At 39.5% G+C, this 144,179-nt stretch overlaps 2 protein-coding genes across 4 annotated transcripts; both read right to left on the minus strand.

Annotated features, from left to right (window-relative positions):
• Positions 1-4,168: 4,168 nt before the first annotated feature.
• Positions 4,169-33,468, minus strand: gpr4 (G protein-coupled receptor 4). Its single transcript, XM_066703925.1, has 2 exons — positions 32,979-33,468; positions 4,169-7,297 (listed from the first exon to the last, which is right to left on the minus strand). The coding sequence occupies exon 2, from the start codon at positions 6,490-6,492 to the stop codon at positions 5,395-5,397; it is 1,098 nt and encodes a 365-aa protein (XP_066560022.1). The 5' UTR covers positions 6,493-7,297; positions 32,979-33,468; the 3' UTR covers positions 4,169-5,394.
• A 17,641-nt stretch (positions 33,469-51,109) lies between these two features.
• Positions 51,110-96,079, minus strand: eml2 (EMAP like 2). 3 transcript variants are annotated; one of them, XM_066703926.1, is made up of 22 exons: positions 95,969-96,079; positions 69,703-69,888; positions 69,415-69,544; positions 66,766-66,879; positions 62,091-62,119; positions 61,211-61,340; positions 60,460-60,609; positions 59,492-59,561; positions 59,064-59,174; positions 58,516-58,611; positions 58,038-58,172; positions 56,841-56,940; positions 55,462-55,616; positions 54,912-55,037; positions 54,305-54,436; positions 53,555-53,622; positions 53,183-53,271; positions 52,839-52,936; positions 52,651-52,738; positions 52,362-52,457; positions 52,067-52,197; positions 51,110-51,633 (listed from the first exon to the last, which is right to left on the minus strand). In XM_066703926.1, the coding sequence occupies exons 2-22, from the start codon at positions 69,860-69,862 to the stop codon at positions 51,508-51,510; spliced, it is 2,334 nt and encodes a 777-aa protein (XP_066560023.1). In that variant the 5' UTR covers positions 69,863-69,888; positions 95,969-96,079; the 3' UTR covers positions 51,110-51,507. The 3 variants fall into 3 exon arrangements, with proteins under 3 accessions (XP_066560023.1, XP_066560024.1, XP_066560025.1); XM_066703927.1 differs by lacking the exon at positions 95,969-96,079 and adding an exon at positions 76,178-76,267; XM_066703928.1 differs by lacking the exons at positions 66,766-66,879; positions 69,415-69,544; positions 69,703-69,888; positions 95,969-96,079 and adding an exon at positions 65,581-65,736.
• Positions 96,080-144,179: the final 48,100 nt, after the last annotated feature.

A 144,179-nucleotide genomic window follows, 5' to 3' on the forward strand; every position in this document is an offset into this window, starting at 1 on the left:
CTTGTTTAGTCAGAAGTTACAAATTCCAATTTTTTTCCCCATTATTGAGACATGGGAACCATCAAAAACTCAGATCAGGACTCAACATGACATTCATCAATTATTGTCCAAGATGCAAAAGAAACAAACAATACAGCACTTAATTAAAATACTTCCCCTTGAGACCCATGGTAAGGAATGCATTCAAGTTTAGTTCCTGATTTATCTCCTATTACTCGATGTCCAATTATTTTTTAATAGTGCATTGTAACTTCCTTTTCCCACAAGCGTCCTCAACTATTTTCAAATAAAGAGAAATAATAATAATAATAATAATAATAATAATAATAATAAGATAAGGGATCTCCTAAGAGATTGAATTTGAAACCTAGTTTGAATTTTATACAGATTCCAGTATGGTTTATTGTAACTTCAGCTCTTCCAGAAGTATAGCTAAGTTCTTTTAAGTTTTATGTTACACACTTATGTTATCCTTGCTTAAAATAAACCATGATACTCTGCTTGGATGAGGTTAACCCCCCCTTCTCAAACCTGAATACAAAGAGTCCAACATCATTTTGAAGTCATGTAGCTTAAAATACTGTAGTGCATCAGGGGGGAACATCTTGCGACTAGTGCTATGTGCGTTGTTATAGGAGTGTTACATGTCTTGTTGGGGACTAATTCCTCCTGTATATCAGCGTAGGAGTGCTAGGACACATAGCGTTGTGATTGTGGGAATGTCCTTGCTAAAATAAGTTCCTATCATGAGTTTACCTTTTTATGTTATAGGTGCATGTTATCTGTCACATAGGGTGAGGGGGTGGGGATAGATGACTTTCCTTAGAGACTGCCCCGGGAATGGTGCTACCTCCATCTAGTACCTGCTGGTGGGTGGGTTTAATAATACAGCCTTGGGTTAATAATAGTGCTTAGGAGACTCTATTCTTTAATACACCCCCTCACTACAATACTATTTAATTCAACAACCAGAAAAGCCAGTTCAAAGTGAAGGAAATGTTTAGGTATCAAATTATTACGAATGGTGTGTTTATTGGATGTATATGGTTTTGCAGAAAAGCTCAGTAAATGGTTCTAAATTGGCATATATTCCCACCTTAGTTTGTGTAAAGATGTTAATGTGTATATATTGTAACACAGGGCAGGGCAGTGTGTTACCTGGAGAACAAGGGAATGGGATCTGTGGCAGATAAAAATAAACCAAAAAAATAAACTGTGCAGAGCAATAACTACACCCGGTGGGTTCCTAGTTAGGCTGGTCAGACAGCCAAGCAGTCTGATGACAGGAGACGGTAGTGAAGGGAGTCAGGGGTCAGTATAACAGGCGGGGGGCGTTATTCCGGGGTCAGGGTGCTCATACAGGCAGAGTCCACATCCAACGCAAGATTGTTTGTCGGTGTACAGAGACCTCTGTTGTTTTTTTCATACTAAATATAGATCACCAAAGCATCTGTTGTCAACTAGAATAATAGCATGGCAGAAGTATACAACTTCCCCAGGCTTTTTCTGTTGCACATGAAAATTGAAGGAAAAAACAACAGTCAAGCCAGTCAGTCTTGGTGAGTGTGCAGGTGTATCAGCACATTCACTTTGCCGGGATCTTCCCAGGGCAGTTCTATAAATAGTTCATCCTTGTTGCGTAGGCCAGGTCACGCAAAATGTACAACGCAGACTGTTCCCTTTGGGATGAAAAAAGCAGCAATTTATTCCTGACATTTCAAGAACATGACCCCTTACCAACACCAAACAATGTATCACCGATATCTCCCTCCACTCTAGAGACCTGCAAGTGCTGCAGATATTCAGTAAGGGCTAAGAAATCAGGGGAGACACAGTAATATTCATTTTATCCCTTTGCCCATTCCTCATTTCCCACCCCCACTGTCCTCTGTTCTGAATTTGCTTTGTCTGCTCAGGAGTGTTTTGCTTGTTGTTTTATTTACCAGTGGGAAACCATTTCAATGATTAATATTCAGTACCAATTTTTGCTTTCCAAAAATGTCTTTAATGCCCTCAAAATAATAATGGTGGGTTCTGAAAAAATATAGTGCTCTACCTCCTCACATTTTTACAGCTGTTTATGCCTCACACGGGCAAATGTTTCTTTCTACAGTTAAGGAAAAAAGTTTTCTCCCGCCCCCCTCCCCAAGACCAAGGGTGACACCTTATTCTGTTTTACAGACGTCTTCTCTTGTTCAGCATAATGGAGGTGTGGTATTCCCCTCTAGTGTACGCCTTTGACCTCTTCAAGAGGAACACTAAGAAAATAAATAAATAAATAAATAAACAAAGCACAGACCTCTCTCATACCCATGACACCTTGGCTCTTGACTGCATTTTTAGCAGTTCAGGCAGAAAAAAAAGGTTCAGAAACAATGTTAAACACAGACTTTCATAATTAATTAAATTCCTTGTAAATTGTCCAACTGACCAAAAAAAAACATGTTTGCCTCATAGGTTTCTCAACATGTTTGACCAAGTTTCCATTTTTGGGAATAAGGGATTTTTTCCCTTCTTAACACTTACAGCCTTAACACGTTTTGCACAGTGGCTAAGGTATACAGTACTGTATATGTATAAATCTATATATTTATATAGATATATATTGATTTTGAAATATAAACCATATCAGCATAACAGAGCTACAGTGAGGGAAAAAAGTATTTGATCCCCTGCTGATTTTGTGTTTGCCCACTGACAAAGAAATGATCAGTCTATAATTTTAATGGTAGGTGTATTTTAACAGTGAGAGACAGAATAACAACAAAAAAATCCAGAAAAACGCATTTCAAAAAAGTTATAAATTGATTTGCATGTTAATGAGGGAAATAAGTATTTGATCCCGTATCAATCAGCAAGATTTCTGGCTCCCAGGTGTCTTTTATACAGGTAACGAGCTGAGATTAGGAGCACTCTCTTAAAGGGAGTGCTCCTAATCTCAGCTCGTTACCTGTATAAAAGACACCTGTCCACAGAAGCAATCAATCAATCAGATTCCAAACTCTCCACCATGGCCAAGACCAAAGAGCTGTCCAAGGATGTCAGGGACAAGATTGTAGACCTACACAAGGCTGGAATGGGCTACAAGACCATCGCCAAGCAGCTTGGTAAAAAGGTGACAACAGTTGGTGCGATTATTCTCAAATGGAAGAAACACAAAATAACTGTCAGTCTCCCTCGGTTTGGGTTTCCATGCAAGATCTCACCTCGTGGAGTTTCAATGATCATGAGAACGGTGAGGAATCAGACCAGAACTACACGGGAGGATCTTGTTAATGATCTCAAGGCAGCTGGGACCATAGTCACCAGGAAAACAATTGGTTACACACTACGCCGTGAAGGACTGAAATCCTGCAGCGCCCGCAAGGCCCCCCTGCTCAAGAAAGCACATGTACAGGCCCGTCTGAAGTTTGCCAATGAACATCTGAATGATTCAGAGGAGAACTGGGTGAAAGTGTTGTGGTCAGATGAGACCAAAATCGAGCTCTTTGGCATCAACTCAACTCGCCGTGTTTGGAGGAGGAGGAATGACCCCAAGAACACCATCCCCACCGTCAAACATGGAGGTGGAAACATTATGCTTTGGGGGTGTTTTTCTGCTAAGGGGACAGGACAACTGCACCGCATCAAAGGGACGATGGACGGGGCCATGTACCATCAAATCTTGGGTGAGAACCTCCTTCCCTCAGCCAGGGCATTGAAAATGGGTCGTGGATGGTATTCCAGCATGACAATGACCCAAAACACACAGCCAAGGCAACAAAGGAGTGGCTCAAGAAGAAGCACATTAAGGTCCTGGAGTGGCCTAGCCAGTCTCCAGACCTTAATCCCATAGAAAATCTGTGGAGGGAGCTGAAGGTTCGAGTTGCCAAACGTCAGCCTCGAAACCTTAATAACTTGGAGAGGATCTGCAAAGAGGAGTGGGACAAAATCCCTCCTGAGATGTGTGCAAACCTGGTGGCCAACTACAAGAAACGTCTGACCTCTGTGATTGCCAACAAGGGTTTTGCCACCAAGTACTAAGTCGAAAGGGTCAAATACTTATTTCCCTCATTAACATGCAAATCAATTTATAACTTTTTTGAAATGCGGTTTTCTGGATTTTTTTGTTGTTATTCTGTCTCTCACTGTTAAAATACACCTACCATTAAAATTATAGACTGATCATTTCTTTGTCAGTGGGCAAACATACAAAATCAGCAGGGGATCAAATACTTTTTTCCCCCACTGTATATAAAATGTACTATAGATCACTAAAAGAAATATGTAAACATTTAAAGCAAAGTGTTTGTGCTTCATTATAACCTGAACATGGTATGGATGAATACCTCATAAAGTTAATTACAGACTGGTTTACAATTCAATTTCCTTCCATTGATTTCCTGAATGAATTGACCCTCCATCCCCCAAACCACAAAAAGGAGTGAGCAACATTATAACTGAGTTTATACGTTTAATTTGGTTCGCTAAGGTCCCTGTATAGAGGTGCCCTGCACTGAGCTAGGGCTGTTGTCCCGATAATATGTGGTCCTGGGTCACAACCTTCTCTTTAGAAGTAATCTTGATCTTGACAAAACTGAATTTTAAATGTTAAGACCCATATACTATATAAAACCTGTTCATCACAATCACCCCATTCCTACTTTACACAATTTTATGTAATTTTGTATACAATATGTTTAGTAGACCTAGATGCTTTTATATACATAATCCTGCAAGGCAATGAAAATGAAATGAAAAAGTATACCATGACTGTAAAATAACTGATAAAGTGACTATGACTTCATTGACTCTCATGTAAAACAAAATGTGTTATACATAAATACAAACACATTCTTCCTTTATTTCTTTTGGCAGAGGCCAAACTGTAAATGTGCTAAATAGTAGTGGCATCATTTTGTTGACCTGGGCTGCTGGCTGACTGTGTACAATTACATTTTGTTATACAGTTACAACAATAAATTATTTTTTAATCCTAAAGTCCTAGATAATTATCTGATCGAAAAATGTATAATCATTTCAACACTGATCACTTAATAAATTTCAATAAAATAATTTTTCATCTGGAATGAGGTTTAACTTGGTCAATACAAATCCCACATGTATGGAAATAAACAAAGATAAAAAGACCTCCTTGAATAGTGAAGCCATGTGGTTCCATCACTACAAACATTTGCCTTGTGTCTGTTTGGTCAGTTCCAACTTGATACCCCACATTCTGTTACTTTCACTTAAAATATAGCAACCTCAGTTGCACTTTGTTCTATGGGTAACAAACTGAAAGTGACCCCTTAAACCTGATTTACATATAACTTATAAAAAACAACAAAAAAACAACAACAACAACAATAAGATACAATCTAAAACTGATCATATTCATTCAAAATTCAAGATTTACTTTTTGACGGTCAGTATTTTCATCTGAAGGCACTCTTCTCGGAGAGCCGCCAGCTCAGTTTTGTATGTGCTGGGCTTGGCTTCGCTGTAAAAGCTAGGTTTTTTGGAGGACAAGGGGGTTTCCACTGTGATCGAGCCATTGGTCAGAGTTTCTAGTGACTTGCCCCTGGTGAAGAGGCGGACGAGGGTCCCCAGCGCCTGGGTCACGTCACTGCGTGCTCCCTCATTCACAAAGCAGTACAGGATGGGGTCAGCCACGCAGTTCAGGCTCGTGAGGGCCAGGGTGGCATGGTAGGTTGTGAAAATGTTCTCTTCAAAGCTGCAGTCACAAGGCTTACTCAAATAAACAACGCTGCGTGACAGAAGGACCATGTGGTAGGGGGCAAAGCAGAAAATTATGATCATGATCAAGCTCAGAGCAAGACGCTTGATCTTGGCTTTCTCCTGTTTCTCTGTGGAGATGTTCCCCTTGATGGCCTTGAGGATCCCCTGGTAGGAAAAGAGCATGAGCACCCAGGGGAAAAGGAACCCTAGGAAAATACGGTATAGGTTCATCCAGGCCACCCAGTCCTCCATGGGGTACTTCTCGAAGCAGAAGGTGTGATTGTAGCGGTCCTGGAAGAGCTCGTTGTGGAAAAGGGGTGCAGAGTTGGCCCCGATCTCGATGGCCCACACCATTAGGCTCACCAGCACCGCTGTCTTGATCCTGCGGATCTTGGCGAATTTTAGTGGATGTGCCACGGCCAGGTAGCGGTCCAGGGAGATGCAGCACAGGAAGGCAATGCTGACGTAAATGTTGGTGTAGAAGATGAAGCCAAAGAATTTGCAGGACTCATGCCCATGGATCCATTTGTCGTGGTGCAGGAAGTAGTCAATCCATAGGGGCAAGGTGGCGATATACAGAAGGTCAGCCACTGAGAGGTTGATCAGGTAGATCCCCAGTTCATTCTTTTGTTTGACCTGCAGGTATGCAGCCCAGAGGGCCATGCAGTTAGCAGGCAAGCCAAGTACAATCACAATAATATATAAGGTGGGCTGGAAAAGATGGTCAATTTTGGAGTCCACATTGCAACTGATCAAAGAGGAGTTGCACATTGTTTGATTGTTTGGAATTTGTGTGCAATGCTTTGTTCAGAACCTGATCATTTCAGGATACTGCACAAGATTCCTTAAATGTGCCTCTGAGTTGAAAATGGAAAAGTACCCAGTAAAATTACTCTTATTCCACCTCATGGCAACAAATAAATCACAGTGTTCTGGGAAAGAAAAGATACACTAATGGTGTTTGCTTTTGGACAAAATTATTTTCTTCTGAAATGTTCTGCAGATTTTTTGACAATACCTTTCAGGAACAAAATACCTAATGCACATTAAGAAACTGGAGAGATGGTCAAGAGGTAAAACAAGCCAGTAATCCAAACAGAACAATGGTCCCAAACCCAGAACCCTGAGAAGGTAGAGGATTTGCAAAGGTTGTCAACAGCAGCAGGGATAATAGATTCCTATGGTGAAGTTTTATGAGGTTCTTGCAGTATACAAAATAACACATATTCAATCTAAGCAGTCCTGATATCTTTACAGTGAGGGTTGCAACAAGTTCCTTCCCTGGTTTCCATCCACTGCTTCTAAAACAGCTTGTTCCCAACAGCGAGTAAAGGATCCCGTTATCAATAAAGGGCCAAAACATAAATCCAGTTTCACTGCTAAGGTTTCCATAAATGGTTCAGTGAAATTTGCAGTGTTGTTTCGGTAAAGGGAGGGGAAGTGGGGAAAAGGCAACCACCAAAGAATTCAAGAGCTTCTAGCCATCCTCTGTCTTTTTCTCTCAGCAAGGGGAGACCATCAAATCAGCAGGAGATTCAAGTCAAGCAGTCCTTCTCTGCTGCTCTCTTTACCCCATCTACAAATGAAAAGAAAGAGGGCAAATGTTAACCCACATTTTATATCATTTTACAAGCGTGTTATTATTTGGGGATTTATTTTTCTGGCCTTATCATAGTTTATATTCCACACAGTTAGTTTAAATTACTTGATATCCTTGGATCCATGTATTTTGTAAATGTCATTTCTTATTACATTTAATAAAGGAAATAACAGTTTGGAGCCCTGAATAAGCTGAATGTTAGGAAGCTCTCAAGGGCCCTTACAGAACATAGCCCTGATTAACTTGTAGACCCAGCTGGTGTCTCAGCTACATAGGGAAGATCTGACTTTCTGCCAAAGACTTAGGGAAAAGGGGGTAAATGCCATGTTCCAATGGCTCTTCAACAGGGAGGGGTTAGTGGTTTCCTTCAAGATAATTTCTAACTGATTAAATGTAATATTAAAAACACAACACCCTTTGTTGGCTAGTGAGCTAGTGACTGGATTGAAGAATGGGATATTAAATCTGTGGGAGCTGGGTCACTGGATCAAGTCCAGTGAATGTTTGTAAAGGACAGCGTACTTGCCACAAGTATTTAAATCAGACTCTTCAAAACAGCATTTTTTGGCGTTGTTTGAATGTGATTATTTAAAAAAATCCTCTGTATTTTTAAATCTTACATACATTTACCTTGAACAGTGTGGGGATTTGGGGATTTGAAGCAATGGCACCCATGCAGAACACAGAAACACATTTACATTGAAAGGTTTTGGAACATCTGATTCAGCGTAATTCCTAGGTGTGTCTGAACATTAATGGGTAACACATTAGGAGACATTTATACAGCTGTAGGGCAGCAACAATTTGTTGCAAAAGGACAGAACAAACAAAGTTATGTTTCTCGGCAACAGATCATATTGATTTTTGTGAAATTAAAAGCAAACATTAATTAAATAATTTAAAGCAAATACTGGAATGTAGGATTCATTGTTCCTACATATAGTTTAATTTAATGCCAGAGTTTTAGAAGTTGTCAGAAGTCTACTTAAAACATTTGCACATGGCTCAAACATAGATCTCACAAGTTACACTCATTACGGCTCCCAATGGAAGAGAACTTAAGTTTAAACTGAAACCACCTTATGTAATACCTCAACCTGCTGAGTGATTGGAAAGCATGTCAGATGTTTTTGTTTTTTTAGGAATTACAATTGAGGTGAATCCAGAAACTCAGAGAGAGGAAATGATACAAGTCAGAAGCTGAAATAACAGAAGTAGGAGCTGTTTTTTCACTTTCTGTGTTCAGAGCATATGGGGTGGGGAGTGTTGGTGCAGAATGCTAAGACATTAATGAAGAGAAACCAGTGGAGAAGTAACTTGGTCTTGTCAACCTACCCAACCAGAAGGTTGCAGTACAGACAAAAAGAGAAGTCTTCACATTGTCTGGAAAGGATACATGTGGTTAGTTCTTCCATTATATAGCCTATAGATCTCAAGGACCCTTTTTTTTTCATTATTCCAAAGTTTGACAGACTAAACAAGGCATGAACAATGAAATGAAAAATGACAGGCACCATACGTTAGCTGCTGAAGCAACACCTAGTGAGGTAGAGTGCAATATTTTAGTGAACCTTGTGATTTACTGCTTCATTAAAAGAGTTTTCATGGTTAAAGCATTAGACTTTTTGTTGATGATGTTCAAGTAGGTTACAAATTAATACTTAGAAAGACAGAAGCATTAGAGGACTATGAGAAAATCTCAAGATTTTCCATGCTAGATTTAGAATTTGACATTCTAGATGAACTGTAACAATGCAATGCTAATGTTTTTTCTTTCCTCTCCATCATGTCGTTGTACTATAAATACAATTTGAAATTATGCTAATGAGTGTGATTACAAAAGATTCCAACTACAGACTGGGACAAATTACTTAAAATGTCTGATAAAAATCTCCTCTTACCATTAGACAGCAGCTTGTTTTTGTACTGAATTGCATACTCATATACTGCGGTGTATCATACACACCAGTATGAAGTTAGACTCCTGAAACTTGCTTAATGAACTGATGAAGCCACATGTTGACATGATGATAGAATACATTCTCAGAATAAAATTTGCACAAATAACCACAAAAAACAGAGATTGGACTTATTTTCTACGTCATTCTGTACAGATTACCATGGTTACAAAATAGTGTGCCTTTATAAAGTTTGAATCTACAATGTCTGTGTTATTTGCCAGAATCAGAATGAAAAACACTAATAATAATTTGGCACTCAAGCAAACACTTCTGTCATGGGACTGGACTTAAAAACAGAGAGAGAGAAGCAAGCTTGAAACAGTCATTCTCCAATATATTTTACTTGTATCTAGAATTCACTTATACATTGATGTAATAATATTTACACAACAAAACCATCAAGTCTAACAAAATCATGTTTCTGACCAGATCTATAAAAAGCACAGAAATGCAAATGATGCTCAGATACACAGTGGAGGAACTAAACACTTCTTGATGTGGATCTTGGTTGGTTCACTGAGCTACATACAGATTAGTACAATAGACCAAACAGGCTTCTCTCATCTGTAAGAATTTTTGCGTTCTCATGGGGAATGAAACCGAAAAAATAAAGAAAACAAATAATTATGAAACACTCGCAGTAGCTTGGAGTTGACGGATATCCACAGATGTTCTGCAACTGTAACTTGGCAGAGCGATTAGACATGAAACCACAAGAAGTCTTGCCCAATTCTTCCTTCAACACTGAGTGAAGTTTATTGCACTTGCCTACAAGCTTCCTTCATTTTGAAAGATCAAAACATTTCTAGAAATTTCTGACATCTGTTTTCTGTAATTAGTGTCATTAGTGTATTAGCTTCATGCGAGCCTTAGATCTTAGTGCTAAAAGCTATTTTATTTTGCAGAGTAGCTCTCGACTAATTATCCAGGCTCCTATGTGGATAGCTCTACACAGATTTGAATTGTCTTTGGAGTTATCTCTTTTGTCCGGTGACAATCATAAAATGTGAGAGTTTCACTAAACATCATACTTGTGGTGAGAAGAGACAAAACAGAGAAAATGTCTTAGGGCCTTGATATACTTTGATACACAAGGACAGAAATACCAGGAAAAACTCAATGCTTTATTTGGCCATCTAAATCCTTTACAATTGGGGCACTGCTGAGACAAAAGGAACCCCAACTTGTTTTAGTCAGAATCGTTGACTTCATAGCACAGACAATATTAAAGTTATTTCAATCACCTAAAGAAAGCGGCAATATTTCAATGCAGATAGAAACTATTATTTTCAGAATGTACTTTATTCACCAGTGTTTTTTTACTTTCCTTGGAAACAACACATTGTTCCATATTAGCATGTATTCAAATAAAAGCTTCACTTAGTAACCATTACCTTAGAAGTTACCCTGAAAAAAGGACTTCTTCATCCAGTAACTGTATACATGTAAAAGTCTAAATTTAACAATGTATAACATGACCTTGGAAATAATTAATGTAATAGATATATATTTTGTATACTTTGTTTTCTTTAATTTTCAAAAGTGTTGGAATATTAGTCTGTATTGTCCGCATTGAAACAAGAGCACAGTTTTCACTGAATCAACAATGCTTTGAAAGTCATGCATGCACTGTGCTACTGAAAAGGTTCTGGATGCATTGATGTTCATCTGAAAAGCTGGCAGTACAGATAAGACTGAATATTGAAATGGGCTTTGTGTGTGTGGTGTGTTTTCGGTGTGGTAGTGTGACACCTTCTGCATTGATCGAGAGGCACATCTTTGTTGTGCTGGCCTTTCCAGAAAGCTGTAAATCTCTATTTATATATGTATATATATATATATATATATATATATATATATATATATATATATATATATAGTTTTATGTTGTTAATGATTGCGATTGAAACTAGGAGTTGACGTTATTTGGTTTAGTTTGGTTCTTTAACTCTTGATTCATCAGTATGTGGAGTATAATTTAATATCTTCTCGGTGCTGCAAGTCCATTCTCAATAAGAAGGTTAACACAGTTGTTTGTTTCGGAGAATTTCATGTCATGCAGTGCAGTCTCCATCTAACGGTACTGCTGTGCTAAGTACTGCTTAAAGTTTTTATTATTATTATTATGATTTATTTCTTGTCAGACACCCTTATCAAAGGTGACTTACAATTAACACAGGCATTATAAAAGTGCAGAGTTACAAATCCACAGTATTACAGAAATGTAGTAGTATAATTAATATAAAATACGATGCATACATCCTAGTTTGAAAGTGCAGAGATGATGCAGTTAATTCCTAGGTATGTGCCAAAGGGAGGGGGCATAGGGGAAATCACATTAAAACAACAGGACTTCTAACAATGAATAAGTAAGCTGGAGCATAGGGAACCATAGTTATATAAAGTGTGAATTTACAAGAGTGCAGAAAAGCTCATGAGAATAAGCAGCTATATTACAAGTACAGTCTGAACAGATGTATCTTGATTAATTGACTCTGCTGTCCTGACCTCGGTGGGAATGTCGGTCCACCACTTAGGGGCCAGGGATGAAAAATGCTTTGGAGGAAGGGGAGCGGAGAGGGGGTAAAGTGAGTTTTCTGGTGCAGGAGGACCGGAGAGGTCTGGAGGGAGTGTGTGGTGAGTGTGGGTGAGACAACAGCAGGTACGAGACTAAAAGATGTGGATGCGAGCCGAGATCAGGAGCCAGTGAAGGGAGTGGAGTAGCGGAGTATCATATGCAAATCAAGGGAAAGAGAACACCAAACGAGCAGCTGAGTTCTGGATGAGCTGGACCGGGTGAGTAGCAGATGCAGGCAAGCTAGCCAGGAGGGAGTTTTACCACTTTCACTGTGCAAAATCTGACTAAGATTAAATTGGTGACTTATTTTCGTATTGCTTTATGACAGTGCACATATTTCATATGGCTTTCCTTGTTTAAGAAAGTTGTACACTGCCCTGTGCATCGAGGGAACATTCATTAATCATCAACTCCAATAAACACATTAAACATGTTTTCAAAAAAGTCTCGGGGAGCAAAATCAAAAAAAGTTGGTAACTTTCTTAGGAGTTAAATGAAAGCAATTTCATATATTATTTTTCTTCAGTCTTCTCACTTCTGCCAGCAGCCAGATCAAAACAAAGGCCTGGAATTCCCCTTTGGAGAACGTGTGCGCAGTTCGCACTCTGCTGTAGCCGACACGGCAGTCCCTCGAATACAATAATTATGTAAAATAATAGCGACAGTTCTGGGTGGTGAAATAAACTTTTCATGACTACAAACCAGTTATTTCAGAAAAATAGGGTGATGGGGCCATTGAACGTGTATAAAATGTACATTTTTAATTTTATTTTCGTGACTTTTCTGATATTCCCTATTGACTTCCAGCAAAGTAGCTCCAGAGTTAGACCCCGCATAACGTCATGGCCTATTTCTCTGATTTCTTGTACATAGAATAAGCTGGACATGAAAAACTCACAGAATATGTTTCTACTTATAGAATAACCTGAGAAAATATGGAATTTAATGCCTTCAGGCAAAAAACAAAACACACAAACTATCTAACAAATCCTATAACATGCCAATTTTCTTTCTATTTTTTTCTGTGCCCACTCCCAGTGCCCTATTCACTGACACTGTTTTCGCCCACGGTTGAATTTGCGTTCTGTTCTGCTTAGTGGGTGCTTCCTGTCAGTCCTTCTCCTTTCAATGTAAATAACCCCCCCCACTTCCCCCTTCTCCTCCCCTCACATCCCACCCACCCCCAAACACCAGAGGTGGTTGCACACTATTGTCCAATGAACCAAACCACACATTAAGCCACAGTAAAGTTGTTTTTGTTTTTTGCTGAGTCCTTGACACAGAATTTGGAAGCAGAACAGGCTGGTTTGTAAATCTCGACATACAAGTTTTTCGTGAAAAGATGCTGACTGACACAGGTGAACGCTGAGGCTGCAGAAGATGGCACTGCTTAAACGACAGGAGATTCAGGTGACCTTCAGTTGACAGCAAGAGATATGGACCTGCAGAGTTGTGACAAAACATTACCACTTGTTTGTGCGGGCAGCTACCTTAACAAGATGAAATCCTGGCCGGCTCCCTTTTGAAATAGCAGCAGACTTTATTACTGCAGCCGGATCCATTAGTCTCCCATACAAGTCAACACTTATCACCTGTAAAAGCTTTAAAGTCAATACAAAGGAGTTTTGCTTGAGGTTATCTGTAATATGGATTAACACAAAGACCAGTATGTAGGTGAAAAACACTGGCAGATGCAAAAAGAGAGGATAAAGAAATGCAATTATATAGCACTTAGTGCCACACACATTACAGAAAAATGATAAATAATAAAGTAGTTTTCCTTCGATTACCATTAGTGTTTTCAGGAATCTAGTATAGCCCAAAATGTCTCTTGATTAATTTTAGGAACACAAAGAGTCAGCTTCTTTCACAAACCACTTGACGGAACTGCTCAGTTTTTCACCAGAGATGGATATTGTGTAACAAACAAAAATAGGAACTGCCACTTTAACCACATTGAAATGATAGACAATAATCTGCCAATTGCTGAGATTTGTGCTAAATTACAGTTGGTAACAAAGTACTGCCAGAAAATGGGACAAAGAAAACTTGCCAAGTCTCAAACCAATTACACAGGTGTGTGTGTGTGTGTGTGTGGTTTTTTTCTGATCCCTTTAAAAATGAAAAACACAACAAAGGTGACAACAGAAGATGTCAGTTGCCTAATTTAAGTAACTCACCTTCATCAACACCTTGTGTGGCCAACTTCAGACTGTTCACCATGCTGAAATTTGCTCAGTACTCAGTGCGCTTAACTTCTATGTCTGCCTGTGTTGAAGTGGCGGGAAAGGCAATGGTGGAGTAGGGTTTTTATTTTTTTCTCAATTGAACTGATGCAGTTTGGATGAATTAAGGAGGAACTGCCTGAGATTTTGAGGACAGCAGGAGAGAAGACTTCAGAAGAGACACACAGAGCAGTGGTAGGACTGGGTTTGCAGTGTGGGTGTAAGGGAGCATTTCTGTGCTGTGCTGAAGCTGTGAAGCTTTGGAAGTCAACATGGAGTTGTATGGTATTTGTGGAAGGGGAGAGGGGGTGGGGTTTGGTTTTGTTGACTTCCCAAAGTCCCTTCTGTTGTCTTTGATCATTAATGTTTCCAGCCCTCTGCTCCTGCTTGGTGCCCTTCTTTGGTCTGTTAAAGCCATTTTTCAAACAAGATAGAGGTTGATCTGCTGGCACCCTTTTTTCCCAAGGGAGCTATAGTGCAAAGATGAAAGTCAGGAGCCAAGCATTACTGTGGAGTCAAAGTTGAATGCACACGCTCTTTCTACAAAGGTCGGTCTCTCTGGATATTGGGGTAGCTGAATCTTCCTTCCCTAAATAGTTTCTCAAACCCCTAAAAATTAACACTCCCAGTCTGGAGCTCTCAGAAACATCAAGACAGACCAACATGCTGTAAAGGGTACCTTGCCAAGGTTACAGAAACATTAGAGACTTTAATTGTGTAATGTGTATTTGTTTTTAAATTATTACTAGCAGAGGACATTTATACATATTTTACGAATGTTATTATTTATTTTAATGTTCTTATTTAATGCAACTGTATCCCCTTTTGTGAAAGAATGTATTTGCAGACAAATTCCAACCTACGCTGAAGGAACAAGATGGCAACAAGCAGAACACAGAGTCATCTAGGGAATAAAAGAACTGGGCAGATAGATTCCATTTCACCAACCACTAGTCTGTCAAAACAAACAGAGGCTCAGCAAAGAAAAATTGGGAACGAAAGCCCAAGCAAGTGCAGAAGTCGTATTTCTAAGAATATGTTTCTGCAGGGAATGCAAGTCAACATTGACCAAATTACACTTTGTTTGTAAGCATTAAAGCTAAGGCGAAATGTTTTGCTTTGTACCTTACTCCTTATTATTTCCTCTGTTGTTGCATGTTGTTTCTACATAACTTTATTGTTGGATACCTGGAAGTGATGGTTTACACCTTAAAGTGAGCAAACCCATATAACAGAAAAAAAAAAAACAAAGGTCCGTGATTAATATAATTATTATTATTGTCTGGTGGACAGAGTCTGGCAATCGCTTCCTGGAATCAAACCTTGATCTCCCACGCCCCAGTCAACCACACTGCCATTTCACTGAAAGGTCCAGACCAGAATTTATTATTTATTCCTTGGCAGACACCCTTATCTGAGGGAATCATGTACTATGTGCTCCTTGGACCCACTCCAAGCCCATGCATGTTACATTACAATGTTTTGTGGTTGGGAGTGGGTGGCCACATTTTTTATACACCTCACTGGGTCTGTGCACACTGGCACGGGTGCCAAAGATCTGTTAATTTAGTCCTTTTTTTTTTTTTTTAATCAAAGGGGACATTGCTGCAGAGAGCCCAAAACAAATACGAAAGACAATAATAACCAAGACGATCCGGGGAAAGGGAATAAATCAGTATGTTTATTGTGGGAATAGGAGCCATAGACAACATGCTGTTCAAACACCGCTTTATCTGATGAGGTGGGAGGAAGGGAAATGGGAGATCAGAGACCGCGGCAGCACTGTGTGGCCGTGGAGGGAATACGACAATCTTTCGATGAAATCACGCGTTAACAGGAATAATGAAGCACAAAGCTCCTCAAAAAAGAAGTAGGAAGTCTTAAAATGGCCTTTTATCCACAATCTTTCTATGACTGAGCACTGTGATGAAAGGCAGAATAAAGGCTTAGACTGTATCCATTGTTTAATAGCCATTTAAATATTAACAACTGGCATGTGATTGGCCAGTTCCCAGCTGATGGAGAGAATGTACTGAACCTTCTGAGAGCATTCTGTTTTGCCCCCATTGCTGTTATCTGACTTATATCAGATCACTGAACGGACCTTCATTATAGAAACTAGTACCAGTAGCCATATTAAAATTAGCCGCAGAGATAACACAAGGGGGACAAAAACATATCCCAGGAAATGGGATTAAACAGACACAAAATCCACATCTGGTAGCTCAGCCTTGAGTGCCTTTTAGGTAGCGATGCAGATACTATGGCAGAAGTTTATACCATTAGAAAAGATCTGAGAAATCCATTTAATGTTTAGTTAGGCACAATTAGGTAAACTGCAAAACTGCCTCAAATGAGAGTGAAAGAGATCACAGTCAGCTGCTTCTGAATCACTCTTGTAGTTTTACCAAAAGGAAGGTCAAGTATTTCTTTCAGAAAGGTTAACAATGCTCAGAAAGAGCTGTGTCTCTGTTCAGCAGGGTTACTGGTGCATCTGATAGGCAAGACCCCAGAGATATCAATTTCCAGATAGAAGCAACCAATGTCCTTGCTTTGAGTCTAAGGAAAAGAATATCACACACAGCGGAACATCTCCTACAGGAGGTCAGTAAGATCTGTTTGATGCCTGTTGACTTTGATACGGGGTTAAGCATCCAAAACATATATAAGGAAGAAAAAAAGGAGTAGGTTTATAGGTTTCCTATCAAATATGGAAGAAAACAGATATGCCGGCACACAGACAAAGAAAGAATGAAATATTTTGTAAACAGTAAAGAGAAATATTTTGGAACAGTAAAGAGAAAAAAAAAAAACAGAAGAAAAATGGTGGTAATTAATAAAAGAAAGAAAAGCTACTTTGCAGAATAAATAAAAAGAACAAAAGGAAAGAAAAGATTGAAATTCCTTATAAAAAAGATTGGTCATTATCGACCAGCCCAGTGGAAACTGAAGCTAGGTAGCTTTAAAATGTTACTGTTTCAGAAGAGGATTATTGGCACCATGTGACATCACAATCCTTTCTGTAGCCTTTTAAAAGGGGAACACATTGTCCAGGTGTAAATCTAATTTATTTTAAGGGTGGGGAGGGTGCCGGGGTCACACGTTAGGAAATTAGCTGTGAAATCTGTTAAATTGGCCAGAAATACACAATGTGAACACTGACATTTTATCACAAGTGTCAGGAAGGATGTGCATTTTCTCCCCCATCTCTTTTGAAATGTATTGGTAAGTAAAGGCAAACTTTCAGATATACTTAAATGCTGAAGAATGAATGAAGGTTTGAGATTAAGCAAAGAAAACAAAATAGGATTCATAAACACATAACTCCTGGATGCCCTGCTTAGATTAAATGCATTGGCTGTAACAATGTCTTGGGGAACAGTTTCTGGCAGCAGAACCGGTAACTGTTTTCATATTTGATTTATTTGCGGATAGCAATTTGAATGTGGTGTGTATCTGTGTGCATTCCTTAGAGGAGGATGGAAAAAAAATAAAGTTTACACTTAAAACACATAATCAATGTACAAAGTATGTAAGAAAATCACCCAGCTTGCAAATTGCTCTACAAACAATGAGGCGGGCTTCCAGAGACAGACTCTCAACAGCCCTTATTACAGAGCATAGAGCAAATGGACCTGCTTTATAATAAGGCAACATTAATGTCCTGGATGTTCAAGAAAGCCAGAGTTAAATGGAGATAGGAAAGCAGAAAGCAATGGAGAGTCCAAAGCAAAGCATCATGGGGTGCTTTAAATTCTGAGAAGGATTCCACTCCTATTCTGACAAAAAAGCCCAAATCCAACATCCGACATCTGGTGGGTGAACATCTCTTTCTATCCATCAGACAAACTACCCTGATGGACAAGTCAGTCACAGTGAAAGCAGGCCCAAAAGCTCCCACCGGTGTGTACAATTCGGCAATCTGAACAGCTCTTGAGCAACGAAAATCAACTATGTTCTGAGTTAATTTCTCATTCTGGTGCACACGTTTCTTAGCCAAATAATCTCCAATAATATTCACTGTGTGTTTTCTAGGTTGCCACAATTTGATCCTCACACTTGACCTTCATCAAGTTTGCCTTTGACTGGAACACACCCTTAGAAAAGTTTGTGCTAAATGAACTAAAGCCCTAAAGGGACTTCTAGAATTGCAGCCAGAGTCTAGTATCTTTCCATTGTAGCCAGATCCCTGGACTACTCCTTTATGCATCCATTCTTTCCATTAGCTGATAGGAACAGTGATAAAGCACCTATTATCTCTATCTCATTTGACAGCAGCAACAAAAGAGAAGAAAAACAGATCTCTTATCTGAAGTGCACTGAAGGTTCAGATCACTGTGTAGAAGTGGACAGCAGTTGCAGAAAGGACAGCTTCCAAACCACAAGGAAATGACCCAGGTTCATGACAGGCACACCCTGGTCTGTCAACAAGGCAATTATGTAAAGAAGTTGTGCTGAATCAGAACAGATCACAAATATCTGTGTGCGATATGTCAGTCACACATCCCTACGCCAAACCGGGCATGACAATAGGAATGCACCAGATGACATCCTATCTTGACTAGATTTTTATTCTCCTCCATAATATTTTAATTCTCTATAATGGACTAGCAGTTTCAGAAATGCCACCTATTTTCCCTTCCCTGTTTGGCATCTAAGCTGGGCTCAATGAAGCAGTTTATACCTTAGTACATTGATTCAAACTGCCACTGTGTACTCTAGCGGACCTCCAATTCCAACACTGAATAAAGGTGGATATTGGAATTTTGCTTTGATTATTTTATGTTATGGACTATAAATCATACTCATAATCATAATGTGGTATGAACTCTACTATTTACTACCACTTTTAAAGCAATACGCTTAGTAAACAGGGCTAATCTGATCAAAGTGTAAGGGTATGCCTAAGATTATAAGTCGATGGAGTCATGGAAAATACTTTTTTATTATTACAAAAGCATTTGTTTATTTTATGTGTCAGGTCTTTTTTTTCCTGATTTGGCTGAGAAGAGCAGCTTGGCTTTGTTTACCAAACAATCTCTCACCTCATTAATTGTGGAGTACTTGAGAGGGAAGTAGAGAAAGTAAACAAGGTATAAGTTCTGTTTTTTGTTGTTTGTCTTTTTCCAGAGCTAAACTAAAAGTCCAAGACCCCGCTGCGCTATCATCGGCAATTTAATACGTTGTCGTGTACGGAATTCAGCAGAGGTGAAAGTAGACGGTTGCTTTGTTTATGTTAGAACTCATTGTGTTTTGTTTGCTCTTATATTTTTGCAGGGAAGAAGGTTCACTAAATGGTATAACACAATTTTTAACAAAATTTTTCTACTTCCTGGCTCGATATCAAAAGTCTATCGGCACCACATGCCCAGCCACCACCCAACACTGACACCACCATCTGCGATCTACAATCTGGTCTACTATCTCACTGTCAGCAACTGTTCTACAAAGCAAGAGAGATGCTTCATCTATAGTCCGATCAGTTTGCATGGTTTTTATCGTTGCATATTTTGGAAAACAATGTGAGGATGTGTCACCACTGACTGAAGCTAAAATAACTGCAATAGCAAGCACAAAAAACACCTTCAGCCTTTCAGCGAGTCCAACTGTGGCCATTGTCATATGTCCTCTGATCAACAGGACAAGCTTCACAAAAATGCTAGATGTGGGGGAATCATTCTCTGCTACAAATAATTTGCAGAGGTATCCCCCAGGAGACTTAGCATGTCTTCTATATATTTAAACAGCTTTAGCTCCGGTGAGTTGTTCACCACGTTGTTCACCACTGCTTTTGCCTGGAAGGTTCATTATCAGAACAAATAATACAGAGCAAACAGATAATCGCACTTCAGAGATTAATTTCAAAAGCTTGCACGTACGGTTTTCGGATCATGCACAGAAGCCCTGCCAAATGAGAAAGGAGCGGCTTCGAGACACATCGGATGCATGTGGCACAACACTAAGCATCAAATGGAGCAGGCCCAGAACCATGCGGGATGCTGGAGCTTTAGGCCACATGCTGGGTAAAGTGGAAAATTCCAGTATGTGTAAGACTGTTCCCTTAAAAAGGGCAGGGTTCTGGTGCCAACCTCTCTCTCTATCCCCACCCCCAGCACACCCTCTTTCCTCCCCAAAAAGGAACAACCCTGTATTGTGCAGGAGGGGAGAATGTGCAGGGAAGAGCTAATTCCTGATTAATAGAGGGGGGGACCTTCATTCCTTCTGACAAGTGAAAGGTCACTGCTCTGCATGCCTTTGCCTGCTTTAATTAAACCAGACTCTCTTTTTCTACAAGTATGAAAAACAAATTTTAATTCCCAAGGCGTTTTCATTAACATCCATTTAAATGGAATACACGATGGTCTTCATTTAGTGTGACACGCAAGGAAATTAGAACAATTTACACATTCAAAATACAGGCATTGATAACATGTGAAGTAGACTTCTAACTCCATGGGAATTAAATATAAAACTGTTATTTAACACATAAAAAAAACAAAACAACAACCCAAAAAAACACCACAGCACATTAATTTCTAAGTTGATTGTTTTTATTGATCATGTCTTCACTGTAACCAGAAAATGCTCCTTAGTATTCAGACTGAACCAATGTGTCTAATGTATGGCTCAGCTTGGTCGTTATTCAGCTAAAACACTTGATTCCCAAGTACATTTGCATTCTTTCTGGCCTTGATTCTCTCACGCATAGTGGGAATGACCCAGGGTTATCAAATCAGACAAACAACAACAAACAGGACTATAGGCAAGAATACACCACCGAGAACTCCTGGAAGTCTGGGAGAGGAAGGTTTTTCATTTTTGGATTTGATTTGTTTTTATCAGGAAAGAAAAAAACAACTGTTAGGCATGGTGCCACACTAGAACAGCTTGATAAAATGTCAGTGGAGATTTGTACAGTAATTCTGCTGACTCATCACAGCAACAAAGATCAACTAGTAGGGAAGCAACTGAACAGAGCTTTCCTTGTAGGAGTAAGCAATCTGGTTGTAAGGTTCAAGGTACAGACCTTTTTCTTAAGCACAATGAATACAGAAATAAATCTTTTCATATTGTTTCTTGTCAAAAAACTTAAATTTGTTCCACATGGCAAACAGCAAAAGTTCAGTGACATCACAGCCAGCCAAGACTGAACACCCAAAGCCCTTCTCTGCTGTCCTCCACTCTCAGGTCCAAAGCATCGAGATAAACCTGGCATACAACCAAAATCAAAATATTTAGCCAACATGCTTTTTAGCAAGAAAACCATTGAGATTAATTAAATCAATGATCTGCAACCCAAGGCCTTGCACTTCCAAATTCTCACAGCATTTGACCCAACTGTACAGTGGAAAACCATCATGGTCCAAAGGTCATTAATTTATTAGTTCCATCAAATTCCACCCAGTGTGTTGTTGAGATGTTAATTTGTTGAAGAGAAGATGTTTCGCAAAACAAACCCTGTCCTGCCTCTGATCAGCAATGATTCTCCTGAGTCTTTTGCATTTAAAAATAACTCAAGACTCAGCCTGTTAGTCAAAGTCAAGGTCACCATATCTCTCCAATCTCTATGTTGCTGTTCTTCAATAAGATGCTAGAAACCACGGCTCTGAAAGTAATCACAAGGTCTTTAGTCCACTTCTGTTTTATAATAGGTATGCAATACATAAGATTAACCCCATCTATGTATCCATATTTATCTCACAGCTAGCCATGCTTAGCAGCTCCAGAAAAATTCAGGGAGTTTCAAATGCTTTTGGTTGGAATTCATATGACTGTACACTTTTGTGTAGCTAGAAACTCAAAAGGCTAATTCTGGGAAGCACAGTAATACAGTAATACACACTAGCCTTCTGTTAAGCCATGTATTTTAAAAGCTTTGACAAGCAGTCTTCAGACAACAAATGTGAAGAAAAACAACTGCGGCAGAAACTGAGAATGTTTTGAGAAAATTATGCTCCACATTCACATACCAAGCTTGAAGTGTTCATATTTTATATATTATTTTATATGTATGTATGCACAATGAGTCATGCATGATGATATACTCAACTGGGCACTTCATGTCTAATTATGTGTGGATCACTTATGTCTGTTCTGCAAGTATTCATTTTCAGACCTGGCAATTTACATGTGTAATAAAATGGCGTATGGTGTTTATTTTTATCTTTAAGCGTGCCGTGTGGAAACCAAAACATTGCAGTTTTAGCCATTTCAGGTTTCATGAATAGCAGGCTCATGTGCAACTTTGAAACGTGTTACTGAGTAGATCTTACAGATAGATTTTATTGTGATTTTTAAATGAATAGGTTTTCTGCTTCATTAGTGAAATCTGCATCAAACTGCTATGCAATGGGGCTCTCTCTGAACACCAATTAGTGCCAGCTGAGCTTTGATTACAGTTTGGAAACAGAGGCAGGTATTTTTAACCATATACACTGTACACATATAGATACAATTCTGTCCACATACATAAAGCTACCAGAACAACAAAATGTCATCTCTCTCTCCACAGCAACAGCCACATCCACAAACAGTCTTCTGTGGTCAAAGTTGATAGCACATACCGAGGTAAAACATATTGGTCAATGTTGTTCGTTCTGCAGCCTGTTTTTCTGAGTGGTCTCTATCTTTATTTTTTTAGTTCAATCATGTTTTAATTTCTCTCAGAGAAAGGACACTGCACAGCTGTTTTGATTGTAATATTACTGCAAAACAAAATGCACTTTTGAATAGTAAATGTTACCTTACAGGAAAAAGCCTGAGCCACACCTAATCTTTCCTATACAGATTCTTGGGCCCATTTTGCATGTCTGAGAAACATCTATAATCCTCAAAAGTGAAACCAATGGATAGAGGGATTAATTCACTGCATTCACATGCTTATTTCAATGAAACACATCGTGAAAACTTCCAATACATTAGATATCATTGAGTCCAGCTGTTAACTCCCCATTCCCAACCATGCAGTCCCATCCTCTCTGTTGCTCTCTCGCATGTCACTAGAGCTACTGGTAAAAGCCTGTAGAAATTCACTATACTGAGATCTGTTCATTTTCTCCCCTAAACGCAGAGCAATTAAGACAGGACAGGCAAAGAGCAATCTCAGTAGAAAACAACAGGGGGATTGTTAAGACGAATACATGCATTAGGACAGGACGTGAGTAAGACACTACCTAACAGGAAAAAAACAAAGAGGTTATTCACTGATAAACAAATAAATATATATGCAGCAGGCCACTTATATATGACCTTTATTGTTGTAATAAAATGAACAAGGAAAGTCATGTCTATTTCTTATATTAAAGTATTGGAAATTGTGTCACACTACAACAGAACTACTTCTGTGGCAGATATAAATGGTAAACAATGCCGTTAATAAGTATTATAGGGAAATTAGGATTTTTTGTGGAGACAAAATGAAGACGCACAAAATGAGGGAAAAATAAACCATGAGGAAATTCCATTCCTGACTTCAGAAGGTGAGTCCAGGAGACATTGTCTGTCTGGGTGTTTCTGAGATGTGACTAGCTGGCACTATGACACTGATTTGCAGATAGGTGGACTATTTCTATATTTAACCATCAAGGAGGCTATGATAAAGGATTTGCCGCGACACACTTAGATCACGGCCACAGCACTTAATGATAGCATCTAGACTCTAAGCGGAAAGAGATTTAATTTAGCACACTGAGAGCGGGGTTGAGGAACTGGAGAGATCAGGCAGAGTAAGATGAAACACCCTAATTTTAGAAACCTTTAAACATCCAGCTTCTTGCACTACAGTTCTAAAGGGCTATTGAGTTAATGGGGAGTGCGTTGTTGTTTGTTGGGTGTGCTCGGTTTCACGCTGTGTGTTTTGTCACACATGCATCATTTTCACATCATCACCCCCCACCAGACAAACACACACACACACACACACCTCTGTGACACCACAGTGGCATGAGACATTTGTTTTTGTTTTTTGTTGTTGTCTTGCTTACCTGATCTTTTCATACCAGCTTAACCATCTCCTTAGCCTTAAAGGCAAATAGAGACAAATGTAAAGGCAAAGAAAAAGATTGAACAAATACATGCATATATTTTAACAGAGTGAGTTTGACAACTTTAAGAATATTTTTTCTGCACAAATTAAGTTTTAAAATTTACATGGGAGACATGTCAGAAAAACAAACCCAACTCAAATGTTGCTTACAAAGAACTGATAAAACAATGAACTTAAGCAAACAGTCTGCTAAAAACAAAAAGCCCAGAAGTCTGATTCTTTGTGAATCTTTTCAGGTCTCTTACGTTGGTGAATGGAGTTTTAAACTGAAGTTCGGGACGACGACAATCCCAATCTCCCAATTCCGTCTAAACTAAGTATCCAGCAAAAAACACACTTTCACAGCATTCTGCGCTTTGCATCCCTCTTCCACCCCAAATGCAAGCAGCAGCTATTGGGGGGATCCAATGGCCTCGTCCTCATGCTCAGATCTATTTCCCTAAGTCAAGGGAGTCTATATACATCTATTGGGGATGTCTGGAATTGAACAGGAGGAGGAGAAAGGAGCCAAGGCAAAGACCCCATAGAGCTGTAAATAGTTTAATTAAATGAATGGATGCTGAACTATTAAGATACAGGCAAAATGTTGCAATGGACAAATTGTTTTCAATTTTTCCTTACAGTTATTGTTTTATTAGTAAGTACTTTCACCAGGACTTTAAACTGGTGTTTGGCTTATTTATCTGGTATCAATATCAGAGGTAATAATTGCTGAAAAATTCCTGTTATCTAGTGACCCTCATACATATAGACCTCAGTGGTCAAGTTCTCTGAAAACGAGTCTGGGGTGATACGCACGTTACCACAAAACTTTACTAAGACGAACTCAGATCAGCGGTGAGGTTGATCTGCATGAATTAACCTTGAGGCTGTTTCAAGATATAGGTTTATTAAAAATGTAAATAGACAACATGTATTTGCAAAGATACGATAGAGACAAGCTGGGTGGATAATATTAAAAGTAAGAGTGAGAGGAGATCTATCAATACTCAAGTTTTGACTCGAGGCACAAAACATGTAAAATAACAAACAAGTATTATAATTAAGCTACCCTTTCCTACAATTTAGATCCCATACACAACTAGGTTTTATGTAATTGTGATTTACCTAATTCTTGACTAGTACATGAAATATACTACCTGTGTGGTTTACTGAGATTCAGTTATGCAGACAGTTGATAGCAGGGAGGGCTGGCAGACTGCGTCCACTTGAGGACGGCTGCAAAGCTTTCAGGTTTTTGGTGGAGAAGTTCTGGTTCTTGTTCCATTCAGTCTTCCTGGATTTCACCTCCTTGGTTTCTTCTCCCAGGTTGTTCGACTCCACTCCACTCCAAATTGTGCCACACCAAATTGCTAGTTTTAGCTTTCTGTTTTTATATGTTTTAGACAAAGAGATTCTAATCTCTTTCCTTCCAAATTGATTGTTCAGGTTTGGGGTAATAAAATTGAAATTCAAATCGAAGCAGTCTTTGCCATTCCTCTCCCTTGATTCCTACAGAATGTGTATTGGCGGTGTGATTGCTTTGAGGAATGTGAAAATGGTTCAAATGTTACCTAGAGTTTCTAACTCTCTATATTGTCTTAGTCTCTATAAGTTTTAGTTCTATCAGTTACATTTTCAATTCCCTCAAAGCATGACCTTACCAAGCCAGGTGTTCTTTTACAGTGATGTTACAGTGGAAGATCAATTAGGATGTGTGAATAATTCTCTTACCAAATGTTAATGTTGCATTGTATGTGAAATATAAATGATCCAATGGTTGTTTAAGCCAATGCTCTTTCTTTTAAGACTAAACATGGCATGAGCATGTTTTGGTTCCAAGGTAGAATTACTTAAGTGTCATTAACTTAGTTTTAAGTCACTTCAAGTAAAAGTAAATATTTAATTGGAATTTGGTGCTGGTCTCTGTGGAGACTGGCATGGCAGCCCATATGTCAGTTGTGGGGTCTCCAGCATGGATGTGTTATCTGTCGATCTTTGGTGAGTACAGGAACAGGCCTGTATCGTAAAACACGGAACTTCAAAACTGTCTCCTTAAGTCCTTCACCACAATCCTAAATTTCTCAGTTAAGAAGGTATATGAATTTGTGTATATATTTGCCAAAATAAGGTCATATGATTTACACAGCAGAGCACTGTTCCCCACCAAGATACTGTAAAGGGCCACTTCAGTTAATGGTATATATTGTTTGGCAGGCCACATATATAACCCCACAGATTAAAAGCAATAAAGTAACCTTATTCGTTGGAATGTTAAAAATAAACGATCTTGCTAGAAATAATCAGTCTGAAACGCCCAAGTGACCACTTCGTGGGTTTCTGAGGAAGGCTTCTGGCTAGGGGAGATTAATAATGATAAGGGGAGAAGAGATATGTCTTTCCTTTTGCAGTGGGAGAAACAAAAAAGCCAAAGTAAAGAAAACAGTGCCCTTTTCGTGCACATTTTCAGCTCTTTTTCTATTTTACAACTCTGGGGAGCGATTAAAGTCTAGACACTGTTTGCTGGGGATTTGTGCCATCACAAATTGTTGTCTGCTCACCCCTGTTATCAGCGCAATTATACCTGGGAGAAAGCTGTTGTGAGCGCTAAACCCTGCTATTTAAGAGCGTGTGGGAACAAATTCCACACTGCGGCGTGTTTAGCCAACAGGACGAGGAGAAAGTGGTAGAATAGAACAAGTTCTTATATGAGTGCACCTGTTTTGTGTGCACGCACAACCAGAAAACACTGAGAGCGAGAGAGAGAGAATTCCCCCAGAAGTTCACCTGCTTCCTCAAAACAACAGGAATGAAATGCCGTTCAGATCTGATCTTTGAGAACAATACATGCCCTTCCGTTTCCAGACGGGCTGCATGAAGAAGAATGAAGGCTTTCTACTTTATGAGGATTAACAACTCTAAATAGCACCTGATTGGATGTTTTGCTGGGTTGAGGTTGAGATTGGGATGAGGCACCAAAACATTTTACATTGAGGCTAAATTCAGCAAAAGAATGAAAAAAGTAACTCAAGATTAAACCAACAATACAGGCCAAATTTGTCCCTCCCCCCTGCACATTTTTGTCACATGTTCATTTGGGAATTATGAGATTAGTTGACATGCACAATAGGTGGATTTTAAAAACCTTAGAAGCTCAAGGCTAGCAAGGAACCCTATAGGTCCCATAGGAGAATGCCATCCTCAACTACGAATACAAATGCAGCAATCTGTCTGGCAAGCAATGTTGTGACAATACTTCAACAGTTCTCTCAGAACACAGTCAAGTGCCAGGGAATAGCAGTGACCTTAAGTAGGCACCGGGTTAGAGAAGCTGTTTTTCTTCTTGTTTCGTTCCCCATTTCATGCTTCATTGGCAGACAGAATGGGATTTGCAAACCCAGAGGCATGTGCACAGGGGCTAAGTCAGACATCCCAGGTCGAGAATTAATGACTTCAATAAAAACGACAACATTTTCACATGCGGATTTCCAACCGAGATGTGACTCAGAGCATTAATTCAGCCCTATTACTTTAGCCTTGCCCTCAATAAATACATATTTGTGCATGTGTGTGTGTGTATGTTTGCCCACGTACTAAAATATAAGTTAATTTCCTTTTCCAAAGATAATATGGACACACATCATCCAAGTCAAATATATTTAATAGAGAATTTCATCATGTTGCTTGATGAAAATTTCGCCATGCGTCAGTCATTTAATAGGAAACACTGATCAGTTGCGCAATTCTGCCTTTTAGTTTTGGTTTAGGGAATGACTGCGCTATGGGGAAACAGAAGGGGTGTTCTACTGTGCTTTATTGTTATCTAAGCACTGAGATTTTCCAAAGTACTTCAAGTAAAATTATCCAGATCTGTTGAAAATAGAATAAAATAAAATAAAGAAATAATGAAATATTTATTTATTATTTCTTTACTAAAAACTTGTGATCATAAAAACAAACTTCCTTAAATTATGCAGTTCCTTCCTCTTTACACATCAGTCAGTTATGTTCTTTTTTAATATACTTAATTTAGTCTGTAACTTTCCGTTTTCAAACAGCTTGCAGAGAAATTGGAATTGGCTTTCCCCAGCTCTGTTGGATACTGTGAACTACAGAAGAACGATTCGGTTGCTTTGAAGACAACAAATGTCAAAACTGTTTACTAATAGAGCTCGAGGGTTTCTATTTTCACAAGCTATACTTCACTTACAGAGTGTGTGATTTTGGAGATTAGCCATGGAGCCAATCCTTTCGGAAGAGAGAGAGAAATTTCAGCTGGCGGCTGCTTGAAAATAATGAAGAAGAAGATGATGATGAAGAAACAGAACAAGCAAAATACCTTTCATTTTTATAGTGTTTCATATCTGCAATGGATTGCAAATTGCTTGAAAAGCAGGAAGGAACTCACATAAAGTGAGGCAACCACCTATGATATGGTGGATATGGAAGTTTTTCTTAAATTAAGTGATTGAATCTGGCATGGTGAGCTTATCTTGAAATGGAGTACAACCTCATTTGTCAGTATAGCTCCATGAAATCCAATTATCTGAAAGAACAGGCCAGAATCCCTGGTGTACAAACCAAAAAATAAAAAACATCCTTTTAGGTTACATAAAAAACACACATCTTTAAACTAAGATGTGGGGGTTAGGGTGTCTCTCCCCTACCTCTCCCATAGAAATAAAAGCCAACAGAAAAATGACAAACAAGATTCCAGCGAACCAATCACTCTTCCCAGCAAAACGAAAATGAGTGATAACGAATTTCGAAGTTCCAAAGTGTCTGGAAGATCCCTGTTGAGACATACCCTAAGCCTTTTTCTGGGCATTTAATTAACTGACTTTCTGCTTCCTGTTTATTAAAAGAGGTGTAGGTTAGTCAACCAGGCGCTCTACCAAAGAACTACTTCCTCCAGCAATGCTTCAGGCAGCAGACACTGCACCAAGCACATTCATTTAAAAGCAGCATCAAGCTTTAACCAGCTGCTGGGCAGATTTTTCAGAATCATATCACCCTGTTGCAAAAAGGGAGTCACTTTTCTTCCAAACAATTTGGGGATTGGACATGTTTAGCCTTTTTTCCTTTTTGTGGATGTTCAATTTGAATGGATTTTTTGGGGATGTTGTTTTATCATTTTCCATTTTATTTTAACTCAAATAAGGAAGTAACACTGACAGACAAATAGAGAGATAAAGACAGATATATCAACTGGCGAAATAACTTCAGCCTGCAGCTCAGAAACGACTTTAAAACCAGGAGTCCTTTTTCCATGCTGCAGTCAATCAATATTTCATGGTGTCCCAAAACACAAACCAAAAGGTCAGCTTACTCTCGAAATTTGTCGGCATCAATCTCTGCCTACCCTGTCTTTGACATTGTCTCCCACTTTCTAGGAGATAGTATTGCAATCACCTGGCCCAAAATAACCTCCCATGACCTCTCTCTGTCTCTTTCTTTCTCTCCATCTCTCCTACAAACACACACACTCTCTCTCGCTCTCTCTCTCTCTCACACACAATGACACCACAGCTCCCTAGAGAAAGCATAACACAGTAATGGGCCAAATTGCCCCCACGTTGAATCCATTACAGCTCATTTCACTAGTTAAACCAGGCTTTGCAAAACCTACTGATCCATTCAATCTATCTGAAGTTCAATCATGATGCAGCACCATTTGACTTCACCCAGTGTTTAACTACACCCGGACTGGTAAAACTAAAGAGCAGCAAACATTTCTGATTTAAAAGCCACGCCATTTGCCTATAGGGGGAGTTTAGAGCACTCCCTCTGAAACTGTAACCTGACAGTTTAGGCAGTTTGATTTAATGACATGGAGTCAATAGGTCAATAAATCATTCTATTGTCATAGGGGTGGAGGAAAACAAACAGAAATATAATGTATTAACCACTTACCATTCAAAACATGACACAAGCATACATAAGGAAACCACATGGGTGAGGGCAACAAATAATACTGCCATTGTGTTGTGTTTACATCCATTTTAGCTTTCATAAGCTGCTGGCTCCTGTACAAACTGAAGCAGAAAGCAAGATATTTCTGATAATTTGAACTCTTCATATCTGTCCAAGCAAATGTATTGATAATATGGTAACAAGCTTGAAATACACATCTAAATAAGCCTACAGATCTTAAAAAACTAGAAGCAATCAAACTGCTGGGCAAAGGGATGGAAATCAATGGTGCACACTGCAAACAGAGATAGACCATTGTGGAAAGGCAATGGATATTTAGGTATTGCTTGCAAAACAAAAATAGTAATTAAATTATTATGATTTTTCCTGCTCTTGATAAACTTAAATGGAAGTTGTGTTAGACAATGTAATACATCTCACTGAACGTGAGTCCAATATTTATGTCCTCCTGCAATATGTCCTGATGGGAGGACAGCATTTAATTGATTTAGTTGTTATTGAGAACATTTTCCACTGCCACTAGTGATTGTGTAATAACAAATACATAAAGAAATTGTCTCATAATTACATGTATGTTGTTTTAATGAGTATGAGAATTATATTGAGTAATTCAGATAGATTTTACACTAAAATTGTATTTAGTAATTACAATAGGGTTACAGCTCTATTACATCTTGGTCTGGGTTAGTGTTAGTGTTAGAGTCAGTCAACACAGGCTTTAGGTTAGGGTTGTAGTAGGTTAGGTGTAGATTTATACTGTGGGTAGCCACAGAATGCTTTACAGATTGGAAATAAACAAAAATTGACAGAATACAGATTCTGAATATGATTCAGGTGTTGGGTAATTTATTGTCATTCCTGTATAAAGTGAAGATGTGGACGCTTAGGGGGAAAAAAACCTATAAAATATATTGAAAAAGAAATCTGAATTAGGCAAACTGGCAACGGCAAATTTTATTTTGACAGTAGAAATGGCCTCCGCGATACACTTAGGCTGTTTTTGTTTTTTGGGAATTTAGAAAATATGTACTGAAATGAAGGTGAGTGATTCCAGGCCATTTCAGCAAACAAGCTATGTTTGACAGCTTTCAACCCCTTCAAATACAGATAAGGTGTCTGCGTCAGATAGACCACATTTATAAAACAGGCCTCAAAATGTTACTACATTGTGGCATCTCGTCATAATATTGACCAAAAAAACTACTTTAGAACAAGTGCAATTTTCCAGTCCATAAATCCAGTAACAGCATCTTTACGAATGTCTTTACTGCAACACAGAATACACACACAAAAAACATATTGCTTTCTTATTGGAATATTGCTTCAGGTCTATCAGCATGATCCTATGCATGAACAAATACATGTCTTCCTATCAAACTGAACTTAGCTGAGATTTGCCTATTCAAGCTGTTCAAGTAATCCTTCCCAGTATTAATATTTACATTTCTAGTAGTAGTAATATTGTGACCTGTTATTTTAAGAATAAACACTAGTCTGTCAGAGTGTTTGTTCTTAAAATAACAGGTAACAATATTTTGAAATGTATGTCCTGGAAATATTCCCCTTTTTTTGGGTGGAAGCCATCCATAGACTTGGTATAAGCCTGTCATGGGTTGTGCTGTTTGTGCTGCAGCCCGTCTCGGAGAGAGTGTGGGATCTTGAATGGGCTCAAGCCATTACTGATTCCCGTGTGCTAGGCCCCAGGGTGTCCCAGTCTTTTGTGTGAGCGTCTAAGAGCTGGCAGCTGTACAAAACATGCTCAAACGAGACGCACACCATGCAAACACCAACCAATATGAAATGTCACCACCACTCAGGCGCTCGGGCTTAAAGTTGTCTTATTCCCTTTGCCATCTTAGATTGTAACAGGTCGTTGTCCGACTTTTGAGAGGAAAACAAAATAACACACAACTGCAGATATCTGTGCTGCCTGACGCTTAAAGACTAAACACATATTTTGTTACATGTATTGTGTATACAACTGGAGTCAGGATTGTGTTATGAAGCCCCTCCATTTTGCAGGACAGAGGGAAAAATTGCACTGTGGAACCCAGTCAAGCCATAAACCGCACAACTTGAGGAAAATGGAAACCACTGTTGGAACTGGATAGTGTGGCAAGTATATCACCAGACTTACTGATGAATGTATGAATTTGGAGGAGAAGAGGAAGGAAAAGGAGGAGGATGGACAAGAAGAAGATGAAGAAACCTGGCCTATTAGCTTAAAGCCTAATTTGGTTTTCTGTTCAAGACTTCATGGAATGTATCTCTATAGGGTATCTTCTAGAGTTTTTTAAGGTGGTTCAGAAAACAGGATACAAATCATTTAAAATAAGACAAAATAAGCAAACAAAATCCTCTGCATATTATAGAGACTCTCTGCCCGGATGGAATCAGATACCTTATGCTGGCAGTAACTCTACTGTGATAAGCAGAATATACTGTTAAACGCATTAGTGCGCGTTTATGGTTTACGTTTATGATTAGGGTCTTATTCCAGGCACATATTGCGATATGACATGCACTTGATAATTGATTTAATAGACACAATGATTATGTCCCTTGTAAGAGGATCAAATAGGGTTTCATATCATTGTACTGTACTGGCTTTTGGGGCATATCTATAAATAAATACAGACATACATTACATGCAAATACACATACAAAGAAAGAAAGAATGAGAAACGTGCTCCAATTCAAACCTATATTAGCAGCTTACAGACATTCATTTTGTTGCGCTCGGGGAAATATAACCTGCAGTTTAAGTTCATTGGGAAAAGAGTAATCGCTTTCACTTTTGAATAGACTGACACCATGGACTTGTCAATTAGGAAATGATAACGCAAATCATAATCAGGTCCAGCGCATCGGACTGAGAAACAAACAATTACACACAAAAAACACAACCGTTTTCTGTTCTTAAGCTTATACTCACCATACATGCCTGTAGTGGAGCGACTCCTCAGACTGGAGTTGCAGGTCCGAGTTGTGCGCCTGTGCGCGGATGCTGCGCCGATTAGTCTTCAGAACTGACGCTTTGCTGTGGTGCAATGATCGTCCTTTTCTGATTCCTGATTTATTTCGTTTGTACACGTTAAATGAAAAAGAAAACCTTGGGACCTTCACAATAAAGTTGCAGTCATCCGTTTATAGTAGCGGTCGCTTCAAATCACATGGGCTATATTGCTATCTATCGTAAAATGAGAAAATAAGTTACTTCCATTCCATTCCGTGCTATGCTTGAGTCCAAAAGGTTAAACTGTCCAGCTAGAGAGAAGACAAAAAAATAATAATCTTAGTTTATATTGTCATTGTCTTGTCAGCTGTGTTCACAAGCGCAGTAGTCCACACTTTCGCAGTTGCCTCCTCCCTTCACTAAAACACACTGCTCTCAGGTTTGCACTTCCAAACTCAAACGGGAGGATTGCCCCCCTACTCTCTCTCTCTCTCTCTCTCTCTCTCTCTCTCTCTCTCTCTCTCTCTCTCATACACACACACAATGACACTTGCTCTCGCACCTCCTCTAGATGTGTTTTTTGTACACTTTAACTCCTTCCTCGCTGCCTCACAGCAATGTGTTCGTTTATATTTCACACTTTAAAATACAAATGGTTATATTTTAAACAATAATTATAGTGTGCTCAAAAGCAGCAACGTATTGGTTATGTGCAGGACAACCTTCAAATCAATGGATTGCAATCGGTAGTTAGAGGGTACTTATGTAGGTACAACTTGGGAATTACACTCCTGATGTGTTGTTTTTAACACATCTGTTCAAAATGTGTACACTGTAAACACCGAAATGTCAACTGAACCCTTTCTCAAACACTTATTTTGCAGCACGGGAGGGAACATTTTAAATCCCATTTACTGTGTATCATTTATCAGTATTCAAAGTTTGATCAGCAGGACACAGCTTAAACACACTCCAACACTGACAGTGTGTTATAAAAGGAACATTTTGGCATGTTCTAGTTTGTTCATTTCATTTTTGTTTATTTATGTAAAATCAAGGAACCATGTCCACTTTACATAAATACATTTTACAGTTCGGCCCTAGAAAATGACATTCTGGATTATTGTTTATTACTGAATCTTCCATTAGGAAGGACTGTTTTATCCAGGGAAGATCCAGAATCAACATCATTTTGTATTTATTTTTTTAGAGACAAGAAAAATACCTGTAACTAGATACATGCGTGTTTGTTTGTTTGTTTTGTTTTTTATTCCTCACATCATTAGTCCAGATTTATTTGTGTTTCTCTCTGCCAGAAAAAGCAAGACATAGGAACTCAATTCAAGTGGTTGCTGAAAGTCAGAAGAACAAGGAATCATTTTTATGCCATCGTCTTTCTGCTGTGCTCACATTCACAAGTGATAGATGTTACTGCCACTTTCAAAATGTTGGTTAACAAGGAAATTCAATCCATTAATTGTATTTTTACTCTTGTATTTTTCACTGCCTCTGCCTCCCCCACCCCCCCACCCCGTTACCAAGACAACTGCCTGTGCACTACATATATCAAGGCAATATAAGTCAATAACACAACATTTTATTTTTTATTCTTAAATGTTGTTCCCGGTGTGATTGTCATTAGTGATCCTTGACCTAGTGCCCTTGAGATTGATTGAATTCCTGCTAGTCTGTTAAAGAGACTGAAATCTACAATATTCTGTCTTTTATCCTCAGAGTATTGACTGAAATTCCACGCATAATGCATGGGCACACTTGAAAGAACTGAAAGCTAATGCGTTTCTAATGGACAATCCAGTCACCAATCTAACACAAAATCATGAAGCCGGACCCTCTTTTGCCAAACATCTTAAAACAACAGACACAATACTAAAGTCCTGCCCTTGGCTCTACTGATTACTACAGTCCTTTGGATAGATGCCTGAACAAATACTGTGCCATTTCTCCACTCAGACCTCCTGTCCAGCAGAGGGAAACTGGTTTCTGTTTCAGCTCATCCCACAGCTGTTCAGTCCAGCAAATACATGTTTTCAGAGCTATTCTCCTTGAATAAAAACAACATCAAAATGCAAGCAGCCATATAAGGCATACACAATTAATGTATTGCCATCCAATGTTCAGACATATCTGACTTGGTAGGATTTTCAGAATCACAATTAGTGTGCATATCATATTCTCTACTTAATACCTTTGACAATCAATTTGCATTTCCTTTGGGGGAAGTCTGGAATACTGCCCCAGTTTCTGTCTCTTAAATGTCCACAGCAGTGGCAAAATGTGAGGACGGCTCACCCTCAAGTTTGCCAATCAGGTTCTGCGGGAGGGGTGAAGGAAGATCCACCGTTGGACATGTGCCACAGGTAACTCTGACAGGTTTCTCTGCTATTCACACACAAGGCACAAATCAATATATTAGAATATTCAGCGACTCTGTTTCAGCATCACTGTGTGAAGGAACAGCAAGGATGAGGTTATTTAGAGATCTTGGAGGTGTGAAAGTGTTCCTTGTTGGTCTGTGTGGAATATCACGGTATCTTCATTCTGCAGAGCTTTCAGTTTGACTCAAAAAGTGCCCTAACATGGTGCTGCCCCGGGAACCTGTTTTAGATGGAAATGACAGCTAAGCCATTCCAGACTTAATGGGTGAAAAAAAACAAAAAACAGCATAGAGAAACTGGAAACAAGGCACATGGGTGAATTTTTAGTCTAAGAAAAAAGTCACTTCATTCCCATCTTGATAAAAACTACTTAATTGATAAAAGGCAGGAGCAGAGGAACAGGAGAAACATGAAAGCCACAAAAAATTTGATTTCCATCCATTTGGACACCAACGTTTTTTCTCATTACATTATGACCTGACCGCAATTCAGAGAAATCTCATTATCCCTCACTCTCCCCCAAACCATATGTGTATACATACATAAATATACAAAACAATATATACACAGATGAATATAAACCACACAGAAAAGCCAAAGCAGGAAACTGTCTCTCAACAGTTTACACCCAAGCTGCCCCTGGATAGATCATGAAAAAAATGAAAAAGTCCATCAGTCATACAGATATTAATAGGTCAGTCAAGCAACAGGCTCCAAAGGGAAATAGCAGAGGGAAATAAAGCATCCATAAAATAAACAAATAAACAGGTTTGGTTTGAAAACATTTTGAATGACACTGCTGTAGAAAATTTGTCTGCATTGGCAGGGCTGACGGAAGTTTTGAGGAGATAAATCTGAATTTGCAGTTAATGTTAAAATATTGTTCTTCACACATCAAGTTTATAATAAAAAAATGCAACAATAAAATGTATGAGAGTTTAGAGATTAAATGTTTGTGTAGACAGGCTTCAGACTAGTTTTCCTTAAAGTGAAAACCAAAATGGACAGCTAACCGACACTGTGAAAGCTGAAAGCCCATGACATGTCAGATGTTAGCAAGTATGTTAGCACAACCGTATAATTTGAGCACATTGTTAAAACAAGAAATTGTAGTTTTGTACAGGTTTGGAGATTTGGAATAAAAACGATCAATGCCTGTGTTGTGATTTTGAATCACCAGGTCTCAACAGCTGAGAAAAATAATACAATGGAGAAACAAATCCTATAGAAAATCTAATAAAAAGGAAAAAGTGAAATATGTTTCTTGGCTGTTACTAGGCAACAGCTTTCAAAGCTGCTCACTAAATCAGGGAGAGTTGGGTTAATCTTTGAAGTTAATCGACAAAATGCACTAGACTTCTCTTATTATTTTTCTTCTTAAGACAATAAACTGAAATTAAATATACACTACTTTCTTAGCTTCACAAAAGGGCAAAGGTTAAGGGGAAAAATATTAACAAATACCTGTTTGGAGTGGGGGGGTCAGAATTTGTCATGTCTTTTAATCTCTGTTTACACAAAGACCTCGTTACACAGCAAGTCTAGAAATCCCAGTTACTATGCAGGATTACACCAAAATCCCAATGTTCATTACAAATACCTGCAGGCTGTGCTTTTCTGAAAGACAAGGAGCAGCATTCCAAAAAAACTTTCAGGAACCCCAGAACAATTCACAAGAATGTGGTAAAGAACAATGGCTGGGGCATTCATCCAGTTCTAGCATTCAGTAAATTGGGAAGACATTCAGGTGGCCAGGTTTTGGGAAGAACAGCGTACTCACTCAGGCAAGCAGTAATTAGGGTGAGTGAGTCACAAAGTCACAAAAGTAAAGGCAGGATCTGCTTGGGAGGTGACGTGAGACAGCACCGGAAACGGAAAATCTGGGCCTTATCAGATTTATCCAAGCTGGTACGGACGTAACCACACACACACACACACACACACACACACACACACACACACACACACACACACACACACACACCGATAAATATGTAAGATTAAATATAAGAATATATAAATATATATAAGACTAAAAGGAACACTGCAAAAGACACATCTCGCAGGATGGTACATTGGTCATCCTTTCCAAAGAAAACATTGATCTCTCAGGAAATCCCTTGCTTGACTGCTTTTATTTCATTAAGCACTTTGCCAGTGGCTCCTTTGCTGGGAATCAGAGTATGTCACTTACAGCTGACTAGGAAACAAGCAAATGCCAGTCATTCACTGCCACCTCTTTAGTGATAAGGATTTACAATGCAAGACACACTTAAGTCAATTGGGAAAATCAAAAAACAACACTAGGACAACAACAACTGCAAACAACAATAGTGAGAAAACCAAAAGATTACAATAACTGAACAACTACAATGAAACAGGTAATCAAAATCGTGCCTCTGTATTATCAGGAGGGATGTTACAGTCAGGTTTTCAAACTCTCCCCATAAACTGAAGCTAAGTAGTGTGGAGAAATGTTATGAAAAAACGTTCTAGATAAGACAGCTTGGAAATCTTTCAAGAAGAGCCCGCTCCACATGTTATCTTGCCTCCAACTACAGCTTTCTGTTTTCGCTCTCTCCCTCACTCCCCTGACTAATACATGGAAGAGCTAAGATAAAAACAAGAAGAGGTTGTCTGTCTCATCCTGTAGGTCCATTTGTTAATAACATATTGATTGCAGAGTCTCACCAAGACTCTTCTTGGAGGACAACACTACAATGACTGCAGGGACTCAACCTGGTTGTAAAATCCAATCTGTGCTCTTTTTTTATGGTTAATGACACTATCATCGCTACTCACCTGGTTCTGGTGCTTCGTTGCCCCAGTCCACATTCCCTAAAAAGAGGGCATGAATGCTGGGCATAACAATGTTGTTATAGTTATGTCCTGCATTATTTTGCAAGTGAAAAGGATTAAGCATCACCCAAAATTTGCCAGGCTGTTGCCTCGCTGTCTACCTAGACTAGTGCAAAAATGGAATTAATTAGGGGTCAGTGTATGTTATGGTGGCATCTTTTGACATATGGAATATGCCAAGTCTTTAGTTTGGTTAATTACTAGGCTGTCTGGATTGCATGTGGATGCACTATTTTCCAAAAAGGCTTACATTATCAGTGCTGAAATAACTGCTGTTCTTTCCTTTGCTGATGATGTTTTGAGAGATCTAAATCTTCACATTTTTCTAAATGTCCCTCCTGGTGATTCAAGCAATATTATAATATTATACCAGATGTTTCTGGGAAAGAATATGTTAAATAAAAATAAAACATATTCTAAAGCAAAAGTGAGAGGTGGTCAGATTATTTCCTTAACATCCTGTATGGAAACGGAATAAAGCAGATCAATTACGTTGTTAGAAAAAGAAACGAAAAACATAAAAACGACACAAAATAAACTAAACAAAACTAAACAAAACAAAACAAAACAAAAACAAAAAAATCAGTGATTCATACAGAGAGACGTTGCCTGTTACCCACTCCTCCTCTGTTCTCCCACGGAGAAGTGTGAAACAGAAATGGCTTTGTCTGGTAAGAGCTGCTTTTTCACATGTTAAGGGCTGGCAGTTAGACCTGCTTTAGGCGTTGGGTCCAATCCAGCTGACTTTTGCTCCTTGGATCTCTCTTCCTGTTTCAAAACTCACCAGCAGCAATCTGTGAAATAGTGAGCTGGATATTTATATAGTAGCCAAGCCTGACTGAGGTCAAATGTCTGTCTAGGGCTATTTCACTTCCAGTTGATCTATTTTAGTAAACATATTTAACCCTTCATGGAGATGGCCAGGATCATTGACTAGTTTTGTAGTGACACTGTACAAATGTGCACCTAAACCCAATGCATTGAAACATGTGTCCTTCTATTAAGAGGTTGGGGCAGGGTGGGGGGTGAGGGGGTCTTTCTCTCTGATCAGCACTGAGCCATTTCATGTTTACTTGTGCTTTGACATTTTACTGGTTATTAGCTATTGGTTTTGCCTTTTCAAATATACTGAAAACAAAAGAGAAACATCCTTTTACAAATCTGTGCTTATTTGTATTTTAGTGGCATAGGGCTAAATACTATGTGGGGTGCCACAGTTAAGCCTCTTAATCTATATTGAAAAGAGTCGTAAGAGTCTTAAAACCCATGGGGAACTTGCCTTTGCAGGTAGTCTACTCAAACCGCCGCAATATTCTACATTGCTTTGTTACTTTGATGATGCCGTGTCCATTGCACTTGCGAAGCAGTCCATATTAAATGCTGACACCCCCATCATCACATATATAGTTGTCATCAAATCTTGTTCATTAAAGAACTCTTTCAGGATGTGTTCTTGAGATGCCTGTTGGGAAAACAAGACCGAAAAGATCAAAACACACAGCAAAACAGCACAGAACAAAAAACAAACCAAAACAAACCGATCTACAAAATAGTTTCTCTCACCTGAACAGAATCCTAATTAAGAAGAGAGGAACAGGGGATAGCTCTCTGCACATTACTTTGAAATAAAAATAGGAAATACTGTCTCTAATTAAAAATAAGGTGTTTTGGCAATAAAATAATGTTTTCATGCACACTCCTGGCTGCTTTACCACCTGTACAACACATAGTGACTGGCAATGAAAGACTCCACTCAGCACTCAAGTTGGTGCTTCTTAGCTCTTGTTATGCCGTCACAGACAATTAGCTTTTGTTTTGCCTTTTCATGGGACTGAACAAGAAACAACAATACTAACAGCAGCAAGAACAATATGTAATCACATAGTCGAGTTGTTTTAATGGTTTCTGAACAATACGTCAGGTGACGGCAGCTGTTATCTTTGAGCGTTACATAGGATTCTGTAGTTGTTGTTTTCAATTACTTATCTGGATCAATGATTGGCCTATTTACTCTAGATGATCTCTAGCCACTAATTGAAGACACTTCTGAAACCTGATGGTCTGGCTGAAAGATTAAAGTATACACCTTTACCATTAAGAAAGGGACAAGTTTCCTTTTGATCACAAAAAAGCAATACAACTTCTTAAAGGAATCTGCATTATTGAGCCAATAAAAAACAATCAATTATTATTATTATTATTATTATTATTATTATTATTATTATTATTATTATTATTATTATTATTATTATTATTATTATTATTATTCAACAATCCACCCTTACAGGCAAATAAAGGACACTTTGGAAAATTCATACTTATTGAATACAATTACCAGTAGCTGCAATCTCATTATAATTGATTTCTGTTGCAATACTGCATAAACTGATGCCTGGCATGGAATTACATAACGCAATTAAAAACGCCAGCCATACATTCTGACAATTTTAAGTGATACCTGAGACCTGAAATTCTGAAGGGATGGTCACTCAGAGAATGTAGAATCAAATCCATCAAACCCAACTGTTCTTATTAAAGCTATAACAGGCTACACACACAGAACAAAAACACCAAATTAAACACATCGGTGTTTAAAGAGGACGGTACAGTTTTATGGCAAAATTCATGTTTTGCATCTAAATTGTGTTGCTTACACATGAAAAAATTACAGACTTAGTTATGTTGACCTTGTTTGTCATAGCAACTGTATTTTTAGTTTTGCTTGGGTCATGCTGTTAAGGCTTTATAGCTTTCATGAACGGAAAAGAGTGAAGTCAGATAGCCTATTGTTTCCTGATCGCATGCTCTGGGCAGCATTCATCAGAAATCAAGGAACTTCAGAGGGAAGTAACTAAGACAATGATGCATTTGACATTTTGAGCAGCATTGGGTCCCATCCTCCCCACTGTACCGTACACAACATCCATATGCAAATCAAAGACGTGGCCTGGGACATTATTCAAATACATGGAAATATGTATGTCCTTTCCCAGAACACAGCTAGCTGACTGTCTGCCTGCATGAGCCATGTTACCCACTAGACTCTCAACTGACTTTGTATGGCATATTGAAGAGATCCTAAGTTAAAAGGGGCTTCTGGATTCAAAGGAAGATGAAGAGAGGAGGAGAAGAGGAAGAAATAGAAGAAGCAGCAGCAGCAGCATGGGGAGCTAGTGAAGGACACACATATTAATATGTATGCTATTATATCAGCTCTGCCCTGTGTACAGTAACTTTCTAAACACTTTACCATTAAGTAGGTACTGCTAAACTTTCAGATCACCAGTTTCTAAAAACTTCTCTATCCTGTATTTATTCATTAATTTTGTTACCTGCAGCAAAATAATGATACTCTATAAAAGAAAACAATTCTCTCTCAAGCAGAGGGTAGTTTTGTTTTGCAAACAGAGGCTCACCTGAAGCTGTTCGACTCCAGAAATGTATACAGCAAGAGAGGTATGCGCTCTGGCGTCACGAATAAACATGAATCAGGACTGTACACACGTCAGCAGCTGTTTTACACGACACAAAGGAACACTGAAAAAATATGTTGGGTGTACATACACATATGCACATAACTTCAATTGCTGCATTATAAGACACTGGCATTGGCTTTTAATACAGGACATGAATCAGGCTTTGCTTCCTCAATTTTGTTACTGCCCAGAAGGAGATGTCTGCTGTGGGAGACAGGTAGGAGAGCTGGCACAGAGAAAATACCATTTAACTGGCAGAAATGATGCATCACAGGAAAACAGCCATGTATGTCTGTGTAGGACATCCGACCTGTGGTGTGTCACATCCTGTTTATAGCCTGCAGGCTGCCACGGGAACTGGCATGTGTTTGTGAACCGCCTGTGAAGGCCAACTATTCAATTGCCAATCATCACCAACCCCACCCTGCATCTCCAAAAAACAGGACACACATACACACACATGTGGGCACACCCATAGAGATCATACGCTCTGAATGTACACATTGAGAACAGGAGAGCAGGAGAGGAGACGAGACCACATATTCTTCTGCTTTGGACCTATTTTGAACCAGTCATTGAAACAATTGCTTTCCTTTTTTAACTGGTTTCCAGCACTAGTATACATTTCATTTTTTCAGCTGCAATTTACATGGCAAGACATTTGCATAGTGGAGCATTCTGGGTAAAATACATTGCTTGAAGGGTACAACAACTGAGTACTATCACCATGTGAAAACGCCATTTGAAAGAGTGAACACAAAAGCCCCTTGCACTGGATGCCACTCCTGAAAAGTAGCAGAACACAGGACTTTTAAAGCAGCATATGGCAAAACCTACACCGATCAGCCATAACATTATGACCACCTGCCTAATATTGTGTAGGTCCCCCTTATGCCACCAAAACAGCCCTGACCCTTCGAGGCATGGACTCCACTAGACCTCTGAAGGTGTGCTGTGGTATCTGGCACCAAGATGTTAGCAGCGAGGTGGGGCCTCCATGGGTCGGACTTGTTTGGCCAGCACATCCCACAGATGCTAGATTGGATTGAGATCTGGGGAATTTGGATACCAAGTCAACACCTTGAACTCGTGATTCATCAGACCAGACCACCATTTTCCATTGCTCCGTGGTCCGGTTCTGATGCTCACGTGCCCATTGTAAGTGCTTTCGGCAGTGGACAGGGGTCAGCATGGGCACCTGACTGGTCTTTGGCTAGAGTAGCTACAGAGCTACAGTAGCTCGTCTGTTGGGTCGGACCACACGGGCCAGCCTTTGCTCCCCACATGCATCAATGAGCATTGGCCGCCCATGACCCTGTCGCCGGTTCACCGCTTTTCCTTCCTTGGACCACTTTTGATAGGTACTGACCACTGCAGACCGGGAACACCCCCACAAGAGCTGCAGTTTTGGAGATGCTCTGACCCAGTCATCTAGCCATCACAATTTGGCCCTTGTCAAAGTCGCTCAGATCCATACGCTTGCCCATTTTTCCTGCTTCTAACACATCAAATTTGAGGACAAAATGTTCACTTGCTGCCTAATATATCCCACCCACTGACAGGTGCCATGATAACAAGATTATCAGTGTTATTCACTTCACCTGTCAGTGGTCATAATGTTATGGCTGATCGATGTATATAGCCTTCATTCATTTCACAACCCTGCTCTTACCTAAGAAGTATTTTTCCTCTATTGCTTTAGTGTATTTCCTGAAGGAAGGAAGCACAGTCTCGTGGGCTTTTGGTATTGGTATAATCCATGTGAAATACATGATTCTTTGTGAGCTGATGACTGCAGTAACATTAAACTGTGCATCAGATGATGTTGCTCGCTACCCTCTAGGCATGTACCCTTTAACCACTTCCCTTCCCCTGATGCCTCTCATATCAACTGGGTGTTGTTGCCAAGCATGCTTCCTGTTGAATGACAGAGGCAGATTGGTTCACAGATTGTGAATTAAGAAAGGATAACAACAACAAAATAAAATACCTCAATATCTGTTTGAGAATCCCCTTGAATTCTGTGATCTCTGATCTTAGATGTAAGGATATAAATCAAAATACAAATGTATGTGTATAGCCAAAAAAATTGATCATCTGTGTATAGACACCTTCATATATCATTGTTGTTGCCTAAGTAACCTGGAAAAGAGATGCTGTAGAGTGTAGATTAAAACAAGGGAAAACATTTGTGGGAGGCTAATGATGATGATAATGCTGATGATACCAATGTGAAACCTTATTTACCAATCTCTCTAGATTTCACCTGGATGGCAATTTTATAGGTTTGACACTGGCAACTATAATACACCTGCCTATAAAATCAAACCACTATAAACTATCCTAATGCCAGGGAAAAGACATTTAAAAGTTGCTTTCAAATGTAAAAACAGGAGGTGTATTTAGCACATGGCCACTGAACCCAATAAACTGGGAGTCTTTTCCATCACAACAAACAGAAAGCAAACTTTCTCCCCCACTTGAGACCCACTTTTAAGCAAGACAAATAAACACTGGAAACTAACCACGACCCACTCTCTAAGATTTAATGTATACATAAGTTTCAAATCTATTGTGCCACTGGAGCACGAAATTTGATTTGATTTGATGTGTTGTTTTCTCCCCACGCTGACGTGACTGAAGACAGAATTCAAAATATACGATTGTTGTTGGGCAAGGCCAAAAATAAATGCAAGGCAGGGAGGGGAATACACAGAAAGCAAAACAAAACACATCAGTCAAAGGAGGTGTGCCATAGCATTGTACGCATTTAAAATGAGCAGCAAATGAAGTAAATCATCGTAACCTGACCCAACCCAAAATACAGCACACACAAACACCGGGCCTGGCTAGACTTGGGTTTGTGCATCAAACGCTCATGCAGAAGGCTAATATTTATACTTTGCTATGGCATGCAAAGGTTTCAATTGTAGTTTAGAAAAGATAAGTCATGTATGTTGTGCTTGTCTAATTTTCAATTAAAGTCAACAACAATAGAAACAAATGTATTCTTTCTTCACAACATTCACGGGCAATGCTGTTTTTAGGTGCACTTGACTATAATCCTTAGGTAAGCATTGAAAGTGCGCTAAACACTTGCTGCTTGACACATCTGCCTGCAGCTTGTCACTCTAATGCCACTTAAGAAATTAAAAACCTTTTTATTTCCCAAACCTGGAGATATTGTCTCCTCTCGCCTGGGGACAATAAAAGCAAGGATTGAGAATGCAAGGATTAGTGATCCCACACTTCCAGGTCTAAAAACATCATCTCCTACACAGTTGCCTGGCAACCAATTAACCGTACACTTTCTCTTTGTAGATTAGCAAAGCAAAATACTTTATATGCCTGCTTTTCTGTCACTCCTGTAAACAACACAGTCTCTACAGCTAGATGTGTTAATAAGACAGTGTTTATTGTTAGTTTATACAAGTATTTTGACTTTCCCAAAAGTAAATACATACATGCAGTTAGGTCCATAAATATTTGGACAGTGACACAGTTTTCATCATTGTGGCTCTGTACACCACCACAATGGATTTGAAAGGAAAAGATGTACTTTAAGTGTAGACTTTCATCTTTAATTTGAGGGTAGTTACATCCAAATTGGGTGAACTGTGTAGGAATTACACCCATTTGTATTGGTTGTCCCACCAAATTTAGGGGCTCAAAAGTATTTACTAACATAATCATGAATTAAATAGTGAGTTTCAATACTTGGTTGCAAATCCTTTGCAGTCAATGACTGCCTGTAATCTGGAACCCATAGACATCACCAACTGCTGGGTTTCTTCCCTGGTGATGCTCTGCCAGGCCTGCACTGCAGCTGTCTTTAGTTCCTGCTTGTTCTTGGGGCATTTTGCCTTCAGTTTTGCCTTAGAAATCAAAGCAAACCAATCAGAGAGATAGCAAAAACATTAAGTGTGGCCAAATCAACTATTTGGTACATTCATAAAAAGAAAGAATGCACTGGTGAGCTCAGGAACACCAAAGGACCCGGAAGACCACAGAAAACAACTGTGGTGGATGACAGAATTCTTTCCCTGGTGAAGAAAAACCCCTTCACAACAGTTGTCCATATTAAGAACATCCTCCAGGAGGTAGACGTATCTGTGTCAAAGTCAACAATCAAGAGAAGACTTCACCAGAGGAAATACAGAGGGTTTACGACAAGAAACCGGAAGACCATCTAAAAACATCTAAACATCTAAAGAACCCTGTACAGTTTTGGAACAACATCCTATGGACAGGTGAGACAAAGATCAACTTGTACCAGAATGATGGGAAGAGAAGAGTATGCAGAAGGGAAGGAACTGCTCATGATCCGAAGCATACCACCTCATCTGTGAAGCATGGTGGAGGTAGAGTTATGGCATGGGCATGTATGGCTGCCAAGTGAACTGGTTCCCTTGTATTATTGATGATGTTTCTGCTGACAAAAGCAACAGGATGAAATCTGAAGTGTTTAGGGCTATATTATCTGCTCAGATTCATCCAAATGCTTCACAGTACAGATGGACAATGAACTGAAGCATATTGCGAAAGCAACCGAATACTTTTTTAAGGTGAAGAAGTGAAATGTTCTGCAATGGCCAAGTCAGTCACCTGACCTGAATCCAACTGAGCATGCATTTCACTTGCTGAAGGCAAAACTGAAGGCAAAACACCCCAAGAACAAGCAGGAACTAAAGACAGCTGCAGTACAGGCCTGGCAGAGCATCACCAGGGAAGAAACCCAGCATCTGGTGATGTCTATGGGTTCCAGACTTCAGGCAGTCATTGACTACAAATAATTTGCAGCTAAGTATTGAAACTGACTATTTAGTTAATAATTATGTTAGTTTGTCCAAATACTTTTAAGCCCCTAAAAGTGGGGTGACCACATATAAAAATGGATGTAATTCCTACACAGTTCACCCAATTTGGATGTAACTACCCTCAAATTAAAGATGAAAGTCTGCACTTAAAGGATATCCTGATTGTTTCCTTTTTAATCCATCACGGTGGATGACACTGTCCAAATATTTATGGACCTAACTGTACATGTGTACATAAGAAATGTTTTAATTAAGAACTTAACTTTTACAAGTACCAGTCTTCTTTCTATATACATAGATCAAAATAACATTTGTCATGAAATTGTGGGAACACTGATGTGAGGAACTCATGGAGAACCAGATTAGAGCAATGATGATTCTTGGTGGGTTGTTGCGTGAGAGTTTTTGAAAAGCTGCGGTTATACAGTAAGTCAGACCTACAACAGGTGGTGCCTAGAATATCAAGGCGTCCTCCCAATCCAATTTAGATCATATGTTCCACAGGGAAACACCTGCCTGCTCAGCTCCTAGAAACAAATTCAGATTTGACAAATGACTTGTCATCCACTCATTTTCAACTCAGCATGAAAGCACAGCATAGCCTTTGAGAGTGTTGAAAGGGTTGAAAGTGTTCTGGTGATAACAACCCTAACATTGTCTTTGCAGCAGATGCACAAATACATATTTCAGAAAGCATTTGATTGCAATAAAACATGTAGCATTTCAGATCAAATGAGATTCATAGCTTAACCTAAAGGAGTGGTTCATTCTTTTTGAAGGTCATGGTCTTATACTGTCTAGGGAACACAGGCATTGCATGTTTTGAGACATACAGTAGTAATACCCAGGGGCATCAACAGGCAAACCATGCAATTGTGTGGGGCAGTGGGGCTAGGAGGCCCTCTGATGCCTAGGAGCAGTGTTACATTACAAGCTGAATTGTAATTGCAAAATCTAAATTTTCAAAGATAATGTAAAATAATACATATTTTTGGGGGGCAAGAGTGAGAGCAAGAATGAGGTCGGGCACTGTTTTTTTTAAATATAGCTGTGGGAAACCCTGCAACATCATGTTTAATGTATAGGCAGATGACAGCCACACATCTTATCAGCTGTTGGCTTAATCAGAAGCTATATAATCATAACTTATTGGTTGTTGTTTTCACTCAATCAATACCGGAGCTACAGTAGCGAGAGTGAGGGCAGAGCTTTTTTTACAGGTCCTGTATGGTGGCTGCAAGGTGCAAAAAATATTTTTTCATGCGTTCCCATGACGTGCCTTTCTCGAAGCCTCTTAAAAATACTGCCATTTCAGTATTTAAAATATATACATATATATATCTGCACATCCCTGCGTATATATATACTTATAGGTCTCCCCGACTGAATTCCACGATTCTGTCAGTGTTCTCCGCACCTCTGATTTCATAGCGGCCTACACACCCCGTCTGCACATCTATTTACAAATGGTAATTTAACTCAGCGCGCGTCATGACATTTGAGCCACTGCAACTTGACCAGCTTCAATCTTTGAAAGTCAGCCAAGTGAAGAATTACTAGAACATATCTTCACTCTCCTGTTTGAACTTACAAGAGATCACTTTAGCCCACCCTTATAATGACATAGGATCGTGGCAGACACTGGTGTGTGTGGTGACGCTAAAATGGTCATGACAGGTAGATGTGGGCCTAAAAACGGAGTTTTGATTGGGGCCACAAAATTGTCAAACCCGCCCATGGTAATCCCAATCCAGTCAGCAGTTTTGATGTAGTATTTTTAATGAGAGATACTTTGAGACAGAGGATGATACCCTGAAACATGAGAAACAGAGTCAACTTTACAAGAGGATGTCTTGAGTGGCATTTTACCTCCTCTCACCTTAGTATTATTTTTGTATGCTCTCATGCATTTATTTATTTTTGTGAGCTGCATGCTTCATGGGAGTCTTGCTTCACCCCCTTAAATGTGTGGCCTTTTCTGGCAATAATTATCAGAATATAATTATGCGTCCCTAGCCTGCACAGGTGGCTGAGAGAGATAAAGATAAAATGCCAGAGCACCATCGTCAACAGTAGTGTTTGTCGCGTCTCTCTGGGAGACAGGTTATTATAGTTAGCAGCAGCAGTCGACAGGCTCAGTATAGATTCACAAAGCAAATCGCTGTAGCCAATTATTTAACTGAGAGAAGGACTGAAGCTTCTTTCAAGCTCCTTGGAGGGTTGGCCAGCACATCCTAAGACCAGGCCGCTTTTCATCACTGGCTGCACTCCCCACACACAATAATGCCACCGATATCCATAATTCAGGATAGAGGGTGGAATGATCTTAGATTGCTCAAATGGGCCGTGTTAACCTACCTTTTTTGCACAAATGTCTGGCCTTAACCTGTTCCAAGTCCTAGTGCCAGTTAGAACAAAATTGTTGCCAGAAAAATAAATTGACACGATGCATGTCCATTACCCCCCCCCCCCCCACACACCTCATGGCTTTAGGGTTCAAGTGTGGATACCGTATAGGATCTCAGGTCATGTCAAATACATTTCTCCCAGCAAGGACCTTCTCTTCCAAACAGTGGGAACCACTTGCATGACTTCTTTAGTCGTTCACAAAGCTTTTGAAGGGCTTTTGAGTGTCACCGGGAGGGGGTGGAGGGAAGTGGCTGTATTGAAATAGACTAGCACTGCTGTTATTCAATACGTTAGATACAAAAGGCCCTGTCCTTCACTGCTATTGTCTTCACAGAGGTCACCGCTACCAATAACGGTATATAAATGCTTGGGAAATGTGTTGTAATAAACAAGTCTGCAAGGTGCACAGTGCAGGCTGATTAAATGTTAATTTCCGTGATTTTTCATGATTTTTGGAATCATGCATGCTTCACAGACAACTGCACAATCACTGAATTAATTCCCTTTAATCAATGCAAAGCTCTGAAGGTGACAACAAAATACAAACACTTTAACAACTATACATTTGCACCATGTAACTATAAAATTGTATTCGAGTTTAACTATCAGTATGAAACATAATAAGGAAACCTAAACTTACTTGTATGCAGATGAAAAAAGCTTTTCTTTTTGTGTGTGCGTGTCTTTATATCTAAAACGCAAAGCTTCAGCGCACCGCAAGTTAACAAAGCTGCATAGCAAAACCAAAAAAAAAAAAAAAGAGCTCATTGGCTTCAGGCCAGCAAGTTAGCCAATTTGTAAGGAACAGATCTTAAAACAAGAAAATGCTTCCAATTTAGAAATGTTAACAAAATAAAGTCAACCAACATTAACACAACCCTATTTTTTCTACCAGAAGAGCAAAGACTTCAACAGCCAAACCCTGGGAGCTGCTTGGAAAGGAAACAGGATGGGAAATAAGTTTTTTTGTTTGAGAAGTGTGAGGGAAATGTAATCACCAGAGATTTGAAGCCTAAGCTGAAAGTGGTCGAGACAGACAAATTAACCCTGCCTCTCTGAGGATTTGTAATTTCCAGTCGAGATGGGCTACACAGCGGTATTCCATTTATATTTGGATCGGAAATGCAATGAAAATTTTGTCATTTACCACTGTGTCATCGGGCTGTAACCATCCATCCTTCCTGTAGCATAAAGATCTTTATTTTGATTAGGAGACTTTTTTTAAACTTTTTTTTTTTTTTTTATGTATTCTGGCAAATAAAATGTGTCCATTAGGACCTCATTTTAGGACTTCAGAGAATAAAAGAAAAGGCATCAGGAAATAAGTATTTTTAAATGTATAGCTGTAGCACTAGAAAAATACAGATTGCTGGCGTCAGCTAATAATGCTGCCTTTCATTTCAAAGTCACAACACTGACAAACTAAAAGGCTCATTGCCCATGGTGCTACGATTACAAACTGAAATATAGTTAACTCATCACCCAACAGGCTTGGTGCTTAGTTGTTTTTTTTTAACCCTGACCATCTCCCCTACAAAACAAGTCAAACTCGCTCAATAAAAAGCAGAAGAGTAACAGAAGCACTCCATAACCTAAAACAAATAAATTAAACCCATCAAAATTAAAAGATCAGGACCCCTGACCATTTTCCTTTTGTCCAACAGTCTCTCCCTCAAGTCAGTATCACCGCCAAGGATTGGTGCCCTTCTCTTCTGAATCTATTTCTGAAGGTGTTTGGGGTGTAAACGGCTGTTTGGGCCTTGTTGACCGGGATTGCATGTGAACAGCAATACACTTCACCCTACCTGCTGTTGTCGGTCAATAAGGATCCCCTATCGTGGTATAGCTCCAGGTGACTGATAAATGGAGGGTATACATGAACTGCAGGAAACAGCTGAGGCATGTGGCACACCAGACACCCCTCCCCCCAGCTCACATGATAATTACAGGTTACTAGAGGCTTCAAACCATTCAGTAGATTGAAGCTGACCTCCACGATGCCTTCATAAAAATTCTTCAGGCTTCAGTTAAGCACACAACAGCACACCATGTTGTCATGCATTAAGTCACCAGAGTTGTAACTAAATCTATATCGCGATGACCCAGTGAAGCTGTAATTGTGAAGAGCAAACACACAAGCGTTCACACTGCAGTAAATATCCAGATACAAACTTTATTAACAAAACCAAAGAGGGAAAAATAAAAATAGGCAAGCCTAGCTTCAAGTTACTTAAATCTTAAGTCATAAGTGCTACGACAAGATTGATTACTTTAAGTCAAATAATAAAACTCCACAGCCATTCAGTAATAAATCTTTCTTATAGAATATCGCATAGACACTTACAGCAGATACAGCTCTCTTTAAACATCTGTAAATACATTTTCCCAACATGCTTTCCCCCCCCCCCTTTGCTAGTGCCCCCTCTAGTGGCTACAAAGCAAACTCATTGCTCTGGTCAGACAGGTGGAGTGAAGGTAACAGGATTAGGCACAGCAGTGCTGCTGCCCTCTGGTGGGCAGAAGGCTACAGTGTAGACTCCACAGGGGTTGCCTAAGCAATTGTCCACTGTATGATGCTCATGTCCTTCCCTCCAATGGAGATCAGGTGACTGTCATCATGGAGAAAGGCAACATTGGTCACATGGCTACTGTGGCCACCATAGACGTAGCTTGGGGCCTAAAGTGACAAGAAAGGCATAATGAATAATTATTTTTAAAGAAATGTGAACATCAGATGAAACTACCAAGCCTACTGTTGCTACATTGGGATTTACAAGATTTCCCATTAATACTTGATTGCATAAGCACACTATTGTTATTATTGGTTCAAGGTGATTTAACAATACTATATTATTAACAATCTTACTTTGCACTTCACAATTTTGGTATGAATACAAAGAACAAACTGCCTGGCAATTTCTGGAACAGAATGAGAATAGTGTCCTTAAAGAAAGTGGCCCTGCAGCTACACAAAACAGAATGGCTCACAAGCATTTGCTCAGCAACCTACTCAGACACAATGTGGCATGGCCTCTAATCACATAATCTCAGTGAGCGAGACTTCATTAGTTTAAAAACTGACACAAGGACACACAGCCTGCCTCTCTTACCCGTGGCTGGCAACAGGGGTTGGAGAACAAGTTTACATTGCCAAAATCATCCGCAGAGGCCAGCAACTTCTGGTTATGCGACCGGCACACAGCGTTAATGTCCGTTCCGTCCACTCCGTCTGGCCAAATGCCTAAATAAACCCCAACCCCCAAAAAAACATGTAAAACTGCACCACAGGAGGCAAGTCTCACAAAGCTCAATTTCATGAAAACCTGGCTAATCTAGTGGAAAGCAAGTAGAAAGTAGCCAGCTAATATTACCAGCCTACTACATCTTAGAAGGGCACCAGCTTACCAAACACAGCGAAGCCCAGGACACACGTTGAGGTTGCCCACTCCAGGTTGCGTACAGTGTCTATATTGGTCACATGTTTGCAGCTTGAGGCATCCCCTGTGGAGGGGATTATCATAATTTAAGATTAAAAAAAAAAAAAAAAGGTTTTGTTTTGCATTTTACACCCCCCCCCCCTCACCACACACATTTATCATATGAAACATTTTGGATGACAGCATTTCATGTTAATATTGCTTCAGTCCAACTTTGCTTTCCTTTCATGAGATTTGATACTCCAGAGAGAACTCACAGAACAAGATTTCATAGTCCCCTGAGTTGGTGACAATAAACTTGCTGTCCATAGACCAATCCAGATGGGTCACATAACTAGAATGGCCCTGAAAATCAAAATGACAAAGACAAAATCAGTGCATATCATCTTAAAGAAAGTGGGAGGAATGCTGCAATGAATATTACACATCCCCCCCAGATACCTACCGTGCATTTGCCCACACGACTGTATTTCTTCCCATTCTCGGTCACTTCATAAACATAAATGAAGTTGTCATGGGATCCTACAGCGAGGTACTTTCCATCTGTGAATCAGATCAGAAATTATACAGTTAGGAAGTGTGCAGTGGACTACAAAACTAAGTGCAGTTATGCACACCTTTTCAGATTTGGACTGTACGTTTGTAATGCCATTATGTGTTGGCCAGTATTCCTGTCGAAATGTTTGTGCCCAGCTGTCCTTTTGTGACAAAGGGGAAGTTCCCAGTTTTCGTAGATACCTTCCTGGTGAAATAAGTAAATATTAACTTAAATCTCACAAAGTACCTTACCTGGAGAATATTTAACAATGGAGATGATTTCATTGCCATCTGTGTGCATAGACACAAGGTCTTTGGTCTCAGTGTCCAGCACCAGCCACCTGAAATGAGACATTAAGTCAGACAAGCGACTGGCTGAGAAACAGACATTTCTATATGGATTGATAGGAAACATATCACAGACAATCCTACTATCCAAAACATAGCGAGCTACAAGAAAATGACCACATTTGATATTTAAGTTCTAATATCTGTATTGAACAGGTTTTGAAACATTGGGATGTTTTTTAGGACTTGTTAGAAAATGCTCTATCAAAAGACCTTCATATATATGTGGTGTTTTTCTTGATTTAAGATATGGTCTTCAAGAGGGCAACACTATACCTCGCTGTCATTGTTCCTATGGCAACCACTGATCCACTGGGATGGAAACCAGCTGAGCGTGCAGGATCCTATGAAACAACGGAATAGAAATTCCTGATATAGGACTGGCTGAGAGCAAGAGGGAAGACCACATGTGTACAGAGGAGAACATTAGCAGCTGATTGCTGGTTAGCCACTTCCAAATTCATTGGAGATAAAATTAAACATTTTGGAGTTTTTAATTATTCTTTCTCGAGGTTGTTTTGCATTTGGTATCTGTAATGATATAAGATCTAACATTTGCATTAGGAGATAAACAAGTTCAAAATAAGTATATATATATTAGAATTTGACTGCAGTAGAAGCACGATTAGTCACATACTTGTAGTGATGCACTAAAAATAAATTTGGTTCAAAATCATTTGGAGGGCCCAATTATCTAGTGACAGAAAAACAGTGTTAAAGAATTTCAGTTAAACTAGGAAAATATCAATTTCCATCTTTTAAAAGGGCCGATGAGTTGAAAAATTGGACTTTACCAGAACTGTACAAGGTAGCCATCTACTGGTAACCAACAGAACTAAAGCACTAAAACTGTCGGCTGAAAATAGCATTCACTATTGCTGTGACACACTTAGAAGGCGTCTAAAACTATAATAGTCTTAAGCTCAAATTATGAGGAAGGAAGTCAAATGCAAAGAGAATGCGTGCACTAGTACAGAAAGATTTGAGGCAGACCAAGCCCCTTTAGGGTTAGTGTTGGTAGCATACCTCAATGTACTTGCTCCACAGAGGCTGGTGGGACAAGGTGTCCCAGAGGTGGACCAACTTGTCCTGCCCACAGGAGATAAACTGCTCCAGGCTGGGGTGAGCATCCAGCCCCCACAGCTCATCGGTGTGTCCCTGGTGGATGACCGAGAGAAAGGGTTAGAAAGAACCAGTCAAGGTTTGGAATTTGATCCCGGTGGTAGACCTTTCACTTGAGTACAGCAAATATTTAATTTACATCTGCAGTGCCATTTGGTTATAAATTTAGATTAAGAATAGAAGCAACTAATTATTTAGCCAAGGCTTTAGACCAAAACACAGCCCCTCGAACGTTAACCATACATTTGCAGCTGCAACTGCGGAGATGCCTACAGCAATCAGGATGGCCCACAAGGTGGTTTGATCCCTGTATCTATTTCATTTGTGCATCATCTACAGCCCTACAGTTGATTGCAGATGAAGGGTTCTTTGACAAATGCAAATGCTCATTTGTATATGAAATGGCCTTGCAAGCTTGTAGGCAAGCTGTCCTCTTTACTGCATCAACTGGAAAGGTAGCACCATATTCAATGCACAAACAGAATATTAATTGTTTAAAGCTTTTCCTTACCTGCACTATTGGACGGAGATTCCCTGAGATTGAGCCTTCGAGAATGGCGTTCCTGGTGGTTCCCACAAACAGGCTCTCCTCCTTCCCCTCGGTCAGGCAGCGAACCGGCCCAAACATTTCAGGCACCTGCACCAATGATATAGCAGCATTGTTATACTGTGCCAAACCACAATACAGATAAACCATTATCATAGGAAAGAAATATCACTAGGGTGAGAAACATGAATTTCAAAACAAAACTATGTATTAGAGAAAATAGGTGCAATATTACAGAACTTGCTGACCATGACAAAGAATTGGGTGGAAACCCACAGCTGTAATTGTATTCACTCTCATTTTCGGTGTGCCTATAGAAAAGCTAAACCAATTCACACTGAGATGAAAAATCTGTTTTAGTATGGTAAAACCTTACCTGAAGGGAAAGCTCTAGTCGAAAGTCAGGTATTTTGTGCTCTTATAACCAAGATTTGATTTTAGAAGCAGTGTAACGAGTATTAAATATGGTTTGTGACCACATCTGATGCATACACAATTGTGGTAAAGGGCTCACCTCCAGCTCATGTTGTTTCTGATAATTGCGGTCCCAAAAAAGCACTTTGCGATCTTTCCCTCCCCCAGATACCAGCGTCCCATCCTTCAGAACACACAACGAGAAGATCCCTCCCTCGTGAGCGCCTGCCACAACCTGACTGATACGATTCCCACCTGTCAATCACACACCGAATGTCACAGACCATGCAAAAGTAACATCGTGATTGAATGCGTGTCAGTTTACCCTAATGAAAATGTCCCACAGTACATCCTCTCCATTATTTGGCAGTTTTCTGATGCATGGTTGTATTACGCATGCCTTTTGCTTTCCAGGTTTACCATTGTTTGGATCCATGCTTTACCACAATTTCACTCCTACCTTCCTACACTGATGTGCTTTTAACAGGATATTCAATAGTGAACTATTATGAAGAAATGCACTACATATCTACAGGGGCGTCGCAAGGGGGTAGGCATCCTATGCAATTGGCTGGGACCCCGGGCTGAGGGGGGGCCCCCTAATGGGAACCCCCCGCTCTCACAGGAGAAAACTCGGCCACCCCCACCACCGCCCCCACATACCCTTGAATCGCCTCTGCATATCTAGGACCATGCTGGATTTGAAAAGTTGAAAAAGCATGCCATTAAAAACATAATAGCATCCCCTACTGTATTATGTTTTATCCAGTTAGCAGCCTATAATACAAATCTGTGTTGCTATAGGTTACTCTAAAATCTCTTTGGCATGGTGACATCTACTTGGATCTGATGTTTTTCTGCATTTTGCCTGGGATGGAATTAATTTGATATGGCCTTTGGACATTAGTGCAAATCGATCCAGCCGAGAGATCAGTTTAGAAATAATTGTGTTTTTCCTGCATAACAACTATTATTTGTTTATACTGTGTGCAACATGGAGAGCACCAACTAAAGGGAATACACTGAAAAATTCACACATTTGTTGCTGGACAACTATTTACAATGCAAATTATAGTGATGCTAGTGTCTGTTTGCAGATTCTTAAAATGGTCTGCCCTTGTTTGCATATACATCCTACTTGCAGCTTGTAATCAAATAAAAATTTGCCCAATTGTAAAACCATTTCATTTTCACTAGCAAAAGCCCCTTAATAAACCTAACATTATGAGTATGAGTGATATACAATACAAATTAACAAGCCCTTTGTTAATTAGTCTTACTTACATTTTAGATATTACACAGCCTTACTTACAGCACACTTACATTTAAAAATCATTTAAAATTACCCTCCAGAATGCACTGTTTTGGAAATCAGATCATATTACATCATTTGGAAACAAGTAAAGGTAAATCAATAAGATATTGGATGGGTTTATATGAACCTTTAAAATCAAGGTAAAGTGGCAAGTTCCTACAGACCTTTGCCCCATATATAGATATTCCCACTGGAGTCACCAGTGATAGCATCTCCATTCTCTGCAAAGGCAACGCACAGAACATACTTTGGCTTCTCGTGTTTCTAAAATACAGAGGCAAAATACAATACTTAGGTTAAAACTTCACAGTAAACTAGTGCAAGTAAACAAAACATTGATTGCTACGAAAGGTTCAAAACATTATAAAACATACTACCAGTCAAAAGTTTTAGAACACCCACATTTTTCCAGTTTTTAAGGAATTATAAAGCAGTTCAAGTCCAGTGAATTACCTGAAATGGTACAAAGGTGACTGGTAAACTGCCAGAGGTTAACCAAAAAAAACCTTAGGTTACCAAAAACTGAAAAAAATGTACATTTCAGAGTTATATACTGAGTTACTACACCATCTTAAGCATTATTTGGGAGTGTTAAACTCCTGTGCATAGAAGTTACACTATTCCTACAATGTGCACATTTGAAAGCTTATTCTCTTGGCTACCAGAGCGTTTCATTCTGAAACGGATCCGAGTTTCTGTGTCGTCTGCCCGAGGTAAAATTGTTGTGTATTAGTACACTGTAACAGTTTTCCATTTTGACATTTTGAGCTCTCTACGGGTGTGTGTTGCTTCTACCAAAACATGGATAGTCTTGTTTTGAACAGTATTCTGTCTGGTTCCAGAATGTCAATTATCAATATTTTCTGAGATTTTGTATTCATTCTCAGACCAAGTATCACCACCCCCCCAACACCCCCCATTTCAGAATGCAGAGTGTAATAAACAGGGTAACAGGGTGTAATAAAACCAAATTTTTCACATCAGAGAATGCTTCACATTGTTAGAAAGCGGAATATTGTAAATTGCAATAAAACAGGAAAAATTTAGGTATTCTAAAACGTTTGACCGGTAGGGTAGAGTTAGAGTCTATATTCTTACAATGATTCTAATAGGAATGAACTGGAATGTCATTGCTTCTAAAGTGTGCTTTTCAAAGTTTATTTGCTAAACTAATAGGCCAGATAAACACATTAAATATCCCACAGCATGTTACTTTACTTAGCTCACCTTCCTATGGATCATTATGAAATCAAGTCATGTTTTGGTGGTGAACTCCAGAGGACAGTGGGGGAATGCAGAGATTCCATGTCAACCTGTTACACTTATGAGCACTGAGCAGCAAAACCAACCAAGCAGCTCACCTCAAACAGTCCCTGCCGCTTCGTCAGTGTGTTCCCATCCACGGTCCAGAAATTGATGTGCGACTTTCCACACGTCACTATGAGGCCGGCCTCCATGGGGTGGAAAGTCGCGGCGAGCACAGAGTCATTGGAACACTGTCAGGAGGGATTAAAATGACAAACTCCTGTGAACAGATCGATTGTTTTTATAGGCTAGCCACTCACAGTATAAAGCAGTTGATTCAGTTGGCAGTTAATTGATTTAAGTGAACTAATCATTTCTACCCCTTTTCATGCACCTAATTTGGAATGAACAATAAGTCAACTCCTATGTGCTATGAGATATGCATTCCAAATCAGCTAGCTCTCATGTGTAGTGGGGCAGATTGCCGGGAGAATTGGACAATATTTTGGTTTTGTATGTTAAAAAAAAAAAAAGAAAGATTTAAAAGGCATTAGAAGGAAATCAAACTCATTCTTGTTTAGTTGAATGCTATACCTTCACGTCAGCTAATTGCTTCTCTTTATGCCAGTCCCACACTGACAGGATGTGGTCATTGGCATCATCCACAGCACACAGATGGGCCCCGCCATTCTAGGGTGATGAGAGATAAAATAAATTATGCACGGTTTACTTTCCTTTTCAACATAATCTAATCTAGTTTAACTCTAGCTGAAGACTACAGATTACAAGACAAACAGCGCCTTATTTTCATTTTAGATAACAGCAATTGACCAAGCCATAATACAATTTAAGAAATTAAATGTGCAGATACTAAAAGAATAGTAAATACGAACAGAAATTGGTAGCAAGAAAAAAAAAAAAAAAAAAACGTTTCACTTCAGATAATTAAAGAAAAATATACTTGTACTTGGAAAAAAAAAAAAAAGGACTTTTAGCATTATAAATTATGTCCAGGACCATGTCTAATATTTTCTTTTTTCTTGAGCTGAACTGAACATCCATTTACCACACTGGTAGGAAGCACATTTAAGTACAAGAGCAGAACAAATAATAGTGGGGGGATGGGGAGAGATGACACTCACAGATTTGGAGAAGGCAACACAGGTGACTGCGCGATCAAACACACCCATCCCAATAACATGCAGAGTGTTCAGACTGACCGAGTCCCACACTCGCACATGAGGGGGCAGTAGCTGAGAAAGATAAAGGGGGAACAGACCGATAAGGCCCATCACTCTGCAATGTCCAGCACTGATATTCATAAGAAACAACTTACTGCATATGGTAACCAAATAAGATTCTTGCACACAAAAATTACAAGGGTAAGACACTAGTTTAAGACTTTAGGTCAAACAATTGCTGGTAAGTGGATCACAACTGTGCATTTCTTCCGAGCATGATCTGATTCCCAGCCATTCCTCAAGAATTTGCCTTTTTCCATCCCTGACACAAAGGCATACACTGAAAAAAGGCAAATGTCAGAACCTATTCACTCTGTAAAAAACATTACCTTGCCATCTTTGGAGTTTCCAGCAACTTGTCCTGTTGCTACAGTAACCATGTCTGGATGGACTGCCAAACTGCAAGAGGAACCACAAACCTCTGAGAATCCTTAGGTCACCAACGCAAACTGGCTACCCATTTGAAAACATTTTAAAGAAGAATGGTACTAAAGTTAATGTATGTGCTTAGGATTCTGAAATCTGGGGTTTAAATCATACACACAATACAGAGCTTGTACAGTTATTTTATCTGAGCCAGATCAAGCCAATCCTGTATAAACAAGTTTGAAGGTAGCAGCTTTTACTGTGTGAAGTGAAATTTTAGGGTAATAAAGATAAATGCATAACAGAAAATGTTTCCTTTGTTGTAATAAACTTAAAAAATGTTTTGTCAGTGATTCATCAAGTCCTACAGACAAACCCTATGCCTTGGCATCTGTGAATAAAATCCACAGAATTAAACAATGACTTTCAAAACATTTATACTGCAGTGTATAATTTGCTCTACTTTTTCAGTCTATAAATAGAAATCCCAAACTGTGTTTAACATTTGGTTTCTGAAAAGCAGTTTAAAGAAAGAAAAAAAACATGCCTGTGCATATTGGAATATATGTAAATGTGTAAATAAATGTCCAACATAAATTTAAAATTATGGATAGAGATAGATAGAGATGGATAGATAGGGTAGAGAAGGTTGGAATGGTCTTAGTTACATTTAAGTACCACGCCCCTATCCTGCCTCTGTTGTTCATTTATTTTTTCCCCCATTGCTTTTCACCTCAATCTGCAAAACGGCAATTACTGGACTCAGCCATTAGTGTTCCACAGCTTCAGAGGGGACGAGACCAAGCACACATTCTCAGACAGCCTACAAATGTCACAGGTGAGACGTAGCAGACCAGATGCTTTTACAATAAACAGAAATCATGGGCATCCCGGACCCTGCTTTACAGCACAAAGCACAAAGATCCTTTACCATTTGACATCATCGTTGTGGCCCAGGTAGTGTCTTTGCTGCTGCTCCTCCACATTGTAGAGGACCACCACGGAGGCGATGAAGTAGACAATCTCCCCGGTGGGCAGCAGGAACAGATTGCAGCGACAGTCTCTGCCTCGGTAGCCATAGCTGAAGGCCAGTTAAGGGACGAGCTAACCGGAGCCTCTTGGCAACAAAGCAACCACCCCCTGAGTGAAGTGCTTATATTTCAAGCCTCCTCACATTTGCTGTGCCCACATGTGCATTAACAGGAATCCTGACAACAGTTCCAGCCTTTATTTTATCACAGTTCACCTCATGATAGACCAATTGAGCACTTAATTTGAAACATCAGAAAGCTTTCCATCTTTCTGTTGATAAAGGCAGATTAAGTGCATAATGCATAGGCCATGTTACAGGCTGCAGAGGGGGCATCATAAAAATGGATTCAACCATTAGAATGAAAACAAATGACAGATTCTACTGCGGTCAGTTTTGCCATGCTGGGGGAAACCTATAGAGCACCAAGTCCTTGTTGGGGGGGTACATATGAATAAATACATATTGAAGGAAAAAAGCGGCACCACTACAAAAAAAAAAAAAAGATCTTGCTAAATTCCACTGTCATATTATAGAATTGTATTTTCACCTAAACATGAACTAGTGTGGTGCTGGAGTAAAGCAGTTTTGGAAGTGACTCAATGTCATCAACGATGTGCAACATTACAGAGTCGGTCTGTAGTAAGGATACACCCACTGAAGCTTGAGTTTGTTCTCAGGCAGGTCCAGTTTGCTGTCCAGGTTGTAGGTACCTTTAAACTGGTCAGGCAGATGCATGGTGACCGGGCGTCCACGCAGAAACATCTTCACGTGGCCATCATCTGTGAAATACAGTAAGGGCGAGGTTTTTCTACTAGGACTAATCCCCCCCCACCACTACCAAGGAGATAGTTACTACATTGCCCCGCCCTGCTAACAAGAGGAACCTCAACTCAGCTTTTGTTCCACCCTGAGCTTGCAGGTACTCAGCTGGGTCTTTGAGACGTGTGAAACTGAAGTGTGGCCTGAGTCAACTAGAGGTTTAAAATGATCAAACATTTTGGAAGGAAAAATAAACAGAGCTAATGTTTAAATGAAAACTAAAGACCGTCCCAGCAAAACCTTCAAATAGATTTTCTTTCCTATCTTCATACCCTTCCCCCTATTCTTTCTAGGCATGAACACTGGTGTGGGGGAAGTCTATAATCCATTCAGTCAGGATAATTGGTTCATTAAAAATGAATGCAACTTCTAATGTACAGGCAAATTACTTCTGCCAACAACAACGAAGGCTGCAGTTCCCCCTCCCCCCCATTTTAACATCAAAGGAGGATAAACTTTTTTTTTCCCCCCAAAGACAAAACCATAGGATTTAATATTTACAGTTAAAGTAGGCTGATTTTGCCTTTGTTTCTCACTCGGTTCCTCATCGTATTACATGGATTAATTGTAATCCTGTACCGTAGTGTTGACTGTGAATGTGCTGCCCTCGCCATTTCAGCCATGTGAACAGGATTCCACAAAGGCAAAAAGCAATGCAGGCAATTTCACAGGTATAGTAGTGTCCATACGCTTTGCATTGGATAACCTACCAGCACTGAAGGTGGTCTCTTTGGATTTGCTGTAAATGAGAAATGGAAACAAATTAATGGGTGTGGCAGTAGAGAGGCAAGTGAGCGTTTGTGAGCCGAGTAAACAAATAGGAATTCATGGTTGACTTGCCTTACGGGGGCGGATCCATAGACTGTGTGCAAACTCCCTCTATGAAAGAACAACTTTTGCAAGCATTTCAGGAATAAATACAGGGTTCAGTAATATATTGTTCATGAACATATATAATATTTTACAGCCCTTATTAGTAACCTACTAGATTTTGACATCTAACCATTACATACTCAAAATGAAACCTCAAATGGTGAGATTTTAAAGCTGCCTACTAACATTCATACAGCACAGTAGTTAATCTGCATATATGATTATTCCAAGATGCAAAAGTCAAAAGGAAAAGGGAAGTTAGTGCAAACAATGGGCCATTTTACCATGAATGATATATATATATATATATATATATAGATATAGATATAGATATAGATATATATATTTATTGTTTTGAAGATCTGATCCCCCAACGGTTACACAATTTGACTGAGCTGAATAGCTTGGAGGAAGTAAACAATTTCCAGGTAGTTTCCAGATAGCAGATAACAGAACTGGAAAGATAAGGGCAAAATGGGCAGTAGATAGGGTTGTGTAGTATTAGCATAACTACATTCAGTGTACCTATACAAAATGGGGACCGTGGCCACTTTAAATTATGGTCTGCAGAAATCCACAGGGGAGGTTGACAGAATGTCGATTTCCTATAACCCATTACGTGGAATTTGCTTTGGCGTCAGCTAAAAAGCAATGAGATTCTGTCAATGTGATTGACCTGCTGCAAGACAACATAAGGAACCAACTTTAAGGTGTGTATAAATCGGCAACTCCTGAGCCTGGAGACGCAGCAAAATGTACACACAATGCACTTTCCTCTCCTTATAATTAATTTAACTAAGCATAGCCAGATATATTCTGTCCCATGTCAGAGGCACATCAATCATAACTCATAATTCCTAAATTAAATGCAAGAGAATTGAAACCAAATGTTTACAAATAACATTCCAAAAATGAGGGAATATTATCTGCTGGTGCATTTCTTTAAAAATACCCCTTCATTCATCCACAGATCTTGTCAATCTTGTCTGCAGTTTTCAGTGGGGGTTTTGCATAAGCTTTAATGACCATTGATTCAGATACATCTGACTTCAACCAGTTAATGACAGCCTGGATTCTTGTCAACCTTGAATTAACCTTCGATAAAAAGGGAATGGGTTTAAATGGTCGGATTGAAAAGTTTAACAGTCAATGCTGAACAGGACTCCCATCTTAAAAAAATAATTACGAAAAAAAAAAAAAAAATTGCTGCCTTAGGGCTACGGATTAGGATTGCAGAGTGTTGAATGTCTAATGTAATTGAATATTTATGTTCTGCAACATGCACAAGGCTTGTGAAAAGGGATTTATTAAGATTAAGACACTATTTAAAAAGTTAAGCATTATTAACTATATTATATATAGCACAGAAACTGTTTCTGAACGGTTTTATTACATAGAATAAAGGCTATTTCAATTCAGAACCGTTTTCAACGTCTGATGGTGGAGAAATTATTGATCTACCGAGAGGGGTCATTCTGTGTGCACCCACCAACTCTTATTTCAGGCTGTGCAAACAGTCATGCCAATCTGAAACACAGAGTCCTTTAGGTACACCACTGTAAGGATTAAACTGGAAATGCCCGAGTGAATAAATACAGAAGACAAACGGAGTTTAGGTTTCTCCATTAGTACATGGCTACAGGAACAATGTCAATTGAAGCTCTTAGGAACACAAATGCAAGTTGAGAGCAAATGCAAGTTGGCAAACAAATCACATCCTACACAAAGTGACTTTGGAGGTATACAGATTTAAACATTTAATCATAATCCATTTAATTGACAATACACATCTTCAACTCTATGCAGATTTCATTCATTAACCATAATCTGAAATTAAAGAATTGAATTCCCAACTTCAGATGTCCAAAGACAAAATGGTACTGTAATTGAATGAGTCATAAAAGTTCAACGAATCCTAGAATTAACATTACAAGAGTGTTTTGCTTAAAATGTTGCTTTTATAACCATCACATCTCTTGCTACATAAAGGAGCAGATTTTCCGCTAAGCACTGTTGACACGGGTCTTCAGATGCAGACCAGAAGAGTTTCATAAGCTGCTTGAACATGCTGCACCAATAAGTACCAGTACAGAAGGAAACCACATTTAAAGAAGATCATGAGGTTGGCATGGATTAGAATTCATGGAATGGTTTATTAACAAACATGCAGTCATGTAGTCTCTGCATGAATAAGATGCCATTTTAAATACTCAGTTGCACCCTACTTTTATTAGTTGCCTTAACAATGAAGTACCATATAAAAATGAATGTGTTGCGCTGGTGAATTAATAACTAACAATACACACAATGACAAAGGGCTGAATGTCTTGGTTTGAACACAAAGATAATGTGAATATATATTATTTTTTGTTTTATGTATCTTCAATTTGATATGGTGAGTGTAAGAAAATCAAAGCTGGTATGAATCAGAGTTAAAATCATAATACTTATATTTCTCCTCGATTTTGGTTAATCGATAAAAAAAAAAAAAATGTATCCACCCAAAACTAAATGTAACCAATGCTGTATGTGTGCATTTTTAATTAGTATTTCAAGTATAGTGTATCAACATATTGATTGAGAAAGCTTTACAGTACTGTGATATAGTACATATAACAAACTGAAATAATTTTAGTAATTGCAGTTCAAAAAGGTTTAGATCATTCATATGTGAATGCACTGTAAGACTTCATCACATACATTTGCATATATTCAAAACTAAAATACCACCCTAATTGAAGTTTTCTACCAGAATCATAATCTTATTTCAAAAAGATAAGGTCAATGCAACTGAAAAAATCTATTTATCAATAAGGATTAGCCTGTAGCAAAATATCAGTACAGCAGGTTTAAGTATAAACACATAAATTACACAAATGTCTTCATCAGTGGATAAGCAGCAAACAAAGGTTTGGTATACAAGGTATAACAAAGGTTATATTTTTACTATTATAACTGTTTCTTCTGCAACCAACTAATTGTTAATGGAGGCAACTTCAGAATTTCTCCGTGCAGACTCCCCATTACATAAAAGCAATCTGGGTTTCATCTGTATCTGTTAGTGGTGCTGCTTTGTTTACCCTTCTTCAGGCCTAAACAAACTTCTGTTCGTACATGCAACAGTTTATTTTCCAGTCTACCAGTAACTGCAGAGAAGTGCAGCTGTAGACAAGCAAACACACATACCTATTTTAAATAACACTTTAAAACACTTTTTAAATGCAACACAACCAGAAACTTGACTCAAGTTCCACACCCCTCATTTAGAGTTTTTAATGGCTGCCAAACTGCAACAAAATACAGAAAAACCAGGAAGTCTCACTGTACCTGGATGACTTTTTCATGGCGACAGCTGCTGTACAACCAAGCTGAGCAAAAACAAACTGGAGTAGAGCAAGCCGGGCTTCAGTCAGGAAAACTAACTGCTTTCTCTCTGGTTACAGGGAACTTCTCCTCCACTAGATTATATAGACACAGAACATGGTTCTCTAGACCAATAGCAAGCCACTTCCTAGCTCTAACCTCACTAACACCACACCCACAAACAGTGCAATCCTGTAATGATCTGAAACAACTGTGTGCCTGCAAAAGAAGGCAGGGGGAGGGGATTGGCAGTTCATTAGAGCACCCTCTCTGCCGTTTATAACTTAATAAGGGTGTTCCTAAACATATTTATTAACAAAGTCCAGGTGGTACAAATATGTTAACTATACATGGGCTGAAGTGAGAGCTTTAGAATTATATGTTTTATAGTCAGATAATTGACAAACACAATATACCTATACAATTGTGTGTATATTGCATCACGTATTGTCCATAAACTAGTTTTAGTTCCAAAAATCACCCTTAAATGGATTTTAATCGTCCACCTCTACTAAAGAGATGTCAGATTCATAGATTTCACCCAGTATGCCCCCAATGTGATGATTCCTCTTTGCTAGTGCTCTGCTCATGCAATCAAAGTAAAAACATTGTTAGACATGGCATGAACAACATATGATTGGATCAATGACGGCCCACTGTGTGCTAATGCTCTTGTGTAACACTGTAACCATCAGTCCTGATCCCGGAGAGCCACAGTCTATCTGGTTTAATTGCTATATTTATTCCAGACTCTTAAGGAACTGGAGAGTTCAGCCGATGTGAAACACAGGATGGGTTGTGACCTCTGAAGACCACCTTCTGGTGCAACAGTTACTTCAATAATTGTATGCTTAAATAAACAAATGGACAAAGGGCCTTGGGAGTCCCTTCAATGACAAAACATAAAAACTGGGAGGGAGTGGATTCAGAATATATTTCCCTGTGTCAATATTGCTTCATTGATCAGACACTAACATTTGTGTGAAGTGTTCAAAAAGTGGGAATTATAGCTTAATCAGCTGGACTGTGGCTCTCCAGGACATGCTGATATGGAGCACGGCCATCCCAAGAGAGCATCTTGTGGACCCAGAGATGGATCGATAAGCCCTGGAGAGGCTGAATAGAAAAATTGGGCTGGTCAGCAGTCACCTGTCTTTCTTCCCACTGGATGAACTGCTGGAAGATGTGGTCCTGCTCCTGGAGTCGGTCGATGCCTCCCTCCTCACCGCGGTCAGACGCTCTGTGGAGCTGCTTCTCCTCATGCTGCTCAACAGAGAGAGCAAGAGCAAGGACAGGCCGGTTAAAGCCCATCGAATCTGGGTGCATTCAAGAGAAATTTGTTTGGGTGTTTTTTAGTGTTTTCTAAGCCATCAGTTCAAACAGTACAATGTACAGTGTTGTTTCTCCTATGAGTGACTGACCTGTCCTTCCCTGCGCGGCTGCCAACTGTCTTTGTGATTATGGACACTGTTGTTTGCCTTTGCGCTTCATTTACTGTACTCCAGTGATACTCCTATAACCACACTTGTGTAATGCTGGAAATAATGATTTACAATTCTTGTAAACCTTGTAGGTCACTTGGACAAATGTGCTATATATAAATATAAATAACAAGCCCCCTGTAATGGATTGCAGTTCATTTTAACCTTCAACTTCGACTAAAGACTATAATTTGTGGAAACTTTCTGAGTTTTAAAGATTCTGCTAAATTTCTTCTTAACAGACAAAAATCAATAAATATGACAGGTCAAATAGCAGGGATGAAAACTGACCTGGTTGCATAAATGTTATCTCAAGAGGAACTGAATTCTTATGTTACTAATCTAATAAAATACCTTTTGCATGAGTCTGAAAAATTGGCAATGGAATAGATCTCTTTATTACAAAAGAGCTTGCATGTACAGATGTCACATGGCGGTAGGGGAAGACCATGGCATGCTTTGAATAAAGAGGGAGATTGCAGAAGGAAGAAAGCAACCTTGTTAAAGAAGGCCTTTGTGTAAACCGGGTTTATTGATTACTTTCCTTAATTTTAGTACTGATAGCACTGAATGTATTTGTTTAAGCAGAAGAGAACTGGGTCAATATATGTTCCCATGTTTCACATTTGTATTAGGAAGGAGATTTGAGATATTGGAAACAGTCAGTCTATTATTGAAGCTTGCTGGCATGGCAAAATAAATTAGAATGTGTACAATACAGAAGCTGAACACAACTCATCTGGCGGTCACAATTCACACTATACGGCTGTTAAAATGGATACTCTCTTTACATGCATGGTAGTTGAGGGTCAGTTGAAAAGAATGTCTCAAAACGGTTTCTGGCATAAACCAGTCTATAATATAATATTTAACCTGTCTGACAGTCAATCTATGAATCATAAACCAAATAATCTTCTGGACAAACTAATGGGTCTTAAACACTGATAAGAAACAGGATGCAATTCTGTCAGGGATGTGAGAGGTAGTGGCGATAGCTTCAGGGCTGAAAGCAAGCACACGACACAGAGAGCAAACTGAAGATCATTTCAGAGTGAGGAACCGGGAGGAGGGTTGGGAGAGAGGGAGATCCCCTGAGAGCATCCAAAAACTCTCAAAATGAAGAGAAATTGACCTACTGTACAAATACCAAAATCTGGAAAGACAATTCAATTATGTTTACCACATTTCTTGAACTGCTACTAGTAACATGCCTGAGATTTGTCCCTTTTATTGTGCACATCTTGATGAATTTGTAAACATACATTTCAAAACATATATTTGAAATCTTTCTAGATTTGCTGACTCAGACGAGTACCACAGGATCACTGTTCTCTGTATCCTAATGTGACAGATGCACAAGAATCTGCTGTGTCTTTTTTTTTCCAAATAAATACAGCCATTTGTTTTTTAAGCTACACAGTTCTCTCTTCAGCAAAATATGTGCTTTCCTTATTTACTGAAAAACAACAAAGTATTGTGGATCAGCAGTGCAAACTTGAGGTGAATCCCTAAATTCCATTAGGCATCCCTCGCTGGGTATGAGAATTCATCAAGTCCACTACAGCTGTGCAGTTAATGGGTTAAGCAAATAATTCGATTTCAACATGCAAAAACACAAAAACCACACAACGGATGACTAATGCATAAAAAGGCATTAGGATGATCTTTGTTCTAAAACTGAAGGTCTAGGGGGAAATCTAACAGCCCACCCACAAGCAATCTGTCATCGCTCAGCAGCAGACAAGTCGAAAAGCGATCTGCATTTCACACTCAAATCAAATCACGCAGAGTGGCGCATATCATTAGATTAGGAGGGCAAGACAGATAAGGGTGGCAAGACAGATGGGACTGTCAGGACATTTGCTCTGCCATTTTTAAACTCATTTTGCACCCGCAATGCAGAGGAGTTGGAGAAGTGAGGAGATATTCAGCCGATTTAACTACCCTGGGGCAGGACATTGGAGCTAGCACTCCGACAAGCTTTAGAATAATGGAAATGCATATCTGACCTAGATATACCTGCTCTGCATGTGTAGTAGAATGTAGTTACTTCCGGTTTAGTACCTCACCAGTTCTGGTTACATGTACAGTAGGTCAAAGACAACACTGACATCTACAGGTTCAGAACCAGAATGCTTTGCTCTCAGGGAAGAAGGCTGCCTTTTAATGCATCAAAGTGAAAGGCATAACTGGATTATAACAGATTATAGCTCTTTAAGATTTTCTTCATATCAAAATTAATGGTTGTAGCCTATAAATACAGCCTTCCATTTTACAAAGGTTAAATCCTGTTTGAGTTTGGAGATACGCAACTTACTTCTTAATGGACTGGACCAGCTCCTTCTTGGGGGAGGAGGGTGAGGAGGGGTAGCCCCCCAGCCTTTTCTGTGGTAGGTACCCATTACTGAAGTGGGGCTTGGATGGTAAGGCTTGTAGAAGCTGACGCACTGAATGACAAAGAAAAAAGAAAAAACTATTAAACAATACAATATCAGTTTAGAAATGGACAATTACCAAGCTGTTCATTTACAACAACACCTGATGTTGTGTTAATATACACTTTATCACAAGTAGAGAACAGTTCTAAGGTCATGCCTCTCCTCACCTTTAGTGGGTGCCAGTCTCTTGCCAAACAGCTGGCCCTGCTCCTCACAGCAGCCCAGGCGTCTCAGTACATCTGCCAGGGCAGCTTTCAGTACCTGGATCTCATCCTCCTGTAGCTGGACCCGCTGCTCAAGGTAGGACAGCCGGTCATCCACCTCCATGGAGCTGCTTGCTGACAAGTTGTCATCTGGTAGACAAAGGAAAGCAAGCAAGCCAGGCCAGGCTTATTCTTAAGGACCATTGCTGTAGGGGAGCATGTTTGTGCCTAGAAACATTGTGAGATTGTCTCGGGGGAGGGGGGTTGTCAGGAGGTGGCTTTAAGGTAGAATTTGCTACGGAAAAATCAAGCAATTTTGTGGCTTTCCAATCTTATTGTCAATCATTTCTCAAAGTCAGCTGACCCTTGCATTTGTGTTTCAATTCTTCTCAGCAGTCTTCCTCTACACCAGCCAGTTCAGGCTGAGTCTCATCGCACGTCACTTTTATAGCCAGTGCAATGCGCCAATTCTAATCCTACCTACAAAGTCTTAATTTATTAATAATGAGAAAGTGCTTTAATAAAGCAGGACACATTACTGTATTTCAAAACACATGATCTCCTGACATTTTTCTTCATCAACTCCCTGTGTGAATATATTTTCTGGGGAAAAAAAAATCTAAAAAACATGGTTATCTGAACTGTGTGGACAAGCTAATCACCTCAATTACCTTTATTGATATAAAATCAATTAAAACCAAAGTGCCATGTTAGCCTTTCTAACATTAATCCATTAACAGTGCAAATTTGAAAAGGTGTTGTTTTCTTCCTGGGGCATAATGATACACTTCAGGGTGATACATTTTGTTTGTGATGATATAATACTTTGCTTAAAATTAATGTAGTACTGGCTTTATTTATTAAGAATTCGTAGCATTTTAAAAATGTGTATCTTCTATAACCCTATTCTGATTGTAGAAGTGTCCTAAATATCACTGACACACACTTCCGGAGTTATGATCTAATATTCATTTTGACCTTAAGTAACTCTCACTGTTTGCTTCACAGACAATCAATTGTAAATATTCTGCTAACCACTGATTAGATATTAATAGTTATACATGTCACCTCTTGCTATCCATGACTCAAATATAATCAGCAAAGCTATGCATTTTTTTTTAACATGAGCATATGTTATAGTCATTGCAATACAGTATATTATAAAAATAATTAATCATTCTTATCTAGACATGGTTTACATAATTACCGATATTTATTTACATGTCAAAGACATAAGACTAATATAATGTTCTAGAAACAAACATAAGTATAAAGGATTTTCTTTCTTTCTTATATTTTCAATTTGTTTTTAAGGGTCAGGTTTTCATATTCAATCTCTTCTCAGCTACAAAGACAAGACCAGTTCATGGTTTACTTATCCTGTCTACATCTCAATTCTTTAATGGAGCTACAAAGGAGCACACTACTGCAGAGAACACTTTAGAACCATTGCGCTTATATTGTGTAAGTCGCCCTGGACAAGGGCGTCTGCTAAGAAATAAATAATATTAATAATATTAACAATCTAATCACATTGAATGGCAGGATCCAATGAGCAGACGGAAAAGATCTGCATTTCAACACTAGCCACGAAATACCAATGATGTTTTAGGTACAGCACTGCACTAGGATATCATTCCAAATCCAACGATCAAACAGCCGCATTTTAAGCCAGAAGGATGCTGCAACACAATACTATTGACAGCAAAATGGTGACCAGGTCAGGGCTATTGATGAATAAACGGACGGCACTGAAGATCCATTCATCAAACCGCTGGTGGGCTCAATACTAATTAATTACAGTAACTACGTTATATTTTGCACAAAGCACGCATACGCACTCCCCGACTGACTTCTCATCCCTGTGTTGATTTAAATTGTAAACTTCCTGTTGTGTTTAATTAAAAGAAATACAGATCGATGGGATAACTGGGATATACCGGAGGGGAAAATGGATGAAAAAATGGAAGTGAATGATTGGACTATAACCAGAGTTTCCTTTAACAGAAGACATTTTTTTTTGTTTTTGCCTGCAGCAAGATAGGGAGATTGGAAACATGGGAAGGAGAAAACTAAAGCAATGCAAACTCTTGATTCAAGATGGTGCATGACAATAGGATTAAACCCAAGCAGCAGCAGCAGTGATCTCTAACTGACGGAAAAATACAATATTTATTGACATTCTGCTTGTCTACCTGTCATTGACTACCTACCTGCCATGGCCCTTGTCAGTCAGTCAGTCAGTCAGTATCCCACAAGACTGTGTGCCAGGTGTCTGCAGCCCAGCATCCAGCACTGCCCATTCCAGCTACACTTGGATAAGACTGCCTCTCAAACCGGACACTTTGCCTGCCTGCCTGCCTGCCTGCCTGCCTGCCTGCCTGCCTGCCTGTCTGCAGATTTATTTCCTGATGCAGCTCTTTTCATCCCTTCCTGGCTCAGGCCCAGACAGACAATTTAACGTCCCAACAGCCCAGAGAGGATGGAGAATAAGCCAGGCAGAAAAAAAAGAAGAACAAGTTGTGTGTTAGTAAAATAGTAAAGAGAAGGTGACCTTTTAAAATAGACGGCCTCGGAAGGGAAATCTCTTCGTTCAGTGAATAACAAGGTGGTTTGCATCTTTTTCAAATAGGGTAACTTGGCTTTCCCATCTTCCACACAGAGCCGTACCAAGCAAAGATAACATAATACAATATAATGTGGAATATATTTTACAACAGCCCATACTGCTATACTTTTCATTATACTGCTTTAAACTGAATTATACTGTACTTAGCCTTCAAAACATAGTATTACACCTATGAAATATTATTAACCAAAAATGTGATCTCTTCTCTAGGAATGACTATTGTACATTCATTTGCTACAGGTGTTTCGACTTGTGGAACATACATGCCAGGACTATTTAAATTAGACTTTTCAAATCAAATACAGATAGCAATGGGTCTCATTTTCTTTTTTTCCTTACCCAGTGTACTTACATGCATTTCTCTCATTCTACTTAATTCAGTTTCCTGTTCAGACTCTGATGTGATTTAACTCCCTTTGTTTGTGCACCAACTACATTTCTTCCCTAGAAAGCCACTATTTAAAACTTAACACACTGTCCACAGGGATTTGCATGTTTTCCAGGCATTAAAAGCTACAATCTTCTTCCAGCCAAGGCATAATTTACATTATAAAACAACATTATTGTGGCAAGCTTAACCACAAATAGAATAAAAGCAGTGGATTCTTAAGATACAGGATTTCCTTACAAATAGTTCTTATAAGCATCAAAGAAAAAGCTTCAGTCCCACAAAAACTTCACAGCAGGAAGAAACACAATCATGGTTTTAAACCAGACAGTTCTGTTATGGCAGGTGCACAGCACACCTTTCAAAGAGCTTAATGATGTTTAATAGTTCTGCTTTTACAGTAGATCCAAAGAAATCAACTAATGGATGTAGCTGTTCTGCCTCAAAAAGAGTTCCACCCTGTCCATCGCAATTAGTGCATTCATCACATTATAAGAAAACTGTGTTGACAGCCAGGATCCAATATCCTAATTGGATACAGCTAATGCCGTAGCTGTGTTTGTGATTCCAGTAAGAGGCTAAATTGGTCCCAAGCCCATGTAGTCATTAGGGACATTACAGCCACACAGGAAGGGAAAGAATCCAGTTCACTACTTTTCTATGCAGACGGCTTTGTCACTGGCATGGGAAAGAATATTTAAACAGTACTAAATAGCTTGGGGGGGATATCCATACATTCTGCAAAACCTTTACAACACAATACTGAGTTTGATGTAGGGAGGGAATTAAATTAAGAGAATGTTGGTTTCTGCCTTAACAGATACTAGCAGATATCAATTTAAGACTTAAAGAAGGACAAACCTTGAAGCTACATTCAAGGAAAGAAAAACAAATGAAATAAATTAAAAACAATTTTTAACTTGAATGATCTGTAAATGGATCTGGAGTTTTGCCAAGTACTATGAACCTCTGTGCTTACAACGCTAATGATTTTTTTTTTCTTTTCTTGTAACCAAGCTGTGCATCTTTAATGATCACTACATAACAGAGGACCTTGGTTGCATGCTTATCTGAAGGACAGTAAACAATGAATTAAAGGACCAGTATATTCCAGGGGATTTTTGTTGTAATTATCACATGTCCTCTATGAGACTTTTCAATGTTGTTTCTTTTACAAACGTACAGCCCAACAGCAGAGAGGACTAACAAGATCCAGGGAATCATTATCCAACAAAATTGGAAGTACAATCTAAATATAGAAACAACCAAAGGCATATAAATAATGAATGCAGTTCATGGATAAAGGGATAAACTATTTAGTCCTCTCCGAAGCAAAGGCCAGCATTTGTTAAATCAATAGCTGCTGCATACCCTTATTTTATACATATTTTTTCTAACATGCTCATATAAGGATTCTACAGTGTTCCTTGACAAAAGCCAAAATAGAACTAAAAATCTAGATAAATACACCCTTCAGATTTCAATACAGTGTGGAAAATGCTCCAGGATATCCATTATGACCATACATTTCAATCAGAAAAACAACACACACACAAAAACAAATCTTTCATCCAAACAGTTTTTCGAGCCATTAGTTACACAGAAATGCAATAACCTTGTACCCTCACACAGATAATAATAGAGACCAGGCACAGCTTTCTACTCTGATAAAGAAGCAACTTGAAATTCACTGAAAGACACTGCTGGCCTGCAGCAATCTGTTCCAAGATTTGAAATGAGCATCAAGACTCGTATAACCTGACACTATCCCCAGTTCTGAACAGCTAGAGTCAAAACAAACCATCATAGTACAGGTGTGGGGGTTTACATTGATGGGGCAGATTGGGCAGTTAACGTGTAGGGTAATCTTCAATCTCTAGAAGATCTGACTGCCTGTGATATCCAGGCAATCCGGACTGTTTGCACTGCTCAATTATGCTCTCAAGGGGTAATGTGTCACCGACAGGCAGCACACATAATCCAATGATTTATTTATTGTACAGAGGCTGGCATTCTTGCACACAGAAAGGCTGGTAGGGTATTTTCAGCTCTTTTCATGCAATTTTCTTCACATGCATGTAGAAGACTTGTTAGTTTACGGTTATATTATTATCATTCCCAATATACATTGTTGCGGTTGCTTTGCTGCATATTTTGCACAGTATCAGATGGAGATGGTTTTAGTGTGAGGTGGGAAATGTTCAAGTGAATTAGCACATCATGTGAAGAGACACCTTGCATCATGTTTCAGGAGTTGGGAGACTGCTTCTATTTAGCACTTTAATCATCCCTACAGTTTTTATATGTAAGCCTATACGTTTATAGAGGATACTTTCAGTAGAAGATGTAATTTATATTATATTTATCATCATCAGGCTATATTGATCAACTGGTGGATGAAGACCTCCCCATGATGTTTCCACTTGCTTCGATCTATAGCTTGCTTTTTTCCATTTCATGCCTGCAAAGTATATTATTTCATCTTCCCATCATTTGTCATCTTCTTCCAAGTCTCTGTTCATCTCTTGGGATCCATTCGAAAACTTCCTTTGTCCGTCTTTGGTCTACTCCTCTTGAAATGTGTCTGACCCATTGCCATTTTATCATGTTCACACTTTCTATGATGTCACATATTTTAGTTTTACCACATTTATATTTTACCACAATCACAAACTGAAGATGGTATGCAGTCTTAAACTTGAACAAAGTTAGACGAGGGGTGGGGTGGGGTGGGGGGGGGGACAGAAATGAAACCCTCTTTAAAGGGAAACACTGTCTGGGGGTTATTTAACGACAACACAGCATACACACAACATTCAAGGTAAAATAGAGTAACTATCTCCGTTGCCACCGTGATGTTCCTGTACTACACCTTAAAATCTGAAAGTATCTTTCATTGACAATAAAATATGACCATACTTTACCAATCACCATGATTGTAGATAGCAGTGTTTTCTTATTACAAGACAGATGTGACTTGTCTCCCTAATTGCAAATCGACCTAAGCCAATTTCATTATTGTGACTATCATCAGCCAGGTAAAGAACTATATCGGTAAGGGAAACCGCACCTACGGCCTTCTTTTGTTTGCATTGAAATGAATCCACACCGGTTTTGCTCACAGCTAATCACAGTGAAATATCGCTCTGGCAACTGAGGGTCTAGTTAGTGCATCTAATGTGGAGCTCGCATCGTCTGCCTTGCACGTACAACATTATGTTTTTGTAGAAAGAAACGCAGCTATCTGCATTTGCAAAACGCCACACACAAACAATCGCTGCTCAGTTTGGATGTGCATGATGTTATAGCCTATATATATATATATATATATATAGTACTGCACGGCACTGAGTTCTTTCAAATATCTGAGCAAAGGGGGAGTAACAACAGGGTGAAGCACAGGGAACCCCATTCAAACTTACCGTTGCAATACTGGAGGAGAGAACTGGTGTCATAAAGGTTTCCGTAAGAAGAGATCCTCTCAGCCATTTCCCCCCCGTTATCTGCACCAAGAAACAACTGCCCCCTTCTCGTCACCTTGAACACAAACCCTGCCTTTAAAGAAATGACAGCCCTTTCTTGTGCGCCTCTCTGAAATGCAGTTGTATCGCCTTTCCTGGCTGGGCATCTGTCCCTCTCTCTCTCTCTCTCTCTCTCTCTCTCTCTCTTTCTCCCTCCGTCTTTCTCTCCCTCATCGGTCCTGCCTTCGCTTAGCTGTTTCTATAGCAACAACCTCCCCATTCGAGCTTTGTCTTTACTGCCCGTCTTGCTTACTAAGAAACTATAACCCTGTGTGTGTACTATGTATGCATGTGTATCGATTCATTCCAGTTGTCAAACGTGTTCATGCACACTTGAATAATGTGCAATAGCATACCGTCTAATTCAAATACCCATCAAAGGAGTGCTTAGAAACGTCTAAATATTATTTCACTGGTTGTAAAACCTTGCCCAGAGTGTCCCATTGTGGTCTGTTATTAGCGTGGCTGAAGAATTGATTGCAAGTGTATCTGTGTTAAAAGCACCTGTGACCAACCTGCTGATTTGATTACCGTTGTGTACTTCAAGATTATTTAAAAGTCTTGTATTGTACTCATATTCATTTACACTACGGCTCAATAGATGGTGATCGAGTACTAGTAACTAGACTGTAACGGTCTGCGAGGTAAAACAATAGTATCCCAATGAACAAAGTACAATTAGTTTGGTTAATCTGTGCTGCTGTCAATCCAAGGAAGTGTGGTTGAGAATGAGTTATGTGGTAAAGGACACAGATAGTCCAGGCTTCAAATGTTTTACATATAATTTGAACTGGGGGCATATTGATCGTTTTGTGGGGGGTAATTGTACGGATACTAGCAAACGTGTTTATTTGATGGAGAAAGTATGCCAACATACAATGTCTGACATTTTATGAGCACATTTGTACCCAAATTATAATCTTAAATGACCACGATTTGGCCACAGTGTGCTTCACAAGACATATCAAATTATGTTCTTTAGCAAGAAAATTAAAGAAGAAAAAAATGGTTTCTTGCAAATGTAATAACTATCTATAACACTGGAGGGCAGTGGTTTTCACAGAGTGCAGAGCTCACTTTTTGGTGTGTGTTTATAATGGTTAAATTGATGTCATATCATCAGCCATGTTGTTAACTTTAGTTATTGATGGTTTACAGGTGCTCTTTAATTTAAGCAAGCACTCATTTAATTTACATTATATAGTATGATGTAATATTGCCATCATAAATTATACATAAAACAAATTGTTTACTCCCCCTTATTACAAAATAAGTGTCAAAACTATTACATATTTAAACTTTATATTCCCATTTGTTATCCTTCAGCAAATACAAGCACAACACATACAAATGTACTTGTACAACCCTAATACAGTGGAGATAGTCTTTAGATTATGACCCATAAGCATCAAATTCGAAAAAGAGGAACACTTACCAACTTATTCCAAGCATATCAACTTCTAATTCTAAAGTGTGCGATAGTTGTACGCCCAATACTACTCCCAAATAGAATGTGATGGACAAAGAGCACAAGTGTTTAAGAGTTCAGTCTTTAATAGGATTGTGTCCAGTTACAGGAGGTACTGCCCTTTCCTCAACAGGTAGACAGCTTATAGGTCTTGAAGGAAGGAGGGAAGCATCACACCGCACCTTGGTGCTTTAGGATCAACCCCTGGGAGACTGAGAGAAAAAAATGATCACACCAGCTTTACTCTAGCCAGCACTGACTCACACCCCCTTAGCAAATACCAGCCAGTAGCACAGAGCCCACAACATTTCTTCTAGACCCATGCTCTCACTCTCCAGTGCTGAGGACATTGTTGATATGCATTTCCTGCATTATATGGCAGTTTTTACATTAAAATGTAACATTTGTGGCTTGTAATTGTGGTAAAAGGGGTCTTTGCGGCCCATGCAGTTAAATAACAGCCAGACTTGCGGCCTATTGATTGATTTAATTTGTTCACCACTGGTATAGATGGAGGCGAGCTCTACCCAGTTACTGGACCAATCAGGGACCAGGAGTGAGGAAGATGCTGAAAATGAACCCCTACAAATCAAGAATTAAACCTAAGGAACATTTCCCAGTCATGGTCTAAATTAAGGCTCCATCACAGGGTGCCCAGCCTAAAAAAATTTAATAATAATAATAAGTACATGGGTCACTGAGTCTTCCAAATTAGTAAATTGGGCTTCTGATTTTACAGTTGGCTTAAAAGTAGGGATACTCAAGACTACCCACACAACTTCAGCCTGGAGGGGAGGAGGAATGTATTGTAATCCAGAAGTTTTATAGCTAGGACAATCAGATCCTGGCAGGGAGGCACTCTCAATTCTCTGCCTATAACACAAACTTCCAAACAATGTCAAAGGGGAAAGATAACTTTTGAATAATCAGTGTCAAGTAATTACACATCAATCAGCTTGTTTTTCTATAACAGTTAAATAGAATCACAATCAATACAGACATATAATCACACACAATTGCTATATTATGGTATATAGTATAGTATATAGAAAGTAAGATAAGAAAATTATAATAAAGTCATACAAAATGATGAATCCCAATGTTTATTGAGAAATAGATTTATTTTTAATTTTTCCTGGAATATCCTTGACAGGTTACTTTATTCAAACTATCAGATACTGATATAAGGAGAGATCTTAGATGAAGTTGAAATTCTAGTGGCTGGGTTCACAGACCCTGATGAGATCCAGTCTAGGACCACTCTAACAAAAATAACATTAGTGTTAAAATAACTAGTGCTAATGTGGGTCTGTGAAACCAGCCCTATGATTTTATACAGAACCTGATTTTCCTGTGTTCACGCCAGAGCTTTTCATAAACATAGTGGGTGAGAGAAAGAAAAAACACACTTTGTTATGCTGACTGTCATTTTGTTATAAGCTGGACACAAACAATCACTCCAGAAAGTTTATATGAAGTATCCGGCATTGCATTTTGAGGTCCAAAAAAAAAAAAAGCAGTGTAAGGTCTTAATTTATTTGCTCTATATGAGTTCTAGAAGGATCACATTTACATTTTGGGGAGGGGGGGCAGGGAATCATTAGTATTTCCAACCAGATTAAGATAAAAGTGAGAGGATATTGACAGATAAATTGCCAATAAATTAATCAATTTCTGACTCTCTTTCTCTCACCCTGTACTAATTTAGTTTACTACTTAGTTTATCTAAATGTAATTAACTCTTAAATCAGGAGTTCCCAATCCTGGAGGACCACTACTACTGCTGATTTTTGTTCCAGCCGAGCTAAATTACTTAATTGAACCTTAATTGAAGTAACAATCTGCTTAGATTTGACTTTTTAAACTGTGTTGGTTGAGTTATTTATACAATTCTATACTGAATTTAAAAATTCTAGTTTAAATGAATTAAAAAGCTCTGATAAAGGAAATTAGCTTCAATTAAGAAATGTATAGCTCAGTTGGAACAAAAACCAGCATGGTAGTGGGTCTTCTAGGACCATGGTTGGGAACCACCATCTCAAATGAACAAATCTAATGGCATTTAAATAGAATACTGGGACTGCCAAGCAGAAAAAAGTGTTTACTTTCACTAGATGGTGCTGTAGCCTATGTTGAAGAAACATGTTCAAGGTCTACAACTTGTCTCCCCAAGTGCTTTTAGTTCTTCATCAACAATGAAAACTAATCATAAATAATCATAGTCTAATTAAATATATGCATATTATAGTTCTCTGAAGAAAGGCATTCAAAATACATCATATCTTTCATTGTCCTTTTTTTAGTGTGTACGTTGAATAAACTATACTAAACTGGTGACAGATTTTGTGATTTGTGATTAGGAAGCATTTATTGGTCTCCAGGCAAACCTAACAACCTCCGATTCTCCTGTCATTTGATGATAGACACTTAATTTAACAATTTTTCCCTGTTTTTTTATTTGTAATGTATTCATTTAAGGACAAAATTATAATAACGAGGAAGTTCACAATCTGTCATGAGAGGTCACAGCTTTAGCACAATGTTGAACCCAAGCTCTCTGTGCATAGGGATCATGGACAGGACAAAACAGACTGCTGTTGCATTGTTTGAGACAATGAAGGTAATGCACATTTGTACAGAAACATGTGGAACTAAAGTATTATAATTGTGCCGTCATTCATTTTCATTACAATTTAATTTGCTTCTTAAGCCTGACAATGATTAAACTGCTATGCAAATAGGATTCTTAATTCCATCTCTGGTGTAAAGCAATCATATGGATTATGTTTGTTCATTAAATCACACACCTACACATGACGGTTTCTTATTAGGATGGAAAAAATCTAATTTTCCACTCATTTCTGGAAACACAAAATGGAGATTTAAAGTCTGTAGTGACCCTAGCCATTTATTAAATGCCAAAAAACACAAGTAAAATATCTTTAGGTTTACAAATATCACATCAGACAAGTGCCTCATCTACACTATGCTTTTAGCATGTAGAGATTTCTCAATTGTATTACCAATTCTGGGTACAGATGTTGGTGTGCCATGTAATACCTCCCACTGCCAGAGAGCACTACAATTAAGCAAACGATAGACCTCCAGATAAAACTGCACTGGTAATATAAAGGCTACAAGGTGCAAAAGTTAAATCAATAAAATCAGTTAAGAAAATAATGCTACAGAATAAAAGGCTGCAATCTACAGTCTTTGGGTTTCAGTCTGCCTATCGTCCTGGTGGAGTTCACTTCAGTTTAGTCCTTTTCTTCACTTTTCTTCTATTATTATTATTATTATTATTATTATTATTATTATTATTTTTATTTATTTATTTATTTATTTATTTATTTATGTATTGGCAGACGGCCCTATCCAGCTGTGTCACTCATCCTTTCCACCACAGGACCTGGGTCATAGTGAGCTCATCAAGAGCCAGTACACAGGTGGAGACTTAGTAGAGGGGGCAGCACAGCAGTAATGTAGATAAGACAGTACATTCAAAATGGATTAAATACAATAAGAAGCATGAGCTATGCAGTGCAAAGTGTTTCAAAATCAGGGTGAAACAGGAGTCTTATCTCAATCATTGCCAAACTCACCCAACCTAGGTTGGGATTACATCAAAACTTTGACCCACCCGCTAATAGAAAACTAGAGAACTGTACAGAGTTGCGGCTTCATTTTTAGTAAGATGCCACTTTCTTCTAATCATAAATGTAACCGCTCTGATGTACAGGTTTGTAGTTTGCTATTAGTGGGTGGGTCAAATTTTTGATTTAATCCGGCCCCTAGTGCGCATTGGACTGAATTTGTAGTGAATAAAATGAGGAAGAGATACATTTGCACATGTTATTAGGAGTCTATGTGGACTCCTCACTTTCTCCATCCAAACAATGTGGGGAAGCAATAAAAAAGGCAAACAGAATGTTAGGGTATATTGTCAAAAGTGTAGAATTTAAAACAAGGGCAGTGATGTTCAGACTGTACAATGCACTAGTTAGAGCTCATCTGGATACTGTGTACAGTTCTGGGCTCCACACTTCAAGAAAGATATCGCTGCTCTAGAGGCAGTTCAGAGGAGAGCAACCAGACTTATTCCAGGTCTGAAGGGAAAGTCCTACTGAGAGACTGAGGGAACTGAACCTTTTCACCCTGGAACAGAGGAGACTACGTGGGGACTAGATTCATGTCTTCAAAATCATGACGGTCATCGACCACATCAAACCAGAGGAGCTTTTCCAGATCAGCATGGACACACACACCCGGGGACACAAATGGAAATTGGGCTTCAGGGCATTCAAAACGGAAAACAGGAGACACTTCTTTACACAGAGAGTCGTCACAATCTGAACAAACTCCCCAGTGATATGGTAGATGCTGAAAGTTTGGGAATATTTAAAAATAGACTGGATAGTATCCTTGGATCACTCAGTTATTAATGGACACCAAACGAGCACGATGGGTCGAATGGCCTCCTCTCATTTGTAAACTTTCTTATGTTCTTCTTCTTATGTTCTTATATTTAAAAAATTATTCTTTTTATGAAGACTTTTTATCTTCAATAGTTTATTTGTTCTATGCTTTAATTGTAGAGTACATTGAGACATTTCTTATGATCTTATGTTTTTATGTTATTGAAGTCTGTCTACCAGGAGACTGTAAGAGAGTACTGTCCCAGTCATAACCATGTTGGAGGTTTTAGTAGGCTGTACTGTCCAGCAATGTTGCATAATATTTCTTATGTGATATGTTAAAATATGTATTATTTATATAATTATTAGCATAACATAATACACACTTGCACTAACAACACACATTAACTGGTGCTCTGTACAATGTTACACCTAATAGAAAATAGTTGTCATGGTAATGTATCCATGTTGTTGGATGGCGTGAAACTTAGAAACAAACTGCAGAATTAAATTGAAGGTGGATGAATTGACTGAATATCACTAGTGTTTAGCAAGGACCTATAAAAATGGCGGTGAAACAAATCTTACTAAAAATGTTCAAGCATAAAGCAGAATACAAATGTGCATCCAGCATTAAAAGAAAAATTAAAGATGGGCTACAGATAAACCACAAAGTCACAGCTGGCATACATGTATAATTTAAAATCGACTTGCACCACTGAGTGTCTGTAATCTAAGTGATTATTACACAGATTATTACATGCAGGCTTAAGGCATGAAGTACACTATATGAAGTACACTCCTTATTACACCCTAAGTCACTTTTTGTATGGAGCAGCATGTCCTTCTATCAGCTTGAAATCTACCTGGCATGTATTTTCCCCCAGTCTGCAGAATGAAACTGTTTTCTTCAGAGTTTATGCAAGTATGGAGAGCACATGCGTTTGACAGATGGAATTATTTATTTCAAATTCATGAATTCCTGTTAGCCTGGCATTATATAAAATGCAAAACAAATGACAGATGCCCTATAGGAGTGGGCTGTAAATGGGAAAAGACATAAGCCACCCATGACTAATTTCCTAAAGGCCTTTCCTATTCTATCATAGAATATTCTGAGTGGTGCAGCTGCTTTCCAATTTAAATTATGAGGAAAATGAACAGGACTAATTTCCAATAACTTCCCTATGATTTTAAGACAATTGTATTTTGCCTTGGTTTAAGCCATGCTTTACCTTGATATAGCTTTGCTCTCCCATACTGTGGTTTTACCTCTGATAACTACAACAAAGAGATGATTTACTGAGACCTTAACCAACCGTTAAATTCATGAATAGAATAGAATAGAATAGAATATTCTTTATTGTCATTCAGCAAAGACATCAAAGATGCAGAGCAGAATGAAATTACGACCCTGGCTCCATATAAAAACACAGATAAAAAACACAGATATAAATAACAACAAACATAACTAAATAAATAGTGGATATTTCACCAATATATTATTGCACGACAAGACGGGGGAGGGTTGTGAGGGACAGGGGGAGAGATTGTGAGAGACAATTGTATTAATATTGCACCAACCTCAATAAATATGATTGCACATTTGCATAGCAGCAGATAAAATAGGTGACAGGTACAGTCATTGAAGTGTTATGTTTAACAATATAATAGCAGCCGGGTAAAAGCTTTTACTGAACCTGACAGTGCTGCTACGCAGGCTTCTGTATCTCTTGCCCGAAGGCAAAAGGGAGAAAAGTTTATGACAGGGGTGAGTGGGGTCTTTCAGGATGCTGGTCACTTTGGCCAGTATGTATTTTTGAGCCAGGTCCTCCATAGATGACAATGTGACCCAATAATCCTCTCTGCTGACCTCACCACCCTCCTCAGGGCCTTTCTATTTGTGGTGTTACTGTTCTCATACCAGAGAGAGATGCTGCTGGTCAACACACTCTCTATGGTGCCCCTGTAGAATGTGGTGAGGATAGATGAATTTAGATGAGCCCTTTCAGCCACCACAGGAAGTGTAACCACTGGTGAGCCTTTTTCACCAAAGAGGAGGTGTGCAGGGACCAGGACAGGACAGGAATACATACAAAAAGATAAGACTGTGTGAAATTTGTGTGTGAAAAAAGTTCATTAGAAACAATGTCTCTCATATCCAAAATGTATTTCTGATTCATAAAGTCTAACACAGATTTGTAGTGCAGCATCTGCTTCTGTAAATGGAAACGTTTAATTATTTCACAGCAAAAAAGAGGAAAAAATATATAGAAAGCATCTGTGAAAACTAAAAATTAATGTAGAGGTAGTATTTACATATTTCTTTCTGAGGATGTTTCCATCAATCAATCTACAGCTGTAACCAAATACATAAACATATGCTTTCCTTTCCTGTTCTCTTCCTCAAGAACAGTATGTCAATTTATAAAGCCATATTGAGATGGACACTTCAGACATAATGTATTCCTGTCTGCCAGGCAGTACAGCATAAACTCCATGATTCCATATACTATTGTGTGGCTTTTAAATAACCTTTGCTTTACAGCTGAGATGCACAAGTCGCCAATAAAACTGAGGTCGGCAAGGGAAAGATAAACATGGCAATTTATGGCTTAAGTGATGATTTACTTCATTTATTTACTTTTTGTAAAAAAGAAAGACGTAAGCATGTGATTTGGTGTAAATCAATGTTATAATCTTATGCATCAGTTCGGAGTTAATGAGACAGAAACAAAGAAAACAGTCACCAGGCACAGTGGACGGGAGTTTGAAAACTCTTTAAAGTTGAAGCTGCACAAAAAGTCCTTTGGTGATATGAAGGTTTGTGCAAGTTTGCAAGTCGAGCACCAAGGCATGTGTGTGAACAGACAAAAGCAACAGTGTCACACATTTCTGACTGTCAACCTTGGAGCCCTCAGGGGATCTCTGTGCAAGCTCAGACTGCTCCTCCGCGGGTTCAGACCACGCAAAATGACAAACAGTCACATTCGCACGAATGGAAGTCAGGCGGCAAGAACACACCCAACAGGAATTAATGTTCGCTTCGGCATTTATTTGTTTAGCTTCTCCCTTTCCCCCATATCAAACAAGAAGCCAGTACATTGTAAGTGGAGTCAGTATGTGACATGAGTACAATGGCTTATTACTTTTAAATTATTTCCAGTAAATGGGCATTACAGGATTACATTATTTAACTCTACCAAAAACCAATCAACAAAAAAATGTTTGAGCTTATTTCAAAATGAACCTTGTTTGTTGCATTGTTAAATGGGTTATCTTATTACAATTAAATTCAGACAGACATGACAATTAAAGTATATTAACCCCCCCACCCCCTACCCAAACAATTACACAGAAACCAGTGCAGTGCAGTGCCCCACATGCACACTGTATAAAATGTTCTATAAAATGTACAGTAACTTACTGGCTGTGGCAGCAGAGTTCCTGATGAATGGGAGTAACTGTGAAGTGCCATATTGTAAATGTTACAGTACAAATTAGTTTACTGGAACTATTCCAGTACATTAGTCAATTTGGGCGATTTTTTAATCATTGCAAACTCCTTTTCCACAGCAAGGGCTGTGCCCTATTTCAGCTCTGTGTATCTCACATTATCATAGCCCACTTTACTGGAATATTTAATGTTGGCACAATTTGGGCTGGCCAGGACTCAAACCTACAATCTTCCACATTAGCCATGAGTGTCATGCTCTCTGAGCCACTATACTGCCATGTGTCAGGAATACAGATATCAATATGTATTTTATAATATAGAGATAATATAGTGATAATTTATAATATATAGAGACCAGTATATAAGTCTAAACAATTTCCACAATGTCCACCAAGCTCTCAACAATACATCTGGCTCCAAAGATTTGGACAGGCAAAAATACTGTAATCATGTTAATATTTTGCCAGTTATTTATACCAGCTATATATAAGTAAATATATACAGATTACCATGGTTGTACCATTAAATTACCAAATTTTTATTTGTATGACTTATGTTAGCTGATAAAATGAAGCAACTTACATTAAGCAAATACAAATATAGCACACCTCCTCTTCCCACCATGCTGTGAGTTTATTAATTAAATGAACCAGTGCACTTCCAAGACAAAATTCACCCCTGGGTTACTGATCTAGGGGAAAATGGGTTATTGGAAGTGTAACAGCAGGAACTAAAGACAGCTGCAGTGCAGGCCTGGCAGAGCATCACCAGGGAAGAAACTCAGCATCTGGTGATGTCTATGGGTTCCAGACTTCAGACAGTCATTGACTGCAAAGGACTTGCAACCAAGTATTGAAACTCACAATTTAATTCATGATTATGTTTTTTTGTCCAAATACTTTTGAGCCCCTAAAATTGGGGTGACCACATATAAAAATGGGTGTAATTCCTACACTGTTCAGCAAATTTGGATGTAACTACCCTCAAAATAAAGATGAAAGTCTACACTTAAAGGACATATTGATTGTTTCCTTTCAAATCTATTGTGGTGGTGTACAGTGCCAAAATGATGACAATTGTGTCACTGTCCAAATATTTATGGACCTAACTGTATACAGAGTCCTTTCATATTACTATAAAAGAATCTCTGCCTGTGACATACAGTATTGAATTAAAGAAAGCATTGTTTGTTTTGTGTCTTGCATGCTTCTAAATGAATTGTGTGCTCTCACTCAAGTGCACAATAAACGGGAGCACTAAAAAATCACAAATGATTATCAGAGGGTGAGCTGGAGCGGATTAATTAAAATATTCTGCCAGCTAAGTTTTCCTCAAATTACATTTTCTCTTATATGCCATCTTGTGCTTTGTACTATATAGTTATTTTAATTATGTAAGTGATTCAGGGGAGTCTTCACAGAAATCCATCTGGGCTTTACAGAATCACTGCTCTCAGGCCCATGGGTGACAATTGCTGCTTCAGAAATATTCATTTCAGTGTACGCTGATAAAGAAAACTTGTGTCCCCACCTGTATATCAAATGAAGCTCATATTTATAGATTAGTATCACTTTACAACAAGTCCCCCTAGTTAGTGTATTTACATAGTAGGTACTCAATAACCACATATTTAGTTACTCATAAGTACAGCGTTATTATGCATTATTACAATGTACTTAATTTATAAAAAGTGGGCCACGCCCAGTATAGCTCCAAAGGGAGCCTCCCGGTGGGCATCCTTGCCAGACAATTGTGTACTTACATATACCGTTAAACATTATTATACATTAAGTACATTGTAATAATGCATAAATACACTGTTCTTATGAGTAACTATAAATGTAGTTACTGAGTACCTACTATGTAATGCACTGTAACTGGGAGACTTATTGTAAAGTGTTACCTATAGATTTTTTTTTTCCCACAGAGAGCATTTCCTTTCTTCAGGGAGAATACATACTCTAGTTATAAGCCCTTACAACAGCAATAACTCCAATGCAAGCTGACCCTACAATCTTTAATCTGCAATTACATAATTTTGGGTTAATCTTCAAATAGAAATTACCCTTTTCCCAGCCAGTTTAACAGCAGTCTAAGCCTTAAACCTAATCCTAGTGCCAAATGTAGCTCAACTAGACACAATATTACTCAGAAACATAAATGTTACAGTGAGACAATCAATAGTTACTCTAATGAAGGTTGAGTGTTGGTATCCTTAGTGCTTGGAGTCCTTTTTTGTCCCTTGAAATCAAACCGTTTGCGCACCCAGTTTTTCCCAGAGGGAACTTTGAACAAGACTAAAGTACTCTTCTGTGGTGCCAACTGCCAGGGGTAAGCAACTCCCAAACTTCCTGGCCCTGCGTTTGTTTTGCCCTGCTGTTGTAAGTCAATGACGTGTATGTAACATTTGTGTTCACATTTCATCTGCATTTTCAGCTACAGTGGCTTGCTGTGATCCGCACATTATATCCTGCCCATTGAAGCAACAGGGGTGTTTTAATTAATCTGCAAGCTATGGTGTATAAATATAGGATTCTGTTAAAAAATAACAACAAGGATAAGCAGAGGATGAGTTGATGTGTCATCATTAGTTATACAATGTACACATTCTGCATGTTAACCTAGCCCCCCACACACACACCCCTACCTCCACGTGTGCCCTTTAGGTGCTAAGAGTCCACACAATGGTAAACGTGTCAGATGCCCTGCCTTAAAGACATAATACATGCACCATCAGTGTATGGTAAACATATTTACATTTTCATCACCCACTTGCCCGTGATGACTTAATGGTGGGATGAAGTCGTGCGATATCGGACATCCAGTGTGTGGTGTGGAGGCAGATGTCTTCCTGAATCACCTCTAGTGACAGGAGGTAAGGAAAAGGACTGTGGCGGCAAGATGATTTCAAACAAGAAAAATTACCATGATTTTGAGAAACACGTGGAGCTTTGTCTTTGCAGCAAATGCATGAACTCTTTGGGGGCTGAAGAGGAATACATTAGGTTGGGGGTAATGACTGAACACCAAAAGATGGGTGGATGAGTGGATGAGCCTGTTACATAATCTGCCAAGGTCACAGAAAACCAAGACTCTGCCATCTTGTGTGTTGCTTTAAACTGGATGTCCAATGGATTACTACCACTGAGGAGTCGATTTAATAGAAAATACACTGTAACCATAAAACACATAAGAATGAAAAAGATTACGGACTGAATATTAAGGTAGACTGATGAAATGTAGCCCTCATATCCTTTGTAGCATGGCTGTAAGAACACTGGTCCAAAATCCTGGAGTCCTTATATATATCTTGTATATCCATTATATATCCATTTACTGTTTGTCGTACAGCATGTTTACCATGGTTAGATCCACCGACCATAATGATAATTTTACATGCACAAAATGCGTAGTTAATAAGGAGTTGGCGGAACGAGCACGGGTGTTGGAGGAGCACGTAGATACTCTTAGAAAAATACAAGAGGCCGAAAATTGGCTTGACTTGGTCTGTAGAAAAACGGATTCGTCCTCTGTAGCCAGCGAGAGGCCCACTCCGGCAACTCCACAGTCACAGCAAGATCGCTGGGTCTCGGTAAAAAGGGGCTCTAGATGCGTGAAATCAAAAGCTAGAGCTCCGGCGCACTGGTTTCCCATCCGAAGCGCAAACAGATTTGAACCCCTCAGCGGTGTGTCTGCTGCGAAGGGGCTCATTATTGGAGACTCCATAGTCAGAAAAATAAAGATTGTGTCACCAGCAGTAGAAGTCAAATGCCTCCCGGGAGCCAGAGTCTCTGACATCGAAGCTAAATTAGACGAACTGCCCAGCGGTAAAGTTTCTACTCTGGTTATTCACGTTGGCACTAACGATATTAGACATAGACAATCAGAGATTTGAAAAATAAACTTTACATCACTATACAAGACAGCGAAAAAACAATGTCAGAATATAATTGTCTCTGGCCCGCTACCAACACTACACAGAGGGGATGAGGCCTTTAGCAGGCTGTCCTCTCTAAATAGCTGGTTGACAAGCTGGTGTGCATCAAATAATTTTGCTTTTGTGAACAATTGGGATTGTTTTTGGGAAAGGCCTGGCTTATACAGAAGAGATGGGCACAACCCAGCTGGAGAGGAGCCCTAATGTTATCTGATAATATAGCTAGTTTAAAAATGTGACTCTTCAGAGCACCGGTCAGGCTGCAGCCTCGCAGTCCTACACTGCAGTCTGCCTGTAACTCCCAGCATAACCTGACCCTGATCCGAGATCCCTGCCTGGGGGCATTCAATAAAGTACATAATCCTGAAATTAAATCTTATACAATCAAAATAAATAGTTATCCTATTAAAACAGTATTTTTTCCTAGGCTTGGACATATTCATCCATCCATCCATCCATCCTCTCGGGGCCCTCGCTTTAACAATCTAATAAGAGTTCACAACAGAAATTCCCTGCTCACATTACTTCTCCCATGTATAAGCTTGCAGTCTTAAGAAAGTTTACAAACGAGAGGAGGCCATTCGACCCATCGTGCTCGTTTGGTGTCCATTAATAACGAAGTGATCCAAGGATCCTATCCAGTCTATTTTTAAATGTTCCCAAATTTTCAGCATCTACCACATTGCTGGGGAGTTTGTTCCAGATTGTGACAACTCTCTGTGTAAAGAAGCGTCTACTGTTTTCCATTTTGAATGCCTTGTAGCCCAATTTCCATTTGTGTCCCCGGCTGTGTGTGTCTCTGCTGATCTGGAAAAGCTCCTCTGGTTTGATGTGGTCGATGCCTTTCATGATGTTGAAGACATGAATCAAGTCCCCACGTAGTCTCCTCTGTTCCAGGGTGAAAAGGTTCAGTTCCCTCAGTCTCTCAGTAGGACATTCCCTTCAGACCTGGAATAAGTCTGGTTGCTCTCCTCTGAACTGCCTCTAAAGCAGCAATATCCTTCTTGAAGTGTGGATTCCAGAACTGTACACAGTATCCAGATGAGCTCTAACTAGTGCATTGTACACTCTGAACATCACTGCCCTTGTTTTAAATTCTACACTTTTGACAATATACCCTAGCATTCAGTTTGCCTTTTGTATTGCTTCCCCATCACTGTTTGGATGGAGAAAGTGAGGAGTCCACATAGACTTCTAGGTCTTTCTCATGCCTTACTTCATCTAGTTCTATCCCTCCCATAATGTAATTATAGTGGACATTTTTGTTACCTGCATGTAATACCTTGCACTTGTCCACATTGAATTTCATCTGACAGGTGTCAGCCCACAACTGAATGTTATCTAAGTCCCTTTGAATAGCCTGTGCTGCCGACATTGTATTTGCTGAGCCACCTATTTTAGTATCATCGGCAAATTTGACAAGTTTGCTAACTATCCCAGAGTCCAGATCATTAATATAGATTAGAAAAAGCAAAGGCCCTAGTACTGATCCCTGTGGAACTCCACTAACAACCTCACTCCAGTTAGAAGAGACTCCTCTAATCGACACCCTCTGTTTCCTATACATCAACCAGTTCATAATCCATCTACTTACATTACCCTGAATGCCTACAGCTTCCAATTTGAGGATCAGTCTTTGGTGTGGAACCATATCAAAAGCTTTTTGAAAATCTAAGTATATCATATCATATGCTTTCACATGATCTACAGCTGCAGTTGCGTTTTCAAAAAATTCTAATAAATTAGTAAGACATAATCTGCCTCATCTAAACCCATGTTGACTATCTCCAAGAATATGGTTTTCATTAAGATGCTCCTCTATTTTCTGTCTAATCATTTTTCCAACATTTTACAGGTGATGCAGGTGAGACTGATTGGTCTGTAATTTCCTGGCTGAGTTTTGTCCCCTTTCTTGTGGATTGGTATGACATTTGCTGTCTTCCAGTCAGTTGGCACATCCCCTGTTCGCAAAGTAGTCTTAATAAATGACACCATAATTGACACACACATAGATGTGCTCACCTTGACTGAGACCTGGTTAAGACCAGATGACACTATTCCATTAGCAGAAGCCTCCCTTATTGACTTCTCTTACTGCCCAGAAGGCCCTTACAACAGGCCGTGGGGGGGCCTAGCCACCATCTACCGCACAGACCTGTGCCTGTCTACTAAGCCATTAGACAGCTTCACATCTTTTGAAATTCACCAGGTAGAATTTAGGCTTAATCCACCTCTTCAGCTTATAGCTGTTTATAGGCCACCAGGCCCCTATTCCATTTTTATGACCGAATTCAGCAATCTCTTATCTAACTTAGCCATACACTATGATAAACTCATTATTTTGGGGGACTTTAACATACATATTGACATTAAAAATGACCCCCTCACTGTTAGTTTCTTGTCCCTATTGAAGTCTGTAGGCTTCACTCAGCATGTGTCAGGACCTACACATCATCACAATCACACACTAGATCTAGTTATTACCCGTGGGGTACAGATTCACAACCTAATAATATCACCACGAAACCAGACGATTTCTGACCACTGCCTTCTTACATTTGAGCTACCTGGAGTAGAATCAGACACACAGGAGAGGAACATAGAAACTCATTGCCTAAATCCTACTGCTATTCATAAATGTACTACTCTGTTGTCAAATGTTAGCTTTATCAAAACAGGATCTGTAGATGAATTATTAAATAATTTCAACAATACACTAAGCACTGCTTTAGATACAGTAGCTCCATTAAGGACACGACAAATTAAACCAATGAAACACTCAAAATGGTTTAACGAGCACACTCGCTCACTTACAACAGAATGCCATAGATATGAATGTAAATGGAGAAAGAGAAAACTAGAGGTCTTCCATATGGCATGGAATGACAGTATAATAAGATACAAGCAGGCCCTGCCCTCTGCTAGGACTGCCTACTACTCCAATTTAATAGAGACGCATAAGAATAACCTGTGTTTTCTCTATAACACTTACTAATCAGCAGGTAAAGCCTTCAAAGGTCATCCCCCCTAATATCACCTGCAATGACTTCATGGACCATTTCAATAGCAAAGTTAATGGCATTAGAAAACAGATAGAACTGGAAACATACACGAATACTATAGCTGATGCCTACAGTCCTTCTCAGTCGCTGCCTACCTTGGACTCATTTAACGCAGTTAATCACCAGGAATTGGTCTCCTTAATTACTAAAATGAAACCTACAACCTGCTCACTAGACCCAATACCCACTAAACTGCTAAAACAATCTATGAAATTAATTATTCACCTAATACACAATATTATGAATGCCTCTTTATCCTCACGATCTGTTCCCGAATAGTTAAAAATAGCTGTAATTAAACCACTTCTTAAGAAATCCAGAGCCGACCCTAACCTACTAAAACACTATTGACCTATCTCAAACCTTCCCTTCCTTTCTAAGGTTCTAGAGAAAGTAGTTGCAAACCTGTTGCAAGCTGATAATCATCTTTATGAAAAATTTCAATCAGGCTTCTGTTCCAGCCATGGTACAGAAACGGCCCTGTTAAAAGTATTAAATGACATGTTTCAGTCCACCGACTTAGGGCACGCCACTATTATTATTTTATTAGACTTAAAGCTAGGATATGCAATCCTGACAGGCCAGCAGTCAGCAGCTTGTTTTCAACGCATAGAGCCGCCCTCGCTTCAGAGGCGTCTCCAAAGCCACGTCCCCTCCATCACACATGCGCACACACACACAGAGCAGAGTCTCAGTGCCAGGAGGAGAGACGTGCGGGTTCAGATGACCTCATGTCTCATTCACAGGTTAGACATTACAATAATAACGAGCGTAAACAACTTATTTACGGTTATTATGTTTTTAAAAATAGTAGCTGCGGCTCGCCTTCCATTCTCGCTCTCGCTCTGCACAGTCAAGGTTCCCGCGCTGATGACGTGTGATTGTCTGCGCGAACAAGTTGCGCGGCGGTATGCAAATAGAGATTGTCAGACAGGAAGGACAATGCAATGATTGGTCGATCTTTTTTTAGTCCTGTCCCTTCCACAGAAGATATATATATATAAATTTATATATATAAATATAAATTATTGATTGCTATCAGGATGTGAAGAGACTTTCAACCAGTATAACAAAAAATGTTTCTGGAAACGATTGCATACCCTACCTTTAAGTGCGGCTTTTGACACAATCAACCACAAAATCTCGTTACACCACTCAGAAAACCTTGTTGGCCTGTCTCACAATGTGTTGTCATGGTTTAAATCATATCTGTCAAACAGACTCCAATATGTACAGATTAATGAGAACCACTCAAACGTAACTGAGGTTAAGTACGGAGTGCCACAAGGTTCAGTCCACGGACCTATACTTTTTTCATTGTACATACTCCCTTCAAGTGATATAATTCGACTACATAATATTAACTTTCACAGTTACGCAGATGACACACAATTATATCTGTCAGTACATCCTAACAATACCATAGACCTAGAAAAATGAATCTGCTGTCTGTCCGAGATTAAAACATGGATGACAAGACATTTTCTTATGCTTAATTCTGACAAAACAGAAGTCCTAATTTTAGGGGACAAAAATCTAACTGTTTGTGCACTGACAAATCTAAGTACTGATAACTTTAATTTCTCCCCTAAGTAGATAGCACAAAACCTGGGTGTCATCTGTGATCTAAATCTATCCTTTGAACCACATATCCAGAATGTGTCGAGATCTTCATTCCTACAGCTTAGAAACATTGCTAGACTGAGACAATTCCGCTCGTTACAGGAAACTGAGAAATTGATACACGCATTTGTTACATCTAGATTGGATTACTGCAATGCCATTCTGTCAGGCAGCACAAACAGAGCTATTTCTTCACTTCAGTTAGGCCAAAATGCTGCTGCAAGAATTTTTACAAAAACAAAAAAACACGAACACATCACTCCAGTATTGGCTTCTCTTCACTGGCTGCCCGTGCGCTACAGGATAGACTTTAAAGTTCTCTTACTAACATTTAAAGCACTAAAGGGACTGGAAAACCACAGCTAGCAGCACCGATTAAGAACTTTCTGATCTCCTTGCTGCTGTAACAACTATACTGCCTGGAGGGGAGGCAACCATTAAGCCGTGGACCCCCAGAGATTAATTTTTCTCCTATATGCCATCCAAAGGAGTTTTTTGTTTTTCTCTCCTCCGTGCCTAAATGGTTTATTTAAATGTTCATTTACTTTATTTTAGATCATGTAAACTGTTTACAGGTCTATATTTTTATTTATTTATTTTATTGTATTTATGTATTTTATTTTGCTGTACTTTGTTGTATGTTTTCCAGTCTGTAAAGCACTCTGTGGCTACCATGCAAGTGGCGCGATACAAATAAAAATTGATTGAATGATCTATATTACAGTATTGGAGAATACTGCAATACTGTGTGTGGTGCGGGAGGGGGTGGGTAATATAATACTCAGTATATAGTAAGTCTCACCACTCCCTCCACTCCCTCAGAATTTCTGTCACTTTCTGTGCCTTTGTTGAAGTAATTCCTGGCGTGTTGAAGAACATTCAACCTAGCGTGTTTAGTGAAACACTGGCAGACCTCAACGATGAGTCTGTGTGTGAACATGAATGTGTGCAGACAGGTGCTTGCCAGCAGTTTCTGAAGAGCTTTTTTATTTGTACTCCAGGACAGAAGCATTTGCCTTCTCTCTCTCACAAAGCCAATTGTGTCATGCTTTGTTTGGCACTGAAATAACTGCTTTTGTGTGTGGCTACTCTGAGGCATTGTGCCCTTTAGACATTTCTATTTATGTGAGGGAACACAGAACCAAGTGAAGAAAAACAGGGCTGGGCTATGCAATTTCCATCCTAATAAATATAGTGCCTTGGAGATTTAATACAATAAATGAAGTCAATAACGCAATACAGCAATCATCTCTTTGTGCCCTGGGTTAGGCTGTTATGACTCCAGGAAACTCCAGTTTGCTTGACCTAACACTCATCCTAGACTCTCAAACACTGTATTCCAGTATTCCAGTAGCTGCAAGGTAGAGGAGTACATTATAGAATTATTATTTTTAATATTATTTATTTCTTGGCAGACGCCCTTATCCAGGGTGACTTACAAAATATAAGCGCAATACAAAGAATGGATGCATTCAGTCATACAGTTGGAAAGTGGTGAGACACAGGTTCAGTCGTATTGCTTGAAGGTTTCAGAAGCAGTGAAAACATAAAGATTTGAGGAAAGCAGTGCAACTACAGAGGAAGCTGATAATGTCAGCTGAACCTTGCATAGCTTGTTTGATAGGTTGATGTTGAATATTTTGCATCTGGCTGTGGAAAAACAAAGCTGCAACTGATGGGAGAATGCAAGAATGGATACCCTGGGGGGGAAAAAAGAAATGCTACTGTACCGTATTGTTTTCACCTTCACCTTCACAGTCATGTGGAGAGCAACAGTATCCAAAAAAAGTCTCCTTTTTGCATATCCTGTTCCCTTTCTCTGTAAAACCTAAAATGTATTCCGTCTACAGCCCATTGAGACAGTACTGCTTTAAAAGAGCACTGCTATTATAGAAAGAGGCTATCCAGAATATCAGAATTGTCCAACTTTCCTTCTATATTCTATATATCTAGAATCTAGAATTATGTACTGTATTTATGTCCTAGCTCTTGGCCAAGGCTACATGTTTTAATATGGAAAATCACAATGTATTTGTGAGATAGTGTGTATTGGTCCTTGTATGCATATTGATACAAAGAGTCCACTGAAAAATCTAGATCATTCAGCAACACTGCACAGCTTTAGTCTTCTAGCCCCGCTGAATCAAAACAGGCCAGTACTTGCCCTACAAGCACCTCCCATTTGCCTAGCTTTACCCTAATCCTATTGCATTCCAATGAAAAATGAGATTTAGCATCTTCAAGAAAATATTTTCAGAGGGGAGCTTGTGTTGATGGACTTGCATTTGGAAAATTAAAGTGAAGAAACAAATACAGTTGTATGAAGTGAACTGATTGTTTGGATTTAATGTGTAATTGCCAAGATAGCCTATTTCCTATGACCATTTCTATAGTACACTACTTCAGGTTGATCTAGCTATTGTAGGCAAGTGTTCAGGATTATTCGTTACCGAGAATCAATGTCACATTGCTTAACTGGCCTATTCTGCTTAAACGTGGTCAGTTAGTATTCCTAATTGAGAACCCTTTTGGATCTGAACCCCTGTCTTAAGGCACATCTTTGAGAGCTTGATCCAGAAGCAAACGACATACCTGCCAGTCAAAAAGACCAGTCCCCAGAAGCAGTGGATTTGAAGAACTCTTCCAAGTCTAGAGGAGTGACATCAGGCATAGGTAGACAATGTACTCAGTGTTAAACCTGTATTTATTTATCAAAGAAACGGTTTGAGTGGCAAGTGCAGACTACACCAGAGCAGGAGCGAGCTACCAAAAAGGCTCGGTCACACATCTAGGTTACACAACAAATCAGCATCAGATCATACTCTACCCTGAAAATAACAAGAATCCCTCACACCCACCCCCCGGGCATCCGTAAGCAGGGATCATGGTTTTGTAGAGAACACCAAACAAAACAGCTGGTGATGTATTATCATCTTTGTCCCAGGGGTTTAAATCGTTAGTCGGTGTAAATGAAATTTAAAAAACGAAGGGTTTAACAGGAATTAGTGGATACCCAATAGCGTTATTTTTATATGATTAAATATCTTTCAAAGCCACCTCTGTTTTGCTAAGGCTTGTGATGGCAGTGGAACAATTAACTGAGGTATTAAAAGTTTAATCTGAGGGAAATGGAGACAGAAAGTGTGAATTCGAAATTAAGTCAGATCCTCGCTTTGTTTCTTTTTATAGAGTGTCCAACACCCTATTCCCTACAGACACTCACACACGCAATCTTATGGACTGCTTTTCAGTTCAGCTTATATCAGCTGTCAAAGCATCATATGCGCCTCTTTTCTATCTTTCAATTACATTAAAGTACCGGGTTAATTACTATGGAAACTGATATTGCTGCTCAAATGGGCAGATATTGGAGATTCTGCAATTACATTTTCATTATAGTTCTTCCTACAAGTGGCCTGCATGTGCAGTGAGACTCAAAAGATCTTACTTGGAGTAATTGTTTTTTAGTCCAGAGTTTCCACCCAGGTCCCTGGCATGGGAAAGCAATACTTTAGTAGATTGAGCAAACTGATTTCCCTGCAGAATCATGTATAAACCATGAATAAAGTAATCAGCTGCAAAACAATGGAGGTGCAATGTGGCATACGAATGTAGGAAGTCACGCACTTTTTAATTATGGATGAGAAAGAGGTGAGTTTGCATGGTAAATATGTACGGGATATTAACAAAGAGGGTTGCCCCCTACCTCTAAAATAACCAGTAAAAAAGCAAGCTACAGCTGGTGTGTTTAAAGATAAAGTTAATCTACAGCACACCTATATTTAACATGACAACAATACAAAAGAAAATGCTGCAGTGTCCTATTGCCTGTCATATATAAATGCATTTATATATGTAACAACAGTACCCAGAATACAGTTAAACTCTTCACCTTAGGCTCATCCTCTGACTGTAATCTGAGCATTTCTGACATCAGAACAAATGGCAAACAACAAATGCATCCCTTCTCTGCATCATACTAGAATAGTCATCATTAGAGAGGTTATTATAATTAGCTGGTAACTGATGCTCTGATTGCTTAATTATAGGTACATTTAATTGTATCAGGAATTCAACTGATAATAATCTAATATCATATGAATCGAATAATCATAATAATCTAACATCCAGCATCAGTATTATATTCTCTGGAAGCACTCACATCACCTCAAGTTCAACCTCTTCAAATCTGATCTCCTCTTTCCCCACCTCTTTCTCACCTTCTGCTGACCTCTCCATCTCAATCCCCTTAGAATCTATGACACTCTCTCCCTCTTCCTCCTCTAAGAACCTAGGAGTGACCCTCGATCTTGCACTCTCCTACACCCAGCACATCACCACGCTGACACGCACCTGGAGATTCTTCCTGAGCAACATATGCTGAATCCAACCCTTCCTCACTGACCACTCGAGTACCTGGTCCTCTCCCGCCTGCACTACTGCAACTCCCTCCTGGCTGGCCTGCTTGCAACTACTACCCGCCGCTCCAGCTCATCCAGAACACTGCAGCTCGTCTGGTATTCTCTCTGCCCCGATTCGCACACGCTACTCCACTGCTCCGCTCCCTCCACTAGCTCCTGATACCGGCACGCATTCAGTTCAAGACATTGACCCCCACCTACCGCTGTCTACCAGACTGCACCGAGTTACCTGCAGAACCTCGTCCCTCCATACATCCCCTCCTGACCATTCCAGACCGGTGCCAGAAGACTAACTCTGCCTCCTCTGCACTCCCCTTCCTCCAGAACCGCTCCTTCTCATCCCTGGCCCCTAAGTGATGGAACAACCTTCCCACTGAAGTCAAAACAGCAGAGTCCCTGGCCTCCTTCTGGCGATTACTCAAGACACATCTTTTCAGACTCTACTTGTAATTTAGTAATTTATTCTCCTGTAAGATTGCACTTATACAACATTTTGTCATACTCTTGCCTTTGCATTACTAGCACTTGTATTGTTTATTTAGATTTTCCCTATGCTCCCTCTCCCTTAGCTCTTAACTTTGAATTAACATCTTGTCTGCACTTATCAGCTTTTACATTCTAGGATGTAAGACCTTATATATTGTTTACTGTATATCTCGTATACACTTGTGCAAATTGTGAATTTGTAAAATGTATTATGCCTTGAATTTCACTGTATTAATGCACTTTGTATTGCTCTTATATTTTTAAGTCGCCATGGACAAGGGCATCTGCTAATAAATAAATAATAATAATGGTTATATTGTATGAGTCTGCAACCAATGTAAATTCACCATTGTGATATTTTACTTCTTCCTCTAATTTATTACAAATTGAGACAAAATGCTGTTCTGTGTTGCCTGTATCAATGTTCCCTAGCAGTTTCCTTTTCTAAGCCACAGTAATGAATGTATTAGAGCATGTTAATTAATGTATGTATGTATTCAGTATGAATGGATTATTGGAAATAATGGTATAATACAAATTTCATATTAACACATTTTCTAATTAAAGTAAACCAATAGCTCTAGGCCCTTTTGCCATTATCAAATACAAAAAGAGACTAGGGTAATCAGACATTTCAATCCACATTCCCATTATGTGTACCTCAATTTGACTGTACAAGATGCGCCATATTTGGTTTTAATTATTATTATGTAAAGAGTTCTCCTGGCCTGTATAACCCTTCACGTATGTCTTTTTGTTATGCAGTCTGAGTCATTGCAGGAGAAAGGCATGCACCATCCCTCTCAAGATGGAAAATTTTGGAGCGACAACTGAGAAATCCAGATGGATTGCGTTCGGATTGGGAGAAAGCTTTCCTTTCAGTGCTGTGGAAACATTGGAATTAAGAAAACAAAGACGACCCACGGAGTAGGGAAGCTGCATTAGGGTAGGATTTACTCTGCGAATCCTGCTAGCCTTTAATTAAAAACTTTTTGTGCAGCAGCCAAGTCCTTCCATCTCATAGAGCTGCCCATATGTGTAACAGCTGCAATTAAATGCCACTCTAATACATTCCTAAACATACAAAAAAAAAAGGGAGGGAATTTTACTCTTGATCATGCTGAGCCCTCCCTTTCATGAGTGTTTGGGATAAAAAGGCAACCTCTAAGTCAGGGCACTCACCTCATATCGTTCTTGGATATTAACCCTTTCCTCTTCCTTCTTGGGACTTATTACTGTGGCAAAAAGACAACAATGGCATTCAATAAACCATGGGTGAAATCTGTCAATACTCTGATTATACAAAGGGAAATTTCACATCAACTTTTAAAAGCAGGTCATGTTTTCATTTAATTACTTATTTTGCACTGCAGAACTTGTCAGACTCACCACCCACCCACCCACACACCACCCTTCTCTCTCCATGGTGACTTCAGTTTAGACAGCTTAGTAATTAAATGACGGAGAAAACATCTAGGTTCTCTACATGCAATGAGGAAGTCAGTTCTCATCGTGTTTGACTGAAGGTTGTTTAACTTATGATGGTCTGTTAAACAATATCAAACCAGTACCTTTTTTGGGACATTCATGGCAACTGTTGAAGATAGTTCTCCTGCTGAGATGAATGCTTTCTGACCCCTTTTCACTTCCTCACTAATTTAGTCCATTTCTGTATCACATTTATAAACAATTTATTAAAATACGCAATACATTTAGCAGCTGGGATTTATTTTAGAATTTAAGGATGGGTACTCATAGCAAAGTTACTGAGTAAATGATATACCGAGAAGAATCAATGCTTTTTCAAATAAACGAATGAAGCGCATGTGGATTTACGTGGAATAGAATCACTGAACATTTTTCTGGAAACAAAATCTCCAGTCATTCTATGTGAACAGACACTTGAGGGTTTGTCACGGTTTCTCACCGGGAGACCTAGCGTTCCAAGGAATCCGGCACATTTGTCAACTGCGTGCTTATTTTGATAACTGAGCGCGTGAGGGAGAAAAGGCATATGATATGTATTTGCTGCAGTGTTGGCCCAGAAATTTGCATTACAGCTCAGGTTTATTTTAAAGTATTTACAGTAGAGCCTTGTTTAATCTGAACTCAGAAATTATACCATCCGTGTGTCATTAAATAGATCCTAATCCAAGCAATTTAACCACATGTGCTGAGGTTTAATATAATAGCATACTACCTTACAATTGTTAGTGTTCTTGGATTGTCAGCTTCATAGCCATAGAACGATAGGTTGTGAATGCAAACCCAGTTATCTGAAAAAGGAAGCACTGCCCAAGGGGAAAGGGTTTCTGCACACTTCCATAGAAACCTGATTGAAAATGTCACTCTGTCAAAGTTGTCATTGGCTCCTGTGCATGTCACTCAGAACAGGTCCCTTCCCACTTCCTGTTCTATAAAACATGATGTCTGTGCAGGTTTGTCCTCTTTTGCCAGGAGCTAGGACTCCCGTGTGACCTTGTAACCCTTGGGCAGTACTTCCTTTTTCAGATAACTGGAGTTGCATTTGTAACCTATCGTTATCTTTCAAGTCGGAAGCACTGCCCAATGGGGAGAGGTTACTGTATAACAAAACCATCGCAAGGGAGGAGGCAGTGAGCTGATAAGGGAGCCTGCCCCGAGGCAACTGCTAGGGGGCCTCAGCAACAGACAGTAATCCCAGGGGCCCTGTGGGGCCACACCTGGGCCGCCCAGGAGCGAGGACTGCAGTCACGCACTAACTGGGAACTGTCTAGAATCACCATATACAAAGCAGGGCTACAGAGCTCCAATGTGCTGACAACTTAAAATGTCTTACAAACTAACTGTATACATCACGGGGCGCAGGAAGCAACTTGTGCGCCACCCACAGAACACAGGAGCAGTCGACGCCTGCCCTGTGGAACTCCACTAACAACCTCATTCCAGTTAGAAGCAACTAATCTAATCGACACCCTCTGTTTCCTATACATCAACCAGTTCATAATCCATCTACTTACATTACCTTGAATGCCTACAGCTTCCAATTTGAGAATCAGTCTTTGGTGGGGAACCTTATCAAAAGCTTTTTGAAAATCTAAATATATCATATCATATACTTTCACATGATCTACAGCTGCAGTTGCAGTTCAAAAAAATCAAATTAAGTAGTAAGTCATGATCTGCCTCGTCTAAACCCATGTCGACTATCTCCAAGAATATGGTTTTCATTAAGATGCTCCTCTATTTTCTGTCTCATAATTTTTTCCAATATTTTATAAGTGATGCAGGTGAGACTGATTGGTCTGTAATTTCCTGGCTCAGTTTTGTCCCCTTTCTTGTGGATTGGTATGACATTTGCTGTCTTCCAGTCAGTTGGCACATCCCCTGTTCTAAGTGTCATCTGGAATATTTTAGTTAGGGGCCTATACATATTTTCCCTAATTTCTTTACTGTAGGAAATATACCATCTGGCCCAGGTGATTTGTTTGTTTTTAATTCTGCTAGTCCCTTTAGTACCTCCTCCTCATTTATCCTGATCTCTCTTAGGGTTTGACTGGACTGATTGTTAACCTGTGGCATGTCATTTGTTTTTTCTTTTGTAAAAACCTCTGTGAAATACTCATTTAGAACATTTGCCACGTCTTGTTCATTTTCCAAGATGCTTCCAATTTTGCCCTTTATCTGTTTCACTTCCTCCTTTATTGACCGCTTGCTGTTGTAATATTGAAAAAAGCTCTTTGCATTAGTTTTAGCTCCAAGAGCTATGTTTCTTTCTATTTCCCTCTTTGCTTTCCTGATCCAGTTCTTAAGATCTCTTTGAAGTTCAACATATCCTTTGCATTTTGTTTAATGTCTATCCCTTTTATATGCGCTATACAACGTTTTCTTTCGCTTGATAATTTTTTGCATACTTCTATTAAACCATTTTGGCCAATGTTTTTTGGTCCTCAATTTGCTAAGTTTTGGTACAAATTTCTCCTGAACCTCAAATAGTATATTCTTTACATCCATTTTCAACTGAATCTGTATCCAGTGTGCTCCTCTTCTAAATGCCGCCTCATACATTCAAGGTTTGCTTTTGTAAAATTGTAGACCATTGTTTTAGACTTGGTCCTTGTTTTTTGAAAGAATGCCTCAAAGCTAAACATATTGTGATCACAATTTGCCATTGGTTCTCTAACTAGTGTGCCTCTGACTCTATCTTGGTCATTTGAAAAGATCAAATCAATGCATGCATGCTCTCTGGTTGGTTCCCAGACAAATTGAGCAGTCATCTACCATCTCAACCATTAATATGTCTGCTTCTGTAGTCCCAACTGGGCTTTCTCAGTCTATGTTTGGGAAATGGAAATCCCCCATTATTATTCAACAGCCACATCCTTGCTACATGTAGTCCTGATTACACTGTACAATGCCACATCTTTCTGAATATCTGAGTTGGGTGGTCTGTAACACACTCCTACCACTAATCCTCCAGGTTTTTTATTCAAAGTTTAACCCACAATGATTATGTTTCGTTACTAGGACCTAATTTGAGTTCTTCTGCCTCAATGTCATTTCTTACATATAATGCTACCCCACCACCTCTTCGGTTTTGCATGTCTCTCCTAAACGGTGTGTATCCTTTCAACTTGTATTCATCCCCATTATTTTCTGTAAGCCATGTTTTTGTCTGTCCTACAACATCATAGTCACCCGCCAGCACTGTGGCTTCTAGGTCTAACGTCTTGCTCCTTATACTCCTGGCATTGAGGTTCAAACATTTCAGGACTTTCCTACTAGCAGTTTCCCTTTGTTTTCTTTCCTTAGTGGAACATCTCCCATTGTCAGAGCTAGCTAGCTGTTCCTAGATTAAAAGATTCTCAATTACTCTGCACATATGCTCTCCCAATGCATTAGCCCCCTTCGTTTAGATGTAGACCGTCCGGTTTGTACAGGTCCCATCTATCCCAGAAGAAAGACCAATGCTCCATATATCTAAAACCCTCTTACCTACACTAAGATTTCAACCACATGTTAAACTTTCTAATCTCTGCCTTTATCCCTGGCCATGAACGTGTTATCAGAAGTATTTTGGAGAAAACGACCATGGAGGTTAGGATCTTTAGTTTCTTTCCTATCTCTTTAAATGTGTCTTGCAGAACCTCTGCCCTACCTTTTCCTATGTCACTGGTTCCAATGTGGACCATGACCAGTGGATTCCCCCCGGCTTTGGCCAGTAGCCCGTCTACTAGTTTAGGGAGATCTGCAACCTGAGCACCAGGCAGGCAAGATACCATACTGGTCTCCTTATCAATAGAACACACTGTGTGATCTACACCTCTAAGGATGGAGTCTCCTACTATAACAACCTCCCTGTTCTTGAGGGGAGTGTACACCATGGTGCTCTGGTGTTCAACTGTCCTCCCATCACCCTCAGAGCCATCACTGGCCAACTCGGTGTCCAGCAAGTAGGAACCTGTTTCTAGCATTTCTAGCTCTTGGAATGTCTCTATGGGTTGGGTTGTGCTAGCCCTTTTCTGTGGTTTGGACTTACTGTAACCCAGCAGTTCTCTACATTTTCTTGCTCTAAGGTCTCACATCTCCTAGGTTTTGGCATGCACACCATCTCTCTAATGGACTGGTTGACTAATTATTCCATATCATTAATACAGTGCAAATCTCTAGGATTTCAACATGCAGCTGACAACGTACACAAATGGAATCTTCTTGGATGTGTTCATCCAGGAAGGCAATCATTCTGCAAACATGACACTGTAGTGGCCACATGCTTCTAAATGTTTTTGGGCTCTTGGTTTCTGTCCCCTGGTCAACTGCTTGACTTTTTTGTCACGGAGAAACAGCACAGCTCTTTCTCAACAGCAGCTTTAAGTACCCTTTTGTCTTCCTGCCCCCAGTTCACGTGTGTTCAAAATAGCACCTGAGGGCCCGCACAGGGCAGAGCAGGTGAAGCTGACTCTCTTGCTCTGAAGCGAAGGGAGGAGGATGACAAGCCATCAACTCAATAGGCCTGTTGACATGAAATGGAGACAGCACTTTGGAGAGGAATGCAGGGTTAGGCCCTATCGTGACCCTGGAGCCATCTCACACAAAATGGACACACGATGGATGTACGAACAGGGCGTGTAACTTGCTCACATATTTTGCAGAGGTGTTTGCCAGCAAAACACAGTTTTAATTGACACTAGCTTCAGCTCAGCTGAGCTCAGTGGCTCAAATGGGGTTTGTGAAAGTGCGTCACTACATCACGGCACCATGCGGGTAGTGGAGGGGTGCGAGGAGGCCGTAGCCGTTGAGCTCCCTTCAGAAACTGTGCACCCAGGAAATGAGGCCCAGGGGGCTTGCCATCAATCCGGACATGACATGCGCAGATGTCCACCAGTTACACTTTGAGCATGGAAGGGGACTCTCGCTGACTGAATAGTGGCTACTACTGCCTCTGACAGACCCCAGAAATCAAACACTCCCGCTCAGGGACCAGGTCCAAAGCTGGAGGTGGCCCGGATTGGGGTGCCAATGCGTGCTCTGCACCTGGGACAACAAGTACGCTCTCACTGGGAATTGCCAAGCCTCTCCGTGGAGGAGGGAGATCTGGACTGCAAACCAGAATCTGCGGAATTGTCACTCTCCTGACCTTCTTTAGGACCACCGGGAGAAGGGGGAACAGTGGGAAGGCATAAAGGAGACAGCGCAGCCATGCATGGGCTAGCACGTCAATCCCTAGGGTTCCTGAACGGTCTCGGACTGAGAACCATAGTGGACAATGGGTGGACTCAGTGGCTGATGCAAAGAGATCCACTTCCGCTCTGCAGAATCAGCTCCACAATTGCTGTATCACAAACAGGTGCAGGCCCCATTCTGAAACCTGGAGGCCTCCCCGAGAGAGGAGGTCCACTGCCGTGTTGGACAGGCCTGTGAGGTGAACTGCTATGATGGAGCGGAGCTGTGGCTGCGCCCACAGAAGCAGACGGCATGCTAGACAGTACAGGCTGCGCGACCGGAGACGTCCTTGCCTGTTAATATAGGCAACCACTGCTGTGTTGTCCGTCCGGACTAGCACATGTCTGTCCCGTAGGACTGGCATGAAATGAGATGGTCCGAGGAGTACTGCCTATAACTCCAGGATGTTGATATGGAAAGCGCATACGGGCTCCGTCCAGCTGCCTTGGGCATCACGTCCGTCGCAGACTGCTCCCCAACCTTACTTGAAGGCATCTGTCGTCATGACTGCTCGGTGGCAGACTGGGCCCAGGGGCACACCAAGGGTCAAATTGTGAGGGCTCCGCCACCAACGGAGTGCCCTCCAGTATGCCGGAGTAACTGTGATATGGTGTGCTTGATCGCGGTGAGGGTGCATCTTGAGACACCTGAACCACCACTGCAGCAGTCTCCATTGGAGGAGGCCGAGGGGAAGGGTCTGTGATGCAGCCACAAGGAGGCCCAGCAGCCTCTGGCAAAGGGACTCTCTGACACAAGCTCTCAGTCGAAAGAGCAAGAGACACACATGTATGTAGGCAACTCTCTCTGGCGCCAGTGTGGCGAGCATGGCAACAGACTCAAGGCGCAGTCAGAGGAACTGTGTCTGCTGAGTTGGCGTCTGAGTTGGCTGAGGTGGTTCTTCTCTTGATTGACCTGGAGGCCCAATTCGGAGAGATGACCTAAAATCATGTTCATGTGGCTCTGAACTCTGAAGTGAGAACAAACCAGCCACATTGGCGAGCTGCCGCAGGCTGCCTGCTGCACTGCTGGGCGTGGGGTGCAACGGGGTAAACCCGGGCCAGCTGCTGGGACTGCTCTCTCTCTTGGAGGGTGCGCGAGAGCATCTCCTCCACAGAGGGTCCAAAAGTGAAGCCCGGTGAGATGGGGGCGTCCATGAGGCGGGTCCTGTCCGCCTCAGGAACCCGTCGTGCCTTGTACAGCCAGGGCTGGCGGCATGCCACCACAGTGGTTGCCAGGGATCTCCCAGTCGCCCTTGCCCCATGACACATCACCATCACCAGCTGGTCAGCCACCGCTGCTATCTCCGGGTTGGTGATGCTTCATCATGCTCTGAGGGCTCAGCCAGCTGGGCCAAATCGGGGCCAGCAGGCTCTCTGTGTTTCTGAGGTATGCCGCATGAGGTCCTGCCTCATACGCCCTTCGGAGCAGTGTCTCTGTGAAGGTCACGTGGCTCCGCAGACAGCAGAGGTAGGGAGACAAGCTGACCCATATGGAGTTGACCTGCGTGAAGTCCACTGGGTCCGCTTCTGCCGCACCCTGGGTCCTGGCATAAGCCTCCCCTCTCCTGCCTAGGGTGGGGGCTGTTGCCGGATGGTCCCAGGTGGCCCTCAGTGGGCCACTGCAAACGCTGACCTCTCTTGAACCTGGATCGCGGTGGGTCAGGATCAGAGGGTCAGGGGAGCTAGATACACTCCACAGCACTCTGAATCAACGCCCAGAACTCCCGGTACTATCCCGCAGGAGCAGGAGGGATGTGCTCGCTCAACAGAGGAGGAGTGGGTGAGGTGAGACCAGCTCCTCCTCCGTGAGCTCCGCCTCAAGCCATCAATGATTTCACTGACACAGTTCTCTCACGCCAATCCACAGAATAGTCCCTCCTCCTGAGGGGTTGTCAGGATTTGCTGAAGAAAGCTAACACAGAGAGATGCTTCTCTGCAAAAATCAACTTGAATGGAAAGGCTGTTAATTTATATCAGTGCCCTGTAGTAAGGTGATAGGAATTAAAACAGAGAATTTATCCAATCCAGAGATGTCTCCAAGTCAAGGCTAATTTTTAAAAATAAACTCTGTAAGTGAGACTCTGCATTTGCTGTGTGTTATGTATTTCAATAGGTGATGGACAAGAGATACATAAATAATAATATTTAGATTGTGAAACGTACCTTACAAGCACTATAGTTAATTCAACTAAGAGTACCCTTCAAACTTGTCCAACATTTGCTATTATGTGTTTTGATCAAAGTATCACTGATGTAATGCTTAGCCAATATTAGTTTTTCCTGAAAATATAAAGGGGGGAAATAAATAATTGTTGTCATCATAATTAAATGTCATTTTAATATTAATGTTCTGTGCCAGTGAGCATAAGCAGTCAGCTTAAGGCAGAGAATGTTAATTATGAAGGACAATTAAACATGTATCATCTTATAAACTAATGCAGTTTTCAAAGATCTGAAAATTCCTGATTGTGTTATATGTGGCAGTCATATTCTATAGATCATGATCAAAATTGTGTATATATTTTGCTGCCAAAAACATGAATGGCCAAATCATTGGAAGTCAATGTAAATATTTAATCAAACTTCTGTGAATGTAGACCTTTTGGATTCAAGTCAAACCAGCATAACTAAAGACCAAATCATATCTGGATGCTTACGGAATAATTAAAAGGTGCTTGTTAAATTAATGAAATAGTCCCACTCTGCCTGTCACCCTCCTCAATGGTCAACATTCATATCTTGAAGAACTGCATATACACTACCGGTCAGAAGTTTTAGAACACCTTTTTCCAGTTTTTATTGAAATGTATGGAGTTTAATGTCTCAATGTACTCTACAATTAAAGCATAGAACAAATAAACTATTGAAGATAAAAAGTCTTCATAAAAAGAATAATTTTTTAAATATAAGAACATAAGAAGAAGAACATAAGAAAGTTTACAAATGAGAGGAGGCCATTCAACCCATCATGTTCGTTTGGTGTCCATGAATAACTAAGTGATCCAAGGATACTATCCAGTCTATTTATAAACGTTCCCAAATTTTCAGCTTCAACCACATCGCTGGGGAGTTTGTTCCAGATTGTGACAACTCTCTCTGTGAAGAAGTGTCTCCTGTTTTCCTTCTTGAATGCCTTGAAGCCCAATTTCCATTTGTGTCCCCGGGTGCGTGTGTCCCCGGGTGCGTGTGTCCCTGCTGATCTGGAAAAGCTCCTCTGGTTTGATGTGGTCGATGCCTTTCATGATTTTGAAGACTTGAATCAAGTCCCCACGTAGTCTCCTCTGTTCCAGGGTGAAAAGGTTCAGTTCCTTCAATCTCTCAGTAGGACATTCCCTTCAGACCTGGAATAAGTCTGGTTGCTCTCCTCTGAACTGCCTCTAGAGCAGCAATATCTTTCTTGAAGTGTGGAGCCCAGAAATGTAGACAGTATTCCAGATGAGCTCTAACTAATGCATTGTACAGTCTTATGAACCATATGAACCACTTAAGCTGAAAAACCCCTCTGGTACCCTTAAAAGGGCACCAAATCCATGTGCTTCTCTTTAATCCCATGTTTACTCTTCACTGTTGTGTTGCCAAGTGTTTGGTATCCCATGAAAGCTGAGACTCTCAGATTTCTAACAATTTGAAGCATTCTCTGATGTGAAAAATGTGGTTTTATTACGCCCCCACCCTCTGCATTCTGAAATGGGGGGTGGGGGTATACTTGGTCTGAGTAGGAATACAAAATCTCAGAAAATATTGACAATTATGACATATTCTGGAACAGACAGAATACTGATCAAAACAAAACCATGTTTGGGAGAAGCAACACACACCCGTAGAGACCTCAAAATGTCAAGATGGAAAACTCTGTTTACAGTGTACTAATACACAACGATTTTACATAAGTTGATCTGAACTTCTCTGTTTAATAGAACATCAAATATATACTGGATTAATCGTTAGGTTGTTCTGAACAAAACAAGCCTATTTGCAAAGAAATCTGATCGAAAGTGAGTGATCTGTGCCCGTCTGAATGAGACCCCCCCCCCCCAGTACGGACTATGCATTTACCCCCCGGGCATAGAAACTGTATAACTGTAATGCTCATTTTCATAATAATAATGATTCAATATTCATTTTTAAATCTTGGGAGATATTGTGACTGTTTATTTAAATTGGGATCATGTCTTTTTTGGCAAGCTTGTTAAGTGTTTTTGACATCACATAACTGCCACTGTATGCTTATTCAATATTTTCACCTTTAAATGACAAAGATATTGTTGAAAATGGTGTCTCTCTCAGTGAAACCCCACAGGGAAGCTTCCCTTTCATCCCTGTGATTCATAGTCTGCATTGTGTGGAGCTGCAGTCTCCTCTAATAAGCTTGTCTTTTCTCAGGGGCTGTTTGGTCTGATGTGAAGTTTGCGTGACTGCTCCTTATTCCCGATGATTGACTCCAATGATGAGAGCTGACCCTTTCCCTGTAAATATTGTGACAACATACACTCAGTTAGATTTTCTGAGCCTGCTGCAACGTTCTTGGGCAGACAGAAAAGAAAGGGGACATGGAAAACAAAGGGGGATAAAATAGCAGCACAGGTTCAATGCCAGAAAAAAGCTGACGGATCTGGCTGCAGGTTAAGGCATTTCACTTGAATGGAGTCTAAGCACTTGCCCTCTGGTTATTAAGTACAGTATTTAAAAGGACTAGTAATGTTTGCATATTGCCAATCTTCTACAGTAGTGTACTATGTGGATCAAGTCAATCAACCTTGTTTTGGCCTGGGGCATTGCATGGCATTTGTGTAGTGGTCTAGGATTGAACTGGATGATATACACAGTATATGGTGTGTAGATTTGTACAGGCCTAGCTTCACATCTAGGTTGACTAGGTTTAGTGTTTAGACTATTGTTAGGGCCTAAAATGGTATAAGTACTGATGCAATACAATGATGTACAGGGTAAGTTCTCTCTTGTTTACAGTGCAATGCAGTAAAGATTTCATCCATCCATCCATCCATCCATTTTCAAAACCGCTTATCCTGGTGAGGGTTGTGGGGAAGCCGGAGCCGATCCCGACAGGCATAGGGCGCAAGACAATAATACACCCAGGACAGGACGCCAGGTCATTGCTGAGTAAAGATTCCAATATAGCCTTATTTATGTGTTAAGCTAATTAATTGCCATACCGGTATGAAGTGAATATTTGGTTATTTAAGGAAAGGTTAATAGTCCCATGGGGAAATGTTACTTAGGGACACAGGTGAAGGTAGAAATGTTAGGTAATTTAGGTCAATGTAAAGTAATGTAAGTTTGGTGTAAAGTAAGAATAGCATTTCTGTAGTTAATCTGATTAAGATATGAATGGCTAGAGTTAATTTAATATAACATTATTTATTTATTCCAGGGAATGGTGTCTGTCTTAGAAAATGTGCTTTCAAATGAGATTTTGCTATTGTTCACATAAACAAAAAGAGATAAAATTTATTTTAACCGTATTTTTAACACTTGAACATGTTCAAATAACTATTAGCTGGATTATGGAAAACATTTGACCCTTTTCAAAGAACACTGTACTGGGGGCCTTGTCAGAATCTAAGCTCCCACTATTGCAGTGATCACTACCCCATTAGCTTCAATTGGATAAGGGCGTCTGCCAAGAAATAAAAAAAATAATAATAATAATAATAATAATAATAATAATAATAATAATAATAATAATAATAATAATAATAATAATAATTAAATGATGTTATGGATTTTATTCAGATTCTTTCCTCATTTTCCAGTGTCTTGGACTCTTCAGCAGCCCTTTTTTTCTTGGTACTGGGTCTTTCCAGCCTCTCCTAAATTAATATAAATCATTATTCCTTACCTTCATGCTCACAGTTTACTTACAGCACTGAGTCATGTAACATTTGCTGGGGCAAAGAAAGTTCCTGTCTTGCAGCAATTACTAAAACTACAGTTATAAATAAGTTATCACAGTTTCAGTTTTGTCATGCTGCTGTTTAAAGCATGTGTCCAAAGCATACTGCATTAGAATGTGAGGGCTGTTATTAATGGATATCAATTTGGCACTGTGTTTTGCTGTTTTTATGCATCACTTTTCAACTCCTGGTTGGCATGGCACTGATTCATTTGTGTAGATGCTAATGATTTCTCCAACTGACTTCCTCCCATATCTCGTTCTCTGCCAACCCAATTACACAGGCAGTGGTTCTGCCCACAAAGCTGTCAGAGCAGCTATGTTATTTAGACATGGACAGTACCCTAATAGGCAGAAAAAAAGCTAATCATACACAACATTCAAGGCATTAGATATAGAAATATGAGGCATTTCTTATCTGACAGGCTCATAGGTATCTGGAACAAGTTACCCAACCATTCTGCTGATCCTGATCTTTGGGGATGCTTCAACAAATTACTTGATGAGATTCTTGGATCAATAAGGTATTCCCCACCAAGAATATAAAATGGGCCAAAAAGCCTGTAGGCACTTGTAACCCTTTGAAATATTCTTATATCGCTATGACCTGTGATCTGGAAGCTTATGGTCCAATTCCAGACTACATCAATCATATACAACAGCTAAAGACAGTGGCAGATAACTGGCTGATGACAAACAAAGGATGGATTTTGCCCGTGGTTTGTGTCTGGAATGTGATCTCTAACGTTGGTGTGATACGTATCTCTGACAGCGTCTATTCATCTCTGTCATGTCATCATCAGGATTGAGTGACAATTGGCTGCTCTACATACATTTAGAAATCACAGTGGTGTCAAGTAGCAAAGGCTAAACCAATGCTGTATGGTTTCTCTCACCTGGGAGCTTTAACTTTTACCAGTTTGTAAATGAGTGTTCTCTTAGGAGGAATTTCTAGCCCCCGTCAGAAAACCTGTTCTTAAAAATCGTCCCCATGTTGCTTTTCATTTCCTGACAAAGTCATTCTTTGTGTAAACAGAATCTATCTCACTCTCCCCGAGAGGATAGTCCTTGCCTAGATTTCACACAAAATGTGTGCCTTCTGTGTTGGTTCATTTTTTTTTTAACTGAAAGAACATATGCTTCTGTAGATCTTAAATGTTAATTTATTTTGGAATGGATTGGATTCCACTGGCAGGAATAGAATTTCAGAGTATAATGCGAAGACTGGGTTTTTCTTGTACTATCTAGAAGGGCTGAATAGAAAAGTTTCATTTAAAGTTTACTTGAATCACAGTGTTATTGTTGGGCTCATTTCTTATTTAAAGCTTTGCTTGCACAGTCAGTATGAAAGTATTCTGAGGGTCTAAAATAACTGAGAATAAATCATGTATATTTTGATGGATGGATATTATAGTCAGTATTGGGCTAGACTTTCAACTTATGGTTTCCCACATTAGCATGTATATCAGGAACATTTTAAAAAGAGTCTTGGGGCACTTGTGTGTAACCATGCACTGTTACACTGCCAACATAAAGAGCAGCTTTTTGTTTTCTGGGCATTTTGTGAGGTCTGAAGGAAACATGATTAGTTTAGAAGACTAAGTTTAGTGCATTTAATGGTTACTCACTAATTAGAGTAATTGGATAAAGAGAGTAAGAATCTCACTTCCTCTGGCCTGAAGCTTCTCCATTATTTTTAATTATGAAAGCATGTTGTGTTATTTTACTAGTTTAAAGAACAGTTCAAAATTATATTGAATTTTGTTTGTGTATTCCATAAGCATTACATTAGGAAAACAGTAGGTTTAAAAAAAATAATAATCTACATTTTCACACAATATGAAAACTCTTCTCTCCTGTGATGTACAGCGTAGGTTGTGCAATACTGTAAGCTAGACTTCAATCTGCATGACAAAAACAAATTAACTAATCTTGCCCTTTGCCAGCCTGCCAGTGTTAATACAGACTCATGTGTTCACACGTACGGATGTAACTCATTTACTGTAGCCCATCCATGAGCAGGAGTCGAAATTAGCCATTAATAGGTTTATGGTGCATTCAAATGGATAAGCTTCTTACAAATGTTTATTTGCAAACAAGTACGCTATCCAGACAAACTGTAAGACCCAATGGCAGATAGAAACATAATACAAAGGGCTTCTGTTGCAGCATACATTCTTTGCTTTCAGCCTCTTTGTTTTTGTGTTTTGTGTCTTTCTGGAGGTCAATTACCTACCTGCTGTCACGAGTTATAAAACAGTGCATTTGCATACAGTTCAAATAGAAACAATAACGTAGGTTAATGCTTATGCAATCAACGTCCTTTTACCTTTTCCCAACTGCACCACACAGTTGCAAGGATCTAACCCATGCCATTTCACCTAGTAGCTAGCAGATGCTGTTTGATTCTCTTATTGGCTTTCAGAGCTGATTCATTTTGATATGTTTTGATTTTACAGTTTACTTCCTATGACAGCAGTAGCCTATACTCTTTTCCAAGCAAGGATTCAGAACACTACAATTGCAAAGATTCATGTTGATTGATCTGAAATGAGACAGGGGTTTTTTCAACATTCAACATTCAACTGCCACTCCATTGAGACAACTTTAAAACTGAAAACACAGGCCAAGAGAGAAAGACATCTTAAAAACGAGTTAGCTCAGTTTGGGCTATAATTGCTATATCTTTTAAAAATCCCTTGCTTGCACTTTGCTTTTTATATATTGTAGTGATTCTGAAGCCTCTTTAAGGAACCTGGGCCTTTTAGTGATGCAAGAGACCAGGGTTTGAGTTTTGCCATGGTTGGAACACCACAGTATGTATCATGTTTTGCCACATCACATTTCAGATAAATTCCCTCATCAAAATAACTAGTTTGAAGCTAGGAAGTATAACTTTCAATAGGAGAAACAGCATCTTCTCAATTCTAATCTAGTACATACTTGAAATTTGTGTCTGGGGTTTTCTGGATTTTTATGGGAGGGATAAATCCAAAGTGTCTCGATATCCTTATACCCTGTCACATCTTATCCACATTTCAGCTCATATGAAAGCACTGAAACGTTTTCAAGTTGAAGCAATAGATTACATAACCTATAAAGACTGGTTGGCAGATTGAGTGGAACTTTTCTTATTAATCAGTCAGTAATTCTTGTCACATGCGGCTAGAAAATTGTCGGCATCTGTTTGAGGAGTTAGGGGTTGAATGGGGGAGGTGGGTGTAGATACACGCATAAATCACTTCTAGCAAATATTGAAAAAAACTATTTGTACCTTTTCAGTGACTGGATTTTTAGTGGAAGCAGCTGAAAATGGAAAGCACTTTTTCTGAAAGCAATCATTTCCAAAAAGGAATAAAAAGGCATAGTGCTTCACATGTATCTGATATAAAATATAATACAATTCTACTTGTGTGCAGTGTGAAGGAACAGGGTTATTTTGATACCTGTACCTTGTATATTTCACAGATAGTAGCCAAACTATTAGTGGGAAGTTGGAAGATTTGAAGAAGAGTGGTAGTGGTAAAAAAGGATATTAAACTTCACCAAGAAAGTTGCAATTATTCCACTTTAATAAGGTAAAAGTGAGAAGCTGAATTTTTGGTTGTTAGCATCAGGACACTAACTCTGTGAGGTGATGCATATTCCTTGTGCAGATCTGATTTTCTGGATCATTAAGATGCACATCTGCACTTGCATCCTTTATGAAATTGCTTTTCTTTAAATTGCTTTGATGAGAGATTTTATTGAGAGATATGCTACAGGGAAGGGACATTCATTACTCGGGCTGTCTTTGCATATGGTGCTCTGCATTGTGTGCAGGGTGACTTATCTACTTAAGATGTACAGCAAAAGCTTAACTTACAGAGTTATGCATCCTTAAAAAGAGTAAACCTAATGTGGAGATAATATAGAGTTAAAGATAATACAAAACACCAAGATCAAATGGGAGCACACACAAACACATCCATATCTGCCAGAGAAAATAATACCAGTGGTGTTTTGGCTATCCCTGGGAAAGCATTTAGGAACCCAGTATATGCTAAAAGAACTGAACTTTTCATAAAATGTTTATGACGTGATGTAAATAAGCAGGATCTTAAACAGGACACCGAGCCTTGGTATGCAAAGGTGAAATACAATGAGTCTGTATCCCTTGAGCAATACAGATGCTCTCTGGTGAACTGTCCAAACATGCATTTTACCATTGCCTTGTTACCCAACCCATTGTTGCTCACCAGCAAAAACAAAACCCCATGCCAAGAGGTCCCTCTATGCTTATACCAAGAACATGACACCTCGCCTGTCTCCTTCAACACTCCCTCCTTTATTTAAAAAATGAGTACACTATTCAACACTATGTTGTTGATTGCCTGATTTTTATTTCTTTTTTGCTGCCACAACTTTTTCAACAAACACAGTCCCATTCCAGAGCTGGCAAAACTCAAGTTGCCTGATTGCAGTGAATGGTCTGCAAATTGATGTGTGAAATACGCTGTTTACACCTTTTGTTTCAATCAGGAAAAGCCCGTCACAAGAACTTAACATTATTTACTTCAGTAAGAACAATTAAGCTGGCACTTTTTAAACTTAATTATTTATTTACTTGGCTTCAAGAAATCCTGATTACATAAGCCATTCAGCACGAGATCTCTGAACTACAAAATACAAGTTTAATAGGATTATATTAATATACACATGCATAAACCAACACTTGTACACTTTTTCCTGAAAGGATTTATACTTTGTTTCAAAACATGTGCAGCAGGGCAACAATAAGCCTTTTAATTAACTGTCTAATATGTTCTACAAATGCCTGACATGAATTGTATTTAGCAAATAAAAAAAGTGTGGTGCATGTTGTTAAATTGGTGCTGTACATGGCCAATTCATCTACTTTCAGGAGGTGTAAGGAGCTTAAGTAGCATCACGAATAGATCATTGACAGGGCTGAGCCAAACTATAGCAATAGCTTCGAACACAGTAAATACACTAGTTTTGAATCAGTAGTGCTTTACCCAAATAAAACATACTACAATTAAAATAATACAATTAATATAGGGTCTTTTAAACAACTGTGCTTGACAGAAGGATTTTCTAAGATGGTAATTTCAGTGCAGAATAAGGAACGAACTCTTGTTTAAAGTGTTGTTTCTCCAGTTGCCAATTAGACCCAGCTTCTAGAATAGTGATCTCCTGTGTCTGGAATCCTCCAAATGATTGCAAGAGCAAGCACAAATTTGGCTACACTCTGAGGACACAGGTCAAATACGAGTGATACAATTGGAAATACAAATGGAATGCTATTGAAGGTATCCAGATTGGACTGGATATGATTCAGTGTGTTTTTAAACTGGTAAATTATATGTCTGCAATCTGATACTTTTATGCATTATCGCGATTTAGTTTCACTGACTGCTTTCCCCCCACCACCCCACCACACACACATAAAAACTGAGCTTCTGAAATTAGGTCTTAGGTCTTCGTTTAAACCCAACAAAACAACAAAATCTGTCCAGTTTTTACAAAATGTAATTTGTATTGGGCAAGGGGATAGAAGGTGTCTTCAGTAATGCTTCAGCATGTGGGAAACATAGCATTTAAAAAAAAAAAAATCACAGATATGCAGATATGCTGTTGGTTGTATTTCATATTCAATTATTAGAAATGTCAAACGAACAAAACTAAGGTCTGTCATGTATGTCCCCCCTTCTAAAGGCAAGTAACCAATCAGACGCATCGTATAGGCACCATTCTGCCCCCAGAGCAGTTCTGTCCTATCAGAGTTGGTTTCCAAAACCTCGCTTCACTGATTGGGTAACTAACTTCTGCTTGAAGGCGGGACTAAGTAGTGACAGTTCAGAGAGCCTTTCACAGGTTAGAATTATTTTAAAGAAAAAGCCGGGAGAAAGTAGTGCTGAAGCTTGGAAAGGTGGTTAATGATGCCATCGGCTGTGCGATCTTCATCAGGAGATTGTGAAATATACGGTCTCAGTTCAAGGAATATATAAAAAATGGCCTTGCTTCATTTATGGCTTAAAATAAACTTGTTTGGTTTGATGTGAAGTTTGCATGACTGCTCATTATTCCCGAAGATTTTTTCCAATTATGAGAGCTGACCCTTTCCCTGTAAATATTGTGACAACATACACTCAGTTGGATTTTCTGAGCCTGCTGCAGCGTTCTTGGGCAGACAGAAAAGAAAGGGGACATGGAAAAGAAAGGGGGATAAAATAGCAGCACAGGTTCAATGCCAGAAAAAAGCTGACGGATCTGGCTGCAGGTTAAGGCATTTCACTTGAATGGAGTCTAAGCACTTGCCCTCTGGTTTTTAAGTACAGTATTTAAAAGGACTAGTAATGTTTGCATATTGCCAATCTTCTACAGTAGTGTACTATGTGGATCAAGTCAATCAACCTTGTTTTGGCCTGGGGCATTGCATGGCATTTGTGTAGTGGTCTAGGATTGAACTGGATGATATACACAGTATATGGTTTGTAGATTTGTACAGGCCTAGCTTTACATCTAGGTTGACTAGGTTTAGTGTTAGACTGTTGTTAGGGCCTAAAATGGTACTGATGCAATACAATGATGTACAGGGTAAGTTCTCTCTTGTTTACAGCGCAATGCAGTAAAGATTCCATCCATCCATCCATCCATTTTCAAAACCGCTTATCCTGGTGAGGGTCGTGGGGAAGCCGGAGTGATACAATTGGAAAAACAAATGGAATGCTATTGAAGGTATCTAAATTGGACTGGATATGATTCAGTGTGTTCTTAAACTGGTAAATAATATGTCTGCAATCTGATACTTTTATGCATTATCGCAATTTAGTTTCACTGACTGCTTCCCCCCACCTTTAATTATTTTAAATAAAAAGCCAGGAGAAAGTAGTGCTAAAGCTTGGAAAAGATGTCATCGGCTGTAAGATCTTCATCGGGAAATCCGGAAATATACTGTCCCAGTTCAAGGAATATATAAAAAATGGCCTTGCTTCATTTATGGCTTAAAATAAACTTGCAATCTGTGTTCCCAAATGTTGACATTGCATGTTGCATGTATCTAACTTTACCAGTTAGGATCGCCTCTGGAGATGTAAACCCAGACTGTGAGGAACAGGACGCCTCTATGGGGCAGACAGATCGGAGAGCTAAGGTAGAGGCCCTCTCTCATAGACTTAAAGCCTTTTTATTGATACATAATGATTGTTCTGTTCATTTAACGGGAGGGAGTGCCCTGGTGTTGATCGGGAGTCCCTACTCCTATGTTGCTGCACTGGCAGTGAGTGACAGTTTGTATTGCTCATTGCTTGCTGTGTTGGTTGTGATGTGATAAGCCATGCAGATCAAATGTCATTGAAGCATTGAAAATAAGGGCAGAGTTTCTGTTGCGATGCATTTTTATATATTTAATTATTTGTTCATCCTATAAATATGTTTGATCACAAGAAAAGTTGTTGAGTTTTGAGAAAGAGACCAGGCAGTGAAAGTTGGCGCATTGTTGGAGCTGCAGCTACATTTCCAGGGGGAGCACGACATTTTCCAGTGGCTGTAAAAAACCATGCAGGGTGCCCCCTTGCTAATGAATGCAATGCACATCCGAGTGACAAAAGTGGTTGTGTATGCATTCATATGGCAAATAAATAACAATTATAATCTGCTTTAAAGTTCAGCGTTTCTGTTATTGCTTCACCTGTGTGTGTGTGACAGTTGTGAAGCTGACAGGAATTACATTACTTAGAAATAAGCCATTGGACATTTAGAAGATTGTACTGCATTTATGTAGATTAATTATAAAATATCTGGTTAATTTACATGTATTTTACAGTAAGAGAAATTAACTTCTGTGCTGATGAGTCCAGCTTTAACTACGTGTTTATACAGTTTGATAAGCACAAAATGGTAAGATTACGTCTTAACTAAGACGTCCTAACACATCTCAAGAAACAATTTCTATATGTATTGTTTCTGGTGCTGTATTTAAACAATGTATTTAGCGTGTAGATTTGCAGAAGCACTAAACTCGCTCCCGGTGGCAGACAGCAGGGTTTGCATGGTGAGTGATGAATCCTAGGGGCACTGAATTTGTTTTACACCGGTAGTAAGTGTGAGCTGGACCCCGTTTGGTTCGCATTGCCAAACCAATACAATCAAAATCGGGTAGACGGTTTGTTTGTGGAGGCAATGCTAACAGCTGACATGAGGCCATTATGTTTCTTTGGATATCTGGTCGCTTATGACATCACTAGACTTTTGCATACGTAACAGTTCGCTTTGGATATAGTTTATTTTATGGAATAGTGTGAAGTGTGAAGAAGGAGCCAAACATGTAATTTGTGTCTGTTCTGACCAAATTGTATCCCAATAGAAAAGCTAAGGCTATAAATTACTAAACTAAACTATTACTAAATACAATGAAAGCGATTGTGGAGCTGGAAGGATGCCTCAAGACACAGCTCGAGACATTCTTCAAAGTGGAAGTTTGTTTGTATTTATGACTTTAAACTTTCTTTGTTCTTAATAATTTTACTGTATTTCTTTTTACTTTTGTAGATCCACTTCACAATACTCCCACACAGAGACTAAAAACAACAACAATTAATATTTGTATTTGTCATATATAACCAAATGACTGTGGTCATCTGCCTCATGACATGTCCACCTCTGTGCTGTTTCACAGGGACCTATTTCAATTAAAAAACGCCAAGGACCACTATGAAAAAGTGAGTGTCAAGAAGGCAGCGCTGCAGGAGCCCGCCCAGGCCCCACCAAACCATCGCTATAAGGCTGAGAAATGCCTTAGACGAGCTGCACTTTCCTATGGATATCAGGTGAGCCCCAGTGCCTGGGAGCTGGGATGCAGCTGGCATAGACAACATCTTCTTCATGCAAACCAAACCCAATCTGTTCTTTTCATTGGAAATATTGTCTCCTAAAAGCTGAGCCTAAAGTCTTTGAAAATTCTCTTTGTCTGTGCTGTGGTGCAAGTTTGCTTGAAATGTGCAGTTTTATTGAACTAGCACTCCTGTTATACTGTGGGTTCAATTTTCATCTGACAAAGTAGCAAATCCTGTGAGAATATGGGGAGCTATCTGTAGAGTTGAGTACTCCCATAGCCAACACCATGCCTTGTCAATTGTCATTCAATAGGCATTTTGTGGTAGAAGCTTCAAATACAAGCTTGGGTATGTCTTTGGAATAATCCAAATTAGTAAAATGAAACACCTGCCATTGTCATCTGATTTATGATTTATACCCACTGCCCATAACAAGTCAGTGTGCTGCTTTGCAGTAGTCCGGTTCAAGTGTTTTCCTGCTGACAGGCCCTTTCAGACATTTTGTAAAGGCTGGTGAAGAAAAAAAAATTCTGTTAAAAGGAAACAATTACATTGACTTCCATTACGAATTAAACATTGTATTGTTTGCTCTTATGGTAATATCTTTTGTGAAATATGTATGTTTTGTGGGAAAGAGCATGTGCTAGTAAATAAATCCTACTGGAAACCCCCTGAGAAAATAGCCTTTCATTTCTTTCCTTAGATTAATGTCCTGCAGGCCAGGAGATCAGAAATCCTGAGATTGGTGAGATCGCTAACTTTCTTTTTTTTTTTTTTTTCAAATTTCAAACATTCATACAAGGAATGTCTGCAAAACTACAATTAACATAAGAGGACAAATGCCACAAAAACTGGTGCAAAACTTTTGGACTGAAGATAAATGTGCCTTTAAGTGTGAAGTTTTGATAGTGACCCGTGTTGATCGGTGTTGACGTCTTCCATTTCTGTGTGTTTGAGTGCATATAAATTATTTTATATAATGGTAAATATGGGAAAATTAGAAAAGTACAATTATTTTAATATGTGTTTTTATTCATATTGGTTATATTGGCTGTACAGGCTTTCAGGTCTCGAATGAACCATTTATCAATATTGCATTAAGTATAGTATAGGTGAGGTTTTAGGTTGACCTTTAAAATCCACACAACTGCAGACTGGGCTATGTGTCAAAATTTAGTAAGAGGTAGAAAAGTTTATTGTCTGTTTTGGTTTTTGTCTATCTAGCTCTTTACCTGTCAACTGCTTTTAGTGTTTTCTTCAGTTCAGTTCAGTTCACCCATGTAGATGGGTAAATATAACATAGTTTTTTATTTTCTTGCAGCTGGACCAGCTGTTTGATATCACAGCAAAGGACATTGAGGTCATTAACAAGACATATCCCACCACCCAGAAGAGGGTAAGTTTTTTCACACCTGCCCATTTCACACCTCAATATTTGGAACTGTATTTTGACAATGACGATGGTTGAATTGTGCAAGGAGGGGCATCCTTAATATTACCCCATAGGCTGAGAATCCAGTGTTCTCAAATTCCCTTGTCACCGACGCTGTGGTTGGTTTCATGACTCATGACCTACTGCTGGTAATGGTAACGTTTGTTTAAGTGAGTTTTACCGGATGTCTGTCAAAACAGCAAAGCTTCTGGTCAGGGTTCGGTGCTGTCACGTGGGTGTCAGAAGCCTCTCAGGACTTCTTGATTAATGACCCCAAACTGGAGTACAGTTCATCTGTTAATTTCCTGCTCTTGCCCCCCCTCTCTTGGGAGCAGGTGAAGGCAAGCACATCTGACCCAAACCAGGCCCAGCTTCTGAAAAGCGAGGAGCTACAGCACCCCCCAGCCGAGGAGACTGAGAAGAAGCTGGATGCCGAGAACACTGACCCCGAGGCTCTCAATCCTGGGACCAGAAATTCCAGTCCAAAGAAGGTGAGCTCTCAGAACAGAAGTACAGAAGAAAAATGCAGAATGCACAGTGAAGATACAGATATTGTTACTAGGGCTAGCACCAAATAGTCGAATAGTCGACTAATTACAAGTGTTGTCGACCTCAGCGCTTAACCGGAAATGTCATGTGACCATTCACACTAGTTGCTAAAGTGGAGGATGTTATGGCAACATCAAAAGAAGCACAGATTTTCTGTAGTTCACAGATCTGCAGAATTCCCCTGATCCCATGTTTAGTGTTTTTTTTTATGTTTGTTTGTTTTTTAAAGCAAAACAAACCCAAAGTACAATTCACACTTTGTCAGAAAGTGGTAAAATACAGTCACTGCACATTGTATATGCGTGAACACCAGGGAGGAAAACATTCCTTCAAACTGTTAGCTGAAAGTCAAACACTACAGTCCAGGGACCGGTTGCATAAACATAGACTAAGTCTTTGTGTTAGTATAATAATAGGCCCTACTAACGACAGACACTCCGTTAAGACAGTTGCATAAATCAGTCTTTCCTTAGACTGGTCTTATTTAGTCAATTAGGCACTGCATTCTGGGAATTTTAAGACACATGCAGAAAAAGAAAACATGGCGGACGTTTCTGTAAAACAGCGATGATCACAGTTAACTGATAATCTATGCTAGTTATTGAAATATAATGTAGAGAAATGTATCAATTGGGCGCCATTTTCGGAAACTTTCACTAACGCATTCAAATACAAGGCATGGGATAAAATTAAGAAAAAGTTAACATCGTCAAACCGCTGTGTGTGCGCTGTGAGGTCTGTAAAGACGGCAGAAACGATTAAATAATATGCTAATTTAAGAGGAAACATCCGCGTACTAAACGCAAAGCAGCGCAGAGTCTATTATTATTATTATTATTATTATTATTATTATTATTATTATGTATTCCTTTGCCATGCGCCCGTATCCAGAGCGAATTAGGATAGCAAAAAGCAAAACAAAAGTGCTAAATAAAGCACACAAGTATTAATCTGTCATAATACAAATTAAAGTTTTGAAATTACAGAAGTGCAAGGTAAAATATACAGTTGGTTATTGCAGTGTGTCGGGAGGGGTCTGTGTTTTTGGGGGGACAGGGGGTGTGAGAGCCAGCGGGAGGCTCCGCCTGTCAGCCTCAGTGTCGCTTGACTCGGCCAGCACTATCAATGGAAAGACAGAGTTCAGTTCCAAGTTAGCCTGGGAGAGAGGAGGCTAACTTTTCTGGCTAAGTCTTAGTCAGTCTTTTTTATGCAGCTGACGAACTTGCATAGACTAGTCTGTCAAATTATGACCAGTCTAATGGTTTAGACCAGTCTAATATAGTATATAATATATTTACTGGCCCCAGTAAGTGACACCTAAAAAGGACAGTCAAAAAGGTTTGGATTTTCAAAGAACAGGGGCAGTAGTTCTATCCATGTAGCAGTGCAGCACGTTCCTTCAGTGGGTCTGTCCCCCTTTTCACAGCTCCCAAGACTAGACGGCCCACTACTTGCACCCTGAACCGATGCGCCGCCCTGCAGCAGTCGTCCTCCGCCACGCCTTCCTCCCTAGACAGTGATGCACGGAGAGTCCCGCAGAGGTGAGATCCTGCAGGGGGGCAGCAGAGGCAGCTGGGTGCTGGTCTAAAAGCTGGGGTGTATTTTCATCCCCATTTTCAGCCCAGGGTCAAGTTCCTGCTGTGGAATTCTTACCCTACTTGTCCACCATAGATTAATTCACATTTATAATTAGTTACAGAACAGAGACCACCTCTTTGTAGATACTGCTCATCTAGGTTGTCAATAGGCAAGCAGTCTGACCTACATGCTTGATCTATATCTTTCCCTCTCCCTTTGTTTTCAGGAGTAGTTCCCGCCAGGGGCGCAGTGAGCGTCGTTACCGCTTTGAATGTCTGGAGCGGCACGAATGTGGCCAGCGCGATCTCTTTGAGAGGAGAAATGCTGGGGATAAGAGAGGCCTGGTCAGGTGTGACCGGAACAGGCCCCCCATCATCAGGAGGGTCTATAGCAAAGAGACGGAAGACCGCGGCCATGAGAGGGACCACTGCGGCCCAGCAGACCCCCTGCCCAGAGTCGCCAGCATGACTGACGACAGAGACCAGGGCAGTCGGGAGAAGGCTGGGTGCAAAGAGACAGGTATGTTCTGGCTGTCAGACTGGAGAGAGGAAATGGGTATGGAGAGGGGCTATGGAGTGGTTGAGTTAAGAAGCGAAGAGGTAGAGAGTTGGGGATGGATAGTTTTCAGAGTGGTAGACGGGTACGCAGTGATAGAGACAAGGTCTTGGAGACTGCTACTTGCAGAGGGACGGAGATGGGAGCAAATTTAAAGGTACTACAAGGCAAAACTGCAACAATAACATATTGATGCTAAGTAAGACCCGACAAACCTGTTTAAGTGGAGCTGTTGAGTTTGTGTGAATGAAGGATGTTGTGTGTTCATAGTGAAACGGGAGGTAGTGTCCACCCCTCCTCCTGACCCTGCAAAGCCACTCTGAGCGAGGATGGCATGGACAAGAAGTCAAAGGCCATCATTGAGGAGTATAACTTCAGATTTCTGTTACAGGTTTAATGTTAACATATATGTTCTGTGGATGTTGCTTCTGCTGAAAACCTCCATCAAAAATATACAGCAACAGAGCTGAGGAAAGTTCAATTAATCTGCCTGCTATATGATCAAGTCATGAATGTAAGTTCAATAGAATGAAACCAGCAGTGTGTTGCCAGGTTAAAGGCTTTTTGGGAATCTATCCCCATCTTCTCTTCCTCACACCCACAGGAAGCCCTGCAGTGTGTCCAGGAGTTGAACTCCAAGCTGCTGCTCTTTGTGTTCGTGCGCAACGGCATCGAGTCGTCATTGGAGCGCAGCACCATTGCGTGGGAACGCATGGGCCTGCTGCTCTACCAGCTGCTCAAGGCTGGCACCCTGCCCACTGAGCAGTACTACAAAGGGTAGCCTGGCTTACACTACACATACTCTTGCAGTTGGACAGTGGTGGCCAACAAACCCTTCAGTTTCTGTGTGGAAGTTACAGTGAAGAACACATTCCAACATGCATTGTGATCAGGTGTGCCCTTTAAAGGGCAACTTCTACATTGACTTTTTTATTTTCCAAAACTGTTATTAATAGTTCCATCTGATTTTAACCTCGCCGATTAGGTTTTTGTTGTACAGTGTGCTGCTGCGACAGGCAAGTGGTGGTGAAGCACATTTCCTGAAGGTCTCTGCTGTCATTGTGTCCAGGCTGCAGGAAATCCTGGCCATTGACTTCCCTTACATCTGGCAGTATCTGGCAGAGATCATCGCACCCATGCTGCACGAGGGGAGCATTGCAATGGGCGAACTCTTCAAGTCAGTTGTCTTGTAAACATCCCTGTGACGTCACACACTCGCAAACTCGCTCTCCCATTTGGCCCAGTCTGTCACTGTTCAGTCTTGTGTCTTTCTGTGCAAGAGCAGAGTTTAGCCAGACCCAGCACTGTTTGTGCCACACAAGTCTTTACCTCAATCCATACAGTGAATGTGTAGAAGCTAGATTTCCGACCACTTAAACTGCAAAGCAACTTATAGTTTTGTTTTACTTTTATTAATGCAATTATTGAATAAAAATTACATCTGCCCTAATTTGGTGAATTTGTAAAGAATGTTCTTTTTTTTAATAATGCAGGATTAAAATACATGATGCTTGAACATTAGAATGGGTGAAAACTTTCTTCTCCTTCTGTCCAGTCTCAATGCTAATAAGTTAGTGTCCTTTCTGGTTTGCTGACACAATGCTATATTTCCTTTGCTGGGCAGGGAGGTGTCCAAGCCCCTGATTCCCCTGTGCAAAGCTGGCATCTTACTTCTTTTTATGTTTTAATGTATCTCTACACACTTCAAGATGTCTACTAAATCCAAACCAGAAACTAACTAAGACTGTTCTTAACAGTGTGTTTGTGGTATCATATATATGTATCTATAGATATCCATACTATTCACCAGGCTGCACTGAGCATGAAGGTGGAACATGGTGTGAATTCAATACAGGTGCACTGTAGATCAGCACTAAAGTAGAATAAGCCAACCATCAGCCTCACCATGCCCTTTATAGGTTATGAGAGTTTATTTTCCCACAATGTGGTCCTAAGGTAGAGATTGGGGCATGTATTATTAGGCCTTGAACCTTACCTGGCGGAAAAGGTTTTGGTTATTAATGAATAATTGTGTCGGGGGTGATGGTTGTGTATGTGTGTGGGAGCTTTGTCTTTTGAAACCCTAACCTATGTGAAAAGCTCTAGTCCACACTGAATCACTAGATCGCAGCAGGAACTTCCCTGTGTTTTATTTATTTGTATTGTATGGTTTTGTAAGCGGGCCAACAAGATTAATTGGACATGCTATTGAATAGGGGAGTGCAAAGATGAGCTATAATGTGTCATCATTTCAAATACAACAGTGTTTCAGATAATAGTAGGCTATATATGTAGTCCATACTACAGAACTTGCAGAAATAATGTGATGCTCGCTGGACAGAGATGTAGACTCCGATGGTTTCACCGACTTTGGTTAGAATTAGTCTCGGACAACTCTACATAATATAAATCTGATAGTCTGAGACCAGTACTAAACTTTGTGAAGCCACCGCTAAGAAATTGTGAATAGAAGCTTGACAGTTGTACGGTGCAACAGGAAATGCTACAAATTTGGAAAAGCATCTCAACAAATTTCACCCAGTTGAATATAATAAATTAGGAGAAACTATCAAAAAAGAAAAGAGCACTTCTAAGCACAATGTGCTATCTTCAAGCTGTGTGTGGATTTCTGCAGAAATGGAGCACAGCAGGCTCTGCTTTGACAAGAAAGTCTAAATAACATCTTCTGAAAACAAAGACTCAAATACGTTAATTATGATGTCTCTAACAATATCTGTCGAACAGCCATCATTAATTGATTGCTGTAGACCTCTGGAGACAAAGTCTAGATTAGCAGGTAATAATAAAAAAAGGTTTTAATGCTCTACCTCTATGAATTACTGTGTGGATAAATACATATCCTAGTTTTAATATTGTATTACACATTTTATTTATATTCATAATGGACAGAGAGGTAGTGGATTTCCAGCCAGGTGCACATGCTGTGATTGGGGACTGAGCAGGATAAATCAGTCACTATTTGCGGGGGGGAAGTCCCAAGGCAACTGACCTTGATGAGAAGTATTAAGATAAAGGTGGAGGCCAGTGCTCCTGTCTATTTTCAGTGCTTTGAAAACTTCCAAATGCAGTAGAACCCCTCTGACTAACACATACGACACAGCTGTGTTTCCAGGTGCGGTATTTGTAGTTAATAAATAGACACCCGGACCGCACATTGCCAATACCCCCCATCTTTTTTTGGCACGTAGAACCACACTTTTTAGCTCTTGGGATGTCTCTAAGGGTTGTGCACCCCCTTTTCTGCGGTTACGACCTACTATAACCCAGCAGTTATGTACACTTTCCTGCTCTAAGGTCTCAACTCTCCTAGGTTTTGGCGTGCACACCATCTCTCTCATGGGCGGATTGACCAATTCTTCCATATCAGTAATACAGCGCAGATCAACAAGCTGGGTCTCAAGATCACGGACGTTGATCTCTAGGACTTGCTGACAATGTTCACAAATGAAATCTTCTTGGATGAGTTAATCCAGGAAAGCAATCATTCTGCAAACATGACATTGTAGTGGCCACATGCTTCTAAATGTTACAGTTTTTTCAGTCTCTTTTTTTCTGTCCCTAGTCAACTCCGTAGCTTTTTGTCACCGAGAAATAGCGCAGCTCTTTCTCAACAGCAGCTGCTTTTGTTGCTTTTGTCTACCAGCCACCAATTCACACCTAACTGGCTCCACCTGGTTCCACCTGGAACAGAATTCCTGCTAGTCCTTGACTAAATCACAACCTATTTTCTTTCACCAACTCAGCAGCTGAACTGAATTGACTTCAATTAAGGCAAACTACAGACAAGATTAACTTTAGATTAATTTTAAAATTCTGACTTTCAAGCTTAAAGTAAACGTGTATATAATAGTGTAGTATAAATGTTTATTGGCCTGAATGGAACGGTCCAACAGCAGTGTCCCTCCTTTCCTGTTGGTTTGAATGTGTTGGTCCAGACAGGAATGTCTCCTAATCTAAGGTCTACCAACACCCCATTTTCAAGATCAGGCTTCAAGGTTGTGTTGCTGCTTGAGGATTAATATGAACAAACCAGCTCACAGTTTCAATCATTAATTATGTGAATCTAAAATATTATGACATTGTCCTTGAACAATCACATTTCTACACAACACACTGCATCATTCAGATGGAAATAGTGTTGCACAGTATACCGAAAATTCTAAACAACACTGTTCGATACTAGAATTTGTGTTACGTTCGGTACTTCTGTCAAATGTCTCACTTTGCCATGATGTAGAGAATCAGGTTGGTCTAGTAATTTCTCTGAGAAGGGAGTTTTTTTATGTGCTTTTCTCTAAAAAAAACTTTTCTCCATATTATTCATAATATTGCAGACATTCAGTGTAGAATGTATCTACAAGAATATGTGTATATTAGAATATAATAATAACTGTGTTTATATGTATTTAAATTATCACAAACAAAATGACAAAAACTGGATAGGATCCTTGGGTCACTTAGTTATTAATGGACACCAAATGAGCACGATGGGTCGAATGCCCTCCTCTCAATTGTAAACTTTCTTATGTTCTTATGTTCTTATTTAAATAAGATTACAGATTTGCAGAATCCCATCAATCCCAATTCAGCACCTGCACAATGCAAAACAAAGGCATGAAACACACCCACATATACACAAAGACACTCATTAGTCAGCTGCTTTGCATCTCCCCGTTTCTGTTGACCTGTATTTGGTATGTGGTAGACTTTCACAAACAGTTTCGAATGTCAAGTGAATGTCAATAAATTGGATACAGATTTACATATTCCCAACCGCTTACCTACTGATCTCTCCAGGCTTGTTATTTGCAAGTTGCAGAAACCTAGCATAGCCTTATGTTAATTTGGCACACCCTTAAGCACAAAACCAAGCAACATTTTCTATAATACAAGACCAAATCCTCTCTCAGTAGAACTGCCTACTTGTGCATTTAGTTTTGATATCCCTACCTCCCTTAATAACTCATGTTATTAACCCATTTTCCACTTCTCAATTAAAATCACGAAGATATGATACTTTAGTTTTTACAATTGCTTGAAATTGAAATTAGGTCACTACAGAATAATAGGGAGGGAGGCCAGTAAGGGTGTTACCGTGTAAAAGAGTTATTGATTGAACATTTTGCAAGTTTTGTGTTTTTTATTTTTTAGGTTTTCTTTTTTGTGTATTGCTGATTGGTCAACCTGTGTTCTTCAGCATAAATCAGCAACAATATCTCAATGGCTTATAAACATGGAATTTGATATAGAAAGCAAAAAGTGAGTCTAAAATTGTATGGCAGGAGACTTAGGCGATGTCTTGTGTTGTGGTAACGGATCAGGAAATGTTCAGCCAATTATTATCTGTGGTTGTTCTAATGATATTGAGAAACAGAAATTATAAACGTTTTATGTATAATTATTTTTTAAATCTAGCACTTTAGTAGCTATGCTTTATGTAATTCTGGATTTTTGTTGCTATAAATCAGATGAGCTAATTACATAAAATTATTGCTTTATGTCCTCATTTTTAATTGGATTGCTGTGGGAGTCCAATTGGAGCCCATTTCCCTCCTGCACCTCTGATGAATAATCTTAGATACTTCATATAGGAAATGTCCATTTGAGTGAGTTATGAGCAGGACATAAAGTAATTACATATACTTGAGGTCACTGTAAGATAAGCACCAGTTGTGTAAGGGTGTCTGTTAGAATTTAGATAAACAAACAAACAAGGAAAAACATGACACTGTTTCAATTTTCAGATTCTCATTTCCTGGATGACTGCAAATGCTCGGATAAATGACAAATGAGGTTGAAACCAGAAGCCCAGGGCTCAAATCCTCTTAGGTGGCATAGAATTGTAAAACAGAATTAACTTAGGCTGACTGGTTTGGTTCTGATAAGATGAAAAAATTACATTTCTGCAAAATTGATCTCTGGGACTTTTTAAATGTTATGAAATATGGTGAAACATGGTGCTTACTTGAAAAGCAAAACAAGTATTTTCATTCACACACCTGTCAAAATTAACCCAAAATCATCATACAATTGCCTGTAGTTCCACAGTACTAGCAGTACTCCCATCTGCTACATACGAATAAATTGCTACATTGGTTTAAATGTATAGTTTCTTTGACAACACAAATTCTTTTAGTTTAACATTGATTAAAACATATTTTCAATTCAAATAATTAAAGCCTTATAGCAATTCAGAAAATACATCTTCAAAGCTTTCTAGTCCTGATCCTTCCCTTAAGAACAGCGAGGAAACAAAATCCTAATTATAAGAAGAAATACTTTTATTTTTGTCAACGTTTGTTGTGTTGAAGTCATAGTTTGCCTTCAAACTGAACTATATGTAAAACTCTGGTACTTCAAACATGGTGACAAGCGTTAAAATCTAGATTTCTCATTTGTATTGAATTGTATGCGATTATGTGAGTTATATAATTAACTGCCTGATTGAACCAGACTTGACAGCAGCACAGGTTGGTGACTAAATGAGAAACATTTCACTGAGCTCACTAATCCGATGTAAGATAGGGGGTCAGGATGTCAAGTTAGCAACTGTGCTAGGAATCCACTTTTATATTGTAGTGGTTGAACCACATAATTACATTAGGTATCCATTTGATCACGTACAACTGACTGGCTTTGAATTGGAGGGTTAGTCAGGTGTACTGCTGACAATGTTAAATTTAGATTTCTGTGTTGATTCAGCTAAGGAGAAATAGAGAAGAGTAGACATGAGAAAAAGGAAAAGTTGCTTTGAATGTGTTGAAGTCGACTGCATGTCATCCTGTGTCAGGGCATTTGCCAAGAAATACACTGATAGTGGCCACTTTGTAGGGACACCTCCCCTTTCCACGAAATAGACTGCGCAGCTACTGACAGCATCACGTGCTCAGACTATGCTATTTAAAGCAGGTGGGCAGGAGGCAGGCACAAAGGGATTCTATGTGTGTGCAATTTAGAGGGAGAATGGGCGATACAAAAGATTTAAATTACCTTGAACAGGGTAAGACACATCGGTATGAGTATGACAGAAACAGCAACCCTGCTTGGATTTTCATGCATGGGCGTATGGAGAATGGTCCACCATCCAAAAAACATCCAGCCAACGGCGGCCCTGTGGTCAGAAACAGTTTATTGATGAAACAGGCTGACAGAGGCTGACATGACTTGTGCAGAGTAACAGACACGATACAGTCAGTCACATAACAGATGAATACAACAGTGGTGCCAAAAGAGGCATATCAGAACACACAAGTCATCATACCTTGTCACGACTGTTATGACAGCCAATGACCCAACTGAGTTTCACTCCTGTCAGCGGAAAAGCAGAAACTGCAGTTGCAGCAGGCTAAGGCACACAAACACTGGACAAGGGGGGATTGGATAAACATGTGAAGAATTCCTGTTCCTGCTGCTTCATGCTGATGGAAGATCCAGAAAAGGCAAAAACCGCATGGATCCATCAGGCTGGGTGTCAACAATGGTGGTGGTGTGATGGTGTGGTGTGGGTTTTCACATTAGGTCCCTTGATACAAGTGGAGCAACATTTGAATGCCACAGGGTATCTGAACATCATTGCCGATCAGGTGCATCCCTTAATGGCAGCAGTGCATCCATCTTGGATTGTCCAGGAATGGTTTCAGGAACATGACATTGAATTCTCCCATTATGACCACTGATAGGTGAAGTGAATAACACTGATAATCTTGTTATCATGGCACCTGTCAGTGGGTGGGATATATTAGGCAGCAAGTGAACATTTTGCCCTCAAAGTTGATGTGTTAGAAGCAGGAAAAATGGGCAAGCGTAAGGATCTGAGCGACTTTGACAAGGGCCAAATTGTGATGGATAGACAACAGGGTCAGAACATCTCCAAAACTGCAGCTCTTGTGGGGTGTTCCCAGTCTGCAGTGGTCAGTACCTATCAAAAGTGGTCCAAGGAAGGAAAAGCGGTGAACTGGCGACAGAGGCCAAGGCTCATTGATGCACGTGGGGAGCGAAGACTGGCCTGTGTGGTCCGATCCAACAGACGAGCTACTGTAGCTCAGATTGCTGAAAAAGTTAATGCTGGTTCTGATAGAAAGGTGTCAGAACACACAGTGCATCGCAGTTTGTTGTGTATGGGGCTGCGTAGCCGCAGACCAGTCAGGGTGCCCATGCTGACCCCTGTCCACTGCCGAAAGCGCCTACAATGGGCACGTGAGCATCAGAACTGGACCACGGAGCAATGGAAGAAGGTGGCATGGTCTGATGAATCACGAGTTCAAGGTGTTGACTTGGCCTCCAAATTCCCCAGATCTCAATGCAATCGAGCATCTGTGGGATGTGCTGGACAAAGAAGTCCGATCCATGGAGGCCCCACCTCGCAACTGTTTTATTGTGTGTAGTATTTTACGTTACATATAAAAACAATTCAATTTTTAATACTTGTGATTAAAAACTTTTAAAAATCAATTCTTAAAATCACTTAAAATTTTTAAAATCTTTGTGATTTAACAAAATTAAGAACAAAAAAAACTTAACTTTAAATAAACATGTGCACAAAACAACAAAACAAATGTGATTAAAGCAAAACTGCTCACCAACATAAAAGTCAAATACATTGAAAATAACTGAAAATGCATTGGACAAAATAAAGAAACAATTAAAAAGGTAAAAATAAAAAACAAACAAAAAAGGTCCAATGCATTTAAAATTAAATCCAAAACGGACAATGTATTTGACAAAAAAATATAACAAAACTAAACCAAGAAACCCCTAAACAATTAGTGATTTAAAAACAACTAAATCTTTAAAAACAGTTAAGATTCATTTTAAAAGTCATTTTAAAAACAATCATCCATAAAATGGTTAAAAGATCTTGGACTCGGGCTCCAGCAGGGGGAACTGACCGTCCCCGGAGGTGGGTCCCATCATGGGATCCTGAGCTCCCCCAGATCTTGTATGTGCCAGTTCTTATAGGCTTCCTCCTTGCCCCTCTGATGGACCTCCAGATTGACGTAGTCCCCACCTCGCAATTTACAGGACTTAAAGGATCTGATTCTAACATCTTGGTGCCAGATACCACAGCACACCTTCAGAGGTCTAGTGGAGTCCATGCCTCGACAGGTCAGGGCTGTTTTGGCGGCAAAAGGGGGACCTACATAATATTAGGCAGGTGGTCATAATGTTATAGCTGATCGGTGTATTCAAAATCTTAAAAAAGTACAGACAAAGTCGACACAAAAAATACTTAAACACCATGAGGAATGTAGGACAGTAGGAGGAAAAATGGAAGAGCAAAACTGAATATGAAGTACAAATAATTATGACTGATGGGATAAAACTGTTTAGTTATGTTGTGGAAGTAGAATCACAGACAATTCTTCAGTAAGTAGCTTGCTGGGGTCTTTTGATCAATAGGCTATTAGCAAACTACACGAAGAAGATTAAGTGAATGGCCTCTTCTAATAGTGCCTATGTCCTTGAATCAGTTCAAAAGGCACCCTGTGGAAAAAAGCCACCCCTTGAGTGATGAGTAATAACAGATAAGTATGTTCCTACAGTGAGGGTAAAAAGTATTTGATCCCCTGCTGATTTTGTACATTTGCCCACTGACAAAGAAATGATCAGTCTATAATTTTAATGGTAGGTGTATTTTAACAGTGAGAGACAGAATAACAACAACAAAATCCAGAAAAATGCATTTCAAAAAAGTTATAAATTGATTTGCATGTTAATGAGGGAAAAAAGTATTTGATACCCTATCAATCAGCAAGATTTCTGGCTCCCAGGTGTCTTTTATACAGGTAACGAGCTGAGATTAGGAGCACTCTCTTAAAGGGAGTGCTCCTAATCTCAACTCGTTACCTGTATAAAAGACACCTGTCCACAGAAGCAATCAATCAATCAGATTCCAAACTCTCCACCATGGCCAAGACCAAAGAGCTGTCCAAGGATGTCAGGGACAAGATTGTAGACCTACACAACGCTGGAATGGGCTACAAGACCATCGCCAAGCAGCTTGGTGAGAAGGTGACAACAGTTGGTGCGATTATTCGCAAATGGAAGAAACACAAAATAACTGTCAGTCTCCCTCGGTCTGGGGCTCCATGCAATATCTCACCTCGTGGAGTTTCAATGATCATGAGAACGGTGAGGGATCAGCCCAGAACTACACGGGAGGATCTTGTTAATGATCTCAAGGCAGCTGGGACCATAGTCACCAAGAAAACAATTGGTAACACACTATGCCGTGAAGGACTGAAATCCTGCAGTGCCCGCAAGGTTCCCCTGCTCAAGAAAGCACATGTACAGGCCCGTCTGAAGTTTGCCAACATCTGAATGGTTCAGAGGAGAACTGGGTGAAAGTGTTGTGGTCAGATGAGACCAAAATCAAGCTCTTTGGCATCAACTCAACTCGCCGTGTTTGGAGGGGGAGGAATGACCCCAAGAACACCATCCCCACCATCAAACATGGAGGTGGATACATTATGCTTTGGGGGTGTTTTTCTGCTAAGGGGACAGGACAACTGCACCGCATCAAAGGGACGATGGACGGGGCCATGTACCGTCAAATCTTGGGTGAGAACCTCCTTCCCTCAGCCAGGGCATTGAAAATAGGTCGTGGATGGGTATTCCAGCATGACAATGACCCAAAACACACAGCCAAGGCAACAAAGGAGTGGTTCAAGAAGAAGCACATTAAGGTCCTGGAGTGGCCTAGCCAGTCTCCAGACCTTAATCCCATAGAAAATCTGTGGAGGGAGCTGAAGGTTCAAGTTGTCAAACGTCAGCCTTGAAACCTTAATGACTTGGAGAGGATCTGCAAAGAGGAGTGGGACAAAATCCCTCCTGAGATGTGTGCAAACCTGGTGGCCAACTACAAGAAACGTCTGACCTCTTTGATTGCCAGCAAGGGTTTTGCCACCAAGTACTAAGTCGAAGGGGTCAAATACTTATTTCCCTCATTAACATGCAAATCAATTTATAACTTTTTTGAAATGCTTTATTTTTTATTTTTTTTGTTGTTATTCTGTCTCTCACTGTTAAAATACACCTACCATTAAAATTATAGACTGATCATTTCATTGTCAGTGGGCAAACGTACAAAATCAGCAGGGGTTCAAATACTTTTTTCCCCCACTGTATGTAATTGTCAATTTACTGAATCCTCTTTTATTCCACTGTGCTCATCTTTTGCTGATGGCAATCTTTAGAGCAGATAGTGCCCATGCTGTTTTTGCCAAGGTATGGAGTGGGAAGGATGTAGTGTAGATTGTACCCTTTCGTAAACCCACTTCAGAATCTTGTCTACAAATGTTCTATTTCTTCAACATATACTGTATATGTTAATTCTCTAAAGGGTTAACAATATATTTGACCACTTGAAGATGTATGGTTAAACGCCCAAGCAAAACTGCATAAAATCTGACTCCAAAAGCTCCAAAACTCCCTCCTTTAGATGTTTTCTAAAACCTGGCTGTGAAATCAGTGCCATCTGGTCTGTGAAATAAGGGACTTCCTATTTAAAAGCCTTGAGCAGTGACAGTGAATCTTCCTAAAGCAAGAAACTCCCTCCAGTGCAAAACAACACCTACTTTTGAATCTCGGTCTGTTGTACAAGATACCTCTAATTACATGTTTCAAATAATTGGTCACAGGGCTGGGTAATGGAATTTCTCTTGAGTGCCAGGAAGCCTTTTAAACTTCCCAACCATTATACAAATATTTCCCCAAACCCTTACCTGGACCCATGAAGTAGAAACCTATACATCTCTACCAACCCTGTAATGCAGTATGTAAAAAACAAATAATCCATAGAAGAGGCTGCTCTAGAGGCAGTTCACAGAGCAACCAGACTTATTCCAGGTCTGAAGGGAATGTCCTACTGAGAGACTGAGGAACTGAACCTTTTCATCCTGGAACAGAGGAGACTACGTGGGGACTTGATTCAAGTCTTCAAAATCATGAAGGGCATCGACCACATCAAACCAGAGGAGCTTTTCCAGATCAGCAGGGACACACACACCCGGGGACACAAATGGCATTCAAGACGGAAAACAGGTGACACTTCTTCCCCCAGAGGCGTAACAATCTGAACAAACTCCCCAGCAATGTGGTTGAAGCTGAAAATGTTGAAACATTCAAAAATAGACTGGGTAGGATTCTTGGATCACTTAGATACTAATGGACACTAAACAAGCATGATGGGTTGAATGGCTTCCTCTCATTTGTAAACTTTCTTAAGACTAAGTGGAATGAACATACAGCATATCATATCATATCATATCTATGCACAGTTACTGTAAAGGGCTGCATTTAGATTATCACATTTTTTCATCAGAGTCCGCAAGCTTTCCTCTCTAAATATTCAGATTTAGCTTGTGTATCAAACCGTTGCTCCCTTGCAACTGCAGGTTTCCTGACTCTGACATTGGCTTTAGGGTAGAGTTATTAAGAATATGTAATTTGTGTTTTGGCTGTAGACAAAAATTAGCCTATAAAATCATTTGTCAGACAATAAAAAAATCACATGCACTGCACCTATCCTACAGGCCGTTCTGGTTTTGATTTAATTTTATATTACCAATTCAAAACACTCTTTGGTAAATGGTCTGTTTGTTGCAACCAGAAGAAAAGGACACAGTTTTTTTCTTTTTAAGATGCTAAAAAGAAAGGGTGGTTCAAAGGTTTTTCATGGAATTGTATTTTTTATCAAATTTATTTTTTTCATGTTTAATGAAGCTTGAAGCAATGTAATGTACTGAATGCAGCTGTGGTGGTCCCCTTTAATCATCAATTTCTGAGATTAATACTCACAGACAGACTTTTTATTTTGAAAGGACGTGAGAAATATTTAGGTGAATTACCACATTTAAAAAGAGACTTGTTAAGCTTGTTCTCAACATTCAATCAACAGTATTTGTATAAGTATAAGTATAAGTGTGTTTTGGGATTTTGAAATATAATTCTCTTGTTTGGTGTGTTTTTCCATTTTAGTGCAACTTTTTTTTTTTTTTACATTTTGTACACTCCAGTCTACAAATCCAGAGGTGACCTATATAACATTGTTTGAGTATAGCTTTTGTGATTGATTGTATTAACAGCATGGCTAAGTTGTAATGATGAATAGGCAGGATCTTGGAAATACACACATGAAGACAGGAATATGGTGCAGTGATGTATATTTACAGTGCAGAGGTAAAGGAAAACAAACAAAAGCAATGCAAAACCGTAGCTCCTAGCTGAGCCTACCTAATGGCTTCTGTTCCCTCTCAAGAGCACAAAACATTATTCCAAACGCATAGCAAACAATCCAATCAATCCTAGTTGTAATCCATAAGTCAAAGCTCTTTATCAGTAGGTCTGTCTCAATTGCAGCACACTCAATGGAATCTGCTCCCTTCCCAGGGCAGCAGATAGTCATTCTCAGGTCTCACACTTCAGTTACTACTCCCTCAACAACAAGGTATGCCGGCATTGTCCCAGCAGGTCCGGTGCTCTCGACTGACGATAGCTTCTGTGAAATGTAGTGCCAGCATGTCAGACAAAACAATCAAAAAAGTATCATGATGCAGTTATGTAATCTACCTTAAAAATGTCTACTAAATATTCAACACTGCATACACTTTCCATTGTGTTATATGGTAAAAATCAGTTCAAGTCCAGTGAACAACCTGAAATGGTACAAAGGTAAGCAGTAAACTGCCAGAGGTTAAAAAGAAAAGTTTAGGTTACCAAAAACTGAAACATAATTTACATTTCAGAGTTATATACTGTGTTAGTACACCCTCTTAAGCATTATTTGGCAGTATTATGCACAGCTCCTGTGCATAGAAGTTACACTGTATTCCTACAATGTACACATCATTTGAAAGCTTATTGTCTTGGGTACCAGTGCGTTTCATTCTCAAACACATCCGATTTACAGTTTCCGTGTCCCTTGCCATCATTCAGAGCCTGGGAGGTACACACAGTCTGCGCTGGGGGGGAGGTTCACATTCAGATGGTCACAGATCACTCAGTTTCAATCGGATTTCTTTGCAAATAGGCTTCTTAGATTTTGTTCAGAACAACCTAACATTTAATCCAGTATATATTATTTGATGTTCTATCAAACACAGAGAAGTTCAGATCCAATTATGTAAAATCGTTGTGTATTAGTACACTGTAAACAGAGTTTTCCATCTTGACATTTTGAGCTCTCTATGGGTGTGTGTTGCTTCTACCAAAACGTGGATGGTCTTGTTATGATCAGTAGACTGTCTGGTTCCAGAATATGTCATAATTGTCAATATTTTCTGAGATTTTGTATTCCTACTCAGACCAAGTATCCCCCCACCCCCCCCCCATTTCATGGGGTGAGTAAATGCGGGGGGGGATAAAACCAAAATGTTCACATCAGAGAATGCTTCACATTGTTAGAAAGTGGAGAGTCTCAGCTTTCATGGGATACCAAACACTTGGCAACACAACAGTGAAGAGTAAACATGGGATTAAAGAGAAGCACACGGAATTGGTGCACTTTTAAGGGTACCAGAGGGGTTCGTCACCTTAAGGGGATAACGTTTGTTAAATAAAAACAATTGTTTATTTTTTCTATGCTTTAATTTCAGATTAACTGCATACATTTCAATAAAAACTGGAAAAATGTAGGTGTTCTAAAACTTTTGACCAGTAGTGTACTTTTACTGCCCAAATCAATTCCCATTTTTTTTTGGAGGTGAAGTTTTAGTCAATCTTGATGTTTCTAAACCTCTTAGAGGTTCCCGACAGTGTTTGGTTGATTGCCTTCATATACAATTCTTTGCAATGTCAAACTCAGAAGCCTCCTATGAAAACGTGTTTGTAAAGATTCCCTTCTTACATTAATTTTCTCATAAAATTTCTCACAAATTGGCTTTGGAAAATATGCAGCTGAATATGTGGGATGTGGGTAAATTCCTACCAGGGCTATCTGCTTAGGTGGAACCAATTAATCTTTGTGATCTATCTGTGAGTATAGATCCACCGATTTAAATTCCCTATCCTTCAGCAATCTACTCTAATCTGAACTACCCCATACAGTATCTCCCCTAATTAGAAACCAGGCACTGAATGTTACACTTCTACAAATAATAAGTGCTTTCAAGTGACATAGGAACCAGATGCTGTACTAAATACATCTGTAGTTCATGTATGAGGCCCTATTATAAAGCTACATAATTGTGAAGTATGCTGTTTTGAGTCAGCTCAAAAGAATGAAATGAAATGATGAAATGCTTCTTTCTTGATACTCTCACTTTTATGTGTTTTACTTTATTGTTACGTATTATTATGTATTATGTGTCTTCCAGTATACCATATATATACACTCACCTAAAGGATTATTAGGAACACCATACTAATACTGTGTTTGACCCCCTTTCGCCTTCAGAACTGCCTTAATTCTACGTGGCATTGATTCAACAAGGTGCTGAAAGCATTCTTTAGAAATGTTGGCCCATATTGATAGGATAGCATCTTGCAGTTGATGGAGATTTATGGGATGCACATCCAGGGCACGAAGCTCCCGTTCCACCACATCCCAAAGATGCTCTATTGGGTTGAGATCTGGTGACTGTGGGGGCCAGTTTAGTACAGTGAACTCATTGTCATGTTCAAGAAACCAATTTGAAATGATTCCACCTTTGTGACATGGTGCATTATCCTGCTGGAAGTAGCCATCAGAGGATGGATACATGGTGGTCATAAAGGGATGGACATGGTCAGAAACAATGCTCAGGTAGGCCGTGGCATTTAAACGATGCCCAATTGGCACTAAGGGGCCTAAAGTGTGCCAACAAAACATCCCCCACACCATTACACCACCACCACCAGCCTGCACAGTGGTAACAAGGCATGATGGATCCATGTTCTCATTCTGTTTACGCCAAATTCTGACTCTACCATCTGAATGTCTCAACAGAAATCGAGACTCATCAGACCAGGCAACATTTTTCCAGTCTTCAACTGTCCAATTTTGGTGAGCTTGTGCAAATTGTAGCCTCTTTTTCCTATTTGTAGTGGAGATGAGTGGTACCCGGTGGGGTCTTCTGCTGTTGTAGCCCATCCGCCTCAAGGTTGTACGTGTTGTGGCTTCACAAATGCTTTGCTGCATACCTCGGTTGTAACGAGTGGTTATTTCAGTCAAAGTTGCTCTTCTATCAGCTTGAATCAGTCAGCCCATTCTCCTCTGACCTCTAGCATCAACAAGGCATTTTCGCCCCCACAGGACTGCCGCATACTGGATGTTTTTCCCTTTTCACACCATTCTTTGTAAACCCTAGAAATGGTTGTGCGTGAAAATCCCAGTAACTGAGCAGATTGTGAAATACTCAGACCGGCCCGTCTGGCACCAACAACCATGCCACGCTCAAAATTGCTTAAATCACCTTTCTTTCCCATTCAGACATTCAGTTTGGAGTTCAGGAGATTGTCTTGACCAGGACCACACCCCTAAATGCATTGAAGCAACTGCCATTGATTGGTTGGTTAGATAATTGCATTAATGAGAAATTGAACAGGTGTTCCTAATAATCCTTTAGGTGAGTGTATATATATATATATACTTTCCTTAGATATGTTTTTACTGTTAAGTTCAGAAAAGCTACATAACTTGTATAAGTCTTCATACATTAATCATACTTAACTCTAACCGTATGGTACTCATTCATCATTGCTCAAATATATATAATGAAATATGCAGTTCACTTGCATTAAACCCCAGGGCTAGCAGCTTGCAAAGTGTCTTGCTTTTAGAAGGAAATTAATTCAAATGCCTTATAAAAACAGTTAATTGTCTGACTTTCATCCTGCATTGCTGCAATTTCTTTCAAAATAACATTTTAATCAAATAAAGTGTACCTCAATGTTCACTGGGAAGAACAATTGGTGATGTCTATGCTAAATGAGGATTTTAAAATGACCAAACAATGAATTCCAAGTCTGTGGAAGTTCTTTCCATTGCCGGCCATTAATACAAATATATATATGTACAGTGAGGGAAAAAATCAATTAAACCAAATCAATTTATAACTTTTTTGAAATGCGTTTTTCTGGATTTTTTGGTTGTTATTCTGTCTCTCACTGTTAAAATACACCTACCATTAAAATTATAGACTGATCATTTCTTTGTCAGTGGGCAAACATACAAAATCAGCAGGGGATCAAATACTTTTTTCCCTCACTGTATATGTATTTCCAGAAATGCCTGGATATCTGTACCTCAGCTGACACTGATAATAATGTCAGAGTTTTTGAAATGTCTATTGAATTTTAAATTAACCATCATTTGCAGTGCATAACATGGGATACGATTTCCATCGCTATGTGTCTTAGTACAACCTTCATAAATATTCCATAGCGGCAGTGAGACTTTGCCAGTAACCTGTCTTGTATCATCTGTTCTTGTACTTTTAACATTAACTATGGTGACAGGGGAGATTGTATTTATAAGCAACAAGATTACTTAATACTATGTACCTGGCAAATTGAATTAATATCAAAAAACCAAAGCTCAAAATGATTTAATTTACTTTATTTACATGTATACACCTTATTATGTTCCTCTAACTAAATATTCATTTTTGAATCCTGTGAAAATGTTATGGTAAAGAATTTGTTTGAATGCTGAAATATGATTGTGGTACCTAGAAAAGCAAGTAATTTATTGTTAAGTTAAAAAGCATTATTTTGACATGTATTGTTGTATTTACAATATGCTTGTCTGGGTGAACTCCCAAGAATAAATGTCTTATCTAAGAAGAAAAATAGCATAAGGGAATCCACTTTAGTCTTTGATCGACCTTGACAAGATGCAAAATGTGATAACTGATAATCTGATGAAGGGATTTATTTTCTTCCTAATCAGCAGACACAGTTGCCACAAATATTTGCTCTATAAGTTGACTGATCTGAGATGCATCATTAGAGACTGCAGGCAATCACATTGTCATCTTTCATCTCTTTAAAGTGATAGTTGTAGAAAAGGAACAAGGTGATTTTTCAATGTTTTTTGCCCCAGAGAAATATCGGTTCAATTTTTATTACGCTAATGATAAAAGTTTAAAGTTGCAAATCAAAAAAATCTAAAAGGTTATACAATTACAAAAAAGATAAGCACACTTTTGATTTATTTTTCCTCACTTGAAATATATTTCGAGTTGAATAAAGGGGTATATTTTTACACTGGGTCTGGTATAAAAATAATATTTTGGTGGTTATGGGTAATATTCTGAATACATTAGTCTAATATAGTACTGGATGCCCTATACATTTCTTTGCACTTGACCTCAAGGTATTGTTACCTGCCTCCTTAAAGTAAAACATTAGGTTATTATCATAAACATGGTTTCCTGAAAAAGAAAAACAGCCATTACTGAATGGGAAGACACTTCTGACCTGCCAATCATGTGAAAACTTGTACCAAAGCTGCCCTATAGGAGCCCTGCTTGGAGGAGGAAGTCTCGCCCCTGGCGTCTGTGAAAAGGGATCTCCTCCAAGTAGCAAAACTTTTGACTCTGGGTAGGAAGGCCAGGTTCGTCCTCAGCAGTGTTCGAATTGGGTTAGAGCTTATGGGGGGTCACCTAATCCTTGGGGGGTGTTGGGGGTTTGTTGCCAAAAAAAAAAGTTTTATCTCCTTCCTAATGACATTATCCTTCAAGAAAAGACTATGGGCATAAATACGTTAATACATCTCTTATAATCTCTCTTTAATATAACAACAATCATTAACAATGATAACCAGTCATAAACAAAACAACCTATGTTTTCAATGAAACCATTAACCCCGAACAAAACTCAGTGGTGTTCATGTGCTACTGCTTAGCATGTCCCACAGTGGCCTTTTTGTCTCTCTCCCTGTTTCTTTGCAGAGCCAAACAGATTACATTCAAATAGGCTGACATTGAATTAAAGATTAGTGTCTAAATGTCCAAGCATTATTTTCTCTTCAATCACAATGAGGAGAAATTAATAACTTCAATAATTTCATTCAGAATGAAGAAGTTTGCTCCATGTTTTTCAGAGTAACATTAGCATAGCTACCTACAATTGTCTGATAGATAAGATAAAAAAAAATCAGCTAGCGGCTACGTTACTAGGTTAAGCATATTGCTACCACACCAAAACAAACAAAAAATACCAGTTTGCCACACAATTTTTTTTTCTCCTTTCGCCACGGAGGGGTGCTCCCTTTGTCTTCTCACCAGGTGAGCCATGTATAGGACCAGGATGGCATGGGCGATTGCTGCCTTCACCGCTGAGGTCTCTGCTTTCATCAGTTTATTGTCCGTGATGCGGCACTACTTGTTGGGTCAGAGAGGTTCTTTGCACAGCAAGGTGCTTGCCTGCACCAACCACGCAACAGAGTCTCCAATAGGGAGGAAGGATGTGCTTCTCCACATCCGTTGTGAGGGCAGAGGCCTGCCACATCCAGGACTGAACAAGT

The sequence above is a fragment of the Amia ocellicauda genome, chromosome 5, assembly GCF_036373705.1.
Source record: "Amia ocellicauda isolate fAmiCal2 chromosome 5, fAmiCal2.hap1, whole genome shotgun sequence".
Taxonomy (NCBI): Eukaryota; Metazoa; Chordata; class Actinopteri; order Amiiformes; family Amiidae; genus Amia; species Amia ocellicauda.

Bases quoted from the DNA above. Each gene is read 5' to 3' on its own strand.
- gpr4 (XM_066703925.1), bottom strand. From the start codon at position 6,492: ATGTGCAACTCCTCTTTGATCAGTTGCAATGTGGACTCCAAAATTGAC.
- eml2 (XM_066703927.1), bottom strand. From the start codon at position 76,244: ATGGCTGAGAGGATCTCTTCTTACGGAAACCTTTATGACACCAGTTCT. The intron at 66,880-69,414 runs GTAAGTTGCGTA...TCTGTTGAGCAG, and splicing joins CTGGTCCAGTCCATTAAGAA to CATGAGGAGAAGCAGCTCCA. The intron at 58,173-58,515 runs GTATAGCATTCA...CCCTCCTGACAG, and splicing joins AGCAATTAGCTGACGTGAAG to TGTTCCAATGACTCTGTGCT.